This window comes from Limanda limanda, chromosome 23 (genome assembly GCF_963576545.1).
Source record: "Limanda limanda chromosome 23, fLimLim1.1, whole genome shotgun sequence".
Classification (NCBI taxonomy): Eukaryota; Metazoa; Chordata; class Actinopteri; order Pleuronectiformes; family Pleuronectidae; genus Limanda; species Limanda limanda.
Genome location: NC_083658.1, coordinates 8,806,777 through 8,950,955, shown reverse-complemented (window position 1 = coordinate 8,950,955; position 144,179 = coordinate 8,806,777). Strand labels below are relative to the sequence as shown.

The window sequence follows — 144,179 nt, the reverse complement described above, 5'->3', positions numbered from 1 at the left end:
ATGACTCACTAACCCAGAGGCAAATACATTATTCCTCTATGCATAATCACCATTTAAGAAAATGACTCGCATTTTCTCCCCTGCAGTTCTCCTGGCAGCGACTGAGGCCTCTGAGACTTTGAGTCACCTGACACCCAGCGTGGATCTCTATCACTCTGGGGTCGTTTGATTTAGTCAAATCCTTTAAATGCTGTGAGATGACATTAAATATTTATTAAAAGGAGGAAAAAGGAAAGACTCTCCCGGAGTGAATAAAAAAACAATTTCCCCGGCCGGAGAGCAGTGAACTGTGAAAACAAATCACCTTGTCTTGCTGCTGAACTTTTCCTCCACGCAGAGAACACAACTTGGCCGCTCCTTTCCCTTTGGTTCTAACTCTTGTTATTTCTTTTTTTTTAACTGTCTTTTAATTGCTGTTTGACAAGGCTCGCTCTTTTTCTTTCATCTCAGCAGCGTTCCCCCTCTCCATTCCAAACCTCCTCCTTTCCAGCTCCCTCTCTCCGTCTTTATTTCTCCCGGCCCTCGCAGACCCGCGCGTCTTTAACGAGCCAATAAGGGACAACTCGACAAACGTTCCATCACATTAGCATGGGTGGGGGGGCCAGAGCTAGCAGGCTCAGGATCAGCCCACATGCCACTGCATTAATTGCATTTGCTCAGCACAGGCGAAGCTAATGTCTTGCTCCATGCCATGTTTTTGTCCTCGGCAAAAAGGAGAGGGCGGGGGGGCACTGAGCCAGGATTCAGCTGGAAGATGCCAAAGCAGATTTCAGGCCTGAGCGACAGGGATCAGATATGAGATCTCCAGCATTTAGATAAAAGACAACACCAAGCGGAATAGTCCAAAGTTATCTTGCTGATGTGGAGACGTGGGCTGACAAAATAATTGCAGAACCCACAGTAGAAAATAAAAAGGTCCCATTATGAGGCTGTGGCCGTTTAAAGATCCCAACACGAAGCTCAATGTCTTTTACTGCAATGAGTTCTGTCCAGTGTTGTTTTCTAGTGATGCCAGTCTCGTGGGTGCATGCAGAAATTGTTTGGTTGAGGATGTGTCAAAATGCGAAATGCAATTCCTGCAGCCCCTTTTTTTCTTTACATCCTTTATTTCCAATGTTTTTTCGCCTCTTTGCCTCCAACTGTTTCTGTCTCGTTCTCAAATCTGTCTCCGTCCGCGCTCCTCGCTGCTGTTATCACTGTGGGGGGGGCACACTGCTGCGATATCGTTTCTCTCGCTGTTACATCTGCTGTCTTCTCGCTGGACAATGAACAAATGGAGCTACCACACACTTTGACTCCATCCAATCCACAACTCATACAACTCCACTTGCAAGGAAACTCTTTTTTTATGTATTTTTTTTCTGAAGACAAAATATTGCTAACCACAGAACTATGTTTCGATCTCTGGTAAAGTACTATTTCCCACAGGATCATGACTACATTTTATGTTGAGCGAAAGAAAAATGTATCATATGATTCATAATTTTATAACACAATAGGGTTTTCAAGGACATAATACACGATATACAGTAGCATGCAGATTGTGTAAGGTCAAAGTTTCAAAAAGTATCTGTAGAAGTATCTTAACTGACAACTAACTAACTACCTGACATTAAATGACTTTTATTATTTAAATTTTGACATGATTAAGCCTGGCTGTTGGAAAGAGACTCACTAAAATGCCTCAAGATTAAATCAGACCTGCAGCTGCTGCAGAAGACGTGGTGTAACTTTTAAAGTCAGCGTATCTTAGCAAATAGTTGCCTCTAATCATCCAGAACATACAGTGTAATGATAGTCCTCATTTGGAATCACATTTGTGGCAATGTGACGATCGTAATTCCAGGAAAAGATCTGGCGCTTTAGCTGCCGAATGCGCCGCCATGTTCACCAGTTAGTCCAAAAAAGAACTTGTCAAGTGTTTGTTTGTACAGTTTTTAGAGCTGGTCTCCCGCTGTGGCTCTAAAAAGACGCTATGAGGGATGAATGTGAACCAAAGCAGTAAAGCTGCAGGCAAAAAATAAATACAATTTGTTGGAATGTTCTTTTAAAAGAAAAAAGGAAGAATCTGTATTCATGGTGCAAATATAATAATCTCCCACCTCGGCATGATTGAGATGTAGTTCTCTGCTTGTGTCTATGAGGCACAATTGGAGGTTAAGGATGAGGCAGCAAAAGAGATAATTTCTTATTTCCAGTTCGAGGATTCATACTTAACTAATTAACCCGAGGCTACGACCTTTACATTGGGTTGAGGCAAACACCAAATATTCATTTTATCCCCTGCCGCCGACCTTCTTCCTGTCCTCTCTGTGTACACTTTAAACTTTGTATTTGTACGATTTGAATATCAGAAGAAAGAGGTGGAATGAATTTCTTTCGTAAAAACAGCTCCATAAATCATTGATGCAAAAGCTTTTTCCTAAAAGATTTAAAAAATCATGTAGCAACTCCTCTCCTGTCTGTGCAATGCTGCTTTTTTCTGTGAGGGATCCCTGAGCCACAGCCGCTCGCATCAAATGGAAAACAGCTAGCGATTTACACAAGTTGTTTTAACGTCATTGTAGATTTATGTGGGTTAATTAAACGTTCACTCTCTAAACCAGACTCCGCTGTGCTCCTGTGTGTTTTGTCAGCAATGATTTTTTCAAACAGCGAAAGTACGCGTACTTAGAAGAAAGCGGCGTGGTAGGATGAGCGGAAAAAAGGAAACTTCCAGTGTGTCCCAGGTTAATTAGAAGATGGCCTCGTCTTCAACATGTGGTTGTGAAGTTGTCAAACTCAATGAGGAAAGGGAAGTCAAAGAATTGCCCAAGGGAGAATTCCAGCGGAGCGAATGAGATGAGAAATAACATCTCACTGGTGCGTTGGCTGGTGTGCAGGCGGGAGGAAGAGATGTGGTGCGATAGAGACGGAGAGAGATCTTGTCAAAAAGGGAAAGTTCAGCCGTGCAGTAGTTACACTCACTGAGTGGGAGGCTGGAAGCACAGACCTGATTGATGAATTCAGTCTCGTTGGAACCTTATCGAGCAGACTTCTTTACTTTTTTTTTTAAACCTCGACTGTAAGCAGAGTGATCATTAGTGCTCTGAAATTCCCGCCGGGTTTTTCGAGTTCAGGGGGAAGCACAAAAAAGGCATCACCCTATATTTGGAATGATCTCTGTGAATTATTTTGTTTGCACTGGTAAACTAGAACCTGAACTTTAAAGCACAGGAACAGCTGAGCTTATCTGTCGCATAGCTGTCCTCGAGTTAGGGTTGGTTTGTTGAGGGAACTGTGGTTAGGACTTGGAAGTACGTGACATCACTCGTTTTGCAAAAAGAACACAGACTTTAGTTTGGTCTGAGGAGTTATTGATTTCTTTTTTATTTTACGTAATGTTTTTCCCTTCCCTCATCTGCCCTCTTTCACTCTCCCTTCCTCCTTACCTCCTATGCTCTTGTCTGCCGGTCACCACAGAGAAACTGAGGTCGCCTGTTACACTTTTAACCTCTTCCACACACTCCATTGATACTCGTTCCATTCTAAACAGTGAGAGACCTCTTCTCACCTTTGTGTTGTGATTTGTTGCTGTGATTGGTCTTATTATTTTAGGAGTGCAGGGTTTTCTGTGGGGGGGGAGGAGCTTCCCTGACCAACCACTTTGAACATGTAACACTCAAGTGCAAAGAAAAAGTCAAGGTAGTGACCTCGGTTGGAAACAAACTGCAGCTAGGCTTTTATTGTTTTAAAAATTATTTTTTATTTATATTTTTTGGGTAACATCGATGAAATACCGTCACCTTAGAACACAGCTTGGCCAAGCACATCACTTTCACTGCATTATGATACGTCCACTTCCCCCCCAAAAAACGAAAAAAAATGCCATGTAATCCCAGTTGTCCCGCCAGTCATTTGTTGGACGTCTCAGCAGACCTCTCGGTGGAGATCAAGTTGGACGTCTCGTTGGATGTCTTGTCGGTCATCTCTGTGGATGGATCGGCGTCGTTTTGTTGGACATCTTGTTGGAGGTCTTGGTGGACCGCCCGGCAAAGAGCCTGCTGCAGGGCTGAGGAGTTTAGAGGGGCCTGCTAGACTTTGATTCATGGTCATCAGGTTTTGCACTGGTGCCACTGTTGCTGCCCTTACCCCAGTTCCCCCATGTAGCTTTACCTCTCGGGCCAAGCATCACCTTGTCAAAGTCAAGAGCAGGAGTCTTTGTGATTTTGCCGAGGCGAGCGTTGTCAATGGATCCGGTCGTGGAGATGGGCACCGTTTTCCAGCCCTCCTGCAGGGTTGGAGCAATATGGAACCCGGTGTCGGGGACTCTGCCCTCCACAGGCTCCACAGGTTCGTCCATCCATCCTTCTAGCTGGGGCTCCCAGTTGGAAGACATTATTTTGCTTCCTCCACCGATGCCGGACCTGCCAGGTTTGCTAAAGGAGGGTTGCTTGGCACCGCCTCGTACGGTCACCCACTTGTCCTCCTCGACATCATGAGGATTGCCCTCAAACTCGTCCTCAAACCCGTACTCCAACTCTTCCACCAACTCGAACGGCCACTCTTCCTCTCTTCCTTCCTGCTCATCCGCAAACCTGTCCTCATTCTCCACCTCTTCAATCCAAGCTTTGTTGTTGCTAGCCATCTCTGCCTATCTTGTTGTCATCAACTCAAAAAAGCTTTCAACTCGATGATCATCCTCGAATGTAGCATGAATAAAACCGTGCTTTCCACACACCAAGTACCACCCATGTTGTACTTATAGCATAAAGCATCAACATACATGTTAGCTTAATACCTATAATTTAAACAAATGTCTTAATGTAATTCGCTTTAGATAAAAGTGCCAGCTAAATGTAAAAATGAAATTAGGAAACAGATTGGCTATGATCTTAACCCTTAAAAGCCTTTGATCTGAATCATTTGAAAGCCTTTGATAGGTCTTTTTTAGTAATTATTAAAGGATATTTGCCATGAAGAAAAAACTTTTATATCTTGAACCTTTGATTCAAAGGTTCAGTGTGTAGAATTTGGTGACATCTAGTGGCCAAGTTGCATGTTGCAGCTGAATAGTTCCCTTTCCCCTAAATCGTACACACTGAACCTTTAATACATTTTTGACAAAGTCCACAATTCTGAGTATCTCTCTGAGCTCTCCTCTTTAGTAAACAGGAATTGAAAAATCACTTCTCATCGTCCTACAACTGGCAGTGTCATCCTCATCTCTCCCTGCTTCTCTCCATCGCACCACATCCAGATCTCTAACCACTCGTTTCCCCCTCCTCCTGTTTTCTTCTTTCTTTTTCCCTGTCATTTGCTTCTGCTTTTCTCAGCGGTCACTCTCTCAGCCCACAGCTAGGCCCGGAGGTGCTGACAGCTTTGATACAGGTGTCATGACATGCCGTGGCCCTGAGGCGTAAAGCAGAGAATTGACTCCCCTCCTACTTTTTTTGTCTTCCTCGTGTATCCCTCCATCATCTCAGTTCTCTGTCCACGTCTCTTTGTTTTGGCCGCTGTCCCCTGGGAGGTGCCAGCCACTGCTCATTATACCCCTGTTTCACTAATTGGGGGCAGAGGATGTGCAGATTGAGCCTTGATTGCTGCCTTCCCCTTTGCATCTGTACCGCCCCCCCCCCATCCCGTCCCCTGACACTCACTTCCCTTTATCACACGCACACGCACTCATTCCAAACAGCCAGGCTCTGTCTCCCCTTCTGTCAACATCAAACACACCGCAAGAGTGGGCATCGACACACTCACGTGGGTTTCGGTGTCAACGCACCCCAGATTACTGCTCTATTAGTCAGCAATTTCATTATCTCACCCCGACAATGGCTGAATCGGCTGCTTTTTCCTCTCACTCTCCCGATCCTCTTTGTTTTTTCGGTGGCCTTTCGAGGTCCCGTGTTCTTTGTGTCTGATAAGTTTCTAATGACTCCTAATAAGCCATTATATATTCCTGGCTAATCGGCTGTGTATCGGGTGTGACGGGCTTGCTGACAAGGTCTCTTTCTGAAATAAAGTCTAATTTTTCATTACTTGGAACAAATAAATAAAAAACGACGGCTGATTCATATGAAGTATTTGTGGAAAATGAAAAACAAGTGTTTGCACCTGGTAAGCAAGAAAAAGATTGTCTGGGTCAGCAACTGTCAAGTTCAGCCAGATTTTTGACAGAGATCAGTTTGTATCTCTTTCTCTCAGATAATTAGATATTTGATAAACAAATACTGCGATGAAAATTTGTTGTGTACTTTCCGATCAACTAAATTGTACGAATTGTTGTTTTCTTTACCCTTCATAGTTAAATACTTTATATTAACTACGGTAGCCTAAACTGGACAAACTTAACATCTTTTCAAGTTTTTATGACACCTGAAGGCTACCACAGGTTCTCGTCCATATTTGGAAGGGGAGGGTGAGGTGAGGGGTAGTCGGCCGCAACATGTAACTTCACCACTAGATGTCACTAAATTCTACACACTGAATCTTTAACTTTCCCGGGTAACGTTTTGGGCAGAAGCCCTTCAGAAGAAGAAGGTAACGAAAAAGGTCGTGGGAGCCTTAATCAGTGTGCGGACATTTCCTGTCTTCTGTTTTTTGTCATCAGGTTTCGATGCTTAGTGCCTGGTTTTGTATACTTTCTAAAACTTTATACATCTCTACTGGGCTTTAAATATAATGCTGAAAAATCAAGAGTTGTGCTCATGTCGGCGTACCCTTCGGTGTTCTGCAGGACAGTGCTTTGACACGTTGACTGACACGCACAGGTTGCAGTTGCGTGTGCTTTATTTATTTATTTTCTTGAGGCTCCCTTTCCCCGGAGCTGTTTTCAAAGTAACACTGTGGTGGCAGAAAAGGAAGCAGCTCCACAGTTTCACAGGGAGGCTGAAAAAAAATCACACCCAGAGGTATTGTACTCTCATGTCATCAGCACATACTTAATCTGCACGAGCACGCACAAGCACACACACACACAAACACCTGACTTTTAATGGTTTATTGGGAAACATAACCTATTCCCACCCAGAGTCCCAACACCTGCATCAAGCCGCTGTCGAGGTGAGGGAAAAAGAGGAATTATGCAAAGTTAATGTAGCAACTAAACCAACGCATGGCGGAGGTTAGAAAAATACAACAACACGATGGAAAAAGAGCTGAAATCCGTTCTCACTGGGCCACGGAGATTAACCTTACATTAATAAACCTAAACAATACACTCGGAGACTTGAGGGCAAAGGGACATTTTCCTTGCAGAGTTCTGCGAAATAACAAAACTGCAGCGACTGGTGTTACAGATTATTATGTAAAGCACATAAAAAAGATATTCAGTGTTTTGACACAAAGTCAAAGGGCACATTCTACCCTTTTTCCATTAGGTGCTGCGCCTCCTTGGTGTTATAAACTCGAATGGCCGCAGCTGAATGGGCAAATGACGAAGACACAAATTTGTTTTTATCCTTTTCGGGCTCAAGTGTCATTTTGGTGGCTTTTTTTTTTCCACTTCGAACACAGCCAAGTGTAATTCAGGCATTTTTATATATTTAATATATTTCATTTTAACACAAGGAGAACCTCGGGTGTGTCGAGGGTTCTTGTCTGTGTTGAGCGTTGGTGTGATTTGTTGTGCGTCAGTTGAGATGACTGATGGAGGGAGCGGTGAGCCAGGATTCAGCTGCTTTCTTTACCACACGTGTTCGTGCAGTAACAGGATATGTGTCGGATTTTCTCGGATTGTACAGGATCAGCCCCCCCCCCCCCCCTCTCTTTGGTTTGCCTTGTTGTTATGGATTTAATAATGTCTGAAGTTTCACAAAATGGAAAAAAGACATATCTCAGAGACGATGACCAAGAGATTTTGTTCCGTATTTTGGTTTATGACCAAATAGCTGCAGAGGGCCCTTTAGCTGCACTCTATATTTCGGGATTATTAGCTAATCCTAAACTAAAAACATGGCAAACATAAACAGCATGGTTGCAGACTCTTTAATAACTATCTTCTTATTCACTGGTGCAGTGCTCGTTATAACCATGACTGTCTGCAGTAGCTGAACACGTGAAGACCTGCTTCACCAAGAGCTGTTCATCTGTTTATTCATAATTCAGTGAAGCTTGACTCCAACCATTTTATTATTGAACATATCACGTGATCAAATTTGAAACTGCACTCCCTTTGGCCCCTAACAACACACATGTTGGAAGCCGATGAGCTAAACCTGTCCTCGAGATATGTCTTCCACATACAGATTCCTGGAAAATCCAATAAATGTTTTAAACATGTGTTATTCAATCAGTTCATATTCCATAGAATTTATTTTGAAAGCGAACCCATACGCAAACCAATTCCCCGTTTTATCAGAATTCAGCTCCAGACGTCACAGTGGAAAGTGTTTGCCGCCCTCGCTCCCTCATTTTCTCCTTCTCAGCCTGTTATTGATCCCTGTATCGAGAACCTCTTTTATGAAGAGTGAATTTAGAAATGCGACCGGGGCTTCGATCCCTTCCTCTCTCCCCACACACGCGGACCATGCCGCACGTGCACGCACTTTGGAGAAAAATGTCCCTCTGCACATAAAGAGGAACCTTGCCGAGTGGAGATAGTGGCACAGGCAGCCGTGGAGTGCCGGCGATAATGGCCATCTCCTGGCAGCCCAAAGAGCCGTGACGGGCCGCCATTCCCTGCCACCGGCTCCCTGCCACCGATAAGGAACGTGGCAGGTGGGGGGGCACTTTCCCCCCTGTACGAGCCGCGAGCTCCCTCACTGTACACTGTTGATTCCTTGAAGATGCGTGCTCTTGCTGAGGTTTGAGCTTTGAGGTGGAGGAAACAGAAAATGAAGTGTGTGAATACAGTTTTATTCTGTACACATTAGCATTGTGATGAGTGAAAGAGCACAAACTTTTCTTTCAGACAACCTGACACAGAAAATATCTCAACCAAAAGGTCAGCATCAGCTAAAATCAATTAAACTGCATTCGATCTGTAATTAATCAGCCATTTATCCGTCCCCTGCTCCAACGCCGCGCCCTATTTTTTGCTCCCGACCAATTTTCCTACCGAGCTGAATGAGTAAATTACCCCGGAAAATGAGCATGGATAAATTACCCCTCATTATTGTGAATTACGTGCGACAGTTCCTGGTCTCCTCTCGCCTGCTGCCTGTGTCAGAGCCACGCTGGGCGATGCAGCTGAAAGACGCAGTGTCTGCACCACGGCTTCACTTTCGTCTCTGAAGACAGACCCGGAGCCTGTTTAGTATGATTCTCAGGGAGAGCCAGACTCGGCGAAAACAGAAATCTCCGAGAGAAGATGTCTGTTTCAGAAGCTGCTCATTGATCCTCGCCGCAGTGGAATCACCCAGGTGCTCGTAACTTGCAGGGGAGTTTTACCGACTCGTGTTCGTCGCCACGGCAGTTTATTAGCTGTGTTTAATGAGGATGGGATGTGTCAACAGCGTCACATTATGCTTTTTCTCATTTCCTATCCTGTTAATCATCTGGTGTGTCTCACATTTCTCTTGGAAATCCCTTCCTGTGGTTGTAGCATTGTGATTCTTTAAGCCATTTGGGAGGCTAATCAACCCAGGGGGGAGCATTTTCCTTCCATTAGTCCCTGTGTTGTCAAGGAAGTGTACTTAAAGGATAAGGCTTGTCAACAAACCCAAAACCAGCAATATTTCAGCTTCCCTTAGTCTCTGTTTTTGGCTTTTAGCCCAAAGCCCACTGGTTTTTACTGAAAACACAAATCTTGTTCCACTTTTAAATAAGACTAAATGATGCCCTCAGAGAGTCGGGTACTGTAAAAGATGATTCAAACAGGAGTCGTGGTAATAGGGAGCTATTTTCCGCCGTGGATTAATACACAGCAGCAGGACAGCGTGTGTGGGATTAGCTCAAAATAAACCACAGTGCACATGTTCATTGTCATGTGGGAGCATCACTCCAACTGCGATCACGGCAGTAATCGTATTACTATTTTGAGGGGAGATCAACAAATACATACATGTGCCTTTTATAATAGCAACAATTGACACAGGGAGATAATCCCGTGTCACAAACCGTCCAGATATCTCAGTGGCGTATTTCTGTTTGCATGCGTGCATATGGTTCTGCTGGTTGTGGAGGAAATGCCCATATGTGTGGAGTCCAGCGTTGGCTGCAGCCTCCAGACAGAGATGGAGAGGATGAATTCTGCGTCCAGAACAGGAGAGGTTTCATGATGGATGGCGCTCCAGCTAATAGTTTGTTGGCACTGGGACAGACGGCAACAGCAGGCCGTGGTGGAGAAGTATCGTGTTGCTGAGGAGGGAGTGCGGCCACCACGTGAGCCATGGCTCCATCTAGCACTGTTGGACCGCTCCCCCTACTCTAAATGGTAATGCCTCCCTAGGGCAACACAGCATGGTACTACATATGGAGCTACAGCATGGTCACCAGTGTGTGTGTGTGTGTGTGTGGTGTTAGGATGGGGGGGAGCGGACCCGGAGAGCAGCTGGGTCCTCGGCGTTCAGCTGGTGGACACTTCACCCGGCCGAACCGGGCCTCACGCACTGTTGATCCAATCACCTTGCTCGTCACGCGCCATTGAGCCAATCAGCTCGGACATCGCACTCGGCTGCACTCCGGCCGAAGCTGGACCGCGGTCAGGTTCTAGACTCCGGGACACTTCTTGGCTCTAAACATGGGAGCAGAGGAAGCAGCTCGCAACGAGTCTTTCTCCGGGAAAACACCGTAAATTACCTCACTGCTTTTACAACATGTTCAACCACACTTACAGCTGTTCATCTCCGCACACAAACACACACACACACACACACACGCACTGAGTCCTCATTTTACGTCGTGTCTGTTGACATGCACCATGATCTATGGTAACGAGGATTTAACGAGACCCTGTCAGATATGAATGAGCCATTAACACGTTCACGTTGGTAGCATCTGTGGGGCCTAGATGACTCGCACACACAGAGAATGAATGGGATAATCTGTTGCTTTAATAAAGCTCCGATCTAATTTTGGGGTGACGTGAACTCAAACTGCAGTTGTCTTGAGCCCCGGCCAGAACACCATTAGGGATTCTGTTTATTTTTGTGTTCAAACCCAAATTAAGCCGGATGTTTTCCCCAATTTCAGGCACATACGGTGTTTAAAATCAGGTAGATAACCCGGCTAACATGACCGAAACCCAAAAATAATTTCTTAATTCTAGCCTTAACCCGGGCCCCAAAGAGACAAAATAAAAAGCAGGGGCTCAAATCAACTGACCTCAAAGGTTTAAAAAACTACTACAGACAATATAGATACACAAATGTTATTGGAGTGGTCTTTCAGTCTGGGTGTCCCAGGGGTGGAGACCCGTTGTCTCATTAGTTCATCCATGTTTGTGTTCACGTCCTGTCCTAAACAGATCAGGAGTCAGTCACTGACCTAAATTAAATATATTTTATCGATGTGGTTCTTGGTAAATTGTATTCGGTCGGGACATGCTGCAGACTTCAAATTCGCTCTAAAAGTTAAATTGGTTTATCCCTCTTGCAGACCGGCGATTACTGTTTGCCTCTTTCAAACCATAAGCACAATTTTTTTTTAAAAACCATAATCATGTTACTGATTTTGCGGAACATTAGCAATTGGTTTTCATATCTCATATCTTTTTATAGCAGCATATTGATACCCTTGATGCTCACCATGCATATACGAGTGCAATATCGGGCTGTCCGCGTACTTCTGTCCACTTGCATGGTCCTGAAGAAAAACCGTCATAAACCAATCAGCAGAGAACTAAATACCTCAGCTCTACAGTGCCGCTCAGGAGTCGGATTCAGTCCAGCAGAACACCGATGCATTAAGCACAGTTATGTAATAAGAAGCAGTCTCACAGGTTTTCCTTTCACTTTACGATCTTCAGACGCACGTTTGGCAGCAGGCTCGTGGATATATTCCAAAACGGCACCTTCCACTTGTGTTAAGAAGAATATCCGGGCACATGAAGATACAATAATAAGCTGAATGCTCCCTTTTAATGGTGCATAGCACAATCACTGACTGATTGCATTCCCCGTGGATATTGAGAAAGTATATATATCTACTATATATCTCCGATAACTATTTGCTCATTAACCCCTTTCCAAATCCAAATGACTCTGAATGGCTTCATCTCTCTCTCTGCCAGCACCACCGTCCACATTAGTGACGTTGGTTCGCTCTGGCTTCTTGAACTGTGGATCTGAAGCCTGGAATAGACGGGTGTTAATGACTCACCGCTACCGAAGGCACGACTTGGAGTTAATGGCTAACGGGCTGCGTGAGCGATTCAAAACAAGGTCACCGTCAGCGTCTGAGGCGGAAAAAAAACCAACCTCCATCAGGAGCGTGTGATTTATGAGTCAGCGTTCCTCGACAGGGGGGGGGTTCTGGTGGATTGAGGTTCTCTCGCTGCCCGGGCTGTAATGAATGGGGTGTGGAAGGCGTTAATTTGGTGGTACAGAGGACTAATGCTCTCAGCTGCTCTTCCCACGGTGACAGCGAAAAAATACCAATTTAACCAGTCGATTAGTCCGGTGTCGACCCTCAGAAAATCCGGGGAACGTGAAAAAACACTAATGGTTTTTCCAGCTAATTCAGACAAAATGTATTGCTCATATTTCCAGTAGGGCTGGGCAAGTTAACTCGTTTCAATCGAGTTAACTAAAGTGATGAGTTAACTCGATTCATTATTTTATCTCGCATTAACTCAGGTTTGATTATTTATTGTTTTATTGTGAAAGTCAGGCTTTTATTTTGTGAAAGTCTGTTGCTGACTGCTGCAGAACAGGAAAAAATAAAATAATTGGCGGATAAACAATCGAGTTAACTCATCACTTGAGTTAACTCGATTAAGACGAGTTAACTTGCCCAGCCCTAATTTCCAGCCATCGCTTCAATATCAGGTTCAAGAGCAACATGAGCATTTGTCGAATAAGAAGATGGCGTCAGTGGTTTAACCTTTGACCTTTCTGCTGTGATTCAAAGGTGCACTCCAGGGTTTGCAGCCGCGACAAATCAAGCCAGTCAGTCTTCGACTTTTGTACTTGTAGAAAAATGAAGCTGTGACTTGCTCCTCCTGTGCCTGTCTGTGTGTGTGTGTGTGTGTGACTGTGTGTTTGACGGTGTGTGCGTGTGTGTGTGTGTGTGTGTGTGGCCATTACACAGCTTATTATGCCAGCGGGCCATCTGTTGCCTGCTTAGTAGCGGCCGACAGGGAAGGACAGTGACCACGAGGTTGTCCGTCTTTACATTTCACAGAGAGCGAACGTCCGCAGCTCACTCGTTCGCCCACTCACTGTCCCTCACGCCTGAGCATCACCCTAACCTACATTCATATTTTTCTTTTAAACACGAACACACCAGAGCGTATCTGAAATATATTTACACACACGCCGAAGATATAAACGAGTCACACGCTCAGAAAACAGCCTGAGTGCGGCAGGTTGGAGCCAGGTGGGGATTTTCTAAGCAGACGGGCGCTCTGTTAGGTCACTGCAGGTGGGGGGGGGGGGGGGTCCTGGCAGAGCCACAGGCAGACAGGCACGTCTGCAGCCAGCCCTGGCCCTGCACCGCTCCGCAGGCAGATGGTCATACATGGCCGTGGGAGGTATTCAAAAGTCTGATTGCATTACTCATCTCGTCTTTTTTCCGTATTTGTCCATGATTTACTCGTCCTCCCTCCTCCTCCAGCACCTACATGTCTATTATCTCCCCTGATCTTAAGTTAACCTTCTCACAAGTGAGCTCTGACGAGTCCAGCCGGCTCCCCAGCGTGCCGCCGAGGCACGTGGCAGACTCTCGCGCTGGAACATCAATCACTGCCTCCGCTCGCAGCAGCCCCACTGCTTCAGAGAGATTGCTTCTTGTCAGCGTCGCTTTTCATCTTCGACAGGAATAAACTCGCATTATTTTCGGTTTCAAATTAAGGCTTTCAGGAAGAAAGTCGTCTCACTAACAAGTTCCCTTTAATTCTCCCCGCGCGTGTTTGCCCTCCTCCACAAAGAAAATGAGAAAAATGCATCATTTCAATGTGCTTTGAGGGACGGATCATTTACCGTGCAATATTTGAAATTCCAAAGTATTAGCTCAGTTTGTTTCCAGGCATACATGACATAGTTTTGTGTCTTCATTCTCTGATGTCGCCGTATTTGAAATGTCTGTTATGCCAGTCCTATGAAAACACACTTATGCTATCGGCATGATGTGTTTGTTCTATTATCCAAATGATAAGAAACTGATTTCTGTGTCTTGTAGCGCGATGGATGAAAGCAAAGCTGGGAGGCGTCATCCGTTATAATAGAACTCAAAATGTCTGCAATTTTTTTAACAGGTTTATCTTTGATTTAATAAAACATAACACAAATGAGAAATCAGTTCAGGGGATTAATACTCTCTGGTGATGGTCTTTGACTTGTTTTCTGTGATTGTAAGAGCTGGGAGAGAAACACAGGAACTTAATTACTTTATTATTACTTTGTTATGAAATGACACTCAGATAATATCCAGATGTTGTGCTGCGGATAACTGCACGATTCCATACACTTCATTTACTTTGGTTTCCATCTTAATTTATTGTGGGCACGTTGTGTCCGAGCAGGGGTCTGAGAAAGGGCCAGATTTTAAGATATGAGTTTTATCCCCGCTAAGTTCATCCAAGGTCAACCAGTGCTTTTCATTCATTTATACCAATGAAAATACATAAGCATTCACCAGGCAAAGTAATTGCTCCCGCTGGTTTTGACTCCGTTTGAAGGCCGCTGCTGTCAGTGGAAGGGCATCCTGACTCACCTTGGTGCTTGTTGAGGGGATAAATACAAATTTGTTTGAGAAAATTGCACTAACACTCCATTTTGGTTTCCACAATGAATCCAAGACCCATAAGCAAGTCGGGAAAAAGGTGAAATCGCCTCTTTTATGCTTTCGGATCTCCCTCCGACACCGCAGCTGTGTAAACACTTGCCAGTGCACCTGAATGGGCGCCGCTCAGACAGCCAGGACTCGGCCAGCCCGTGTGAGACAGACTCCGATTGATGCAGGCGTACAGGAGACAGCCCCCCCGCTCCTCTGCAGGGTCCATTCTTTTCCTGCTGCTGTTGGCCGGGGGACTGCAGTTTTTCAGCCCAGAGAGGGATAAATAAAGCACTAGACAATAAAGTCCCTCTCCATGGACTTCAGCCTCTGGGCGATGTTCCAGCCAAACCGGCCAATTGCTCAAATGGAAATTAGAAGCGAGGAGACAGATTGTGAATAGTACATTTACTCCGGTCGGCCTGGACCAATCGATGGACCAGAGTCTGCAGGGCAAGGTGCGGTAGAAATTGAGGTGAAGGGGGGCAGGCCGTGAGGTTTTTTTGTGGGCACATGTGCTTAGACTCTGCATAAGGGCCAGGGAGCCGCTATCTAGTCTCACACCTTGGTCCGTCTACCTCACAGGGGTCACAGGGTCAAGGCCGGCCACCGGAGCAGCCGCCTCTTCACGCCACGGCGCTGTCACCGAGGAGAACGGCCTGAAAGAGGGACGTTCTCTCTTTGTCTCCGGCAGGTCACGGCACAGTTTCAGGCAGTGAACACACGTCTGAGAGCACAGGGGACAGTTCAAGGAGCGGCACGGTGGGGAGAGGATGCAATCACAGCCCCATAAAATAATGAAGGAGCTCGCCAGTTGAGAGCCTCTAGTCTCTACTCAGGGGCCACTTGTGGTGTCGGTAAGGTTGGCTGCATGTAAAACAGAAGTGTGTGCACGCAATTTGGATTCCACTCAAGTTCTAGGTTGGCCGGTAACCAGTCCACCCCTCACGTCTGCGTGTGACTGGAATGAAGTGAGTGCAAAAACAGGCAGGCGACAGCTGTGAGACACCCAGAGCCACTCACCTTCCAGTGTTTACCAAAGATCTTTATCTCGGCAACACATCAGATCGGTAAAGATGCGAGCCTGAGAGAGACAGACACATCAGCCCAGGAGAGAGAGAGAGAGAGGAAGAGAAGGGAGCAGGCGTCAAACTAAACCATTGGAGCATATTTGCCGTGCATACATCACTCCCATTGCGACGCAGATAACCTTCTGCCACCGCTATCTCCGTGTGCCGCAAGGAGAGCCCAGTGTTTACAGCCCCCTCGCGTGCCCACATCACAGGCGAGAACAGAAAAAAAAAAAAATAACCCTCCGATAAATTGTTCCTATCAGACCGAGGCATAAGTCGCGGTCGCCGCATCAGATTTAGTAGTGCCACTGGGCTCTAATGAATTCTCCCCAGCTTGCCCCGCCGCAGCGAGTCTCTCCAATCGGGTCGGGCTGCTCAGTGCAGTGCTATCGATAACGAGCCCTGGGGGGGGGGGGGGGGGGGGGGGGCTCGGCGGTGAGCGCGGCGAGCCTCCGTAATGAAGGAGTCTGGGGGCGCTGCCGGGGAAAACAGCCGGCGTAATGAGAGGAGTGCAGTGGAAGCAGGGGTTGGTGGGGTCAGTGCTGGGGAAGGTGCGGCTGGGAGTGCTGCAGAGACAAACTGGAGGAGCTGCTAAGGTGTGTGTGTACAATGTGGGCGTGGTTTCCTGTCTGCGGCTCGCTGCATCAGGGCGAGCCACCTCCAGGCGATGATGAGGAGGACGGCAGACAGATCTCTCCTCCATCTGTTCAAACATTCCACACAGACCAAACATTTGTTCTTCTCTCACAGAGGCCCAGCGGTGGAACAGACTCCGGCTCGGGCTCGTTTCTCTGTGGAGTCGTCTCTCTCCCAGTCTCTCTCCAAGTCCCCGCCCCCCCCCCGTTTTGTTGAGATTCTTGTGATTTCATTGGGGTTGTGCAACTCCTGAACGATTTGCTCCGTCTTTTAAGTGGATTGGGAACTGCCGATTCACCCCAGTGGGTCGTAAAATGACTGATTGAATGAGCTATTAAGTGAATTGTGAACTCCGTTGTGTCAATTGAACGCGGCGAGTGGGCGGGGCTACAGTTAATCATTAATTAGAATTGGACAAGGAGTTGGCTTCATTGAGGATGCAATGACTTCTTCTGATCCTCCTTCACAGCGTGTAATAGAGATCTTCCTCTGGCCTCACGCCCTGATCTGATTGGGACTGAGCTTTTTATTTTTCTTTGCACTATAATTAACAAAAACACGCCGGTAAAAAAAGGTAAAACGGCACAAATGAAAATTTGCAGCCGAGACAAAACCGAAGTCGTTGAAAAAGTCCAATCACGATACAATTAAAAACAATAACATTATGGAGCAGCAGGGCGCATAGTCCGTCTCCCTCTAAGCAGATTTAAAGCCTCCATTACAACATCATCGACCTGCAGTTTGTTGGGTTCTTTTTGTAATTCCCTCCTCGATCTCCACGCGGCGCCGCTCTTATCGCCCGACAGGTCAGCGAGTTAGCGTGCAGCTTTCCTCCTGCCTGTTTCAGAGCTGGATTATCTCGGTCAGTGCAAAAGGACGGGACGACGCCTCCCTGGAGCTCTGGCAGCACATGGAATTCCCCTGTTACCTGTGCAGCGTTATCTGTGTATTCATCTGTTGGTGTCAGTTCATTCAGAATAACAGGTTATGAGCATGCTGCCGGTAATTAATCTCGCAGTCGCTATTAATTATGCAGATGCCTCCGAATTATTTTGCGCCCTCTCACTGAAAAGCAGCCTTCCATCTCTTTCGGGCGCTTCGGAGTGCGAGATGAAATTACGCCGAGAGATAATGAAAGAGGAGCGCTCGATGCAGACGGATGTTCTGCAAACGGGAGCGATTGGGGAAATGGAGTACGTAGGCAGGATCCCCGCGAATTAGGATAAAATGGAAATCCATCTCGGCGGTTGTTATCCATTTAGCGGGAGCAAAATTGAAATGGGTTAAAGCTTTAATGACCTGGTTAAATCACCAGCGTGCGACGCCAACAGGCAATGCATGTTCTGTTTTGACAAGTGTCGTCTTAGCAAATAATCCGCAACAATCAGCTTGTAAAATTCATTACAGCAGGTTTGACACAGGGTCCCACAACACGACGATGCAGGCTCCCACAGACATACTGTAAAGGTTCCTTTAATGCCACTGAAGCGCTTCCTAGAGGTGAAGAGGTAAGGATGCTGTTTGCAGTGCGTGAGCAAACGTTACTTTGTCGGTCTGGGGAGACGTGTGTTGCCAATTTAAAGGCCCCTTGTGGCCACGGATCAGCCGGCTGTCAGACTGCAGGCCTCAGCACGGTCAAGAAAAACAAAAAAAACTGAAAAAGTTTGATCTGGTCTTAGTCGTGAACTTTATATGCCAAACGTGGATTTGTTCGCCGCCTGAGAACGGCGCCACGCTGAGCACTTGCTTGCTTTCGCCTCATTTCATCCATTGATTATTCTGGCCTCATGCAGAATTATCATCAAAGCACCAATCTGTATCTTGTTTCACACACAAACAAGATTCTTGCATCGATTTCCAGAGTGAAAACTCATCTTCAGTCCCATCTGTTAACTTTCTTTGGCAGCGTTGCCCTTCCTGGGTAAAGGGCACTGGGCCATCATTGTAACTAAGAATTTGTTAATTAATCAGAGCCCCCTCATCCACGGAGTTAGGGTAAATAAACAATCCTCTCGGAGCTGAGATGCTTTTCAGAAATCAAGGCTGAAACGAGCCAAATAAAAGGATTAGTTTCCTTGTCTAAATGCGCACTCGCCTAAAATTGCTATGTTGTAAAACACAACATATTAACTCGTTGCTTTATTAGAAAGAGCTTATCCGTGAGGCCGCATTCCATTGATTTCCAGCTTTAGCGCGATGTGTTGTTCACACAATTTCATTTTCCTGCACGCTTTCAGCTCAAGTGGCGGGTTTAGATTTGCAGCAGTCATCTCAGTTTCCGCGGAATCCAGCGGAAAGCCGAAATATATTGCGGTGGCAACGTGAAACCAGTCACAACACCGCCAGCACACGGCCGCCTCAGCAATCACACACAAGCTCTTATTTATGGATTTGTGCATAACGTAAACAACACATGCTGTCGTAAGCCGTGTTCGGAGAGAGCCGCTCTACAGGAGCAGTACAGTCGCGTACAGCTCCGTCATGTTATTGCCCACGTTTGACTGATGGATCTCAGTGGTGAGAGATATTCCCATTAGGTATCGTGAGCTGCAGGCGGAGGCTGCCGCTGCTTGTTTGGGAGGACTGATACTCTTCCAGAAGCCCATCCAGCGGGGTGGGAAGCTGCCACGAGAGAAGAATGCACGGGACAAGACCCAGTTTCTATGGAAACAAAAGAAAATCTAAAAGAGGAGTTGGGGGGGTGGAAGAGGGGAATGAGAGAGAAGAAGAAGAGGAGGAGGAGGAGAAAGAGGGGAAGGCTGTAGCGGTCTTCTTTTTGGGGATGGATGATCATGAAAGGAGGGTAGTGTATGTGTGAAACGCTGCAAATCTGGGCCTCCCCTGGTAGCCAGTTATTTATTCATCAATCATATGCATCCGCACAGCAGCTCCTCACAGCCGCCGCTCGCAGCTCCTGTCGCATCCAAACAACACATCAGAGTATTCTGAGTTGATATGGACCTAACTTGCTCCCGCTATCGTTACAATCCATCACTGAGCAGGAGTAGAGATTTGCTGCTTTGAGAGGCAGGGTCTCAAATTGCTCCTCCGAGGCCCGGCCGGACTCTCAAGCTGTCGTCACCCCCCCCCACTTCTCCTGGGCGGCACACAAACAGGCTTTCTTAAAGATACACAGAAAAGAAGGATTTCGGTTTATGGCGACAGAAAGTACAGGCCGAGTATGAATAATTAAACAGATTTGATAACGGCGGCGAAACCGCAGATCATTAACACTGAGGAGTGAGACGAGGGACGACTGGAAAACTGGAATTGCCTTACGATTGTAGAGAAAGTGTTTTTTCGCCCCTATAGTGTAAACAATAGCTGATACAATGCAGTGTTAAAAGAATGCACAAGACAGCAGTGGTGGGAAGTTACGAAGTAGAAATACTTCGTTACTGTACTTAAGTAGATTTTTCACATATCTGTACTTTACTTGAGTATTTATTTTCCTGACGACTTTTTACTTTTACTTGTAACATTTGAACAAAAATATGTGTACTTTCTACTTCTTACATTCTCAAACTGGCTCGTTACTTGAGCAGCGGAGCACGGCGCACCTCTCTCTCTCTCTCTCTCTCTCTCTCTCTCTCTCATCTAGGGTTCAAAATTTGTAAAATTATACATTACATACATTATATTCATATTGTTGTTATAATTTTTCAATCAGTTGAGATAAATCTTGAGGAGAAACATTTTGGATTGTTTTGTGTCTGTATAGGACCACTATAAAAAGCACTTTGCATTTTTAATTTTGGTACTTGTACTTTTACTTTTGATACTTAAGTACATTTCAATACCAGATACTTTTGATACTTAAGTACTTTTAATATGAGCTACTTTAAGACTTTTACTCAAGTCATTTTCTGACGGGTGACTTTTACTTTTACCGAAGTCACTTTCAGGTAAGATATCTGTACTTTTACTCAAGTATGGCTTTCAAGTACTTTATACACCACTGCAAGACAGAAACACAGGCATGTGTGTGAATAAAATCACGGCTCCATAGATGTCAACGACAAAACCTCGATGCGATTTCTCCTTCCCTGGAAGCCCCACTCACGAGCAGCTCATTCCCAATGCTAATCAAAAATGAAGAGATTGTGTTCTCTTGACTCGTTTATGCTCAGGCAAATTGTTGGGCCGCCCCAGGACGCCCATTGTCTCCGGGCCGACCGCGGCACCGCTGTGGGAGTCCGTGTCGCGCCTCCGCTCCCTCCACCTCCCTCCCTCCCTCCCTCCTGGGCACGTGGTCCGAAACCAAATGCTATTATCAACAACAACAGCACAAACAGCAGGGTGGGGGGGGAGAGAGAAGACGTAAGCAAGTAAACCCAATCGAGACCGGAGGACACATTTGCATCTGCTGCACGCCCATCAGCTCCACGCTCAACCGCCAGTCACCATGTGCGATTTAAATTCATACACAACAGCAACCAGAGCACTTTGTTGTGAGTGGTTCGGTGAGAAGTGCTGTTATTAAAGCGCGCTCGGGAAAATAGAGTTGGCGCCATGACACTGGAGCAGAGCGGCTCCGTGCAATTGTTGTTAAATGTTGTGAATTCATTCTGTTCTCTTTTCATAGATCTGCTTGAAAAATTAAAAACTTGGCGGAGGGTTTTGTGCTTTACTGACTAGTTTTGTGTATTTGTGGTTCGAAGAGCAGCTTCCCATAAAATCAAATACCAGAAAAACACCACAAACTGTCCACACACATTACATCAGATTCTAATCGGCACAACTTGCAACTTAGACACTTCTGTATTTCTGAAAGTGACTTTGCATTGTTGTCGCCTCCACCGACGAGTTTGTGTTTTTTTTACGCAAAAACAATTTAACCTATTTCCATAAAGGTCTGTGGGATGCAAATCAAACACATTTTGATTAGGATTTATCAAAAAAAGCAATGTAGTATTTGCAGTGGAGTGTGTAAGCATATTTTTCAGGTGGAAAAACAAGTTGTGTACAGGAGAGTCTGGTTCCTGTAGTTTGTTCTTCGGTTCATCTGTTATCTTTATATACAGAATAAAGAGTCCAGCCCAGCTCAGCTCAGGACGAGAGGTTAACTCGACTTACTTCCCCGATGCTAATGCCGTTCGCTGCACTTGAGAGCAGCTCCACAATGGGGGAAGTCGTAAAGATGATTTGAGCGCTCCCTGCTTATCCTAACACTTTTACACACGGTGCGGTAAAGCGAGTGTCGTCCGAGTCATGAATCAGAAAGCTCTCTCTCCTCTGGCAGGTTGTCAGCCGCCGCGGCAGCAGGTCAACTTTATAAAATGTTGCCAGGGATGACATCTCCGGTACATCGCCTTTAGTGTTTGTACCAAAGTGAAAAACACTTCTCCGGCAAGTTGATGACAGCCGGCCGCCACTGGCGTCTGCTGCTGTGACTCAACACCACATCGGCCCTGTTACCCCCCCCCCCTGGTAATCCTGAGACGCTGCCTTGCCGTGTCACCTTTCGCTGCGGATCACAAGCAGCAAAAAATTGCCCAAGATAGATGTGAATCATTTTGTGGGGGAGAAGCTGTGTCAGCTTTGTGCCAGCCGCTCGGCCCTGCGTTTAAGAGTCATTTCCTGTCGGACATCAGATGGGAGCGTGTGTCTCCAATGAACCCGTCCGCCGTCCTCTGCGAAAGGCAGACTGGCGATTGGCGAATGCGGGAGCCCATCAGAGTTTAATATCCTTGACCGGGATCAAACAGACCCTGATATATGGCCTGAGAGTGTGTGTCATTAACTCGAATGATCGCAGACGAGAATCGCCAGGGCCTTTTTTTTTTATGAGCCCATCCAGGCCCCTCCTCCTTCTTTTTCTGATTTAGAAAGCCTACATGAGTCAGCTGGCTGTGGCAGTCCGTTAAAGCTGGAGTACCAGAGCTGTGACATCCTTCTTCTGTCTTCTGAGAGTTTCGTGATGCGTTTCTTTGGACTGAAATTACAGGAAAAGTTCAGTAAAGACAAATTAATGACAGGCGTTCATTGACCTTTGACCTGGTTCAAATAAAACAGAGGAAAATATTCATTAGTAACAGCGATGGATTAATGTCCCTTAAAACAGGAAATCTAAAAATAAAAATGTGACAATTTAAAATTAAATAAAAAGACAGATGTCCGTCCCATGTGCATGTATCTGCACACGAACAAAGTGAAGTTGTCACATCTGCACGGTTGCCTGTGACATAGGCCGTCGCTTTGTTATTGTCCCGATAAATAGTTATATTATTTTCTTTTTAGGTATTTCTCCCCCAAGATTCGGTTTATTCAAATTCTGCTTCTCATGTGAACATTATTGAAAGCATTTCATTTGCCAATTAGCCAGCTGCTCCCCAGTTAAATAATGAATATGCTAATTCCGAAGCTGGGGGACATGTTGTCTTTTGAGTTACAGCAGCGACAATTATCCAAGTCAGGGATGCTCACAATGGTGTGTACTTGTGTGTTTGTATCTGTGTACTGTGTGACGTTTATGTAGGGCGGCATGTGTGTCACATTGTGATGTGTTCGCACAAATACGTGTTTTGCCTTGTGCCCTTATTGTTTGCATCCCTGTCCGTTTGAGGGTTTGTGTTTTTGTTTATTTGCAAGCACGATTACACAATAACTACTGGACTGATGATCAGGAGAGATCGAGGATTTATTCTCAGTTTATCAAGAGATCTGATATCTGGGAGCTAGTGAAATTCGGTGCATCCTGGGACTGTTGGGCCTTGGCGGAGGAGGTTTATTGTGCATTTGTCGCTTGGCATGATGTGTGTGAACTGTGTGGCGTTCATCGAGGACATTATGTGTTAATGTGAATCCACCGTGTGATGCTTTGTGAATATTCATGTTGGTATTTGGCGTGCGTTGAAGGCCTGTGGTTGTCATTGTGGCACACATGTGTGTTTTAAAGGGAGTTTGACATGTGGCATGATGCGTGTGTGTCCTTTACATGGGACAATACGAGTGGATGTGTGTCAGTGTGTGATTTCCTCTGCTCCAATGTATGTATTGTGCTGTGGGCGTCCTTGCAGTGTATATATATATTTATATATTTGTGCATGTGTTATGCATTTGACATACACGTGGGACCCATGACAACACGTGTGTGCATGTGAGTTTTGCCGTGGGCCTCATCGCAGTTCCCATAATGTGAATTTGACAAACACGTGGGGTAAGGTGTTTGCACCTTGTGGCATTCATCTCACCGGTGTGCTTGTATTTGGCCCTGGGCCTTACTGTAGCACACATATGTGTCTCGATGACACGTGGCATGAGGTGTGTTTACAGTGTGTGTGTTCGGGGGGAACGCCAGTTTTAGAGGAATGCTTCCCTCCATGCATATTGATTTGTTTGCCTCCCTTTATCTCAGCGGGGGCGCTGAGTGCATGTTCCTGACAGCTCTAATTGAAAGCCACTCGGAGCCGAGCCTATGCATGCAGATACACACCCCGCTATCATCCATCAGTTAGAGAGAGGGGGGGGGTGAGTGCACACCGGAGAGCCGGCGTACTCACCCATGAGCTAAATGACAGATCCTCCTTTAATGTGCTCACTGCTGTACTCAGCGCCGCAGCACGGCTCGGAGTGATCACTCAACACGGGCACGTACTGTACCTTCACACACGCCGACCTGTCAGCCCATTAATTCGAACTGTCACCTACTTTCACCCGGTGACAGATAAAATGCCGCAGAGTGCGTGTCCCTCCATGCATCTGTTTACTCGTGATTTATGAACACAGAGTTCGGGGCCGATCGATAGGTTTCCCTCACCTGCTGCGTTTGCTCTGTGTGGCCATCTTTGTTCCTGTTCAAACGTACCGGATGGGACTGAAAACCGACGTGACCTGTAGCCGCACCGCCCGTCTCCCATGGCAACCGATTAACAAATAACAATGTCACAAAGACCCCTCGCCATTAAACTGAGATGATTATCTGTTAGTTTAATTAAATGTATCATAGGAGCCTTTTTTGGGGTTAAAATGTACTGCAGCGTTGAAGAGTGTCCCTGTGTCCGATAAACCAGTTTACACTGACCTGATTTACTGTGCTCTTGAAAGTCACTGTACTCACATGAGCATTTTTCATGGCGCTCGTAAATTACACATTAACATAATGGATACCTTCACGGGTCACCGGGAAAAGTCTGGAAAACTGAAAGTTTGCTCTTCTGTTAAGGGCCCGAGTTTGACTTTTCAGCCGCGTTAGCAGCTCTCGGTCTGTCCGTGGATCCGTCCACACTTGAAGCACATCAGCTGCTAGGTCAACTATTGGATTTATTGCTTGCAGGATTTGAAACAGGCAGTCATTAAATCACAAATCGGTTTTGCAATCATATGGCTTAACAAGGTGCGACATCCTCTGCCCTTAACTCGTGAGTCAAGTGAGGAGAAACTTTCCAAAGAAAAAGAAAAACTTTTAACAAGGAGAGAAGACTCAGTTGGACGGGGGTCATGTTACTTAGAGGATGATGTCTGCTGATCTCCTCATTGTTAAATAGCACGTCTGCAGTTCAGGGTAAAACGTCTTGACAACTATTGAATGGCTTGTTGTGAAACACCCTCAAACTTTTGAAGTTCCTAGGTGATCAAATCTCATGAGTTGGGTGACCCTCACTCATTTCCTTAAGCAACAACTGCTGTTCCTAAATGCAGCCTCACAGAGAGGTTAGCAAAGTCTTGTTATGTGCCCTTTTGCACCTTTTGCTCATGAGTTCAATCGTTTTGTTCAGTTTTGTAGATAAATATCTATATATCTGATCTTTTCTCATCAAGATCCACAAATTATTCTCTGAGAAAACAAGGAAAACACACAAACGGTCAGTGGTGAAAACATGAACAGGTCATAGATGAGTTAGGTGATGTAATGACAACAGGCTGAAACTCATTTTTGTGTTATTCCTAAAACATAAAACGATAATGCCTGTGGACTTGCCTGATTGTACCTGTTGATCCTTATTTAGACGTAAAGTGCCGCAGTGCTGGAAGGGTCAGGGTGAAGGAGGGAGAGAACAGTTTGAGTAATATAAGCTGACGTGATTGGACCCAACTGTGGCAGTTCCTGGCTTCCTGAGATCCTGGTTGGCTGAGCCACGGTGGACGACCAAGAAACTGTCAAACAGAGAGAGAGAAATAGAGGGTGACCGACAGATAGACGTGATACTCATAAGGATTCGGAAAAGGTGAAGAGGCAATTCATTGCACAATGAAGCACGAAACGTGGAGAGATGAAAGGGGCTGACTTGAGTGAAATTAAGGCTGATGGGTAGAAAGGGAAATAGAAATACAAAAGTGTGCGGCAGTGGGAGGAATTGGACAAGCGAAGAAGTGAATAATACAGCCGGCGGCTTTGAAGCACTGATCTGGAGATCAGAGGAGAGAATGACATTAGCTCAGACTGTGACTTTTTTTTTTTCCTGCTCTGTCACACCTAATGAAAAAAATCTTTTCAATACTGGCCATATTCTTTGTGGGATTTTTTTTTTACATTTTACTCATTATTGTCGGATAAATGGAAGGAGAGTATGATTATTTAATATTAAGTCACTGTACACGTCGTGCTATACATTGCAGCTGCACGGCTCGTATGTCAAACCCGACCTTGTTCTCTCTGTGTGCTCATTTCCGGTTTGGTGTAATTGGGATTTAGAGTCCAATCCAATTCACATTCAAATGGAGAGCACGGCATTGTTTCATTCAGGAGCGGAACTCGGAAAATGTGTGTATTCCAGATAACAATGCGTTTCATTTAGCAGAGAATTACACCTTTAATGGTCTCCACTGGTATTGTCATGGGACGTACCCTCCCAATTAGGGAGACTGTTGACCTTAAACCTTTGAATTTCATTTCGGAAAGGCCGCGAGCAAGATCCCAGGAGTCTCCTCTCTGTGGCCTGGCAGGAGCCGGCGACCTCTCCTTTGTGACTGAATTAATCCGTAGGCCTGAGATAATGGCCATGTCACCGCCACCGGCAGGACGTGGCAGGAGAATAATCAGCCCGGTACCGAGCAATGATGGCTTCGGTGCAGAAAAAAACAAGACATGTTGCTTCGCCCATTCGCCAGCATGCATGAAATGAGAATTAAGATTACAGCCCTCACAGGCGTAGCAGACAGGGCGCAGCTCGGTGATCAGTGCTGTTGGTTCACCGTGGTGCTTTGGCACGAGAGGAGTTTTCCTGAATATGGATTCTTGGATGCAGGCTGCTCCTGTGTCTTTTTCTTCTTCTATTGTTTAATGCCGTCTCAACCTCCTGCAATTTGTCCAAATGTCCAAACTATCCTAAAATCTCAATGTCTTGACCTAACAAGGCAAGTGTGTGCCCTAAGACAAAAGATACGTAAACTTTAATAACACACAGTAAATCAAACCTCCGCAAAACCAACAATGGTGCCATTTTAATATTTGGTTCACGTTCAGGGTTAAGATCACCTGGTAATGAATTTGCATTGATCAGGAAAAACGATATTTATATAAAGACAGAAGTGAAGCGTCTTTAATGATTGAAACGTTTGGAAATATACAAGGTGGGGCCTTTGAAGGTGTGTTAGGAAATACATTTGTGCTTGTATTTTGTTATATTGAAACTTCTTTTGGGGAGATGAATGTAGCAAAGGTCAGATATTGTCTATGGGAATCTATGCTTGTAGTATTCGCTTGACTTGCACAATTTGAGTCTGACCGTCCAGCCGAGACCGAATTACAGTCTCTGCCTCTGTTGTTAAGGATTAAGGTCTGAGCTGGTGTTTGAGTTCCGCAAGCTTTTGTCTGTGATCTGCAGAAACAAAAAGTTCTGTGTTTGTGCAAGAGGGGGGGGGGGGGGAGGAGGAGGCAGTGACAGGAGCTTGTGTGAAAAATCATCTGCTCCTGACCCCTTGTTCCATAACTGCGAATCTCCTCCTCGGCCGGAAACCGTTGGGTTGTTCGGTGCAGATGAACTTCAAGTCTCTGGGGAGGAGAGTGAACAGGGGGAGAGGAGGCTGTGCAGAAAATCACCGGCTGAGGCAGCAGAAGCCGAGGAAAGGTTCACCAGGTATTTGAAGTCACAGACTGTGCATCTGTTACAGCTTGAAACTAAAAAGGCCAGTCGCGACTGGTCTGCCAGACACAGTAAAAAGGTCTCTGCACACCAAGTCCGGACTTGTCATACGTGTCTTTTTTTAATCCGTCACACACACAAACCTTGCACCCTGAGTCCGATGTGTTTCATTATTCCATCCGTTCTCATTATTCGATAAGATGGAGAGGAGCAAGGACGATGGATGTGTGGTCCTCTCACTTCTTGGAAACATTGGGTCTATTCAACCCAGAGCCGTCAGGAACTCGTAGAATTTCTTCTTCTGAGCTAAGGAGCTGCACAATTATTCCAGGATGTCAGCTGTCCAGAGCTGAGGCCGCATATTTAAAAGCAGAGAATAAGTGTAAGTCCTCCAACTGATCCAGAGCAGCTCTAACAGCTCTCCGGAACACCTTTCTGTTTGGAAAAACTTTAACTACGGACAAAAGTTTAGCTGGAGTCTGTGTGTAAATGTGATTGACACAGCGTGAGGTTGTGTTTATTCTTAAATATGCAAAACGCAACGGTTTCCAATAAAAAAAAGTCAGCCTCTGTGTGCAAAGAACCTGAACTGCATTAATATTATTCTCCCCCTTGCTTCATCTGTGCCTGTCTCCTCTGCACCACGTACAGCCCTTTCCTGCAATGACACGCAAGTTAACTAGAATCATAATTATTGGGATTTGTTTGCTCTAAAAATAAATATAAATGGAATTTTCTCCCCCTCCACCCCCCACCACACACACTCACACACACACACACACATACATACACTGCTGCTGCTGGAGAAGAAGGGCTGCACAAACAGATTACTTCTATTTTTGTTTTCCTGGAGTCAGGAGAGTGAAGAGGAGCCGGAAGGGTGCAGAGACGGGGGGGAGAGCATGCAGACCTCTCTCTCGCTTCATGTTTTAGTAAATACTTTGAGCAGATGCCCACATGCCTTCACTGAGAGGCTCTTTCCACTGACATTATTCTTGCTGTTTGAGGCTGTTGTGTCTAGTCATGACAAGCATCCTCTTTTTTGGGGGGGATAGTGTGTCATTTATCTTCAAAGATCTCCAAATGACACAATCATTTTTATATTTTGAGTTGTAAACCTCCTATTCACTGCTTCGGTGTTTCTTTTCGACCTTCACCCACCCGCGACCTACGAGGCTTCCCTCAGCACTGCCCCGGAAATCAGATACTGCCTCAGAGGCGTTTAGGTTTTATTACTCAATCGCTCTTTGCCGAACTCATTCGAGCCGACTCCTCTCACAGCGGCGCGGAGCATCCCATCGCTCGTGGGCTCACCCATCTCTTTGTGCTTATAGAGGGGGTCAGGGAAATCATCAGCCCAACTCAGCCGGACCATTCACGTAATCTGTGTGCAAGGTTTGACGGAGGGATATTTTGAATTTGTGGATCATTGCAAAGCAAACCTCTCACCCCCACCTCTATCCACTATCCTGGTGAGGAAAATACCCTGCACCTCCATCAGATGGTTTATTATTGGTTTGACCGATACACTTCTAGACTATATTTGCAGAAAAAGACACAACTGCAGGAGCCGTAAAGATCTGTGGCAACTTGCAATCCAGCTCTGTGCAAAACTGCTAATTCCATGGATGAGTTCTGTCCAACATGCAACAAGAACAGTAGAATCTATTTACCTTTGTTACCACGTATGCCGATGACAATCTGATGATCTTAAAAATGTAATTTTAGTGTCGACCTCAGAGACACCAAAGTGGAAGGGGCGGCCTCTCATTAATATATATTTGATTAGCTTGTCTATATTCACAAAATTTTAATTGGCTTTATTAACCTCATCATTTGACGGGAACCTTTTCGTCTTGATGGATGACCTTATTAACGCGTGAAAAGAGAAACTGCCGCAATTCTTGGGAGCGGAGCAGCTCAGGTGACTCGTTAAAGCTGTCGGCTGACTGTGGTCTGTGCTGTTTGTGTTGGAGCTTCCACCTGATCGGTGCGTCCTGAGCAGTCAGGGCTGACGAGTTGATGGAAAATATTTGGGCTCTACACCTTGATAAGGTATAAATACTATGGATTGTAGTGCAGAGCAGCTCTGTGGGCACCTGGGTGTGAAGCAAACCACAGTGTTTGACTAAAACCCTTGGATTTATGGTAGATTCTCTAACGCCCCTTTTCCACTAGCGAAATAAAACCATTTACACCCGTGAACATCTTGCTGTTGTCTTCAATGGGAATGGCCACAATCAGCATTCACTCCCGGGTCAAATCGCGCCGCAGTGGGTTTTTATCGGCTCCGGCTCCGATCAACAGTGATAAAAACATGGCACCTGGAGAAACGTACAAATATCTTCTTCTTCATCTTTATTTTGGCAGTCTATATGCTAATGCTGCGCCTTTTCTGACTGACATTATGAAGTCCATTGAACTTTCGTTCATCCGCGCATAAATAGCCATGCACGTATTGTTTTTAACATCTAAAGAACAACGTGAATCAGTGATTTTTGTCTTTGTATCATACAAGATGTCTTTGGTAAACGGGTTTGCCTGCGTTTAAGAAACGTTTGTATACCAGCTTATTTTGGCTTAAAAGAGGTATTGGCCATTTGCTGATGTAAATGTGTCCAGACACCTTTTTCCGAAACAGGCTGCAGTCGGAGGATGGGGGGGAGAGGGAAGGGATGAACAGAAATCAAGAAGCAGAAAAGGGCCGACAGAGATAAGAAAATAAGACTAACAAATTGGACACAGGACTGAGAAGTGCACAGAGGACACAAAAGAATAGAAAACACCGTAGAAATTGTCAAAGCTTGTGTATAATTTTCATTGGAGCCCGCTTCTATTTTGGAAAAGGGAAATGGAATATGGGCATTAGATTGCACCTATGTTTGCAGCCTCTACTTCCCCCTCTTTCCATAAATATGAACACAGTATCTGAGAAAATGGGATTTGCTCTATGATGGCGTGATGCTCCAGTTTTCCGCACAATCTTGGAATGTTGATGGTCTTTGCGAGGGAGGATAAAGAAGACGAGGGTTATGAGACAATACGCAGGTCATGCCAGACTCTACGTATGTGAGTCATACCGCAGGATGCCTATGAATATTTATCTGGTTGCTGTTTAACATACTACTACTCGAAAGGTGGTGCATGTGTAACTGTGCGGGGGTTCCTTGTGCATACCGAGGAATCATTCTTTGCGATTCGCTTTCTCTGTCGCTCGGCAGCACCTTTGACATATAGAAGCTCTGACTGCACGCAGCAATTGAAAAGCTGAATTGAAGACTTGGCCCATTAACACCCCCTCATTTCTATCACGGCCGATGATTGCATTGCCAGTTGGAGCTCTGCCTGTTCCCATTCTTGCCCTCGGACGCAGCCTCGATTGTCTGACAGGTCTAGCGTTGGATTTGCTGACAGAGCAGCACTTTGGGAATGTTGATTGACACGATGGCAACTTCATACCGTGAGATTTGTATTCCTATTGTAATGCCAGTTGTTTTAATCTCCCTATAAAATAAGTCCTTTATTCTGCACTTTGAAAAAAAAATCCCCTAAACAACATTAACATCAAGAATGGTCCAGGCTTACTATTTCTATTCCCCTTTCTTTTAACTCCAACTTTATTGATACTGGACGTCCGACAAGCTCTAATCAGAATGGAGTACCAGGGTTATTGCCCTTTAAGGACGGGTTATTGAAGGATTTGTCAAATGTTAGAAGAAGATTTTCTCAAGCATCTTTCATTTTCTCCTCTCGAATCTCAGTTCAGAGAACCCCCAGGGTTCACTAGCTTTTGACCTACTTCAACTTCTTAACTCAAAGTGGATATTTTTGTCTTTTGTTGTGTCCTATTGAAGTAAGTAAGTAATCACTAATTTTCTGAGTTATATGGCAGCAAAGCGGTAAATACAACCGAGATGGTCCTCAGGCGTCTTCCGTGCAAACTTTTAAACCTCCCACGTTTTTACATTAATGATGTTAAGATCTGATTAAAATGGATTTTTTGTTTCAGATCAAATACAGAACAATATATTGTTTATTTCAAAGTTTAGCTCACAGACTTTAAAGGCTGATTAAAGTCATTTGAAAGTTTTATCACTAATTCACTGCCTTGTGGAAGTAATCAATAAGGCCCACCAAATGCAAGCAGCACAACATATTCTTTTATCAGGAAGTTAAAGGTAAAGTTATTCGATACTGACTTGCTGCATTATTCTCCACTCCACCAATATGATGACTCACAAATGCAAAGAGAAAAGAGCCATGCGGATACAATGAAGGCTGCAAAGTGAGTTTGTATTGTCTCACACAGACACAGTTGGTGCACCCGTGCCTCCTCTGGCACTTTGCATATTTCATATATTGCATTGCTACAGCCTTGTTAATAAGAAACAGAAGGTGACTGTAGCATCTCAAGTATCTGCAAAGGGAAGGAGGCAATGTAGGAGAAAGTTTTGCCATCTGCTAAATACGATTAAGTTGCGTTTTCTTTACTAATTAGAAAAAGGGTTTTCACATCTGAATCCAGCGAAACATCTGTGTCTTTGCAATGTTTGCAGGAGTGTGTGTGTGTGTGTGCATGACGGGAGTTTCATGATTTAGGGATATACTGTACGTAGAGAGACCTCCATCATGGCCACCGCAGCCTGAGGCATAAGAGGCTTAAGAAAGGAGACATGAATCACAAAGCAGTCGGTAAGTGGAAAGCAGAGATCCAGAGGAGGTGTTTCGAGAGGGGGGGGGGATAATAGGTAGCTGTGGGTTGAGGCTGAGGGTGCACACGTGGTCTCAGGCTGTGTGTCGGCACGATTGGATGTGGTTGGATGAGTTGGACCTCTCCTCTCCAGCATGAAAGCAGGCTTGTTATGCAACCAGGCGGATGCATAGGGGACCGGGGACACAGGGACTCAGACTGGCAGACAAACAGGAATACTTCCAAAGGCAAAGTTGCCAGCAAGTAATTTGGAGAAGTTTGCGATAAATCAAACATCCTCGTGCTGCAAAATCAAGTAACGACACTGTGCGTCTACTCCCAACTTCCCGCTGGCACTATAGGAAATGAACGTGAAGGGAATGTTGTGCTGCTATGAAACAACAGTGCACTCGTCACGTCCCTGAAACAACATTTTGCAGATCTACTGTGCGTCGCCCATTCCACTCAGGCTCTGTGGATTGGTCCTGGGCTCTTTGTTGTAGCCTGGAGGGTTATTCAGCTCCTTTTTGAAGGGCAGTGATTCAATCCATCCATCCATTATCTATAACCACTTATCCTTTCAGGGTCGCAGGGGGGTGCCAGGGCCAGTCCAGGCTCGTATAAGTGAGGATACACCCCATGGTCACAGAGCGGACACATGATACAAACAAGCATGCACACCTACGGGTTATTTAGAGATGCTGTTTAGACTACACCCTGGAGAAAAGCCAGAATCCAGTGACAGTTTAATCTGATCGTTCCCTGAGCTGTTAATTCACACTTAAACATTTCGCTCGGAGAAAAGTGAACGACGGAGAGGAATTAATGAAACGCTCGTCCAGTCAGATTCCAGGACTGAGGGGAGAACTGATCCGATTTCAGCGCGTGTGCGGTTTCCGACATCTTTCAGCCACAAATTCAAATTGATTAGAATAATAAAATTCCAAACAGACAACTGAAGATAGTTAATAGTTTGGCGTCTCGGCTCAGATGTCCTCCTTCCCCCAGATATGATTACAGAGATGTAACTGTGAGTACACCAGTGCAGCTCGCCCACTAACTCAGGAGAGTGCACACAGGCAGCTGTGGCTCAGGAGGTAGAGCGGATCGTCCTCTAACAAGAGGTTCTGCGATTTCTTTTCTCCCTTTGTATAATAGAGAAAGTGCTGCACATACAGTAGATGCACTGTATGAAGGTGTGTGTGAAAAGGTCAAGGGCAAAACTGTGCTGTAAAGTGCTTGTACTGAAAAGCTCTATACACGTCGACCTGGAGGAGGAACCAAAGGCGATTGTACAAAAGATGCCATAAATCAATCCATAAATGATAATTAAATGATAAGTGTTGCGCTTCAGCTTTGTGCTTTCTATGCAAATAATGGTTAAAACAACAAAACATATGCCAAATTGTGTATTTAACTGTCTTCCAACAAAGACACCCCCGACAGGCGCCCCGATCCCTCACCACCTGGTGCCACAGATCACCTGGGAGACGGCTTCAAACAACGCTCACTGCTCAAAAGCTAATTTCTGACTGGATATCGTTTTTGAGACAAACACCTTTTGAAGAAAAGCGTTTCGACACACGGGTCCGGGTGCACACAAAACACTGTAATTAGTATTTTATCTACTTCCCTCTTCCGCTCACGCTCTGCCCACTCTCGCTTCTCGTCTTTGTCTCTCTCTCCGTCTCCGCGGTTCAAGGGAAGAACTCGACTCCTTCGCTAAATCACAAACAATTAAGGCAGAGCGTTTCTTTTTCTTTAGTTTTTTAGCCTCGGGGCACGTATCGGCTGCGTGCGCTCGACACATTCACACAGACCCAACACTCACAGCAACCCACACATGTAGAAACGAGCACACACGCCCCCGCGCACCCTTCTGCCGAACACAAGCACACAAAGGCATGTTCTCTCCGGTGCCTTTTATTTGGCCTCGGCTTTAATGGGGCTTTTAACACGGCACAGGATTAGAGAATCGCGTTTTAACGTGGCTGCCAGCTGATTGAACGCCTTCCGCGCCGTCAATCAAACGCTCGGGATTAGCGAATGCAATAGTGTGTGCGACCTCAAGATTGAGTCGCACTGATCGAGCGAGTTTCACACACTGTTGCGGCGAGTGCAGATGCTGCTGAGTCATGTCAGCGGGGGCCGGCTCCTCCACCGCGACCTCCATGACCTCAATTTGTGGAATATATCGATGTGGCATCCTTACAAGAACATCCCAAACGTTTTGTGACTTGACGACAGTAAATTTCTTTCTTTTCACTGGACGGGGTCGGGGATATCAGAGAGAAGATCTCACACTGATTGCTCGAGCTGTTCCAGAACAGAGTGCTGACTTCTGCTTAATTCTTCATCAATGGAGTTTATTGGCCGTTAAGGAAACAAGCTGTAAACACTGCACCGACATATAATCATCCTATAAACTGATTCAATGGATGTGGGGGAAAACCGTTGCCTGTTCACACATCCAGTCTACACACGGCAACATGGGCAATCAGTTGGATTTGTGTTCCTGGCAGCTCTGCTTTGGTCTCCACCAACACCTGAGGGAGATATTTGGCTCCGTGGCTGCAAAGTCAGTTAGTTGCGAACTTGTCTGACGGCCATTTGGCGCAGTGCAGGCAGTGTGAAGTAGGTTGATGCTGACGAGGAAGAAGGAACCAAACACACGTCACTCGAGGGGATAACGGCTCTCACGTTACAACAGGGTGTTGTCACGCTGCTGAAATGAAACGCTGACAAAAAAAAGGCTTTCATTAGTTCAAACCAACATGTGCTTCCTCTAAACAACCGAACCAGAATATTAAAAAGTCGAAGAAGTAGAGATTACCCTCAGCTGAGATAAGATAAGATACACAATCATGCAAAGAAACAGTGCATAATAATATAACAGAAATTAAATTGAAAGAACTTGATTTAAGCTAGAATATAAGTAGGGGTTGTCACATTGAAAAGTAATAATGTTGGTGACATTTAGAGGAAATGAAAAGTTACAATGCACTCGGCAACGATGTAAAAAGTAGTGCATGATATTGAAGTAAATATTAACAGTAACAATAAGGAGAATACGTAATATCTATCTTAAGTCTTCTAACTTTACCTAAGGTTCATTAAATAAAAGTTTTCCAACAATGAGATGTGAGTAAATGAGAATCTGTAGTTTGCTAATCATTATTAGCCAGGACATGCAGGCTGCATATAAGTGAAGCTAAGAATAACAATTTAGTTATTTGATGATATAAAAACAATCTGACACAGGATTGGTTGAGCATTCAACATTAATCCCGGCCAATTGGGTGATATCTGAACCAGCAGCATTATGAACCATAACCCTGCTCCTCTAACTTTTTATTCTTCGGATTCAAAAGTGACAATTGTACGGCATCGACCATGTCTGACATGTTACAAATTAAATCAATGGTTTTGTTTGTTGTCTAATTTCACTTGTCACCGATGATCCTTTAGAGGAGCTGATAATTGGAGCTGATTATTGCTGTCAGGCTCGTACACATATTGACCCGAGTTCTGTAATAAGTAGGTGAACGAGACACAAAAAACATTTCCATTTCTGAAAACTGATCAACTTAGCGTGTCTCTCTGTGTCCCTACCAGGTGAGACGGTGTTGAATTAACCAATTCTCCCGTGTCATATTCCTAATCCAGTCTGCATTCTCATTAAAATGTCAACGTGCGCTCGCTGCAGGGACTGTTGTGCATTTAAACCTGGAAAACTACGGTTGCAATTTCCAGGTTGAACTTAATTATATGATTCACACCAACGAGTCCGGCGGGAAAGAGAGAGGAAGCCCATTTTTCTTTTCTTTTTTGCCCCTGCCGGGTTTTGTGAGCAACTTATTACGCGATCAATCAGATCGAGCACAAACAGACCTGGATCAATTAATAATTGAAAACCGTTAAAGTACTTGAAGCACTGATCGGAATCAGCCTTAAGTCAGAGGCAGGCGGTGTTGAAGGGCACAAGGTTAAATAGACATGATTAGTCAACGCTAGAACAGTATTTATTTGTTGGAAACAGTCCGGTGTGTGTGTGTGTGTGTGTGTGTGTGTTGAGTAGTTTCAGTATAGTGTAGTGCATTTAGATAACTTAGTAACAAATGCTTGTGTTCGTGCATGGCAACGAAAATCTCTCGTTCAATGCTGCGCGTGTGTGTGTGTGTTTGTTTGTGTGTGTGTGTGTGTGTGTGTAGTAGTAGTACAATGCATTTACATAGTGACAAATGCTTGTGTGTGACCATATGTCAAAGTCAAAGTCAACTTTATCGTCAGTACTGCCATATGTACAGGGACGGGATGGAGATGTAGTTTCTCCCTGATCCCCGGGGTAAACATAGAAGTAGACAGAACATGTAAGTACGCATAACAAGTAGTAGTACACAGTACAAAAAGGTATACGCTTAGTATGCGGTCATAAGTCACAGGGTGGACGGGAGGAGAGAAGTGCAAACCGGGAATAGTGCAAACATATATTGAGATGTATCGTTCAACTCTGTGTGTGTGTGTGCATGTCTGTGTATGTGTGGGTCTCAGTTCCATACTACATACCAGTATACATTATGGATTAGATTTCCGGGATGTGTGTGTCTTTAAGTGTGTGTGTGTGCCCCTTACGCAGCATGAATCCAATCAAACACATTGGTATTGCCATCCTCCTTGACCTCATCATGTCGCCCCTCCACTGCCATCTGTAGGCAACCTGGACTCACGGCAGATGAATGTGATAAATGCCAGAGAGCAGCTCCACTGTGGTGCTGCCCCCCCCCCCCCCCCCCCCCCCGAGCAGTAGCAGATAATCATTTCATCATTTTCTCAATTATTGACAGGCGCCCTGAGCTCCGCTGTTAAATTTCCAGTGTTGTGGCGAGAATTTACATCCATTAAAGCGTTTTACAGCGTGTGTGTGTGAATGTGTGTTTGGAGTTTCATGCTAACTAGACGTGGGCTAAGGATGGGGGGGGGGTGGGCTCCGATATGACAGGCTCATCAAGTATCTCGCCACACTCAGTCTGCCGCTGCGTCAAGAGGCTCTAGCCTAAAAATGACCCTCCCCCCACTGAGTCGCCGATCGTTACTCATCACATTAGACATGTAGACACATTCCCAGCTCCACATTCCCTGGCTTCACCTCCCGGAGGTTTTTTTCTTCTCTTTCTTCCATTTGACAAACTCCCAACTAGCCGAGATCCAGCCCCAGCTTTATTCAGCTGCATTTCACTCCAGCTTTTAAAAAGCCTCACCTGGAGCCCCCCTATTGTGTGGCGTTATGGCAGCGCTTACAAAAGAGGCTTTGTCGCTTGACACCGCACATTTTGTGGCACTGGTGGTCCATTTTTTACCCTGTCATGAAAGTGAATGCACGTCTCCCAGCGAATAGATCCAGTCAGCTTTTTCGCCGCAGCAAAAAACTCGGAGGCTCTCGGTTTGTAAGAGCACGAGCGACGGTTATTTGTCACCGAAGGGAAATAGCAGCGCCGGTTGAAGTATTTACTGATCTCTGCTATTTCTTAGCTTGTTAAATTTCCATCCGTCTGTTGTTCAATTCATAAACCGTTGTTGGGTAGTGATAACTGCAAATAGCATTACAGCACCTCGGGGCTGAAAGGATCCCCATTCATTGCGGAGCTGACTGGCAAGCTTGTCACACACACCCATGCGCCTGTTAGACGGTACAAAGCCAATGTGTCGCAGCGCATTGTGAGGAGCAGTAGCTGCGTTGTTCTGAGAGACAGTAACTTTCAATGCGGTTATATAAAATTTCCAAATTAAGTTTGGATGAAAAAAAAAAGTACAGACTGTTAAATTGCTCGTTTCGGAGACGGCACAAAACCCACGAGGAAGGGGAACAACTCGAAATCACAATAGGGAAAAGTCAATGGAAAAAAACTGCTGTTATAAAGCTGCAAAATGGGTTCTCTCTAAGAAGCTCCTTATTTTTGTAGAAGGATATTTGCATGTAAACTGCACCCTGCCTTTCATGTAATTGCGGTAAATGGTGGCACACAACTGAATATGGTCCTCGGATAATGAAAAAGGAAAATCTGGCATAAAGAAGGAAATGAGCCACACTGCTAAGCAAGCCGAATCTTTTTTAAAGCAATTTTGTATTATTATGTGTCTGCAGTAGGCAAACAATGACGCTCCTTTGTGCTCTGTTCTATTATAATAACTAATCAATTTTCCCTTTTTCTGTCTGTCTCCAGCCGCCCTGCAGGTGTCCATCTCCTTGAACAAAGTGGAGTTAAGCGTCGGAGAGTCCAAATTCTTCATCTGCACAGGTAAGAAACGCCGCGGACCCTCATAATGTGGGGTTTCTGTCTGTGTGTGTGGGCCTGTGTGTGGAGGCAGGTCAGAGATGCAGCAGGGGGTTCACATTGGCGCTTGTGAAATCTGTTTGTTGTGCGTTTGACGTCCATATGGCGAGTGGCTCCGTGGCCCAGCGGTGACTGGATCCTCAATGGGACGGCCTTGTCGCTTCTCCCCCCCGTCCTCTCGGAACGCCCGTATCAGCACTCAGCCGTAGCAGAGCACCCGATGCCCGTGCCAGCGGCTCGGTGGGGGGGCAGCGCACTCTGGCAGGCGCCGGCCCGCCTCCTGCTGGCTGCCTCCTCTCTCCCGCCAACCCACTCAGCGTGGAGCTAACAGCCAGGGGAGGCGAGGCACACTTGGAGGGGCGTTGGTGCGGCGCCGAGGTGCTGAGGAGGACATAATGGGGAGGTAGAGAAGAGAAAAAAATGGAGGTGAATGGAAAGAAACTGGCAGCGATTGAAAGGCAAAAGGTAAAAGCTTTCACTGTAAAAACAACACTCAGAAGCGAGAAGAATGGAAGTGTTTGTGTCGTTCGGTGCTTTCTCCTGCCCTTGTCCGCCACTGGCATTCAAACCTCTTCTTTTTTTTCCCCTGACCATATTCACATGCAGCTCTGCCGCAGAGGCAGAACAGTCAGAGGCAACAAAATAAGCTAAATCCCAGTGAAACCGAAGCAAAGCCTGCGAACATAAAAAAATAAGGAGTTATTCTATCAGAGTGACTTTTTGGCTTTGCATCGCCGTGTCCCGCTGTATGAATCATGTCCACATAAGTACAGACCGGAATAGAAGGAAGGAGCAGGCGGCACAGGAGGGCACTTTGGTTGAATGTTGATTCACGGGTTTGTTTGAGCTGTTTTTTGTGAGGGAAGGCAGAACACAGAGGGGAGGCCGTTGTTCTCCAAAGTGAGGGGCCCGGGTGAAATCTATTTTTTCCCGTTCGATACACATCGTTTCTAAAAGGTTTTGGGTTAAAAGAAAGACAAATGCTGGTCAATGTCGGCAGCAGCGCAGAGAGGGCTTGTTTTTGTTTAAAATCCAGCATAAATTCAATGTTTCTCCTCAACCTCTTAAAATATTCCAGCTTTAAATAGATGGGACCAGATGATATAAAGAAGAAAGTTTGAAAAAAACTTTTGTTTCATCAGCCAGACGCTGATGGAGCTAAATGTTTTTTCTAGACGATCCATTTTTCATATTTTATGAGCTTTCTTCCATTTTTATATTTGCCCACAGCAGAATGTAGCATTGGTTATTACCTCAAAATGTTCAATGTTGTCCTGATTCCTCCCTGGTTGTGAAACTTTTGATTTATGTTTTGGACTTTCTACATTTGTGTTTTTGGATGCACGTTCTGTGTTTAATTGTCAGCCCTCCCTGTGTTTCTCTGCCTCAAGGTTTTTTACTTTATTGTGAACTCTTGCGTTGAGTCATTTCTTGTTTTATTTTGACCTTCCTATGTCACTTCCTCTTGCTTTTCCCCGCCGCCTTTACCTGCACCTGCTTCCTAATGTGTCCCACCTGTGTCTCCTTGTCTCTCCTCCGTCCTGTCAGTTTGTCTCTTCATGTTTCTGGTTGTGATCTCCACCAGTTTCACTTTCCCACCGACTGTGAGTCTGTTTATTTGTCTAATATATATTTGTAGCAATATTTAAAAACTATTCTAAACTGGTTTAAAGTCCCTATTTGGCCATGGTAGTTGTACAAAATGAACACACAATTGCCAAAAAAGAGCCAAAACACTAAAGAAAAAGTGTTACTGTTTTTGTTTGTGTTGAGAATCGTTTAACAAGTTGCCAAAAAAGGTAAATTTTTGAACAGACAATAGCCAATGGGTTTGAGAAGTGAAATGCTGGTCAAAACTTTAAGCTGCCGGGGGCATTTTAATTAACAGAAGAGATATTGTCCCCAAGGTCCATTTAATATACAAGAGAGTTCTTTTTATTTTTTTTAACAGAGGACAAAGTAGAAACTGGCTTGATATTTGCTAGATAACCTGCTTGAACATGAAATATGCAGGATAGAATCAAGTTTCCCATCAGCGCTGAATATTTTCTGAACATAATGAATTAATATATCCCTGTCAAATTGCTTCTTAAAGTATTCATTTTCAAAACAGCTTTTTATCTCACCTCAAAATGAACAATGTGTCGTGTATTCATCAACTCTTGTCTTCACAAGGACGTCCCCTCAGAGCAATAAGCTTTCATTAATCACGTCTCGCAGCAAAAAAAAAAAAAAAAGAAGCTCTCTCCGGCTGTTTGTTTCGCGCCCTCACAGCAAAGTGCCCTAAAAGGAGGTTTAACGGTGAAGATGTGAAACGAGAAAAGAGAGAAAACGATGAAGTGAGAGGCGGGGAGACGATAAGATGGAGGTGAACTCAGCTGCAGGGAGTGAGAGGGGGCGGCTTCAGAGATCGTCTTTAGAAAATAGGTGGGTCTCTGTCGTCAGCGAGCGGAGAGGGAATAACAGCGAGTGTGGGTGACCTTTCACCTTGAGCCTGTTTGTTCCCAGCATAGTTGTGGGAGAGCTGGGGAACATGTCTGTTATAACAGCCGACTCGAAGACATGTGAGCAACTGCTGCACAGATCCACTTGTCCACATTAACGTTATTTTGTATGTTAAGTGAGTTAACACCTCTTTTAATATATGCATGTTATCTGTTATCTGTTATTATCTGCTGCTGCAGGCTGCATTGATTTCATCAATTATTTTAAATGAGCTGCTCGAAAATATAATTTTTCAATAGAGCCTCCTCCTGTTTACCCAATGGTTTCCCACCGACTAGAATACATGAATTACTATCTACTACTGTGGAATCAGATAGAGAATAATTAATAGAGCAAAGCAAGGAAACCCAGTGAGTAGACGTATGTTTTACCGCTTGATCATTATTTCATATTATGCAGAAAGTGTAAAAAGGGTCAAGTTATACTGTCGGTGCAATGGACAATTTATTTTTGCCTGCATGAAGCAAATTATACAATTTAAAAACACAGAATACATTAGTTACGATTAATGGGGAGAGAAATCTGGGAAAATATCCTGAACTGCATTACTGTGTGAGTACCAGCCCAGTATGTGATGCTGTGTATGGACTGGTGGTACTGGCCATGCTGCTCTTCTAGCCTGGCCCCAGTAAAACACAACGCTGATAATATCAGTCATATGTTGTCTACACCTGATGTTTGTGCATTGACTCAACACCTATTAAAACATCCAGTTGGCCCTCGTGAACTGTATGGAAGCATCTCAATTCTTCAGGTTTCTCCCCTTTACTAAAGACCTCCCGACAAATGTGTGCAAAACGACAAATATAAAAGTATTTTTCTTCGGGAATCCATCTCCGTATTTGTTTTAAAATGATGAAGTCGACCTTTTGTCGGGCCACAGACAACAAAAACAAACACGAGAGACTGGAGATTTTTCCGATGTGACATTGGCCTTGTGCGCGGGCAGGAAACAGAGCCGTGTTTGCGGCGTGACAAATAAGGAGGAGGTGGATAAACTGGTGCTTAAGTGTGTGTTTAACCTCCCCATTGACTGAAGTGGCAGAGAGCCAGAACACATGTTGGCTGCGGGAAAAAAAAGAGGCAGCTGCAAATGCAGGCTCGGTCGTCAAATCAGATCCGACAGCGATTGTTTCTATGTGGTTTCCTCGGATACGTCTAATAACAGTATTACAGGTCATACCACTTGACCAGTACGACTACTTTTACCCACTAGCCATACATTAAAGCTTATAAAGAGATCGATAGATACTTAACCAATAATTTTGACATCATGTCAACCCACACACATACCAGTGCTCCTCCTTCCCTCTCCAGCTCCTGCTTCTCCCCCTGCTGACTCATTCCCTGGAGGCCTAAATCAATTACCACCATAGCTTTGCCAGCGAGTGGAGGGACAGGAGCGTTTCAGCCCGGGCTCGGCTAATTTTGGCATGTCAGATGTCGATAGATGGGCCTTGTGCGGGAGGCTGAGATGGCTTCATTATTTCAGCTGCTCTTATGCGTTGCTCCCTAACTGCTTAAAAAGTGTCAAAAACGTTGTCTGAGAGTCCTTCCACGTGCAAAGCTTTGTTTCTTCCCAATTTGCATTTCAAAAAACGAGGCTTAAACAGTTGTTGCCGTGCACAGATTTCGCTGGCACCTCCAAAAAGTGATCAGTGACGTCTCACCGCTCTACTTTCAGAAGAGTCCATCACTGAGCATTCTTTCTTGCCAAGAGTCAGTAATGATGCCTGAGCTTATGCAGATTTTTAAGAGCGGTCTTGACAGCGATTTCCACCAGCTATTCATCCGGTTGCAAAGACACATGCTCCTGTCTCCTCAGATCATCTGTGAGGCAAACACGCTGTCACAAAGCTGGCTGCGTCAATTTGAACGTATTCAGCTGCCTCTGTTGTCAGCTGACTGCAAAAAAAATGGTGGGAGGTGATAACGTTTTAACGCTAACAGGTCTAAAAGGACGCACGCAGCCACGTTAGACACTGATCCGAACCAAGACGATATCATCGCAGCAACACTTGTGTCTGATTGCCTCATCCCATTCGTTGGCCTCCGAACCTAACAAGCAGCAGACACATGCCAGGGGTGTGATGGTAATGGTGTTAGCATGCCTGGGAGGCTGCGTGTTTTCTCGCAGACATCAAGAGGCATATCATTTACGTTTGAGCACCCGTGTGCTATAAAACTGAAGGATTATTATGTTTATGTCATCGTGTATTTACATAACTGGACAAACACGCCAATTATCCACACCAGCACCAGCTCTTTCCACCTGGGAGCCGTTGAGCTGAACCATCCCAGCACTCTGCGGCTGGCTGCTGAGCAGGCGCAGGTTAAAAGCTCGGCCCAAGGGCGTTCACCAAATAGTCACTGAGGGGAAAGGGAGCATTCAAACCGCCTCCACTCTCCCGGGGACGAAATGTGTGTCACAAATCTGCGGTGCCTCTATTTTCTGTCCTCCTCTTCTTCCCTTTTGTTTCCATAATTGAAACCTCAGAGACTTGTCTCCGAGGGACTGGACAAGCCTCTGTGCATTTCCTGTCTTGTTCAAGTCTTCAGTTGATTGATGGGCTAAGTAATGGCCCTCCACACCGACAGGCAAGGGGCACCTGCTGCCTGCAGATGGCCCCATCATCTCCTGCAGTAGCCAGTTAGCAGGGGGTCAGGTTTCGGTTTCCGTGCTCAGTGCTCAGCCCGTGATGTTTGAAATGAGAGAGGATTTTGAAGCCTACCGTCCCCTGTTCCTTATTAGCCATGTAAATCCAGGATATGACATAGCCATGATTTCAGGCCATCTGATCCCGTAACAAGTTCAAACAAGCGCGTTGGAAGGTGCTAGGCTGTTCAGTGGAACAAAGAGAACATCCAACTCAGCCTCCTTCAGAATCTGGAGGTGATCGGCTGCCAATAAATGAGTCAGGGCTGAGGAACCTGTTGAGTTCCTCCCTGAAAATGTCCTCTAAAAAACTCTGTGGTAATTCAATCAGTGGAAGTTTGCTCTCTACAGACTAATGGGTCAAGGACTCAAATATTTAGCCTTGTAAGAAACTTGCCAGGTTCATCTACTTGAATTGAGCTGCAAGTGGTCCTCTATCGGGAAGACAGGCATGATCCTTACCTGCGTGGTAAAAAGAAGTCAAATTGACTGATTGTTTCTCTCTCTCTCTCTCTCTCTCCCTCCTAGCTATCGGCGAGCCGGTGAGGCTGGATTGGTACAACCCCCAGGGCGAGCGCATCGTCCAATCCAAGCGGATGGCGCTGCACTCGGAGACGTCGCGGTCCAGGCTCATCATTTACAACGCCATCATCGAGGATGCCGGTATCTACCGCTGCCAGGCCACAGACGCCAGCGGTCACACTGAGGAGGCCTCGGTCGTGCTGGAGATCTACCGTAAGCTAGATCCATGCAGCCTTTGACCTTATTTGTGAGCTTGTGTGTGCAAGTGCCACTCATGCTTGTGATTAAAGCACAAGGACAGTGAGTGATACAATGGGATCCTGCCAGCTGTAATGAGAGATGTTGCACTGAGGCCGACCTGCCTTGCTGACCCGTCACTATTTCCCCGGCAAAACCGAAGTGTGAGGAGGCCAGGGAGGCTCGGTGGACACAGAGTCGGGCCCATCGCAGGTTCCATCCTCAGGGCGAACTGTAATTGAACTGCTGTTTGCCCCATTAAAGTGTCCTTGAGCAAGACATCCAGCTTATCTCCAACCTAATCACTGCTGCGACTGCCTTGGAAAAGAATACGAAAACATAGGGCCAGAATTGCAGTAGCGATCATTAACACTGAGGTAATGTCCTCGTAACATATTCAACAACCTGGAGGGAGTTACATTCTAGGATAGAAATAAAACAATCATAACAGAAATAGGGAAAAACCCGACATTACTTTTAATAATTTAGATTCAATTTATATTTTGGGGAATTGCAGGTGAAAAGATATATCCATGCATTTGTTTTTTGAGGAGTTATTATAACCTTTGTTTGATTGGAGTTTGGCTGTTATAAGTGAGAAGCTACTGCAGCATGTCTGGGAGATATATATATTTATATTATATATATTTTTAAAAGCTGCTCAGAAGCAGAAGTGTAATGCTTGTTTCCTTTCACAGAAAAACACGTCAGTCTGTTTTTTTTAAATCTTTGCTCAAGCCCTTATCTTTAAAAAAGTGCACCTTTATGAACACTTACACTTTCTGCTCTCAGGTAGCACAGCGACAGGAAATGGATTAACGTCCTAATGCATGAAAGAGCACGCGTGGAGATTACATAAGAAGCAAATTAATTCAGAGTAACCCAAGCTTCCAGACTCACGGGGAGTCTTCCCCGAGTTTAACTGCAGAGAACGTCTCCGTACAGGGATTTGATTACAGGAGGCAGACACACACTGGAAATCATCACCTGCTGTGTGGTTGCCTTTTTCCTCCTCTCCCGGCGAATCATTAAGGGAGACATCACAGCCTCAATCACACCTGACACCGCTCAGCCCCTCGCCTCATTCGCCGCGTAACCAGCGGCCCTAAAACCACTGTTTCCACGGCAACCAGGCGTCACTCACTCGGGCCCCTGGGTGTCGATTGCCTGAGCAGCATGCGGATGAAAACCCGCCCAAAGCCCCCGAGCAAACCATTGTGCCAGCGCACAGCCGGAGCAGGCGAGGACTCCTCAGGCGGCGCACGGTGCCTGGGCGCTGAAACATGTTGTTGTACATGAAACTCCCGACCCGCGGGAGGCACAGTGTCGACACCCGCTCGCGAGCTGCTGACATCTCTGTGATAGCCTTTTAGGATCGTGCAATGCGGAGTGGCGGATCAGCTCTGAATCCAAATTAGAGGACTTGCATGGTGCAAACATACAAATGCTGCTGTCACGGTTTTTTTTTCTAAGCCCTGCAGCCTTGCTGGCTCTACCGGTGGCAGCACCAGTCAGCCCAACACAAAGTTTGTACTGGAATTTGTGGCGTCCAGAGGATGAATCCTTTAGGACCACAGTCACAACAGTTTTTGCTTGTGTTTTAATTAACTGGCCATGTTTCCTCAGAGGGTTTCCCCTAGAGCCACCACGCATTTCATATTTGTGGGCTTGAGCAAACTTGCGTTCACTGTTGACAAAAGCCAAAATAGCTTTAAATGAACTGCTGTATAATGTCACTGGAGCAGCCATAGAAAAGTTGGCCAGTACAGTACCTGCACCATTTTCTATCCCCTCAGTTTATTAATGGCCGAGGCAATAAGCCACTTTTCCAAAGCCAGCAATGTTTTGACAGTAAAGACGGAAAATCTGTGTCCCATTTGAGAGACGTCCAGGGACACTGTCTTGTAAACGAGTCGCAGTAATCCCCTCATTGATGTGTAGACAAGCGGCAGAAGAGAAAACCGTACTGAGCCCGTACTCGTTCCGCAGTGTGAGGCAGTTACTCTGGAGAGCTAGTTTCCCTCACTGACTCCTGTGTAGAGAGGTGTGACAACAACAGAGGCAGGAAACGGATACAAACGGGAGGAACAAGTGGCACCAGAAGTGTTCGAACCTGAGAGAGAGAGAAATAAAGGAACACAAGGGTGTGGAGGAGGGAGGGGGGGATTTGATAAGAAACCAACAGAGTGAGCGACAAAACATGCAAAGGCATCCTTGAAGTTAATGAAGACACCGAGATGCCAGACACGTTCAGAGGCGGGGGGGGTGCGGTCGGGGAGAGAAAGCTCATTTTAGGAAGCAGCCTGGCATAAATCACCCGGTGAAATGCTAATGGCGCGGCCTCGCTAACGGAAAGGGACTGATAGGGGAGCTGTTGTTGATTTATTCATACCTCCACAATGCAGCGGGCCGACGGTGGCAGGTGGTCGCGGCGGCCGGCGGTGCCAGAAACCGCCGCGCATCAAAGCCGGCGATCCGAAACCAGAGCCGGGTCCTATGGAGGGGGACGGCGTGTCGCTCGCGGAGAAGAGCCGGTCCAAGAACAGCGTTTCGATAAAAGCAACTTGTCAAAACACCAAATGTTCGTGGAGAGAGAGAGGACGCCGCCTCAAACTGGCACCGAGCAGGAACCAAGAGAGAGTGAATCAAAGGCCGCCTGTGTTGTCGTCTAATTCTCCAAAATAGGTTGAGGGATATCTCGGCTCGCTGCTTTTCCTTTTTATATTGTTGTCCTGGGTATGATTGGCAGCGAGTGGAACGGCCGTCCTTCTGTCTTCCTGTGTGGTTTCATTAGAATCGCCTTATCTCCGTCCCAGAAAACACTCAAAGCGGGATTAGCTTTTGTTTCATTTGAATATGCGAGGGAATCCGTTTCCAATGCGTACATTGTCTCGTGTGCCTGTTTCCAAACAAGAGAAATCTGGACTGCAGAGCATTGCCTCACGTGACCGTAATGCTTATGAACTACACTTTTACTCTTGTTTAACTCTCTTAACTGTGCAATATTCATTATTTCTGTGCAATACAATGGTTGATGTGAAATCCATTTACTGTACATATTGTTCTTGTTTATACACTGTGAGTTGTTATTCCACTCATATCTTTATATTCCTTACACTTAAGTATTGCACGTTACTCAATACTTACTGATGCCTATTTTTGACTCGTACCCATATCTGGACTGATAAAGGATAGTCTTATTTCATCTTGATATTGCAATCTTCAACTATTTACCTGTATGTCTCTTTCTTTTCTTTCTTCTAATTTTGGATTCAAACTGAACATTGGAGAGACATGCATTTAAAAAATACTTTACCACAGCTCCCAACCTGTCTCAGTGAACAGGAGAGCACAGCCGTTTTATTTTTCTATTTTTTCACGTTTTCCCCTTTTGATGTTCAGACCTGCAATAAATTGTCTGCTTTCAATACCGGGGACCGGAAAAAAAAGTATTCAATCTCCATCTGGTTTGATCTCGCAGAGAGGCTGACGTTCCAGGATGTTCAGTCACCGCAGGAGTTCCGCCACGGCGAGACGGCGGAGGTGGTGTGTGATGTCATTAGCTCCCCGGTGCCCGTGGTGGTGTGGTACTACCAGGATAAGGAAATCACAGAGGAGCACCGCAGTAAGTCTTTATGACCTTCTTTCATAATCAAATGATTATTCTTTTTTGGGAGGTGAATGGGCACAAAATTCATTACTGAATAATTTGAATTGTCTTGCAAATACCAGTAAACTTGTAGTAGAGGGATAAATGTGTTCTTGTTCTTTTGTTCCCTAATTTCTAGATTCGATTCTATTTTGGTCGTGAATATTTCATGTTTTTGAGACAAACCTTTGTATCATGGAAGAATCTGATTGTATTTATTCCAGGAGCAGATTAATCATAGTAAAAAAGTTCTCGAGCAAACAAAATAATTATATTTTGAATGCGAACCTTCCAAATGCACTCGATTATCGCGAGGAAAAAGCGTAATGCTCTCGAGTCCCATTCTCTCTCTCTCTCACTGAATAGATGAGCTAATGTGCCAAGAATACTGTTCTCTAGGAAATGCTGTCCCCCCCCCCCCCCCTCTTTTGTGCGGATTCACAATAAGACAAGGATATCGAATGCTATGAATAGAAACCCCATCAGCCCGGGAGGCGGCGTATATAAGTTTTTCTGAAGCCCTCCACAGAAATCCCATGTTATTTTCAGTAGCTTTAATAGTTTTATATGTGAGGAGGACGACGGATAAATTCACTTTTAATGGTATTATTCTCGGAGAGGTGCAACAGTAAGAGCCAGTGGACTAGGACTCATTATTTCCTCCTTCTCCTCCTCCCTGATTTACTCTCTACACCACTTCCCAATCCCCCCCCCCCCCCCGACAAACTGCACGCCCGGGCACTGATTGGAAAGAGTGACCCCTCGAATCTGGCACGTTTTCTTAATTGAAATTCAGATCTTCATTCCGACGGTATCGTTTTAATCGAGTTAACTCAAGTGATGAGTTAACTCGATTAATTATTTTATCTCGCATTAACTCAGGTTTGATTATTTATTGTTTTATTGTGAAAGTCAGGCTTTTATTTTGTGTAAGTCTGTTGCTGACTGCTGCAGAACAGGAAAAAAGAAAATAATTGGCGGATAAACAATCGAGTTAACTCATCACTTGAGTTAACTCGATTAAAACGAGTTAACTTGCCCAGCCCTAAAATATATATAAAAAAAAATTATTTCTCTAATTACGATGTAGGGTTATAAATAGTCCTCGCTGGAGAGAAATGAGATAGTGGGCTCATCACTCCTCGCCAATCGCACACAGTGGCCACAATGGGGCCGAGTGGAGTTGATTTGGAACTGTAATTGCGTGGCTGTTTATCTGTGTGTGAGCTCTATCAGGTAAATGGGCCGAAGTTAAGATTGACAATTGGCAATTTTCTCCTCCTGTTTTCCTAACTCGCTTATCTCACCTCTCTCTCTCTCCATCGTTCACTCCTCACCTGCGTCGCATTCCTCTTCTTCCTCACTCGTGTTTTTTTTCCATCTCTTTTCCCGCAAAGACAAGTTCCAGGTGCTGGCGAACAACAACCTGCAGATCCATCAGGTGAACAAGGCCGACGAGGGCGTGTACCGCTGCGAGGCGAGCGTGGAGGCCCGAGGCGAGATCGACTTTGTGGACATCGCTGTCGTGGTCAACGGTGAGTTACAGTCTGAGTCACTGCGTCAAACCTTGTGATGACGATCATAAGGATGAGCCCTAAATCAGCCTGAAAACTGGATGTGAAATGAATTAAAAATGAGTTTAAGATATACTAATACCTACTGTACTGAGAGAAAATGCAAGTTTTGATAATAAAATGAATATAAGGAGAGGTGAAATTTGTTAAACAAAATAGAATAAGACAAATACAAACAAATAAAATGTTAAAAACCATATAATTTGAAGTATCTATATAGGTGATATATGTTTAAAACTAACACTTGGTTACATGAACAAATTTAGACTTTCACCAGTAAGTTTGCCTTATTTATTCAAATGCAAATTTGAAATCACATAAAAAATAGTGAGTGGCTTATATGTGATCCTATACCCCTGACTTAAGTATGTTTAGAAACAATTGAAATAAATATACACCTACATATATTGATGTATGAAAGAAGGATAATGCATTTTCAGTGTCGCAGGAAATTCCAAATATTTAAATGTGAGAGCATCCAATTACACAAAGGTCTGAACGAGCCAGTTGCACCCTAATGGACCAAACCATCATCTTCTTGCTGATGGCTTTTGTTGCAAAGTCTGAACATGGCTTGTTTCTTGTTATGAACCGGTTTGGTTTCCAGGTCACGATCACCAAGCATCAATCGAAAACCAAAACCAGCTGAGAACTGAAGCTACAGCACGAACACATCACGTGACGTAACAGCCTAAGTTTAGATTCCAAGCAGACAAGGTATCAGCAGATTAACAAGCAGGGGGGGGCTGGCTATCATCTGCATACACAGGTTGTTCTGCTGTTGTTGTTGCTGTCATCGTTTGAACACAACTCATTCTCCGACAGTGCGTTCAAGGTTAGAATACAATAAAGCAGCCAGGCGGGTTTATCTGAATGGAAACCGGATCAGCTTTTAGAAATAAATCAATGGCTTAATCAAACAGTAATAATCGATTAACCTATATTTCCTTTCAACAAAGACGTAACAGCCTCTTGATGTGTGCTGTCAGTGTGTTGATGATCGCTGTCAGGAGACGACTACAGCACGAAGCCGACACACTTCACGGCTTGTTTACATGTGTTTTCATCATCTGAACTGTCAAGTCGGTGATTCCGAGGCGTGCGGGTGAACTGAGCCGGAAATTCAGTTTGAATGTTTGGACCTGCGCTTGTGAAACTCGGCGCACGGAGTCTTTCGGCTGTGACAGATTCCGCTCCCCCGACTCAGACGAGTTCATCATTGGCACACTTATCGCAGGTCTGCTCTCTCTCTCTGCTGTCATCTGTGCGATCTCCGTCTTCCCTTTATTCTTTAGTGAGATTGAATTATTCAATTAGCGATTGGCTCCGGGCGCCGTGGCCCAAAAATCGAAGGATGTCATTTTAATTTTCTCATTTGTCCTCATTTAGAGCGAGTCACCTGAGACCTCCGCAGTGATTGAAACGTGATTTCTCCGAGGCCACGGGCGTCTCGACGCGCACGGGCGGCGCCAATATTGTCTTAGCATATGTAGTCCCCACCCACCTAATGTAAAAGCAGAGAGCTGCCCCTCTGCACAAAAAAACACGAACTGCAATAAATTTAGCACACCACTTACCTCACTCCTGAGAAGATCCAATCAGCCCGCTCAATGAGGCGCGGCCTGTTATCGCAGCGACACGCCACTCGCCGTGTGGCGCCCGAGTCGGGACAGTGGGAGTGTCCTGAGGGAGCCACACCCACACGGAGACGCACGGTGAGCTTCACGCTGACTCACTCTGTCGATCCCTAAAGACTCTCACACTCAGACGTGTCCGTTAGTCGAGTCTTAAGGAGACAAATATGTTGATACGTACTTTTATGGTTGATTTTATAGTCGATCCTCATGAAATATTTGAAGTTCATAGATCAGACTTCAAATATACAATGAATTTGGAGGTCTGAGGTGGTGCCACAAAGCAAAGAGACATTTGTTTTCGGTAGAGAGTGCACTTTTCTTTTTTTTTTTCATGGAAACTTATCTCTTAAATCTGCGATCTTTGTAAGCTCAGCGGACCGAGGATCTTTCACTTTGTTGTTTTTGTTCCACTGTCCTTCAACTTGAATTATTTGGGTTTCCACTAATAGCTCCCCTTGGCATCGTCTGCAGACTTTTTATTTCAGACAAGAAAAAACTACTCAGTGCTCCCACGCGGCGGAATAAAATTTCATCTAGCAAGTAAACTAGAGATACAAGTCAACATAGGACTTGATCAGTTGAAACACAAATGACTGCTTGTGTTGCTGCTTGAATATGTTTATATCCACCGACTTTAATTTACAATTTAAATTTAAATGAAATCAAAACACATTTTTGCACTTAGCTGAAGTGGGAAAAAAAGATGCAATACATTGCAGTGGAAACAGACTTGGTGAATAAATCATGATTTACAAGCTTCAGCTACACAGGGGAGATAAATCAATAGGAGCTGACACATTGCTTGAGTTAATACACAACACACAAACACACACATACACACAAATTACATATTTCTACCAGACTGGTTCTCTCGTAATCAGACCATTTTGTTGCATCCTCTTCTTCCTGATACTTATAAAAGTGGGAGTTGTGCTCTCTAGTGCAGATCCTTTTGAAAATCTGTTAAAAGTTATAAGAAGTCTGATTGGAAAGTTAAATTGCAAATAGGCAATTGTTTTTCACAGCCTGTTACTCTGCCCTCAATATTCCAAAAAATCAATAACTGCACGTTCCTTTTTTGTCTTTGGCAGTACTCAAATCTCCTAGGACCAAAATTTGGAAGTTTACTGTGCTACTTTATCAAAGAGGCAGTTATTTCTGAGGTCAGCCGCCATCCGGTGGCCCAGAGGAGCTCTTAGTTACGATTCTGTCCTAAAGGAAAGGACAGGGAGCTGGTTTGAAGGTGACCGAGATTGAAATGACACTTCTTTAAATGCCACCTACTGTCGTGGGGCAGGTAAATATGAGCCGCCCGCGTCTGTCAGGAGAAGTCGAGTCTATGTTTAGTCATCCACTCCGCACCTTGTGATAAAGCTCAGAGACTTGTTTACCAAACTTTCTTCGACGATATATGAAGTGGTGGATGTCGCAGGGTGCAAAGTGGCCCCCCAGTTTCTGTTTTCAGACTAGATCACAACCTTTTGGCAGCGGCAGCCCCTTTGGTCTCAGGAGTCTCCCCGAGGTGTTGTTCTCGGCGCGCCTCGGCCTGTGATGTTCAGGAAAACCATAAACACCCCCCCACCTATAGGTTCAGTCATTTGCATATGCAACCCTCGTGAGAATCCGATAAACCAAATGTTTCTGACCTCGAGCTAGAGGTGCACACGATGAATTTTTATCTTGTTTCTGCTCCACGTTGCCAACTTTACTTTTAAGCGGTGTGTCCCTTCCGGATTATTCCCCTTTCTGCGGTTTGCAATTGCATGGGCAAGGTGGAGCAGAAGTAGTGATCTCAGCAGAGGGGAGAGGAGGCGGTGAATAGAGTATCGACGACAACCCGGACTGGTCAAACAACACAAAGGCCCCCGAGCGCAAGCAGATAGAGATGGTGTAGATTGCCAGGAGGCTCAATGAGAGGTGCAGACTGTCCGCTACATGTTTTATCAATCAGCTGCGGACAGGGAACTGTCCTCTGTTGTGTTTCCTTGGGGGGAAGCAGCGGTGAGGTAACGCTCTTTGTCTCTCCCCCCTGGATAAAGACAGGGGAGGAAGAATACACTGATAAACTTCAGGCTCCACATTATCTCCTGGGGTCGTGAATGGAGCACTTTAGCTCCTTTGTGCCAAAGTCAGACCGGACATTGATCCTTGTCCTTGTAGCAGAGGTGAAAACAACAGGGAGGAGGATATCACAGCTTTGTTAAAGTTCGGGCTGGACTGTGAAAAGTTTGTCATTTTGGTTGGAATACAGGGAAAAAGAGGTTCCTCATGTGTCATAGTCATATATTTCATTTAATTCAGTTGAATGCTATTGTTTCTTCCCTAAACGAATAATTATGTTGGTCTTTTGGAGAGAAAACCTATAATTGAATGCATTAACTCAGTAAATATATAGATATTCTTCAAAATTTCATGTAATCGTACTTGAATACCCATCCAAAAACTTTACATAGAGCATGCAAGCGAATACAGATACACAAGCATTGCATTTGTGTAACAGACACCTGAGTGAGAGAAAGGCCCTCGGTCTAACGGATAGATGACGCCTGCAGTTCCAGGTGTTCCTCGGGTGAGAAGGGGCTTGATAAGCCCTCGGGTGAAGCTCGGAGCGCTAAGCCAACTCGACTCCAAAGACGCAATTAGCAGAAGAGTCTTGTTCGCTCGGGGGAAAAGGGAAAAAAAGGAGTCTGGGAAAGTCAGATCCTTTTTATCTGTTGTTGTGAAGTGTCTGTTCTGCTTACCCCAGCAACCTGTTAGCAGTCATCGCTATACACACAGATTTTCTGAAATAGCTGTAACTGTATAGGTTCTTTTTTTCTCCCCCCATGAAGATATACATATTCATGGGCCCGTTGATTAAAGTGCGGTTTCTAGCCGATGACCAACTGCGGCCGCCCGTCCCCAGTGTGTCATCAAAGCCGACCGGGTGGATGAGGATGATGGCGCATCAAGGAGCACGGCCACCCACTGCATGGCTCATCCACCTCAGGCCAAAACTGCGCTGATATATAAGCACAATTTAGAGAAATGAGATCATAGAAAATACAAGGATTTGATAGGAGAGGTATTGGTCGGTTTCCAATTATGTATCTGGAATGGAAACCTGATATAATGAGGTGATTTTACAAGTGACATATCGCTTAGTTTGTTTTGTCCGCCAGCTTTTAAAATCACAAGTGCCATTACACGGGTTCCCCTCTTGTAACACTCACACACACACACACCTCCACTTACAGTTTGATTCCATTTACCCTGAGGTCAAATTACTTCAGTTGGACAGGTTGTAGAACATTGAGACCGAGTAATTGCATACAATCTTTTCCAGCCTGGCCTTTAAGCTCATTTTAAGGAATAGTATATTTTTATTTGCAAGTTTTTACACAAGCATGGCGTGTTTGAGGCAAAAGCCAGGGTCTTCTCAAACGGTTCTTGGATTGCTTGTCAGATTCTACAGCAGGAGGCCAACTTTCAGATTTTTGCTTTTGTGTGCGTGGGGTTGTTCGACCATTAATGCAACTTTTCTAAAGCAGTGATGTGATATTGACACAAATGGCAGGCAGCGATTGGCCAGCTGGCCACAGCAAAAACCAGAGTGCAAAATGTGTTGAATGCTGGACTGTTTCTTGGCCTCGACTAGTTGCCAACCAACTCGCAAAGACTCCCAAGGAGTTACTGGGCTCAGCCAAAAAAACGTCCAGCACATAACCTGCAGTAAAACTTTATTTTCTGCATATTTCACACATATTTGTATCATTTCTGCCATGTCTACAGGTCATAGACGAGTTCAAAATGCTGTTTCTGTAAGACCCCCAGTGTAAACATACAGGAGCTAAAGTAAAGTGCACATACGAGATGTGGATGGAACCAGGCTAACTGTTCCCCCCGTTTCCAGTCTTTATGCTAAGCTGAGCTAACTGCACATTCCTGAGATATCGCTCTTCTCTTCTCCAGCAAATAAAACCACGATGTCAAACAGCCGCTTTAATGCAGTGCAGTTATGATTGATTATAAAAGAGTATAGTTTGCACACACTCCACCTTCGACTCACACATGCCATCCTTTCCATTCGCATCCTTCAGCAGAGCCTAATAAGATGTCTCCACTGTCTTGACGGTCCGCGAGCAACGGAAGTCAAATTTTGTTTGTTTCTATGGCAACTCGCGGCGATGCAAAATAGTGTTAACTTCTTGATCTCGCCCGGTAGCCTTCCTCCACACATCCACTTAATTGTCGGTTCGCTCACTCGCACATTAAGACCTGCAATTTCCCCCTTTTCAGCTGTCAGTGGAAACTACCGCCTGTGTCCTTCAAGGTTTCCGAAATTATTTCGCAGTGGCATCAATCACAAGCGGCGGCGTGCTCAGAAAGAGACGAGGAAAACCTGCGTTCTCTGCTAGGTTACATTCCCAATTATAAATCGGCTTTGATTCCAGCCCGTGTGCAAATGCAGAGGGCAAAACAAATCCTTAATGAGCACTCTGGGAAAAGGTCTTCCTTCAAAAATAGTCATGGACTGAATAGGTAGTGGGTGTAACACGGCGATAACATTTACTGTGGGTAAATGTGGGCGATCCAAAGAAAACAGCACGGTTGTTTATGTATATTTACAGTGCACGCTCTTTTACAAACATCTCAATATCTCCACCCTGCCTCTGAAGTTTCAAAGGGGTACGACTAAAACATGAAGAATTCATAAAGGCACCGCCAGATTCTTCTTTTTTTGAAGAGCTTAAACACTGTTGCTGATTTGCTCTTTTGAAGTCTCCCTGCTTGACAGCGTGTCTCATTAACAGGGCTGTTTCAGCAAAGTTCACCGGTGTGGGAGTGCATTGCCTAGGAGGAGAGCAGGGATCTATCGGCATGGAAATCAATGGTCATAGCGTCAGGCTGCTCTCATTCGCTGAGTCAGTGCTATTGGAAAGGACTCACGGTGTTTGATTATTGCCGGGGCCGATGTGTGTGTCTCACTCAGGCCTGTGTTTCCCGTCGCGTGTTGATTTTTATGACAAAAAGTATTTATTCATTTTCCCATACAAGACAATAACTAAATAAACCGACAATGTGGAATCTGGTAATTTATCTTTAAAGAAAGACGACTCCTCAGTGTTGAGGTTCATTAGGTATCTGTGATGATGATGTTTTGATGAGAATCGCCTATTCATTATTCCAAGTATGTAAAATGTCTTATTTTCTTCTTAGCGGCCTTTTTCTTTCTTTCTCCAAGCCGTTGATGGATTTTAATGAGCCTTTAAGCCACATATCTTATTTAATTTTCATCTTTTTCGCCAAGTTGTTTTCAGCTCCACGTGGAATAAATGTCCTCCAGGCGACACCGCTCGCAAATTGAATTCATTAACTTGCGTACAACCAATTATGTCAGTTTACAGTTTTGAAACAGAAAGCGACTGAGCTGCGTCTTCCCACAAAGTGACCTCTCCTGCCTTTCATCCACTTTTTTCCTTTTAATCAGAAGAAAACAAATGGCGCTTGGATATTATCCCCGTGCAGCTGCTGGTTACAATCACACATATTTGATGTCAGTCAGTGCAAAAATCTGTAAAAATGGGCTTCAATTCTCGATAAATAGATTCTGCCCAAATTAAAATCACATGCCGACGAGCTCCTCTGTTTCTTTTTGTTCATTACATTTTTAAACTATGAACAAAATGAGCTGTTCATATATCCACCTTTCAATACAGAGAGATAATTACAGTGGCACAGGATGCATTATATTGCACAGTATAATTTCACTTGCACAGATGTATTAGAGTACACATGGAATACGAGTATAATTGGTAAATTATATACTTATAAAATAGACAAGTGATGCACATAGTGGCGAGGGATGTGTTTACATAATCATAATAATAGTGTAGGAGAGTGTGTGATTATGTAGCCTGAGATGAAGCAAACACGTAACATTAACCCTTATCATCTATTTCATCATCACAAGGGATTTTCCATGCATGTATTCATCATATGGTGACATAAAATCCCACCATCTTTCAGGAGGATTTTCTCTAGTTCCCCCCCACTCCATTAGAAATGCAGCTCACTGTGAGACTTGGACCAGACAGTTGTTTTTGTGAGTCTGTGTGTTCAGCCTCAGCGTTGTGTGTTCAGGCGGTGGACTTATTTGATCGTCACCTGGTTTTTGTTTTAGTTTTTTCCCAATGTGTCATTGCTCTCACCTACCCAGCGGACCCAATGTCCCGCACACGCTCGATCACGCCGAGCGACCGGACGAGGCCGCGGCAGAGCAGCCGCAGCGGGAGCAGGAGCGCAGCACGGAGAAATGGACCGAGACGCCTGATAAACACGCTCGCTCTATGAAGCTGTCATTTCGCGAGTCAGTGCCGAGGCAGACGGAGAAAAGGCCGGGGCCCAGACTCGCTCTGCTCTCCTTTCAACTGGATGACAAGATGACAGCCCTCAGCTGGTCGGGTGGCAGCGACAGGCTGCGTGTGCCTGACAGCTCTCAGCGTCCACGGAGGATAGAGTCATCAACACCTCTGCTGCTCATCTTCATTGATGCTCATAGACGATTTAGAACAGGCTGCACTGTTGTACTAATTTAACACAATTCACTAGTATTTCAACCATGTTTACTATAAATTCTCACATTGAACTAGAGGTTACAAAATAGTAAATTGCAATCAAATAAATGTTCTTTTCTTATTTAAAGTAAAATAACTCTCGCCTATTTGTGACTTATGCCATAGACAGTATATAAAGATGGATGACATGACAGCTTCCCAAAAGAAAAGTCAAATCATCTTGATCGCCACCTGGTGGCCTGCTGCAGTATAGGTCACACATTCTGCCTTTATGTTATGTGATGGGACATGGGCCCAACTAATAAGTCAAAGTACAGGTTGAATCATTTTGACTCAAAGGTTTCTGTCAGTTTAGGTTCTTCTCACACTGATGTAAATTTTTCATGGGAGTTTCATTTGAATTAGTTATTTGATGGTGTAAAAATAGGCTGAAATGTTTTGATTGCAACTCTGCAGACTCTAAAATGCTGATGCAAAAACTTGAAGTGGCAAGGTTCAGTTGAAAGACTCAATATTATAAATATAAAATGATTGATTGATATGTTATATAACATTCTTTTATATAAATCTATTTCTCATCATAATGAAATATGATAAAAGAGAGCTTTCTCAGTTTGTATTCGCAGGTCCTTCCAAACCCCGAAACTTAAAATCCAAGCGCTGACGCTTAAAAAAAACCCAAATTCTGACACGGCAGATATTGGCCAAGAAAATATGAGCATCGGCTGGAGCTCAAGCTTCTGACGGGGACTGAATCAAGTGTTGACAAAGAAGAAAAGTGTTGTTCTCCACCGACAGTGCGGCTGTGTTTGATGTGTCGAAGCCCATTTTCTCCGCTGGCATTGTTTATGTGGATTTATCCGGGCATTTCTGAATCAGACAATAGCATTACGGTTTTCACATCGCTGTGCTCGGCTCCTTTTGTGTTTTTTACCAAAGCTGGGTCACAGTGTTACTTGGAATCCCCGTTGGATTACAGACAGAAGTAACATTTTCAGTGAGTGCTTACAGAACCATTTACCAGACCAATTAATTCCACTTGAAAACGTCTATCTATCTGTCTGTTTAATAAAGACTCACATTTCTTTTTCAGATACAATAATAGTGTAGCTTTTAGTGTCGACTCAACTTCTTTACTATCAGGGTTTGTTGAGGACGCTCCCTGTGTCTCACTGTGTCTCTTTCTGTTTGTGTCTGCAGTCCCTCCGGTGCTGTCCGTGTTCCAGCAGACCTTCAACGCCACGGCCGACTACCAAGAATCCGTCACGTTTACTTGCATCACCTCTGGATCCCCGGACCCCGTGGTCACGTGGCACAGGTACGTTCCGTTGCCTCAAGGAGAGACATGTTTGTTCCTCTATGTATGACGTATTTGTATTATCTGTCATTGGTAGTGACAGCTCCCTGACAGAACACTCGCCTGAAGCTCCTGATGCCTCCTCAGCCGTCCGGTATCATAATGGCCTCATCTGCATAATGCATGACAAGGCTGCGTTTAACATAGCAAAGTGTTTATTTAAATGTAAACGCCCTGTTGTTAAGAAGGTCACTCTCAAAGTGAAGATACTTCAAGTACACTTGATGTTACAGTCTCTGCCTTGGCCCCATAAAATAACTTAACACCAACCATCAGCTTATTGTATTAAATAGTTCCATCATAAAGTACTTGAGTAAAGCGAAAGTGGGCTTTTCTGAGACGTTAGCTAAAAACCAAGCGTTTCAGACGGAGGCTGAAAAGAGGAGCTGCAGCGATGGGCGGTACCAGAAAAGTGATGAGGTTTTTCCGAACATGCACGTAAACCTTTTCAAGCAATAACCCAAATTACAATGACGAACCGTGGACACTCAGAGATGAAGTAGAGCAATATGCGCCCCAAATATTGCACCCATTCCATCTTCTCTCTGCCGACCTTGCACATTTATCCCAAAAGTGTTGGTTTAGCACAGACTTCCCACGCTCATTTCCAACGAGTGATAAATTAGATCGAGCCAATAAAAAAAAACGTGTTGGCTAATAAAAACTCCTACAGGGTGCGAGTCGGTTGCCGGGATACATCTGTAGCCCAACAGGCCCATAACTATCGCAAATGCATTCATCTTTATTACCCGTGTGATGCGTGAACGTTTCCTCCCGAGGAAAATAAATGCACACATCCTGTATGTACAGTTGTAATTTTGTTTTCCCTTCCGCAGCTCTGAGAGATTAATAGTCCGCCCTCGCACGTTGCCCCTCGGCAACCACACGATATTATCACAAGCCACACAGCAACAACGTGGAAGTTTGACGATCGTGACCGGCTATTTTCACCTAGGCGTCTTTTTATGACTTTATTGGTTATTCTAACTGTTTGATAATATTTTCTTGAAGTTAATTCATCTTAATGCTCCATTATAATGTTTTCCTGAAATATATTGTAGCCCACTTAGTGCAAATCAATGCTACTGCCGCGTTACTGCTGACTGTAGCTGGACTTTCTTGAAGTAATCCATCACAGGAAACAGCTCGTTAACTTTTGATTTGTGCTTTATTTAGTTCTAATTTCGGCACTAAGTTGTGATAATCAAATCGACGGAGTTGCAGTTCGTTACCTCGCGACACTGACGCAACTTTGACAAGACACATGGTTGAGGAGAGACGTTGTTTCTACGGTGATTTATCTCGCACCTCAGGCTTTTCTCTGCCTTCTGTAAGTTCTTTTCCAGTGCTGCACGGAAGTGAATGGAAATCAATGGCTGCCTGGAGGCAACTATAGGAAAACGCATTCACAAAAAAAACAGATCTACGTGCACTTTAGTTGCGGGTAAATTTGTTTTATCGGATAAAACATGGGAAGTATGGCAGCAAAAATATTCTACAGATACTGAAATGGTGGCTGGTGAAAAATCACTTACGCATAGCTCTGAATTGAACAAAATACTCTTTTTGCAGCATTAAGATGTGCTTTTCAAAATCCACACTTTCATGCTTACAAATTTGAGGTTGTTATATTTCTAGATTAGCTGCATGTTCTTTTCTTTTCGAAAAATGTGAAGCCGTTTCCAGGGGGTTTCACACGTTGTGACCAGCAGGTGTGAATCAGAGGCACAGTCAGAGCCACTCGGGAAAAGTTATTATGCTGACACGGTGACATTACAAAACATTTGCACGCCAGCGCATTCACAACAGGGTCCTTGAAAGAAGTGAGCGTCACTCCCAAAAATGGCAGGAGGCCCATTAATTACAAATTTTCTACTTTGATTTTTTACTGCTAAACTTTGAGAAAGCGTCGGAAATAATGGCACACGCTCACGGTGTGTCTGATTTATTTGTCCTGAAGCGGCGGGATGTCAGTGGCGTGCATGCAATATATCGTGAGCGTTAGTGAATGAGTCAGAATATCAACGTTTAGCGAGGTCAGGACAGGATCCTTGAAAAACTCCTGTACACAGCAAACTGTGAACTCTGTAGTCTGACTGGCTTAATGCGACATTGTCTCCGAGACATATGAGCGCTGAGTTTTTGAGCTTGAAAGAGAAGTCGATCGTATTGGAGAGGGGGGGGGGGGCGGTTGGATAAAGGCGAAACGCGCATCTCTTTGTGAAACACAAACAACATTTAAAGACGCCGGCGCAGCAGGAAACAACCTCGACGCCGCTGAGCCTCATTCATCTCGCCTCTCTGGTTTCCTGCCCAAACCGCAGACATGATATTTACTCCGGGGGGGGGCTACCTTGTCATTTCAGCCGCGGCGCAAATCAGGAAAATATGATTTTAATGACTTAACAGCGTGCGTAAAGAGGCAGGGGAACCTCGCCGTGGTGATGGGTGAGAGCTGTTGTATCGATCCATTTATTACTTTCATATTGAGGCAGTTGTTTATCTCATTGCCTCTGTTTTTTTTAATAAAACTGAGTTATGTTTGGCTTGGTAATCACAGAAGCCGATTGAAATGAAAATCGCGTCGAAAATTGCATCTTTATTTTACTGCATGTGCTCATATTATTCACTTAGGATGAGGCAAGGATCCAAATGCGAAAGACTGCTGCACACATGAGGCAAAAAGTTCTCCTCCCTTTATATTGAGTAGTTCATACCATGAATTGTATGTAAAGGTGAACAGTGCAGGTGCTGTTGTCGTTTGGAGTCTGTCCAACAGTAATCCACTCAGCTGTCAAATGCGACATTTCACCCCATTTCTATAGCATTAAAAAACAAATTAAATCTAAGCTTACTGGAAAGATGTGCACTTGGACGCACACCAGTGTAATAAGAACTACCTGAAATGACAGAAAACCATTTTTGAGTTAAAAAATTGCCCGTGAACCTTTTAATTTTTAACTTTGGTTCACCTCCCATGCATTAACATGGAGGGATTTACAACTAATCCTGGGTCAAGATGCCTTGGCTTCGGTTTTGTTGAGCTGTGCATGTCGTCCAACTGCTGTTGAGAATATAAGTCCTTCTAAAATGTATCATCCATGCATGTATGGTGTGATTTTCTACAAAAACTCAATTTAGCCCCCATCGTGTTTTTTATTTTTGATTAAGGCTCAGCACAATATAAAACAATCGTCAAGGAAGAACCGGTGTGTCTCACTTTCGAGCCGACATCACCTGAACTGCACCGATCCGACGAGCTACAGTGTCCACAGAGAAACCACACAGTGAGCTCTCCTCCATTTCCCCGGTCACTCCGTCCCGACATGACCACGGAAAATAAAAAGCACCGAAGAAGAAAGGGCTTCGGCGCAAACAACAATCACAACCCAATTTATTCTTTCTTTTTGATGTCGCCTCTCCTAGTGATCTCCAGCCTCCCAGTTGCATTTCCTGTCAGCGCGGGGGGGGGGTTTCGCCTCATCCCCTGTGCATCATGGGTAATGGACTACCTGTCAGCAGTCAGTCAGTATAATGACATCCAGTGCTGCAGCCCACCCCCCCTGCACTGTCCGTCCCAAAGATGAAGCCTCTCTTCATTTCCTCTTTGGCTCGCTGGAGTTATTACTTGGCTCTGGTGTTTCTTTCAATTATCCTGCCTCCTGTTTTTTACTTTATCATACAGTGTGGTGCGGCTGGGCGGCGTGGATCTGGCCACTGGGTTTGTGGCGTTTGTGTCCGAGCCCTGGAAATCTTCATATTTGCGGTCGCTAGAAATAATACGATTGTTTTGTTTTTCATTGGCACAGTCCACACAGTGTGAGGCCACAGAGGGAAGTCCAAATGTAGTTAGAGGTTTGCATTATTCTAAGAATTTAGTACTCATCACTTTTGGAATTTAATCTGCACAAAGGTTTATGAGGTTTAAAAAAAGTTGCCAGTTTCAGGTTCAGTGCGTTATTGTCTTTATCCAATGACCAGGTAGGAATAAAAATGTTTTTATATTCATACCTTTTATTTCAGGGTTAAAGTAGTATCAGACTAAATTAATAATAAATGGCAAATGATAGCTCTACTTCTTCTTATCCGTTTTTCCAGAGCTATAGCGTTTTTATTTCTTTTATATTTATGTCCTTTCATTTAAACTCAGGTGAAGATACCTGTGCTTATACAGCAATGTAGTGTAGAGTGTAGGTTTTAGTTGTGAAGGGAGCAGAGAACATTACTTTATTTATTTTCTATCTGGATTTTAACATCTCACCTCAGGACTGTCAACTCTTATTCCACTGGATCAATATCGACATGTAACTTTTTCTTGGATTTAAAGATTTTTTTTAACTTTTTTTTAATATTGAAGATTTGATGCTGTTTTGCAGTTTAACATTAACTCTGCAAAGTTGTAATACTTAACACTCATTAGCCTTTAAAACGCAGCGCTACTTTTGCTTTTCCTCCAACTCCCACAGTAACCTCTGGTTCTCCGGTGGCTCGGGGCTCCACTATGTTCTTCTGCAAAAAATAAAGAGCTTCCTGCTGTGGCTGCAAATGTGTTCAATGAGCGTTATGAGGACCTTACAAATTTTAAAAAAACATTGCGGTCGCAGGGCATAAAACCAAAAACAATTAGTGGAAAGATGTATAAAGTCTCCGCTGAGGGGAAGTGCAGAGCCGGGTGATAATTCCCTGAACTATAAGTGACCCCTTTTACATTGTACATAATTATTTCCCCACAAACACGCGTCTTCAGCGGAATTTAGAGATGTATTTCTATTTGAGTGAGTCGCTGCTTGATTCCGTTCCACAGATATTCGGTAATTGAGCTAATCCTTTACTTTTAGCCTACATTGCAGATGGCATTAAAAAGCACCAGTGAGTTTAAATCTGCGGAAGCATGGGAGAGAGAAAAGTCAAATTCCCCACAAATACTTAAAAAAAATCCCTTTAACCTTACAGATTAAACGGCTGGTTAAGCAGCTGCAAATAAACAAACGGGGGAGGCAGCTTCACACCATTATGCTTCTGCTGCGAAGCTTAAATATAGACATGGATCTATTTAGCAGTTGTGTGTTGTTGGTTTTTTTTCTGATTAATATCTCTAAAGGGTCTAATAAGAAAGACATTAAGTGAGGACTGTATTCCACAGCGCACAGGAGTCATTCTGTGAGTGCAGCGAAACAATCGAGCTCCGGCCGAGACTCAGAACACTGACTGGGGACGATGAAGATCCTATTTTGTCTGAGCGGCAGAGCCAAAGAAGTCGTGGCACTGATGACACCCTGCAAATGATTCACCGAGCCATAGTTATTGCAATTATGGTTTCACACGTCCATCCAAAATGCACTTTTATCAAATCTTGAAAGGGTTTCTGCCAAATGTCAAAGTCAGCCTGTCTGCACTCAGCCTCGGTCGACGTCCAAAGAGCCAAATTATACATCATGATGTGCTTCAGTGTGAATATGGTGGACCTCACTGTCAGGGAGAAGTGAGTCGTCATATTTTCTCCTCCTCACTCATTTGTGACGTGTGCAACTGTTGTTTTTTTTTGGGGGGGTTGTGCAGGAAAGGGCAGCAGCTGGAGCCGTCGGAGCAGCACGTCTTCAACCGGCTGGACGGCGGCCGCGGCATGTTGACCATCCACAACATCCGGCAGGGGGACGGGGGCGCCTACACCTGCAAGGCCACCAACAAGGCAGGGTCCCAGGACAGGGAGCTGTTCCTCAAAGTGTTCGGTAAGTGTCTCGTTTGGCCCGAAAGAGACGAGTCATAGTGACATAGTGACAGGGGGTTTAGTTTATGCACCGAGATGTTTTTTATGTCTTCACACTCCAAACTACTGAATGCAAGCAGCCACCGTGATCATGTTTACGTTCTCATCAGGAGCTCGAGATGGGCCACATTATCGTCAGCGGTAACTATGGCAACCAAGGTTGATCCCGAGAGCTGTATAGACAACAAGTGAAGGAAATAAACAATCTTAGAAATCTGCCCCGTGACACCTCTTGGAGACAAATGGAAAAAACGAAAACAGCGCTCGGTGGCATAACCAGAGCAAAATAGATAACTAACCCTTTGTGATGGAGCAATGCTCTGATAAAAGTTTAGTTATATTAAGCCATGGTTTGGGTTTTAAAAGAAACTTTGAGGACCTTAATATTCATTGTAAAAAAATACATTGTTATAGAGGTTATGGTTAAAAAAACAAACGAAAAAAAAACATAGCTTCCAGCCATTCAGATACAACAGCTCTGCCGTAGACCGTAAGAAGTGTTTTATATTTATCCATAAAGCTTTATTGTGGGTGCCTCCACAATTACATTTCATTTATTTTTAAACCTGTTTTTTTAAAATCAAATGCAGTCCTGCAGGCCCGCCACAATAAAAGCCGCGTCGATATATATCTCCCGGAAGGAAATATTTCATGTGTTGCTTCATAAATCAATAGCTGCACTCCTCCATAAAAAGAAAAATTTCAATTTATATATCTTATGAAAAACCTGCTGGCTATTTCCTCACAGATCCCTCTGATAGTGCGGCTCGTGAAAAACGTATGGAGATTTGTGCTCCAGTCATCAACTTCCTTTACAGACGTGGGAAGCGCTTGTTCTTCAAAAATGCACATTTGAATGAAGACGATAAGGGGGGGGGGGGAAATGCAGATGTAAGTTAGTTTTATTACCCTTGACAGCCCGGGGGCGGAGGAGAGCAGGCCGTTTAAGAAAAAGTGTGAGCGTGCAGGTGGGTGCTGCAAGTTCACATTTGGGAATTGCAGCTCGTTGCCTCATACTTAACGCCACTCCTGTTTTTTCCCGCCACACTTTTTTTGGCTTGTTTTTCTACATTCCTGCAACAGAGAAACCGGAGCCTTGCCCTCCTTCTCTGACAGATACAGTTCAAATCATCCGTCTTACAAACTCATCCGCTGATATAAACACAACTTTGCAATTACATTTTGCGCTGTAGGCGTTTATTTCATCATCACAACCCGTGATTCTGACACTAATGTGCTGTTGTGGCAGAAATTCCACGTTCACAAACGTAACGGGCGAGATTAGAGGAAAAGATGCACCGATGTCTTTTTCCCACTAATGTGTATGATGACATGATTATAGGTGATGAAACGAGCCGAGGCGACTGGATCCTCAGCACAAAATGAAAGAGGGAAGATGTGAGAAAGGCAAATTATTCCTTGAAGTTTCCCCCGTTCGTGCAGCTGCCTCATTCTCACCTTCACCGACGGGTGTAGAAACGCACGAGCACGTGTTTCCACAAGCGGGTTATCGGGGCAATTAGTAGCTCCAAGCCACTTCCACTCCCGTTCCACATTCCTGCACGTCGACACTTCCACGTGTGCGTGTCCGCCGATGTCCGAATGCTCGGGCAGAAGTTGCCATGGCAACCCTTGAGCTGTAAATGCCAGTGTTGGTCCTCGCAGCCACTGTCAGTCTTCAGGGATTGTGTTAAGTCGTCTTGCCTTTTGGGCTCCGGGTCATTCAGTGCCCAGAGGGTGGGGGGAGAAGACAAATATATCCATTATTTACACTGTCATGGAAAAGGCTACGTCTTAGACATGCTAGCAGTGTGGCTCCAGGGAGGCTCCGTGGGTCGTCCTAGCCCGAAAGGTCCCGACAATTACAGGATGGATAGCCGTGAAATTTGATGTTGACATCCCGACCCACAGTTACCACTAACTCTCCCCTCTGCACGGGCCTCCAGAGACTTTGACATGCATCCTCCGAGCAGCATAATTCCTCCATCGGGGGGGGGTTGTAATTCACACCGTCGTTTGATTTAATGCATCAATTACAGTTTTGAAAAATAGCTACATTGGGCCATGGTGTATTTTTCATAATTTCCCTTCACTGCATCCAGTGATTTTGCGTTATTCATCATGTCGTAGATAAAATTTTATATGAAGGCGTCATTTTTACCTATCAATCTATACTCGATAACCTATAGTGACAAAAGCACCGCAAATCTCCACCATTATGCGGTTTGATAGCAGATACTTTATCGACAGTATCTGCGGCCGTAACAATAAATGTCAGGCTTTTGGTTCTCTCCATTGTGAGGCAACATTACAGGGGGAATATACGATCGGAGCCGTGATACAGGAAGAAACGTATCAGGCGGAAACAGAGATGCACACGTCGGTATCTCTGCATCCAGCTGCAGCTCGCACTTTTAGCTTCTGTCATAGGTAGTCCCCTAAATACAGCGTCCTCTTTAATGGGGTTTGCTGAATACATAATGACAGATTTGGCGTCATGGCTCAGGTCCAAGATCTCCCTGCCCTTCCTCGTGCATCGACTGAGCCGCCGGGTGATGTGGGCTGGCACAGGGATATGCTGCTGTCAGCTGACGCACTGGATCGTGGCCGAGCTCACGCCACGCTCAGTTTGCCTTTGTCGACCAGAAAGGCACGACAAGCTGCTCACTTGTCTTTATGGAACGTTGAAATGTTGGAAATTAACTCACTTTTCAACACAAAATAACACAAATCCGAGCCTGAATGGATGTATATATACAGTATATGTATAACAGCTTATATACATATACACATATACACTGGTATCTTCCTGTTAAACCCTCTAAGCTTATAGAGGAGATTTAAAAAAGAATCCGGGGTGACTCGAGAGAATCTACGCCGACATGCCTGCGTTGTGGATGTTGTCAGTCGCATGACACAGGGCCAAATATTACCATGAAGGGTTATTATTACTGTCCTTAAATGTTAAATATTACTGACATTACTATACTGCTATTTGGCTCTTTATGAAATAAAAAACAGTGAGTCGAACAGCACCAGAGCTGAACTTTATCGGTGATGTCTCTGTGCCTCCTGCTCTAACTGTTGAGTCTTTTTTATGCCGGATCTGACACTGTCGTGTGGCTAAATCCAACGTTTACAAGTGTAATCATCATTATACCTCTAATTAATGTAATTAAGTGTGATTATGTTTATTAGCAAATGCTAGGAGTGGAAGAAACACACGTTGGGTTTGAGGAAAAACGCACAAAATTTAATTTAAATATACAAATCCAACAAAAACAAACCCAACTCTTCCCCCACCGAACCTGGAAGGTTGAATTAATTCTGTATTTTTATCTCTCGGCGCAGAAATGCATCTCGGCTCTTTCTCATTTAGAGTCGAAATGTTTTAGATAATGAGTTTTAATAATGTTCCCTGCAGAGAGCTTTTCCTTTTGCAGCGTGGTTGATAAATGAGACGTTTCCCATTTAATATTTGCATGATGAAGGGCATCTGGGGCAAAACTGCAGATAAGGCAGCGGGGGAGAACTGGTTCAGGCCGGTCTCTGCACCACCAAGACTTTTTGTATGGGAGCCGGATGGTTTCGAGTGTGTATCCGCGTTGTTGAGTGTCTGTTTACATCCGTATTTTCTGATACCAGAAGTCATTACATGCTTTAATAGATGCGGGTGATCAACTGAAGTGCTCCTCATCTTCCTCTCTGCAGAAATCCTCTGAACAAGTCATTTAGTCTCATTAGGGAGGCTGTACAGATTTTTGGTTTATTTTCTCCTCGATGAAGTAAAGTTTCAATGGGCTGGGATCATTTTTCGCTTGTTCCCGCCGCAGCTTGTTTTTGACTCGAGACAAAAACACAATCAGAGAGATTCTCGCACAGTTATCAACAGAACGCCACTTGATTCTGGACATTTTTTTGAAGGCAGACGATTTATTTTAGAAACAACTTATCGCTGATTGGAAAATCTGCTTGACTTATTCGAGTAAAATGGGCTTTTAGGACTTCATTGTTGACTTACAAACTCATCAGCGCTGGTTGTTTTTTTTGCACTGGAATTATAGCAATAGATGTCTGTTGCAAAACTATAATTCCCATAAATTGACATTTCAGGCTTGTTTTTGTGTTTTTAGATGTCAATACCACTCTGTATAATAACATTGTACTCGACAATGTTTATTAAAGATGCTCTTGTATTCAGACTATTGGGATCCGCCTCTTGTCAAGGACTCTGGGGAAATTTTGAAAACAGTCTTTTTGGACTTGTGAATAAAGTTTATCAGCAAGATTGTCCAAAAACTATTCAATGGATTTCCATGAAACTCTTCAAATTTTGTGAATTTGAAGAGTTTTGTGAATTTTATGACATTCACACTGAAAATGATTCATGGTTATTGATGAGTAGAATCAGACGTATTAACTGATAAGAGTGTGTGGAATAAGTTTCCAGCTTCATTGAGTTTAATGCGACCATTGGGCCTTGGCAGTGGTTTTCTAGTTATTTTTATTTTTGTCTGGTCTCACACGCCCAGTCTCTCCTGCCTCCCGTGTCTTTTTTAGTCTCCGGGCTGCCCAGTCTTCCTTTTCTGTACGTTTGGATCAATTCTGTTTATTCCTGTTTTCGTTCCCCTGTTCCATGATATTTATTTGTTTGATCCATGATAACAGTTTTGGATTCCTGCAAACAGGGACTATAAACCTGTTTGTGCAATTGACTATTATGTGCAACTACTACAATCTGCAGACATCCAAAGGGGTTAAACAAAACAAAATATCACCAATGGGATAAATATACATACAGATGCCTTGACTCTAATCTGATTGTACAACTCATCCTTTTTCCTGTTGTGTTAGACTTAGATATGACCAAGTTTATAAGTGATTGACAGGACAGCTGAAACTAAATTACGTCCCATCCTGCAATTAACTGTTGATTCAACTTAACCAACACTTGATACAGTGGTTAGGAAAGGATCCCCCCCAGTGTAGGTCTTTGCAGGTGTTGTAGTTTGTGTGCGTTTGTGTTGTATGTGTGTACCTGTGCGTACGTGTGAACCCATGTTTGGACAAAACATCCCTCCCCAAATCCCTCAAGATGGCTCCTGCACCCCGAGATTGAAGCCATGTGAAATTGCCTCTCCTCAGATCCCCCCCACCCCCTCCCACCGGGCGGTGTTAAGAGCCTGCAGTACAGTCGTTTTTCCATTCACTTCCCTTTTCGTTTTAGGATTTTATGCTATGCTACACTGCCAGCGCCCTGTTAAGGATTTTCGTGTTGTGTGTGTGTGTGTGTGTGGATGGTTGGGGGGGTCCATGATTCGTATGACTACCTCTATGCCCTTGACATGCATGGTGTTCCAGGGGCTTTGCCTAGAGCGCCCTTATCAGTAGGGGGGCGAGCAGAGGGCTGGGGGCGGCCCCCAACCTCACGGTTTCCAGGACATGTTGTGGTGCTCGCTCTGCGTCAATAGTGAATCACAGGGCGCCTGAGTGGCATCCCACCCCCCCACCCCCCAGACCAAAATCTATATTTACTTAAAACTAAAGCTTGAGCGCTCACGGAGGTGGTTATGCTCTAAAACTTCACCAAAGTCATTTTTTTTGAGTTATCAAGGCCTAAAAAAAAAAAAATAGACCAGAGGACAGGTGTTGCTGCCATGCCAGACCTGGAGAGCATCGCTGTGGTGAATAAATGATCGTGGCCTAGACTGTCAGCACCAAAGTCATGCTTCAGCTCTGTGTTCAGACCCCGTGGTATAGCCTTCATCTCCTCTCCCTCATGAGTTCGGTCTTTGACAGCTGCTTTCCTCACTCGCTCCTCCCGTACGCCGCCTTTCTGTCCATTCTTCTTGTCTCACTTTTTTTTCTTCTCTCCTCTTTTTATTCCCTCTCCCTCCGTCCTCTGCCGGGCCCCGCAGTCCAGCCTCACATCACCCAGCTGCAAAACGTGACAGCCGTGGAGGGCAGCGCCGCCATGATCTCCTGCGTGGCCGAGGGCGAGCCTCTGCCCGACATCTCCTGGAGGAGGGCCAGCGACGGCCATGCCTTCGTGGAAGGGGACAAGGTAGAAACTGCCAGAGCCTCCATCTGGCTCTGTGTGTGTGTGTGTGTGTGTGTGTGTGTGTGTGTGTGTGTGTGTGTGTGTGTGTGTGTGTGTGTGTGTGTGTGTGTGTGTGTGTGTGTGTGTGTGTGTGTGTGTGTGTGTGTGTGTGTGTGTGTGTGTGTGTGTGTGTGTGTGTGTGTGGGTGCACCCTTCATCCTGAAGCATGTGTTCGGCTGATGAGCTTGGGCACATAGGACATAATTTATACAGATATTATGCAGCTTATAATGTTCATATATGCTTCAGAATAGACTTAAAAAAGCACATATAGACAGCATTTACTGGACTTATAATATATTTATGACTAATAACTAGGGTTGCAAAGGGGCGGAAAGTTTCCGGTAAATTTCCGGCAACTTCCGGAAACTTTCCACAGGAATATTAAGCTCGGGAATTTTGGGAATTTTGAAAAAAACAAAACTATGCAAATTAAAGGCTCAGCAATAAAAACATCATTCAAAACTCTATTTTAAAGATGTATGGAATGCAGCACACGCTGCACGTTGAATTTCAACCCTCCACTGTGCATTCTTCCATCACATGCACAGATAACTCCCAGCATCCTTCACTCTACAGCAGGGCTATTGAGGCCTGCTGTAGTGTGCAGGACTAGTCAGGTAAGTTTCCATGATATTACTCGGGAAAATATATTAGCATGCTGATTGAGGATTGTTCATCTGTTCATCTAGCCTATTTCCATTGATTTATCCATCAATTGTAAAATATGTTTACAGATGATTCCAATTGTTTGGCTAACTATTTATATCTCTGGCATTGCATTAGTGATTTTTACAAACTTTTTTCTCATCTTATTCTACAGAACAATGCCACGTGCACTATCTCATGTGTGGAGGCATTTCACCTCATCCAATGTAGAAGGAAAGGCTGTGTACATTTGCAAATACTGTGCAAAGACCTATGTTAAGAATGACACAAAGATGCTGAAGCATATAGTCAAGTGCCCCAGAGTTTCCTCAGGGCTCAAATCAACCTATGACACAACAAAATGTTTGTATTTATGTCTGTATATGACAACGTAAATACAGTTAGTATAAATTACCCACAACATTTCCAGTTTATTCCCGTTAATTCCCGTTAATTCCCGCTAATTCCCGTATATTCCCGTTAATTCCCGTTAATTCCCGTTAATTCCCGTTAATTCCCATGGAAAGTTTCCAACTTTGAAAATTCCCGGAATTTTGCAACCCTAATAACTAACTTTGCATATGAACTGTCATACATACAGGGAAAGTTAGTAGTACAAATATTTGTAATATTACACACAAGTACACTTCTGAAGCTGCTGTGACCTCGATGACTGACAATCTTCACTTGTAATAGTTTCATACGCTGGCCTGTACATCTCTGAAAAGTGCATTCATGGGAAAAACAAAGCGACAAAAGCCTCACACCGGAAATACAACCACAACGTAAGTGAGCGACAACAGACGTTGACAATGAAACAAGCGGAGTAACTTACTCACCTTAAAATTTGATGCTTGTCTAGGATTAAGTAAAAACATGTTCCTCCTTGTGTTGTGGCTTTTACATTTGGGTCATGTGCATGTGTGAGAGTTCTATTCTACTGTAGTGTCAATAAATAAGGAGCATCACAATTAAAAGGTGATGTTTTAACTGTTTCACATCCTCCCGACACACACACATCTTTCTGACGTTAAGTATTTCCAGTATTCCTCCGAATGTGACATTACTGCAAGGCAATACTCTCGAGTAAAATGTCACCTTCGAATGGAACTTTCAAATCCAACCTTGTCGGATGCCATCCTTGAGTGTCACTAATGAGGATTTTTAAGTTTTTGATTAAAAAAAGATGTAATGGTAAAAAAAAACAACTCAGAGAAAAGCTGGAGCTATGTGGCTCAGAAGTAGAAATACATGAATAATGTTTTTTCTTTCTTCCAGCCCTATGGTGACCATTAAAATGTCACTATCATTTATCCGAGGGAAAATTGAGTATTTGTGTGAAGTATGGTTGAGTCCTAAAATAAATGGGCAGCATGAGCAGGTCATTACTTGTATATGTCCTCATCAAAATAAAGGCTGACATAATCACTCCCATCTGCCAAACAAGGAACGGTGGTTTTTCGAGGGATTCACTGTAAACAGTGCTGCTAACAATAGTCACATTCATAAGTCAATGCTGGATCCCATTTGCTTCACCACGCTATAATTGACACGTGACTTAGCTTCAAAGACTTTTATAATTTCAAAGCTGCTCATAAACCACCTTTACATTGATCCATGTGTTATTGCGTACAGGCGGAATGAAGGGAAATCAGCACACATATTTATTCTGATTAGCGCTCGGCACAAAGAAGCTCTGGGAGCCTTGATGTTTCCAGGGCAAACACGAGTCCTTTCAATGCACACTCTAATTTGTAGCTCTGTTTGACTTTGACTTTTTGTTTAATCCGACAAAAGAACCTGAGAAGATAATAAGCTTCAGTTGTGCATGTTTTTTTTTTTTTTTTTTCCTCTCCCAACATCCATTATTCACTTTGTCCACAAGACGAGCCTCGCAAATCAAAAGTGGAATGAGTCGCAGACGCGTTTTCCGGGAAGGTAATTACTCTTGAATTAGCTGCCATCAACGTCGGAAGCAGACGCTGTGCTTCCATCATGGCTTCAAAGCTGAAGCCTGCTCAGAAGGAGTCGAAGAAAACAGAAAAAAAAACAACGATGGCAGCCGTTCTTTTCCTCGGGGGGGGGGAAAAGGTCAACGCGGAGATAAATGAATGTGTGCATTGGCTCGAATCGCTCGGCTTGATAAATCACAGCCCAAAAATGAGAGTAAGTGCTTCTCTTCCCCCGCTGCAAATGCAATTATGGAAATGCGTAGTGCAAACGAACACACCTAAACATGCGCAGAGACAAACCCGGCCCGGGCAGCGCCAGGCGTGATGGATGGCCCCAGTCATTTAACTTTAAAGCAGGATGTTCCTCTCTCAATTTGCTCCCCAATCTGCATATCCACCCTCTGCCTCTCTTGTTGAGACATTAAGCTACAATGGGCTCACTTTGACTCGCCACATAACGCTGCTTCCATTCTTCCCATTCTTCGTCAACTGACTCTGTGACCCCCCCCCCCCCGCCCCCCGATGTTTGCAAGGAACATAATAGAAGGCATTTTTTGGAGTGTAATTATGAACTGAGGCAGGAGTTTGTCCATTGTTCCGCTCCTGTGGTATTGTTTTGATCCGTCGCCTCTGTTCTATTCATACAAAACCTCACTGGGGAGCTGGTGACTTTTGAGGAGACATATTCTGCTCATGCTCGGGTTCATCATTTGAGTAATCGTTATTACTTAACTGTCTCATACTGTCCATTGCTGCAGCTCCTCTCTTCAGCCTCTGTCTGAGACGCTCGGTTTTAGCTCTTGTCTCTTTAAGCCCCCCTCTACCAATAAAGCCCAGTCTGCTCTGATTGGCCAGCATTGCTTCATTATTGCACTGTTTAGCAGTGTGCAGTGCTATTTCCTGTGTGCGCGATCAATTGCCCATGAAGTTTTTACCATACACACAGACCGTCAGAAATCATCGTTATCATAACAGGTGATGTAGTTCTCTCTTTCACTGTTTAGTTTGTGTACCTGTCGCTGTTGCGCATGGAAAACAAGGATTTCCTGGATCCGCCCATTAATTTTCAAATCTGCACCAAAATTGAATTGGTTCTTTCCTGACCTGTACTGCATTCTTCCACCAATTTCATGGTAATCCGTCCTGTATTTTTGGAAGTAATCCTGCTAAATAACAGACAAACGATGTGAAAAAATTATATTAACTATATAACCTACCGGAGGCAAACGTATAAAAAAGCATTTCATCCTTTCAAAGCTTTTGCCTGTTGATTCACCTAATGTTCACTTCCAAAGAACTTTTGAGCCTTTTCCTCAGTTACTCAGGAGTCAAGCTTGTGTTGATTCGATCTCTCTTCAAAAGACATTTTGCACTTAAACCCTTGAAAAACCGACGCCCACGCCCGCCGAGGTGATTGTTTTCTCTCCCGTTTGATACCTGGTCACAGAAGCTGCCGCAAAAAACACAAAGAGAAACAGATCACAGCCACGTTGAAACCCCTCTGCACGCCCACGTTTGCCTTGGAACGCCGTAAAATGTTATTTTGTTGTCGTTATGACGATGAGGTGTTGCACTCTTCGTTAGAGTGGCGCAAATAAGAAAACCCAAAGTTCTCACCAAATTCTGAACAGTTAGAAAAAGCCGTTCTCGCCAGAATTGGACTTCCAGCCCTGTTGACATTTAAAGCTGACATTTGTAATATCAGAAAATTCCTCCAGCATTGAATTAACACAGCAACACAGGAAGGACAATCCCATTTGAGAGATTGCAGTTGCAATTTAGTTTCATGTGCTCAATGTAAACCCCCCCCCCACACACGTCTTATGGATCAGATAGGGACAGGACTTCCTATATTTTTCTCATTTCTTCTTCCCGCCTTTGCTTTTACTACCTGCTGCTGCTCTCATCTCCCCTCCAGCTCCCGTATTCCCTCGGCTTCCGCTTCTCCTCGCCTTTTATCTTGTGTTGGTCGCCGCTCACGTGTGTGTGTTTACAGTAAGCGTGTGACCGTGCCACTGCGGCGTGTGTGTGTGTGTGTGTGTGTCCAGGGGCGTGCGCGCGAGTCGCTGTTGTGTTCACGTCTGGCCGCTTCCCTCCGAGGCGCATCTCAAACAGGCTGTGCTTCAGGGACCGAGTCTGTCTCCAGACACAGACCCTGTCAGTTGGTGGTGGGAGAGAAGGAGGAGGAGGAGGAGGAGGAGGAGGAGGAGGAGGAGGAGGAGGAGGAGGAGGAGGAGGAGGAGGAGGAGGAGGAGGAGGAGGAGGAGGAGGAGGAGGAGGAGGTGTGAGGAAGTGTGGGAGTGGGGTGGCGTGTAATTTCCTGACTCAGAAGTTGCCTCCTGGAAGATTTCCTGTCCTCCTCCTCCTCCTCCTCTGCCTCCTCCTCCTCTTCCTCTCTCACCCCCCCCCCCCACCGACCCATCTCCCGCATTCCTATTCAACTCACACGCGCTCGCACACTCGCAATCCCCATTGACCTCAGCTGGCGACGCAAACAAGCAGAGGATGCGGCGGGCGACACAAAAGGGGATCCGGCGCCGATGCCTTTTCGAAAGCCGCTTCACCTCATTGGCCGGTAGTATTGAGGCGATAAGAGCAAAGATAAGCCATTCTTAACGGGATAATGCCCGAGCAGTGGATGAGCGACTGCATAAAGAGCGTGTGATTCACAAGAGGGGGCTTCACGGCCGAGGCTTACGAGGCTTAGACACATAATGAATGTTAGCAGAGGCAGGTGGGTGAGGGCTTTTCTTTTTTTATAGTCTCTGTTGCTAGTTATCAAAAAGCCCATAGCCGTGATTAAATGCGATACGAAAAACAACAAATACAACGTGGTAATTAAGCAGCTCGACAGGGGCTGGTAGGCGGATTTCATCACCTCTGGACAGAGCCAGGCCCTGGAGAGTGACGCTGATCTCCTCCACTCTTTCTCCGAGAGAGTGTTCTCCAGATGTATCAGCCGCCCGCCCCGTGATTTTGATTCAGCTGTTGTTTGCATATTCACAAGTCGGATGCCAGGGTAATTACAGCAACTCCGCCATGACGTGAACGCAGCTTCACCCCAGAACTCCAAAGCGGCTAAATATACTCACCAGGAAATTATGTTTTGCGATTCCCCGCGGCGCCACGTTGACGCGTGCAACGATTGTGGCGTGAATAAGGTCGTCGGGAAGGAAGATATTAATAGCAACAATGACGCAAGTTCACACAAACAAGAATATTGCCGATTACTGCTGCGACTACAAAAAAAACCCCAACGCACTGTGGGGTATCCCTCTGCTAAATAGGCTTACTGTGAGCCTGATTTGACTCTCAGCCTGAGCATTTTTTATTTCTTCTTTCTTTTCTTTTTTTTTTCTAATTCCTTTTACGGGGAACAAACTCATTTGAGTGCAATCCTACATTCTACTCTCCGGACTCGAGCTAAATAATTATATTCTATTTTTACTCCACTAAAAGCTGTTTCTCGAAGTTGACTTAATTGTCTCATTAGGAGGCAACAATGTGGGGAAAGTAAACTTGTGGCGCAAATGGATGTGTGTTTGACTTATACCCCTGGACGTACAGTGTGTAACACAAAGCTTGTGTGCAGTGTGTGGATTTGTGTGTGTGCTCATGCAACATGTACAGTACGTGTCTGCAGGATGACCCATAATGCTTTGCCTGATTGGTTCTTATCAGATACGACTCGACTACTAGCTGTTTTTTGCAAAACTGTTAGAGTCTGCTGTCTGTTTGGCTGGACCTGGACCTGGATTATTACTGATACAGAGCCAAAACACTTCTGTGCAAGGTGTTTAAAGTGTCGTTTAAAGTGTCAAACAACATCTCACCACCATATCCTTATTGCATCATGTTTATCCTCTAATTAACTGCAAATGTTTCTCTGCAGAGAACAAGTTGTACTTGCGTGGTTTGATGTCCTGGAACTCAGTGAATCTGACCTCCAAATCTTCTTCCAATCCCAAAAAAGAGAAACCCTGCTGCAGTCACGCAGCTCTCAGATACATCAACCCCCGAGTCCACAGGCGGCTCTGCTGAAAAGTCGTTTCTCGGGGGGGTGACGGAGGGTATCTGTTAGGTAACCGTCTGGAGGCTACAGCTGGATGCTGTCTGCAGCAGGGAAGCTCCCGGGGTGTTTTTTCTCATTACGAGTGAATGTCGATTGCCGGAATGATAGCCTCGTCTGCTGTAATTGACCCGTAGCTTCGAATTGATGCCATCTGTCTTCATACAGATGTAATGACCTTGTAATAAATCGACAGGGTTTTTCTTCTCTGTTTTGTTGCATGAACCCACGACTCTGTGTGACAAGTGACAGTTGCTTGCCACGGGGGGGGGAAGCGGGGTCAAGGGGCTGTCATTCAGTCCCGGCTACAGAGTTGGATCAGGAACTTTACTCTGTGGACTCAATCCATCATTTCTCCAGCTTTATACGATCACTGATATAAAAGTTTGGGTCTCGTTTAAATATAATATCTCAAGTAAAGTGCTAACAGTACTTAGGGATGTGAATAAAAACAATCCAATTCCTGACCTTTTCTGACCGAGGCGCTTTGTGTCTTCAGAGGCAGGACGGACGCTTCGAGGTCCGCGGTCGCCACGGCAAGTCGGTGCTGACCATCAGCGGCGTGCGGCTCGCCGACCTGGGCCGCTTCGACTGCGAGGCGCTCAGCCGGATCGGAGGTCATCAGAAGAGCATGTTCCTGGACATCGAGTGTGAGTATCAGGGTCCCTGTGTGTGTGTGTGTGTGTGTGTGTGTCTGTGTGTGTGACAGTCCTGCTCATTACAGTACGTAAACTTTAGCTTCACAGAGTGTTCTTCTTGTTTAACTCATTCAATTCCAAATTTGGCCTTAAATCTGACTTTAGATGTACAAACCTTAAGAGGAACTAAACTGTTTGAAAGTGTTTACCTTGTTTTAGATTAAATATACCCATAAATAGCAAGAAATGCATCCGGGCACAGAAAATCTCAGTGGGAAGATGTTGTGTGAGCCTCAGTGTAATTTAACATTCAATTGATCTTGTGTTCTGATCCATATGTTGTTGTTTCTTTGACTTTGTATCAGTTATTTTTTTATGTAGTTGCTTTTTTGTATTTATGCAAATTGAATAAGACAGTTGGATCCCCGGTCACTTGACATCAACTCACCTACTCCTCCACTCCCTGCATAAAGATATATATAGTATCATATTCCTAATGTGAAAATGAAACACATTTAAGTGAACCCCTTGCAGACATGCATGTACCAGGTTCATAAGTTCACCCAGTCTATTTTTCTTTTTGAAGATCATTATATTACTATAAACATAAAGCCCCCCCCCCGAAGCCCTGCGCCCACTGCACCACACACACAGCCCCCAGGAGGGTTAGTTAATAAGAGGATATCACGCTTAGCCTTTCACCCCTGGAGTTACAGCTCCCCTGCTTCCCAGTGAGCACAACCATTCCTCAGTGCTGGTTGTCGGGGGGGGGGTTATTTGGGACGGACTATCCCCTGCCTAATGAGCTCTGGAGCAGAGATCTCCATTTTGTCCCCGGAACGATCGCGCTCAATACGAGAGTGGGCTCTGCTTCGCCTGAACGAGACCGGAGACAGAAAGGAAATACATTTTTTCCCGGGAGCAGCGTTTTCCACCTTGAAGCTCGGAGGAAGAACAGAGAGAGGGCAGAGAAACAAACATCCGGAGACACAGTGAAGGGTGAAAGAAGAAAAAAAATGACTCCTGTGTCTCCGCTGTCATTTAGAAACCAATTTTCTCTTCCTCGGGCTGAGGTAACTTTTGGGTTCACGGATCCCCTTTAAAACCCGTTTTTTTTTTTTTTTTTTTGCATAGCTCTTGAAAAGTTGACACGTTGGGAAAGAAAGTTAGATGGCATCCTCATAAAGAAATTGACAACAAATCCCATATGCATCCACCAGCTCCCCAGCCATAAGGCAAAGTCGCTGTCATTAAACCGTAAACAGTTGACAACTCGGTCTCCCACTGCAGAGAGACACAGGCTGTAAGTGTGTGTGTGTCTGTGTGTGTCTGTGTGTGTGTGTGTGTGTGGTGGTGGGGGGGCTGAGCCAGCCATCGCTACTGAACTAATGAACTCATTTACTAAGTCACTGCAGGCTGCAGGGGGATAACACGTCCTCGGCTGTGACAGAGAGCCGGGCATCAATCTCTTTAATGGAATCCTGCAAGCGAACATAAAACAACCATAATGCCTCTCTCCGACCGAGCCGAGCAAGACCGGGGCCGGGAGAGAATCCACACGGCGGCTCGCCACGCCGCTCGTCCATTACTGCCCTTCCTATTTGCCGGGGCAAATGAGCTCCTGTTTGCATTTATTTTATTATTCTTGCGGAGATGATCGTAATGGAGATCTCCCCTCGCTTCCCCCCAGCGTGAGGCGGCTTCAATTAAATTTGAGTTTCTCTTTTTAAAATTGCACGGAGAGTTTGGGAACTGTTAATGAAACGCTTTTTTTTGTCTCTCTCCTTTTGAGGAATTTTTCGGGTTGAGCCTCAGCGAGTCATTTTTATGTCTTTCATGATCCAAAGCAGCTCCACCTTTGATTAAAGGGTTTTACTCCATGCCACAAGTTTTTTTTTTTTTTTAAATGCAGGTCTTGTTTTAGCCCTGAAAGCTCTGTTACCTTAAATGATATATGTCTTTTTTCTTTATGCCGCAGATATACCAAAGTTCCTGACCAACCACACCATCTTTTACTCGTGGGAGGGGAACCCGGTGAACATCAGCTGTGACGTGATGTCCAACCCTCCCGCCACCATGCTGTGGAGGCGGGAACGCCTCACCATCTCCGCGGAGCCAACCGCCAACACGCGGGTGCACAGCACGGAGGGCAAGTCTGTGCTGGAGGTGGGTGCCCCCCCCCCCCCCCCCCCCCCCCCCTGCGATCAAAACCTGAAACTGGGATATTGACCTGTTTACCAGCAAGTACAAAACATGAGAGAACGCTCGCGGTACCTGATCGATCCGGTGACGGACAGAGAATTGATCGGCGGCAACAAACTAGTTCCAGCTCCTAAATGAGGACGGGATGGGATGAGATTTGTCTTTATCGTCTCTCTCAGGAGCAATTTGTCTTTTGATTAGAGGGAATAAAAGGAACACAGGCGTCGCAGCAGGACACAGTTTGTTTTTACATTGTTAATTTTCCTGAGTAAGTGAAAGACGGTATTATTCTTTCTCTTTTAAACCACCTCAAAACCATTCAGAATAAATTTAAATATAAATACACTATATAACATAGGGTTTTTAAACAGAGTATATAGATACAGAGAGTATGTGTACTCAGTTAGCACATAGTAACATTGCACTTGCTAATTGGATATTATTACACTTAGACATGTTCTATTATTTTTCCCCTTTTTGTAAAGGGATAATCTCGATGTGAATAAAGAGCAGCTGTCTGTTTCCAGCTCTGTTTGAACCGCAGAGGTCAGATCGATAAGAAGCTCTCACGTGTTGCTCAGCTCATTTCACGGGCAAAACCAATTCCCCTATGGTTCGCTATCATAACAAAACCCTGCTGTTATCCTTACATGTACCAGCACCTTTTATCCTCGGGGTCAAGGGTCCCATGAATCTGATTGGACAGTGTGAAGGGAGACGAGAGAGACAGATGGCGGGGAATTTGAAGTAGACAGTTTGATGACCCAAATATTCCACAAGTTTAATAAAAGCTTGTTAAGAGTATTTAAGGCCCGGAAGCAGTAAAAGATGATGATCCAGGTGAAGTGAGTCACTTATGACACTAGGTCCTGTAAATTCTAAGTTTCTATCCCCCGTTATTTAGCACATTGTCATTTGTGCTATTGTAAATGTCAAAAAATAATTTGGATGGATGCAGCTTTAAGTGCATCAAACAGATCTCTACCGGGAAGCAGAAATGTCAGATGTAGTATCTCTCAATATCTCTTGAGGCAGGCACGGTGATGTCTGGCTTCTCTCCCGCATTTCAAAAACATGCCGATTGGGCTTCGATCGATTGAAGGCTCAGTGTGAACGGTTGTTTGTTTCCGTATGTTTCTCCTGGGATGTGCTGGTGAACTGTTCAGGGTCTTCCCCTCCTTCAGCTGGAATTAGGTCCAGCTCCCTGCAACGATTAATGTATAAGCGGTAGATGGATGGTATCTCTACGCCTTGACAAATACAACTGTTTGCTGTAGGTTGTATTTTTGGAATTCATTAAATGATTTTTTATGTAATTTCTTATTTTCTGGTTCCAGGTGACTCCGATGTCCGACAGGGACTTTGGCCGCTACAACTGCACGGCCAGGAACAACATTGGAGTTCGATACCAGGAGTTCATCCTGGCGCAGGCAGGTGGGTCTGCAGAGCTGGCCGCGGTTGTGCCGTGTGACCCCCCCCCCCTCCCAAGATTGTGCACAGTCAGGGACCCCAGACTTTTAGAAACACAGTAACTCTAACTACTACCGACTACTTTGTAACCCTCCACCTCTCTACTAACGGTAATAGCCTTATTTGCAATTCTCGTGGAAGATAAATGTCACTACAACTCGCCGCCCCTATTCAGGCTAGCCTAATCTGAAATAGTGCCAGCTGATTTACCATACCCCTCGCTATTTTCTGAAGGAGCCCCCTAATTTACGGTAGCGCGGGCTAATACACAATAGTGCGGTCCAATTATCTTTAGTGCAGATTGAATTGCTCTGGCTAGGGAGAAAAGTGGTGAGCAAAAAGCTGACCTAATATGTTGTCTTGCAGAAAACAATGTGTTCAGGAAGTTGTTCTGACTCTTTCAATTCTGCACACACACACACACACAGAGGGAAACGCACATACACACACTCATGCCGCTGTTGAAGTTTGAACCAATAACAGAGAAGTGCAGGGTAAAGATCTCAGGAGGAAGTTGAGCACCCGTCACCTTTTAAATGAGGCCACAAGCAAATGTGCGAACAACACACAATATGCTCTGAAAGAAAAGAAAAAAAGTAGTTAACATGTTGGTTTAGCGGTGAAAAGCTCCAAGGACGCGTGAGAGATGCGGCTGAGTGATGTACCTCCTCACCTCAAAATGAATTTTTCTAACTGTGTGTTAAATTGCCTTCAGGGCCGAGAGTTATTACAGCAATAATGTCTGTCTTTAGTTTGATTACGGCGACGACAGTGATGTAATAGGTGGGAGGCACAGGAAGTTCTGTCCGCTGCAGTAACTCAAACTTTGTTTTAAAAAATACACTGAGTTGTATCGCAGTTTATTACAGTGCTAGTTTTGTGATTTTCAGATCTGGAAATGGAGCGAGCGAACCCACAATCAACAAGTGTGAATAATTCAACGTGAAAAACACACGTCACCCCCTCTTGTCATTTCAGACGTGCCATCGAATCCGTACTCCGTGCGCCTCTCGGCCGTCTCCCAGCGGCTGGCCACCGTCACCTTCATGAAGCCCGACTCGCACGGCGGCGTGCCCATCAGCTACTACCTGGTGCAGTACAAGGAGACGGGCTCGCAGGAGTGGAGGGACCTCAAGTCGCACAGTGTTCAGAGTGAGTGGCATTTAGGTTTCCCCTTAACGTAAAGGGATAATCTCGATGTGAATAAAGAGCAGCTGTCTGTTTCCAGCTCTGTTTGAACCGCAGAGGTCAGATCGATAAGAAGCTCTCACGTGTTGCTCAGCTCATTTCACGGGCAAAACCAATTCCCCTATGGTTCGCTATCATAACAAAACCCTGCTGTTATCCTTACATGTACCAGCACCTTTTATCCTCTGGGTCAGGGGTCCCATGAAGGGCTTCTGATTGGACGGCGTGAAGGGAGACGAGAGAGACAGATGGCGGGGAATTTGAAGAAGACAGTTTGATGACCCAAATATTCCACCTGTATCCCGATCATGATTTAATGTTTATCCGGACGTCCCCCTTTTAAATTAGGGACAGCCATTAAATCCGGAGAAATAAAATGATGTGGGTCATTTATTAAGAGACCTTAACGATAAAATGGCGTCTAATTGACCCTAAAGCGAAGAGGTGGTTAAAAGCAGTGGTCAGTAGCAGGGATGGAGAGATATATTACCTACTTTCTGCCCCACGGAACATAAACTCACATCATGGTATCAAATATAAGTCACTGTCAGAGACCTTATTAGATGTTAACAGTCCACTGGTCCCTAAATATATGTTCATTTTCTTGAACTGATGGTATGAGTCTCGTGTTTCACACCTTCCCCACTGACTTCCACTCAGCTCTGTGAGGCTTGAAAATCTAATCGTTTTTTCAGATCTTTAGCTGGAAAAAGTAGGACTGAAAAACGTTATAAAAGGTGAAATTGCTCAGAAAATAGCTTCTCTTTATCATATCATTATAGCTAAGGGGGTTGATTTTCAAAAATGTAGGCAATGTGCCCTCTGTCTTGTTCAACATCACAATTTGTGGTAAATGTTTTTTGCATGGCAGCGCTTATTGAAGAGCGTGTAAAAAGTATAAGTATAAATACCCATCATTCTTTATGCTCTATGCTATTTAAGTACGTAATGATCAGTTCAAGGACCCGTGAGTGATCGGAACTTGTCATAAACCTATTAAAGAAATACAAATAATAAAAAATTGGATGCATTGCATATTCCATTTTCGTGACGTTACATGCTCCTCACGTGTCTGGTTTAAACCAGAATTTGGAAGGCGCACACCCCTCTTCCTCCTCCTTCTCCTCCTCTTCCTCCTCCTCTTCTTGTTATTCTTTTACGACTCCAAATTGTTTTTTCTGAGCCTGCTGGTGGAAAAACTACACCATTAAGCGAAGGATGGATGGAAGGAAAAGGGAAGCCAGAGGATGAATGCTCGGGTGATAAGCAGGTCTGACAAACCTGAGGGGCTTATCGCTAATATCCCTCATTTCAGAGTCGATTACAATATGGCGGTGGCGGTGAGGTGAATACTAACAAGCAGCTACAGTAGCACTAAGAGTATAAATTAGAAATATACTTCACATATCGAAGGAGAATGAGGTGCATGTTGAAAACAAAGGGAAGGAAACATCGGGGAAAGAAGAAAATAAACTTTAATTATACGTGTAATTTAGTTATATGTGTTTTTTATTTAAGATTAAGACTAAAATATGAAAACCATGAGCCAGACTAATTACCAAGCAGTCGAGGGCCGTCATATAATCATACGAGCCACTTCAGATACCCTCAGCAGAAAGTAATTCAATATAATGAGATGCAGGGACTCATTTGGTTTGAATGCTTTTGCCCAAATTGAAATGCCTACTTATAGCCTGGAAAGTAACCTAGCACGCTGGCAAATTGCGGTATTTGTTTTTCAGTTGTGGGACTAAAGAACTGCACAAGCACCTATTACCGTCCAAGTATTTAATTTGTGCGGAACTGACAAAAACAACAACTTTCACTCAGGCTCATTATGCCGCCGAGACTCTGCCCGGCTCCTCCTGATAGTGAAGGTTATGTAAATAGACTCTAACGACTTTACAATTTAAATAGGAATCTGTAATGTGGTCTGGTGATTCGATTTTTCTGTGTTCTTCAATAATCAATTTAGTTTTCAGGAGGAATTTTGAGTATTATACCTGTATTTCCATGTTGCTATTGATCTAATATTCAGTATAATACACAGTGATCTTATCAGAATCATCTCGTGTGCATTTTCTTTTTTGTTTGGATCGCTTTCTATTGTAAAGCAAAACTTTGAAAGGAAATATTATCCTGCATTATTCTTTTATAATAGTTGTGGAGGTTTTGTGCATTTTTTTGACTGATGAATGCTCAATATGTAATATGTAAAATAATTTCCAACTGATCCACTGGGGGTAAAAACACTTGCTTTCTGGCCCAGACCATAACGAAACCCTCTCATTTAATAATTTGCTTCCATTGCTACATGATTGATGGCAGCAGCATATTTCCAGGTGACTTGAACTCTGGCCGTGTCTCTTCTCCAGCGACAGTGGTGCTGACGGTGCTGGAGCCCAACACCACGTACGAGGTCCGAGTGGCGGCCGTCAACGGCAAAGGTCAGGGAGAGTTCAGCCACACGGAGACCTTCCAGACTCTGCCCATCCGTAAGTCTGACTCCCTCCTCTTCCCTGCAGCCCACTGAGTGAAACACCTACAAAATAAGAGCCTCTCATCTCCTCGGGATCCGATCAAATCTGTCCTAAAGGCCAGTAGCCCATGAAATACAGTCATAATTACTCTACTGCAATGGGTTTGTAGCAGTTAGATTGAATTAATTGTAAATTATTTGCACATTTCAGGAGTTAACCAATGATTATGTGCTGTAGATAGATGAAAAACAATGTAACCTATTCTAGCGTTAGACAGTGAACACTATGGAAAGCTATGGAATCACATTTTTAATTAAAAGATCAGAAATATATTTACAAATATCCTGCAGAATCTTTTTTACGCATCGACATCTTGGTAAAATGAGGCCTATTTCCCGTGCTGTGAAACTCCAGCACGTTTATATGTGAGATGGTTACAGCCTCATATTTCAGTAGATATGAATCCAAATTATTGTGCCTGTCAAATTTGTGTCTTGATATAAAACTGCAGCTTTGAAAAAAATTATTCACTGCCAGGGTTTTATGATGAGCGTTTTATTTATCCTGGCAATCTGGCACCGCTGGGTTGCAGTAAATCCAGGCAAAGCCGTAGAAACTGTGTTTCCACCGGTGGATATTATATGCAGCTGCAGAGGATGAATGCTCAAAAAAAGACCCAATTAGTAAAATACAGGGAATAATAAGAGCCTCCAGTCAACAATAGTTATAGTCCAGACAGTGGGAGTTGCCTTGTAATATGAATTTAATTCAGCTTAAAACCATCTCTGTCGTTGTGCTGCGTCCATATTTCATATCTCACCTTCCCACCTGCTTATATAAACATCGGTTTTTCTCTCAGGGGAACCGAGTCCGCCGGCGGTCCACGGGCAGAGGGGAATGGGCAAGGCCTACCGGCTGGGGCTGGTGAAGCAGGACGACGGAGGGATGCCCATCGTGGAGTATATCGTCAAGTACAAGACGGTGAGTAAACGTGGCGTCGGCAAATGGGTCTGAACTGGAATAGCACGCAGAAGAGTTCTTACTTCCCAACAACCCCATCAAAACAACACCCGGTCTGACGGGTCCGGATCCGCACCACAGCTGTCAAGTTCATGTGGACAAATTATTAAAGATACACACAAACTGTGGATTCCCCTTCTGAATCCACATTACCTTAGCTACACATTAGTGGTAGTTACAGGTTCCTCTCTCCTTGATGGAGCTAATGACTCAAAGGCAAGAAAGGGAAAAGATGGGGAAAGAAAAAAGTTTCAAGAAGCAAAATAATAACATGCAATAATCTATACTTCAATCTATTTCTTCTCAAACCATAAGAAATGACAGAAACTAACAATAAACTATGCTTATTACTACTCTCATTCTCTTTATCTATATTAATACGCAGCAGAAGAAATACCCCCCGAAAAAATTACAGTCCAATAGTCAAAAGATTTACTCCCTATGTCCTTTCCTAAGCACTTGAGTCCTCCCTAATTCTTGACAGAAGGAGAACTCATAAGGGAGCAGGAAACCAGCCCCAGTGCTGAGAGGATGCGACTGCACTGACTCTAAACGACATTATCATTCAGCGGAAGGCGGCAGATGCTTTGCAAGGAATTGTATCTCGTTTGCTTTTGCATGTGATTGTACGCTGAAGGAGATAAGAAAAGGAAGCACTGAAGCGCCTTTCATTAGCATTTATACAATGTGACCGGGTCTTATCGGTGCTATCGTACCTGCCCAAGCAAAAAACACTAATTGACCGAAGTCCATGTTTGCTCGTAACTGCAGTTCCAAGCTGCTTTAGGAAATAGTAAGTGTTCAAAAAAATTCACAAATGTATGTGCCACTAATATATGTATTTATATTTTTTGACCTTTTTAAAAGAATTGATATTTATAAAGATGTTGAAAATTAAATCAAAATGATGTCAAGGATAAAAAGGAGAATTCAATTTTGGAGAATGAATAAAACCAGCACTTGGTTTTGGCTTTTGTTTAACACAACAGAAAGTCAGGATGTGACAATGGAAAATCCAATGTTCTCCCACTGTGTGTGTGTGTGTGTGTGTGTGTGTGTGTGTGTGTGTGTGTGTGTGTGTGTGTGTGTGTGTGTGTGTGTGTGTGTGTGTGTGTGTGTGTGTGTGTGTGTGTGTGTGTGTGTGTGTGTGTGTGTGTGTGTGTGTGTGTGTGTGTGCGACTCACGGGTTTGATAGGCTCCCATTGATTGAGTTGAGTGGGTGCGTTGGCGGCAAAAATGTATAATGTTCTGCTCGAGAATCCCTATTTTTCAATCCTCACAATTCATGTTTTAAATGAGAGTACACATACACTGTCTGAATTCACTCATCCGTTTAAGTAGTCCGGGGCTTTTTTTGTGTGTGTGTGTGTGTGTGTGTGTGTGTGTGTATAAAAAAGCAAAATGCAGCTTAAACTCACGAGATAAGGCGAGGCAGAATAGATGGCACTCGCACAAGAACCCTCCACAGGACTAAGTGGATTTCAGCTCGTCCAAATCTCCCATCTCCCCGATGCTAATGTGTCCAAGCAGGCATTTTGTCTGTCTTGTTGAGGAAGTGACAGCGATTTAAAATAATACCGCCGCAGATGAAAACACGCCGCGGAGAAGGGGTGGGGAGGGTCAGGGAGTCTCGGCTTTTTGAATGCCAACGCACGGGAACAAAGGTGTTTGCTTCACAGCCCAGTAATCTCACGGCCTGGTTTGGCATCGGGAGCACACCACCCCTTCATGGCCGGGGCGCAGTCGGTTGAACCCTGAAAAAAACGACTCCATCCTAGCTCCCTGACAATCCACACAAATGTTACTTGCATTTACGCTCCGGACCTTGACTGTTATAAAAGCTCGGTTTGCACTCAAACGCAGCGATCGCAAGGTGCCAAGTAGGAAAGAATGTTAAGTGCAGCTCTCAGCCTTTCTTTCCAATCCTTTGTTTGTGATTGGGCGTCAAGACGAGGTGGGAGGAAGGAGGAAATGGAAGGTTGATGTTAAAAGGAGGAGGAAAAAAGACACAAAGGAATGGAAAACGTATCAGAGAATTTATGTGAACTTGATGAAAAACAAAGGATTAGTGTTTTCACCTCCACAGGAGACTCTGTGACAAAATTTCTGATTATAGTAACTTTCACAACCCCCAGATTAGAAACCACACACTCTATCTGTACAAATTTAATCAGTGCTCTACATTTCACTCAGCAGACCATCTTTCACTTTCTCTTTTTGTTCTTTTTTAACTCCACGCTCCTCTCTTCCCTCCCGTCAGGATAAGGAGGAGCAGTGGATGACCAAGCTCGTTCCCGGAGCCAACGACTTCGCGATGCTCCAGCCGCTGCAGTGGAACACGAGATACGAAGTGGAAATCACGGCGCGCAATGTCAAGGGCCTGTCGGAGCCGACCTTCTATCAGTTCTTCATGCCACAGAAGCCTGATATTACAGGTAAGAAAAAAGCACGATAAAGGCAAACCTTGTGTGTTGCGATTTTGTCCTTTTTCTTTTAAAACACACCCGCTGTTCTGTTTCGCTTGCCTACTTCTAGTTGGCATTGAACGCCTTTTGAAAGCCCTCAGAGAATTATTGGGGAAGTCGTCGTGTTAAGCGGTGTGCTTAAGCCACTGGAAACAGTGACAGCGCTGGCGATAACAAAGGCAAGAGAGCAAGATGTTCCAGTCAAGATAAAGCGAAGGCCCGGAGCGCAGCAGGCCCCATTGCCGCTGTACTTTCTGGACAAATGAGGCTGTTGTCGGTAGAGAAACTGGTGCCTGTTCCTCTCCTGCGGTGCCCCCCCCGCCCGTGACTGTTGACTGGCCTTTTTAAATGTGAGAGACCAGAAGGAAGCACTTTGCCTAAAAGTGGTTTTCTACAGTGAAATTCCATTGAAGCTGCTATAAAGCTGTCGTTGTAGCCGTTTTCAGATGTGAAATCTGTAAAATGCCCCCGAAAGTTTGTGTTTGCCTCTCAGCAGGAGGTTGTGCGGCTCAGACTCGTTCACTACAACAAGAAAATACTCTGAACATTCAGGCGGTGTCTGTGTAGAACACGCAGGAGCTCGAACAAGACGTTTATTTCAGGTGCGGAAATTACATGATTTTTTTGTTTTCAGCCAAACGACCCCGACATCGAACCCTATCGTCCCCCGCCCTCGTATCTTGTTGCCTTTCCAAGTTTATCTGCGTCCGCCTCCTCGACGTTTGTGGCTCCTCTTTTTCCACCCTGAGATATTTTTATTCTATTTGTAGTCTTTGGATTTCTCAGTTTTGTGTCTGTCACATTTTGAAAGTTCAGGACCATGGACAGCGACCAGTGAAAGGATTGTGGATTGTAGCATTAGACTGGGATCGGGTTAGTGTTAGACAACGGTGCAAAATCACATTGAGTCAGTCGATTAGTTGATTAACAGACAATTATTTTGATATCAGAAAACAAAACAATTGTGTAATTTATCAAGCAAAATTCAAAACTTTGATGCAAGGTTTTCAAGTGTCAGAATTTGTCGGTTTTATATCAATGGCAATTGGACTTTTTTTGTTTGTTTTGAACTTTTGGACAGACACAACAAGATAAAAATGTGAGTTTAGGATCTGAGACCCTCTGATGTCAGTGTTCCAGTCTCGCCACAGAGACTGGATCTGGAGGCGGACCAAGACTTGTCCTGTCCACACGTCCTCCGTGTTGATGTCCACACCGGGGATCCGTTCACACCTGTTCAAATAAACAGCACAAATGGTGCAATCACACCAGGGTTCGCTTCAAAGAAACCCAACAGACCCCGAGTGAAAATACCCCCTGGGCTGTGGTTTTCTTCTTTAAAAAAAAAAAATCATTCTTTCCCTCTCCTTTTTGCTTCTGTCGATTTATTCCGCGGTCCTCCCGCAGAACGCAGCTCAGACGGAGTGTGTCTGCACGGTCCGCCGAGCCCTTTTCTCATTTGAAAGACCAACACATATAAACCAGCAAACAAACACAGCCCCCCCCTCTTATGTCCCTCTGCTGAGATTATGTGGTTCTGCCCCGTGAAAAGTGTTTGCTTGTCGGTGGCGCCGCCGCTCGTGCTGGAGTCTTGTACTTTTCATCCAGCCCACGAAAAAACAACAAATGCCGGTTGTGCAGGGGACTGTCTCATTACTCCAGTCCTCCAGGACATTTGGATCAACATGCAAACACCCAAATGAACTCGCGTGTGAGGGAAATGCGAGCAGCGGACTTTGAAGTGTGCAGCACCGCCTGGCTTTGAAGCGAGAACACACACACTGGGTGTTGAAATAGAAATGTTATGTGCACTTCCCCCCCGCAGACCTCACACTCACATAAAAAAAGAAAAACAAAAATATAGGCGGGCGCTTCAGTGTTGTTTTGCTCTCCTCTCCAAACCTGTTACTAGATCCATTTGTGCTGTTTTGGATCGAGCAAGTGTTTGCCCCTGTCATTACTGCACCGGCTAAATGGCCTCTGAGAGGGTGGGCTGCTTTTCAAATAGAAAACAAGACCGGGGGAACAGCAAGCTCAAGGCGGGTCACTTCGATTGGCTGTCCTCTCTTGTTAGCGAAACAGCGGTGCATCGTGGGAAAGGGCCTGAGAGAGAAGTGCAAAATCACTTTGCACTCTGCCGAGGGTTGGCCAAACTTCAGATGGGTTTTCTACACTCGCACGTTTGAGCCAAATAACTGATGAGGTAGTGAATTAAAAGTTGCAAATGTAATTCAAACATAAAAAACTTTCATACATTGCAATAATTCTGTTAAAACACAGTTTTCATTTTTAATAGGAAATTCATCATTTCCTTCTACCATAAACCACTCAGCATCTGTATTTTGGCAACATGATATCTAAAAGAAAACAAGTCTTTGCATCTTTACTTTGCAACAGGGATTTTCAAAGTCTGAGACAGTAGCCATCTTAGTTTACTTCCTCAGTTTCACTTCATATCTGGACACTTATGAGGTAAAGATTATCCGTTTTTATCAACAGTTTCTCAATTATTGAACAATGATTCCTTATATTGCTGTTTGACATCATTTAGAAATCACCCAAAACGTAGAAACGTGTGCCCTAGATTGTTTGTGTCTGTAAACTCTAATAATAACCCTTAAGACACATATTTAGTTTGAAGACGCTTAGATGAACCGTTCTTGAGATCTGCGACCCACATCCATCCAGACAGATATTTTAAATTATTAGATGGATGTACTGGAACAATTTTAAGTTACACAATTGCAGTATGGAATTGCTTTGGGGGGAAAAATGGCCTTTGGTTACAAATGTGTAGAAGTAGAACCCATAATCATAATAAAAATGGTCCAGAAAGGGGCAAACACGTGTCTCGGCCCCTAATCTGTCCAGTTTGGGACATTTGGCCCCACTTTCTCCTCCACATCACATCGTGTGTCGTCTCTCGCTGTGCACCTGGGAGAGAGCCACTTGGCATGCAGGAGCCGCCTCTGGCAGCCGTTAGCGGAGATGTCCCTGCAGCCGTCATGCTCTGTCTCCAGGAGGGACATTCAGTCTTGTGGCTGATGATCATACACTCTTCACCTCCAGGCAGGAAAAAGGAATAAAAATCCTAAATGGGTTTGAGGGAAGGAGAGTAGCGGAGGAGAGAAAATGGAAACCCCTCTTGGATGGCCGGCACACTGGGCTTGTGATTGCGTGTGAATGGTTGAACTGGTGCATTGTCCCGTGCAATGACAGATGTCCTCGTGTTTCCTCCCGCCCGTTTCCTTTTGTTCTGCAGTGGTAGTCACAACCTGAAATACCAGGTTGTTCAACAACTGCTCCTTGCTATTCACTAAGGAGATTCCCCTTTTCCCCCAAATTGCAGCCTCTAGAGGAACAAAAATAAAATATACAGCATTAGGACAGTGTTAGCATTAGGACTCAAGGCCGACAGCTACTCTGGGAAATGGTAATCATAGAAGAAGACTTTCTGGTAATACCACATATTGAATTCCCCCTGAGTCTGAGATGAGGCTTTCACCAGCCTCTCCCAGCGATGCACCATGGTTTATAACACTCTCTCTTGTTTGGAACACCACCACTCTTTCTTACTCCTCCTCTCCCTGTATCTCTGCTTCCTCTGGTCTCTCTCTCATTCAGAAAATATCTTCTCCTTCTACGCCTCTGTGTCGGTCTGTATCCACATCCAACAAAATTCATCCAAAAATACTTATTTTGTACTGTATATGTGCAAGTTATTGAAGAAATCAAGTTGGGCTATTTTACACAACTTAAATCAGCTATTAATGAGCCAGCTTTTAAGCAGAACTAGAGGCTGTATTCAATATTGAAGGGTTTGAACATCAGATATCATTTTTAACTCTTAATTTTGCCTCGTATGTTAAGAAAATGTAAGTATTTTCTGAATAATTAGTAATTTGACTGCAAATTCAGTAAAAGCAACATGAATTTGTGTTTTTCAAGCTCTGAAAATGTCTCTCAGATTGGACAAAATGATTTTAGTGGAAAAAGAAACTTTTAATATGTTAAAAAAACGATAACGATGCAGACTTTTTGGGGATAAAAAGTCAATAAGTGAGCGAACAGAGTGCAGAAATCTGTCGTGCTTCACTGGAGTAACAGGAGGATTTTCACAATCTGTCTCATCTGAACCCAAATCACCAGAGAGTCGCTCGCTCTCAAACTTGCTCTCTCAACTTCTCTCTGTCTCACTCGGGAGCTCGGTGACCAAACTCAGCCGATCCCAGTCCCACACCAATTTACAGCTTAATAACCCCAGTCCGTGTTTACTGCATTTTCATTAAGCCGAGCCGTCAATCTCGATGTTTCCCCGGCCGTCGCGTGTTCATTTATTTATATAATCTCGGAAAGTGGTGCAGGTTAAACGGAGAAATTACTCTGTGTTCACATTTTCTGCTATGCTGGGTCAAATTGGATATTGAAGAAGTCTGGTCAGTGTTAACTCCATCAACAATATTAAATGTGAAATATCTGTCAGTCCCAATTGTGGACTATCTTTCCAATTCACTGCCTCCCTTTTTTTTCTTGATGAAAAAACATCCCCTTGTCTTTTTTTCTCGCTGGCACAGGAAATACGTCCGCATACAGTAGACGCCTTCGACAGTATCTCTCCGCTGCCAATTTCTCTCCTCAATCTATGCAATATGCATCTGCAGGGTATTGACTTGGCTATTTTCTGTTTTTTTTTCCCCCCCCTCCTTCTTTTTCCGTCCTACTTTACTTTGTGATGCATAACCTTCTCAACCTCCTGCTCACAGAGAATCCTGAAAGAAAAAACGCCATTGATTGCAAACGCTGCCCTTCCGATTTACTTCCTTCCCCTCCCTTCAAGCTGCTTTTCCTTCAGATTCAGAGCTTACTCTTCAACCTATTAACTCTCCCTCTGACTCTCCTCATTACAACAATCTGCCTCCAACACAAGCTCCCTTCGCCTCTTTTTAAACTTTTTTTCGTGTCACTCCACCAAAATGATATAGATGAATACAATTTGGTCTTGTTTCGTGGTTTCAGGCTGACACGGGTGGACAGAACTGCAGCAGAACATGGCCCATATTAGCCATAGATTTATTATGGTGTATTCTTATACAACACCTATACACACATATAACTAATCTAAGTCATAGTTGATCTGGAGAAAAAGTACTCAATATTACCCTTAAAGTGCTTATCATATGCATTTGTGTTCCAAAGGGAAATAACCAGGGACATGGTGTTTATTGCCATGGTAACATCGATGGTGGCATGTTTTGTAGTGTCCAGAGCCAATCACTGCAAACCTGATGGGGAAAATACATTATTTCTCAAAAAACCTCAAACTAATAAAACCTGATGTATTGTGTTCTTTAAATCATCAAGGATAAATGTATGTTTTTTAAGTGTAAACTCTAACTACAGCATGATGTCTCATTTGTCATGTTTCATATCTAAGACCTTAATTTTGAAATATCAGGAAAATAATTAATTATATGTGAGTGCCCTTATTAAGTGAATGTATTTTCAAAATAGAGGAATCCAATTATCGTGAATGTCAGAAGTTAGATATCTAAATATTCACTCAGGTATTATACTTGATTACTTACCTAACCTTACCTAACTTGCTGCTAGTTACTTTAAACTGTCTGCATTTTGGCACACACGCATTATTTAACAAGTAAAAGTAGAAATATTTGATAGACTTTGGATAAGTTAAATTACACCTGGCTTGTTGTACTTATTGAGTATTAACTTAAGTAAAATTCAGTTGAAAAAGTTTTTTATGGCGTACTAGCTTTAGTTAATTAAAGTCCTAAGCCCCTTGGAGGCCCCTTGCCTGCCACAGGACTGTGTGTGGTGTTTCTTGTGTTGGTCTTTGTTATGACTGCTGTATTTTTCTTGGCCCGCTCCTCTTCCCCTGCTTCCAGTCATGCGCCATAAAAAGCTGTGATTGAAACCGGGCGAGATGGATTTGGTTTCCAATAATCTCATCAAAGCACTTGAAGGAATAATCTGGAATGGCCTCTCTCTCGTTCTCTCTCCACTACGACCAGCTTTTCCTGGAAGTGTTGCCAGCAAATCAAAATGGGAAAAGCAATTTTTTTGTACATGTCCATTGCAGTAATTGATCATCTCATCAATTTCCAAAGTGAAAGTCGTTATTTTAAAGCGGCGTCAGGAAAATGATGCATGGCAATCAAGTCTGATGTGCAGAGACGTACTATATACAAGGTTACTTACCTGAAGTAAAACTTTTTAATGTTATTATTGTGACTCGGGATATATTTAATTAATTTTTCTACAGCTTGTGTTGGATATATTCCCCTCAGACCATAACGTTCAGTTAAATATAACCAATAGTGGCACTCGCAGCTTAGTGTGCAGCTTTACAAACAGAGACTCTGAGGTTAAAAAGAGCCTGACAGGAAAGCTTCAGTTAAATTCTGCTTTCTGAGGCCAGTAAACAGGCTTTGATGTCCCTGCTCTTTAAGAATCCCTTTTATTCCAGATGCAAAAAGAGGGAGCTTTGTTGAATGCCATCCGTTGAAGTACCGCTGGTCCCCCGGAAACTGGCACACCGCATTCAAAAAAAAAGGCAGAGAAGATGCTGAAATGATGCAAGTGGTAGATCGAAGCTGAAAATACGGACTGAAGATGACATTACCGTCGAACAAATAAAAACTCTTGAGGCGTTTCGAGCAAGCTGGGGCGCCGCGATTAAATATCATTTCAATCCGGAAAAAACCTACATTTGTTTGACTCGCGTAGCTCCTGTATCGCTCACCAGAGTAAACACCGGAGTCCTTAACAACACAATACAAGATGAGTCCTGATGTTTACACGTTTACCCGCTCATTTATTCATCGAACAGAGATAATCCTGTCGAGATGAAAGGGCTGGTGTTTGCGCGAGCGCGTTTTTTTTTTACATCAGACAATGTCACTGTCAGCGATGTAAATATTTCAGCACGAGCAAGACGAGGGGGGGGACGGACGTCCTGCTGAGACGGAAGGAGAAGGAACAGCGGCACGGAACAAAACCTGCTCGTGTCATTTCTTGTCCTATAGATAATACATAACAAAGACTGTACTGGTTATTCTGAGGGAAATACCTATATACCCTACTGTACATATGGATACTTGACATATATGTATTTTGATGTACTTTAGTGAAGAGTCTGTGGGGATTGAGTGGTGACACCTTGTTGAACATCTGCTTTTTGCCAGAGCGGAGTTAAGAATCAACACTGCACTGTTACATTTGACTGCTTGAAGGACAAGTGGAAGTGAATTCTCACTTCGAATGACACTTAATCAAACAATAAAAGCCTTTCAAAGTTGCTCTCTCTTCACCACACTGTGAGCCGAATCTGTCGTGAAAGCGAAAACTGGTGTTTCTTTCTTTTCTGCTGAGTAAAGTCAACTTTGAAGGCCTTTGGTTAAAGTTTTGTTTGTTTTGCCTCGATTCATCAATCTTTACTCGTTTAACAGCTAACAGTTCTCAAACTTTAAATTTCTAAGTTGTTAAGTGCAGCTCGTGCATTTCAATCCGTGTCCTTTCATTGGTTAAACTCAAATTTCCCCTACAAAGATGAAGGCAGTGGCCCGTAGATTCACCCCCGGAACGAGTCGTAACCTCAGACAACAGCAATTACGCTGGAGTCGATCACATTTCTTCGCCCTCCTCTGGGGTCGGTTGTTAAGGACGTCATATTCTTCCAAGTTAAAAAAGTAATTTCCCGTGGCTTTTCATTTCCTCGTCGCCGGCTCTCGAGTGCACTCGAGTCGCACCGGAGCTGGAACGCTTCCTGCTCGGAAACGAAACAGAAAGGAAGGACTCGTCTCCCTCCTTCAAACTAGGCGGGATTTTAATGATTATCTTTAATTCTCCGAGGGGCCTCCTCAGACAACCACCCCTTCCATCCTCTCCTCATCACATATCAAAGTGAGCACTTAGGAAGAATCCTCACTCACATCCACAAATTATTATGTTTCCCCCCCCCCCCACCAAACCGCCCCACAGATAAGCACCTGCTACCTTACCCGATCGACGAGCGCCTTGTTTGGTCATCATTAATCGAGCGACTTCCTCTCACATCCGGTGGAGGGACAGTCCATCACCGCTCGGGCCCTAATGAGTTGCTGCGATGCGTTTGAATGGCTTCAGGTGCCACACAAGCAGCTGATGTCCGGCAATTGAGTAATCGCGCTAATGGGCCCATACATCAACAAGTAATCAGAAGACGTCAGCAAAAGGGTTAATAGAGCAGGGAAATAAGAATTGATGACGGCTGTGGTTCAGGGATTTGAGACTTTGGGAAGTCACAGAAGAAATGTTTTCTTCAAGGAGGAAGTGAGAACATGTTAGTTTAGACGTATGATCTGAAAAATGCCCCAAAAATTTAGGTCTGGACATTTTCTGGTGTCCTCATCACCAAATGTTCTCGATTCCTGCTCCTCTTTTTCATTCTGAAATATTTGTATTCTTCCTGTTTGTGTCTCAGAAACATCATGAACACACCCAAACACTCACTGTTAAGTTTCCCTTCTGAATTCTCACTCAAACATATTCCAGACTTTTTATTGTTGGGGCTGGCAGGAAAACGTTCCGGGAAATGTCCTGAGCGATTCACTCGGACATTTGCGTTTTTCAATATGTTACAGTGACCGATTGGAATAAGCTGATCCCAGAGCAGTTCAACTGCAAGGAGATTTAGTAGCTTAGCTCTGTGGTGCAATAAGTACTTCAAAAAACGTAGTACTCATGGTAACGTTAGGTTTATATAAGTACACACTTTATCCTGTTCAAGGGATTTTGTTTTCATGATTTGCTCACCGCTCATTTGTCTGTATTAATTATATTTGTATGTTTTATAATGTTTATTAAACGCTGGTTTCTTAGAAAGAAGAGAAAATAAGGAGATTAAATGTTTTTCTGGCGTGAATTCAAATCTAAATCAAAGTACAAATAATTAATATATATTCATATCTATTATTTGACAACACCCGCTTTGTTAAAAAGACTTTTAGACGTTGGCAGGCCTCCCTCACCCCACGTCAGTCTGTTCTGCCAGCTTTGTCCGGCGCCAGACTGTAACTCTCAACAAAAAGTCGATGTTATCATTGTACTCGGTCCAGAATCCAGAGGCACAGCCTGTGCCAGGCGCTGCGGCGTTGGACCTGTCACTGGCTGTTTTCTGCTAGATTGACCTCCAGCAGGAGAGCGTGAAATGGGGAATGATGCTGTAGCGTGGACAGTTTTATAGATGAAGGAGGACAGCGGAGTCAAAGTATCGCCGCAGAGGACGCGGACCCCGTCGCGCCGCTCTCCCGGAACAATGGAGATGCACTCGCCGCCTCGGTGGACGTGCTTCATAATGAGACAAAGGGCAGGCGTTTGGACAGGACAATTAATATAGTACAAAAAACATGGACTTTGGAAGCTTTTTGACAAGTTGTTTTAAAAAATGGAGCCAGACAAACATGCCAGAAAAGAGTATTTTGTGGGAAAGCTTCAACCAGCAGTCTGTCAATCTCTCGCCGTATTACATTTGATGTCTTCCCCTTGATTAGCATATAAAATGCACAGAACTGAATTATTTTCTGATACACTTGTATTTCAATTCGGGACAATTCTATTTGTTAAGCTCCAAATCACGACATGTATTATTCCAAGGCAATTCATATAGTAGGGTAAAGGCAGGAACAGTTGTGTACCCGTCATATTTAAGCTCCCTCAGACTGGTTATTGTAATGAAAATAATGACAGTGACAAATATAGTCGCGCTTTTATTTATAGCCGCCCAAGTTGAAAGCAATGATAGTAATAATAAAGCGGATAAGAAATAATGGGGTCATCATAATAATACCAATAGTTGTAGCAGTGTCAGTTATGGATCCTGCAGCTGTAGAGAAGGAGAAGGAAGGGAGACTGACAGATGGATGGATGGATGGATAGATGAGACATTGGTGTGGTAGACTGAAGGTTTGCCAGTTTTAATTTCCAAGCAGTCAAGAGGAAGTTGCAGTTTTTATATAAATGAAAACAACCTTTAAATATATAAAGAATGTTAAAAAATATATTTACTCTCAGCTACATGCAGCTTTGTCCCTTGGATGCCCGCAGGCCGTTTATCACCGTGACCTGAGGGGAAACTGCTCCTGCCTCTCGCAGGTGATGACCCCCCCCATCCCCCCCCCCCCCCCATATAAATGACCTCATTACTTCTCCTTACTCCTCCGTCATAAATCACATCAGCCACAGGTAACCATGTGAATATCTGCTCGGGAGAAACAAAAGCATATTTATTGTGCTTTAGCTCTTACATCAAGTTACTATGCATATTCTTCCCCTATATTGTGCTTTTGTCCTGCTCGCATTATAGAGTATTAGCTGCCGGGAGGCGTTTTGGCTGCACACTTGAAAGCTGTTGTGACCACTCACTTGTTTGGGCGCATCTTTGTTTATTCCATTTAAAAGTTAAGCCGCTTTTCTTCGCCTAAATATCTTCTGCAGAGATCTGAGCTATTGTTGCAGCTTCTTGTTTTCGACTCGCAGAGCAAAAACTCTTTTATACATCCTCTGTTTATCGGTATATTCCAGTGGATCTCAGACTTGTTGCCTTTGCGGCTGATTATTTCTTAAAAGCCGACAAGTGTATCAGTGCAGCCTCGAACTGTCGAGGCTGCTGAGTGTTTTGAGTTATCGCTCCGAATTCTGATGTTTAAAGATGTCAGTCTTTCAGAATATTTGCAGGCAAAATGACACTCAAGCTAAATCTCTATCTGAGGACAATGTGAATCTGGATTCGTGGCACAATGACAAATGACAAAGATGTTTTTGATTTGTGAAAACGTCGTGGTGCACTCGATGTTTGACTGGTGCTTCGTTCTTTGCGGTATCATAAATGTGTAACGGCGACAAGGGCTTTATGTGATGTACAAAATGTAAACAGATATGAAAGCTCAAGGCCGCATAGGCAGCGTGAGAAAGCAGCAACGTATGGCCTAAAGAAGGGATTAGTATTCTTTCTCTCGTCTCAAGTATGCGAAAGGCTTCGGGGGGGGGGCGCTTGAGCGGGGGTGTTGTTTACCAATCAGGGAATCTGTGGCTTCAGCAGCTAAATTAACTCACATCAACCTTCAAAAAGGTGCAATTCAAACCTGTTGCCCGTGGCAGTGGGAAAATATTGATCCGGTCTGCAAGTTTCAAATCCCATATCCCCGGATTCAGGAAGAGAAACGCAAAGTGTTTTTAATTAGAGCTCCTTTCTGCCACGAGGTCCTCCCCCCGTCGCACTTCCTGCTCGTCTCCCCTTTGACTCGCCGCCAGTCTCCATTGTCTGCAGCCTCGGCTCGGAGTCGAGAACAAAGTCGCCGACGTGAGAGGCATTTGGTTCTCGACACGCCGCGACGACTTCCAATGTGGCGCAGGAGTGTTTGGAAGCTTCCACCTCTTTGTGCCGTTATTGGCTCGGAGCTCCTGCACGCCGGATTTGAAATGAAACAGCGGCTTTGTGGTTAAAGTGTTAAAGACTCTTGGCTCGTTACTGAGGGAGTTTTCAGCCAGAGCACGGAGACTAGCACTGATTAGCACTGCAGCTAAACAAGGGGAACTGTTTTTTTGAACACGTATAATTTCAGTCCGATGTTCCAGGAACTATGTATATATATGTGTGTTTATGTGTGTAAATGATAAACAGCCTGTATTTATAGAGCACTTTTCTAGTATTGATGACCACTCAAAGTGCTTTATGGCAATCACACACATATTCTTAAAATACTGGGATCCAACCGCCGACCTTCTGGATGATCCGTTCTCCCCCCTGAGCCACAGCCGCCCTTAGTTTGCACTTTTGTTATGAAACTGGGATCTTGAAGAATCCTGAAGCCTTATTTTAAAAAAGTGTAAAGTTTGTCAAAGGATAATGAGAATTATATAAATTCTATTATTACCAGATGATTTACATGACACCGATCACATACTGTATCCTGATTCTTATTATTACCGTACTTGATTCGTTTTTTACGTGGAAAATATCATTTAAAACAGATACATTTTTGACTAAGTGGTCCCCAATAATGTCCCATTTCTTCAATTAATGTGACATTTTTCTTTTTTCTTTCTTTCTCTGAAATTCACTGTTCATTCCAACTATTTAGAAATACATTTGGACATTAAGGGGATTCTGAAACCGGCAGACTGCCCTCGAGAGACATGTAGGCTCGTTTTGTGTCTTTGAAGGTGGAAAAAAAGTTCAGTAAGGATACAACTGCGTAACTTTCGAAATTAAACTCGTAAAATACCTTATATCTCCCATTGGACCTGTTTTTCCTCTGCAGCGCCACCTCCTGTTTGGTCTGATTGGTCCGCACCGAATTTCTTCCACATTTGTGCCTCCTTAATTCTGCTGGGGTATCTGTTATCATCATAGAACTTATTGTAAAAAGATTTTTCTGGTGCCTACACCTTCATATCATTGTCTGATTCCCCCTTTAAACTCTACTAGGCTGCTGAACGCCCATTTGAGGGTATTCTTAAGTAGAGAGGTTCATTCATCCTCACGTTCACATCGATGATTACTCCTGGCAAGGTCAGACCTCCAGCTGTCACCACTGATCCTACAGTGGGTGTTCAGTTTGCTCAACCTCCGCATCACTTCGGGGCGCCGCTCGATTCCGCCATGCCCACCGGGATCCTCGCCTTCATTTTCTCATTACGTTAAATTGAACGCAGGCCCTGCTGCTCGTTTCCTGACCGAGCCGAGGGAGCAGTGGGCCGGACCCGCCGAGAGATCTCAACTTTCAGATGGAAATACTCGGCTTCCCACGTGAATCTGCTTAAGCGCTGCGAGCCACAGAATGCAGGGCGCCCGGTGGACACGGAGGCGAAAGGCAGGAGCGTGGATCTGCTGATGCTTGCTTCCCCGAGCTGCAGTTTAGTGCGTGAACTCCTCCACCTGTGGAGCTCGTTGTTGACAGTCGGGCTCATGATAGATAAGGTATGTGCAGAGCCTGAGGTGCAAAAAGGGATGAAAGAAATATGTTTGCTGCTGTAGTTTCAGGCAGTAGGTTCATATATCAGCTCTTAAACAGATAGGAAGCTGCAAATCATCTCATATTGAAGATTATTCACAAGTTAAAGCCTTTTCCACTTCAGACATCCCAGATCTCCTTTATTTCAGTCTTTAAAACTTTTCCCCTGTATTTACTCTACATAAAAAAGAACTCTAAGTCTGAAATTGATTTGTTTTCGAGGAAATTTGCCGGATCCAAAGTAATAATTGAGAGTCTCCACTGAGGGCTGTGTGGAGTCGAGGCGTGGGTGGATTAGGACTTATCTACGTGTTGGAAACTCTCCAGCCGGCTTCGGAGTAATTCTTCGACCTTCGAGTGGTTTCTGAAAGTATAACCACGGTTAAAAAGTTTTTCCGGGCGCGAGTGTGCTCTTGTTCGGTTCAGCTTTGTGGTTTCCTGGTCTCGCACTCTGCTACACTGCTACACCTTCCATGTGTGGATGTATGTAGGGAGGCTGACCTTCACTGGCAGGTCAGATATATCCCGAGCAGGCGAACTCGTCCTTGAGCCGGCTAATGAATCCCGGCTCTACTGATGCTGCTCCACACCTGACCCCGTGTGTGTGTCTCAGAGAACAAGCGCATGAATCAAAATTGCTAACAGTGTTTTCTCTGTGTTGGGCGTCTGTTTGTCTGCGTGTGTGTTTCACTGCCTTAGCAGAATCCCTGTTCAGCGGCATGGGCCTGGGGGCGGTGGTGGGCCTTGGCTTCGGCGCGCTCCTGCTGCTGCTCGTGCTGGTGGACGTCAGCTGCTTCTTCCTGCGTCACTGCGGCCTGCTGATGTGCATCACGCGCACGCTGTGCGGCAAGAAAACAGCCACCAGCGGCAAGGGCAAAGAAATGGAGGAGGGCAAGGCTGCCTACCTGTGAGTGATTCTTTCTTTATTTAACATGAACTTTTAACTCCTTCTTTTCCCAGTCATAAGATCATTCATGCTTGCAGATGGTGCATCTGCTGTGGGTGTATGTTAGACTGACTACTGGTTTTTAATCTGTTTTTTTATTGCTGTATAACTGTGCAACAATGAATTATAAAAACCCTGATGGATAAAGAGAAATTTAAACAGATTTCAAGATTTGAGTTCCAAATGTTACATCAGCAGTTTGGGCAGAAAAGTTTCTTTTTACTTTGTCCATTTTGTGAAGTCTCACCTTTCAAATATTTACCAATAGCGCCGAAAGTCTTACTCTACTGAAAATGAGAAAAGGAGTTTTTCTTTTTACCATTTACTATAGGTACACCTACAACAGCCGCCCAACCACCTTTTCAACCACAGTATGTCTCTGATTATGTCTTATTCACTTCCATCCGTGCTTTCCATCCACTGTGCCGTGAGTTCACCATCTTTTGCATGCATAGCGTGTACGTGCACATCCATCATGTAAGAAGTGTAACCATGTTTGTGATTCACGTCACGTGCTGTCCTGGTCTGTGTGTACACCTCTATGATCATATAATGTGTGCATGCAAATATTGTGAGTGGCCCCACTGGAGTCTGTGGATGTTTTCTGTGAGCAAACACATAATTTATCTTAATTCCTCTCATGCCGGGAAAATCACAGTCCAATCAGTTTTCAGATTCAGCACCGGTACCTCAGTAAAGGTTTGTGAGACGGCCATTTTTTGTTTCCAAAGGCGTCAGTGTGCCAGACGAGTGTAGGGGCAGCAGAGAGAGGGTGAAGAGGAAGAGAGGAGGAGGAGGAAGGAGAGCGGAGGGGAGGAGGGGGTTGACTCTTGCTGAGTCACTAAGCTCACAGAGCTGGAGGGCTGAGTGACTGCCTGATCACACAGCATGCACAATCTGTCTCTGCTTCATGTCGGAGCCGCCACGGTAGCAGCAACTCACACAGGCATTCCCAGTCTCCATGTTGGTCGTTTGTCACAGTGGCATCACCAACACAAAGCGCAGTTGTGTAGTGTTACCATGTAGTATTATTCTGCAGATTACATAAAGTGAGGCAGTAAGAGGCAAAACGCTCCTGACAGGAAGAGGTAGGAAGTTGAGATTTCTTATTATCAGGGTTTTATCCATCATTCTGATTGTTTACGACTTTTTACACTGGAGTACAAATTTAATTTCATTATTATTTCTGGCCTTTTCACACGGGACATGCAAGGGCCACCACGCAAACCAGGCATGTTGCAGTGCATGGTCGGCACCTTAACCTTTGTCATGCACAACTAGAGAAGAAAGTGACGTGAGTCTATTTGACGTTTAGATCCCTTGTGATGGAATCAAAGTTGAAGGGGGTTATGGCTGCATCTTATAGGAAACCCCTCCTACCAGGGTCAAGACATATGTGGTAGTAGATGGAATCTAGAAGAAGTAAAGTATCTGATGAGATAAGAAGAAGAATTTACTAAATTAAAGGGATATTCTTGTTGACCTTCCTTGAAGTTTAGGGACTGACGAGTGACACCATTTTAAAATATCTTAAAGATGATGGAGCTGAGGCTAAGATATGCAAACTTATACAAATCTCTTATATGGATCCATGTCCAAAAAAAAAACATCCTAACTCTCACATAATGCAAATCAATGTTCTAGTTCACAATTTGAAAACACAAACAGATAAATATAAGAAATAGTGGCACAGACTGAACATCATGGACAAATCTTTTATCAAAATATTGTGCTAGAATGAATGTTGCACTCTTGCGTCTCTGTATCCACACGTCTCTGCAGACTAACTGGTTTCAGAGCTGCAGGGAATGATTAATGCAAAATAACAAGTTCCCCCGTTTGTATAGTAACTGAATTTTCCTTTGCGAAGCTCCAGTGACAGTGAAGCGTCTGCTGTACACTGAGTCACGGCACTAAGTAGCTGGAATGATATAACGCCTGAGATAATACAAAGCTCAAACAGTCCCAGTGCGCGTGCGAGACTTCAGTCGTGTGATTCTGAGGGGGCGGGGGTGTAATGTGTCGAGAGGCCCAGCGAACCCTGCTCCGACAGCGGCGGTCTCGTCTGGCAGAGAGGATGACCTTCACCCCTTTACTTTCCACAGAAATGAAAACCCAGTTAACAAGAAGAAAACGAAACAAACTACGTGATTTCACAGGTCCAGAGAACATTTTCTTCTCACTTTGATGCTTAAAATAGCAACAGCACCAGATAAAGGTAAAGATAAAAGTTTTTTTGGTCTGTTTTCCCACAGCATCAAATGGGTGAGCTATAACAAGCATTCAAGACATTATTTATAGGAATAATTGCCCCTAAATATCGCACACATCATGCACATTTCAAATTGGTTGGTCTCCAATCTGCAATTTGATTGACTGTTAGACCCCAAAACGGTATAAAGATGGACGACACATCCTCCCACTGTGCGAAAATGGAGCTAAAATATCCTGGATACATGCGCCGCCATCTTGTATCAAATAAAAAATAACAAAACAATAAGATATGATATGAACTACATAATTAACAGAAACCAATCTTTGAGAAAAACTCCTCTGACGGGACTCTCACTTGTTTAATTGGCCCATGTCCCCTCTGATAACATGGAGGAGATCTGGTTTATGACATGTACCGCCGTCAGCCACCAGGGGGTGATCAAGATGATGTGGCTTCAATTTCTGGGGAGCTGACCCATCATCCATCTTTATCTACAGCCCATGGGTAGCTTGCTTTTAGGGAAATTGGACCATCAGAGAATAAAACTAATTTAAAATGTGATCTTTCTCTGTCATATATAGTTGTTTCGCTACACCCCATTTAAATTGTATCTCTAAATACTCCACGTTATCTGTCCTGCCCATTGTTGCTGTGTTAACTGAGCCGGAGCTGGATCGGTGCACTGACAGATGAAGGATGGGCGTCGGCCTCTCTCTATTAGAAAAGCTGTCCAATCGTGCCAAGATCAGTCAGGACACGCCGGGCGCTGCAGCCGCCTCAGGAAAGTCCACGTCTTAGTCAGTCCTCACTTTTTGTTTTTCAGTGTTAAATATAAGCTCTTGATGTCACAGCAGGCCCAGTGGGCAGATGGGAAAAAAAAACACTAAAGCTCTGGTGTCTGAAGTCCATTTCTCCTGTCTGGTTTTTAACAGTTTTATTGCAAAAAGTGCAACAGTCAGATTTGAACTTTTTGCAATAAACTCATATTCAAGCAACAAACAGTCAGTGCAATTCTACAAATACATGTTGCAAAGCCTCCAGGAGAAGTTTGGTCCTGTGCCCACTTTTTTTTCTCTGCCTTGTCTGGAGGCGTTTGTCTTGATATTCACCGCCGGTGACGGTCACAGCAGAGAATCCAGTCCCGTCTTGTCAGTCAGCGATCCAGGAATACATCCGTGCACCTGGCATCTGGCCCTGCGCTAGCCTCCCGGCTAACACCTGAGGGACGGCATCACACCGGAGTTATCAGAACGACTTCGGTGCTGGTTGTCAGTTATCCGGCGATAAATGATCCTCGTCCAAATGTGGACCTGGAACTATTTTTTAAGAGCTCGGACCACACTACGTCACACTGGTGGGGGAGAAGAAGAGCTTTCTCAGACGTGAGGCTCAGTGACAGGCGGAGAACAAACTGTTGAGCATCTTAATACTCTGATGACTCACGGCAGGAAGTAAAACACACAACGCCGGATTTATTTCCAAAGCCCTGGCGTCCTGCAGGGAGAAAACTTCCACCACATTGTCAAACACTGGAGAAGGAGGCATTATTGGATTTATTGTTTAATCATCTTGTTTTTTTCAGCTTATCGTCCCAGCTGTATTCCTTGTAGTATGTTAGGAAAGCACTAGTTTATGTGAATGTAAGCTGTAAGTAACTGAGTCTGATCTCGGTGATAAAACAAGCTGCAGCCTCCAGGATTCATCCATTTACTGTCCCAACAGTGCTGTGATGATTTTATCCTGTTTTGACTTGTGTACTTGGATTTGATCAAATTTGCACTCACAACAAATCCGAAATTCTAGTTTTTTGTCTTTTCTGACACAATAAAGCACCTTTATATCTTTATTTTTCAAATGGATACAAGTTGCTGTACAGGAGTTATATGTAAACAATGTGTGCAAAGCTGGAGGTTGTCATGCTTGCTCTGTAGGTTACAGCACTCTCTACTATCTATTACATTACAGTTGTAAAGTCCTTCACTCGGATGTTGTTATTTTTTCATATCTGCAAGAAACCCAAGTCGGTGCTTCGTCTCTTTTGTACAGTTTAAAATAAGATGTTAGATGTAGTGTTTGTCACAGAATGAGGGGGGGTAGTTTTCATTAAGAAAATGGTATTAAAGCAACAGCAGATAAATTACAATAGATGGATTTATGTACTTTGCTCAGTCATCCCCGATTAGACGCCCCTCTTTAATTACTGCTTTCACATTTTGCATTTTTATCATGAGCAGAAGCATTTTTCACCCTCTTTGTCTTCGTTATGCAAACATAGGAACGACTCGTCATCCCGGCGATACAGAGACTCCTGCTTGTTTTTCACAACTTTGCACCGAGAGGAGACAGCCTGTGATACCGACGTGCAGGGAACACTTAATTTTGAAACAGGCGTCTGACATTTAATTAGGTGTGATTTTGCAGAACCCCCTGTTGACACCTGAGCGAAGGAAAAAAAGGTGGTTGTCTTAAGAAGCTGAAAGACTTCAGAGTGGAGAGAGCACACCGGAGTTTGTAAATGAGGGAAGACAAAAATCAAGGGTGTGTGTTTGGCCTCGGAAAAGACGACCATGCAAACAAGCCGGTTCCTCACGTGAGCAGCCAAGTGTCCATCAGCAGCTTCGTCCTCGTGTCCTTCACCAAAACTTGCGCTCGCTGTCGGCTATAATCAAATACGCCCGAGGAAAGCATTAATGTAAAAGTAAAGATTTAGATAAGAGCGTAAACAAGCGCCCCCCGGAGCCACCTAATTTATCTCTTTGAAAAGCCGGGATTGTACTCAGGCTTTATGGGCCGCCGTAGATAGCCCCCGTGCTTAATTAACGTCAGCGGAGGAAAGAACAAGTCCCCCCCCCCCCCCCCCCCCGCTGTGCTTTGGTGTCACTTGGAAGCGTACAGATTACTAACACACATCTGCATGCAGACTCTGATATCTCCCAGCCCGCCGTGAGGTGCACGCAGCTGCCGGCTCCCGCCACGTAATCAAAGAGGCTTGTCGAGACCCAGTGGCGTTTCCTTTTTCGCTTTGTGTGCCCGACTTTGTTTTAAAAGGAAATGCTGAGGGAGCGCACGTGCACCGTACAGTATCTGCACACAAGGTGGTGTGTGTGTGTGTGTGTGCCGGGGTGATGAGTCGAGGCGGGTACATGTGGAGAGTCTATTCCTGTAGGGTTCGCTTTCACATCATATCAGCAGAGTATACAGGTTCACGCCTATGTTTGAAAATAGGGAAACTGAGCTGGATATGTGAGGGATATCAAACCTGTCTCGTCCATCCAGGTCCCAGTGTGAGGCTTCCACGGAGACAAGTCGTCGATCCATCAAGCGATTTCAAGCAGAGCCCGTCATATTCACTCTATCGACTATTTTTCCCTCTTTTATTTGGACGTGTAGAGAGAAATCGGTTCAAATCACCCGACTGCAACCTGCGCCACAGTGACCACGCACCTGAGGGATAACAGACATTTAAAGCAGAAGGGTAGTTTTCATGTGGACTTGAATATTCGGCCTTTGTTTTTACAAGCAGAGAACTTCTGTCGTTGCCGATGATTTGTTAGTCAGCAGGATTACACAAACACTAACGCACTGATTTCTACAAAAATCGGTTAAAAGACGTGAGTCGAGAAGAAAATGCATTTTGACGTGGATCGGGATGAAGTGGCAGAAACACTTTTTTTTAACATTGCAAGATTTGGTTATTTTAGTTCCAAGAGAATAATATTTGGAACCTAAGAGTGCGTGCGTCCAAATAAAAATCTGGATCTAGTGAATTTAAATGTGCTTTCACTCGACTGAGTTCTAGTTTAATTATAAAACAGTTCATTTATTTCATTGATGAATTTTATATGCCACAGTTAAATGAACATTATTCCTGTATTTATGACCAATTTCGTACACCAACCAGTAAAAATGATTATTAATATAATAATATAATCTACAATTAACCAGATTTTTACAACCCCCTAGTCAATTTATTTTATTTCCTCACTCTCCGTTGCTCTAAACGCCCAAAGTGAAACTGGAGAGTTCCTGGTGAAACCTTCATCAATTATACATTCGCTGAAGTTAATAACTTGTTGCTGCCGTTCCCTTTGCAAATCTCCAGTGTGAGATTTAGTCAGGAAATGCATTTGTGATCCTGTTGAGTTGATGTCCCCTATAAAGAAAGTTAAACAGCGCCGGAACCTCAATTTTCTATATGTTGCAAACCCTGTCGCAACTAAGTCCAATCTGGGTTAGCATGAGGCTAATGGGACATGAAATTGGCTCCACTGTGCAGGAACTTCCACATCCACCAATCAACCAAAGGGGAACCCTCCCCCCCACCGGCCAAGTGCAATATTTGGGCTTATTAGGTACAGTATCACGCAGAGCCGCTGCTCAAGTCATGATCTCCCTTGGAGTTTTGGGTGTTTGGAGTTGATTTTCTTCCCAAATAGAGTTAATTTTATACCATAAAAGTTCAGCATTGTAAGAAAGCAATGACATCACCAACGGCCACTGAAGTTAGGCCTTTGCATGAAGACATAACTAGGATATAATCAGTGAATTAAATGAGCAAACCTTTATCCCATAAATCATCCTCCTAACTGTTACTGGGGGATTAATATTTGATCTCATATTTGATTAAACTGCAAGAAAATTGCATATCCCCAAACACTTCCTGATGAGGAAGTTGCTCTAATTCCTGATTTGAGACGTTGAAGTTGTATGACACAGAATGGGGATGGAAGGTTTCGGTTTTTTTTCAACACGTGACATATACGAGTTTGCATTATCAACAAAAGCTGGAAATAGAACTCCCTTTCTCTTCCTTTGTTCCAAAGCCTCTCGATAGAATCAACAGCCGAGCGAACCAAACGCTCGGGACAGGAGAGCACTGCTGAGGCGAGAGCAGGTGAAGGCTAATGCTCCTCATTGATTTCCTCTATTAAACTTATAGCGAACCCCAAAAGCTGCACTAAAGAAGAAAGGCTCTCGCATCTTTGATGTGCAAATACACGGCTGCAGCTCATATTTTTGCACTTTGGTGTTTAGTGTTCGCTGTGAGTTTGTTGGAGGACAAACTGCTCTGAGACATCCCTTGTGGAAATTTCAGCGCGGAGCTTTATTTTCAAAACTGAAACGACAAAAGATAGTGGACTATTGATTTCACAAGGACCCTTCTTAGTTATTATGGGCTCGAGATGTCCCTTCATATTTCTCATTCTTTTGAACGTGACATCTCAAGAAGACCTGGAGGGAAAGATAGTTTGACTCATTGATGAAGTGATTAGAATTTGGAAGGTCAAGGTCACAGAGACCTCACATGAGTCTTGGTTTTGAAGTGGCTACAACAAATGGAACCCAACAAGCAGATTTATTCGATTGACTCCGAGTCCTGCACATGAGCAAGTGCATCACAAATCGAGAACTCTAATCTCTCCACCACCTGTAATAGCTCAGAGGATTTATAGAGCGTCGGTTTTATAATAGCTATTACCTAATTAGGGGCCATTTAAAATGTCGAAATGCAGCATGACTGCGAAAGAAATTAGAATAAATGTGCAATTCATATTAGAAATTGACACGATTTAAATCACACAATGTCACTGTGTTATTCTACCCTGACTTTTACCCAGTCGCCGTATTAACTCGATCAGGATAAAGTGTCTTTCGGTGCCAAATGCGGTTTGAAGCCCTCGTACATCACATTAGTTGAAACACAGGCTCGTTAGATTTTCATCATGCGGCCACATTAACATAAAGATAAGGCTGCGATGTCGATCTGCGGGATTTTTCCAAAGCGAGACACGTGTAAGAGGAGAAGAACGGGAAGCAGTCGGCCAATCGAATAGCTCCTGCTTAATAACACCTGCATGGGTTGTATTTCTTTTTTCACTCCCTTGAAATGAATCAAATTGAAAAGCAAGGTGATGTAATTCAGGAGGACACGGCAAGCATGCTCAAACATTTTAAATAGAAATATATATATTCATATTCATACTACTAATACTACTATTCTTAAGTTCTAAAGTTTGAAAGACGTCAGAATACAGCTCTTTTCGAAACTGAGTGGATCTATACACAGATCACTGTAGAATCCCTGTAGTGCCACTTTAAGGTTTTACAATCTCTTATAAATATGTGTAACGCTGCATTTTACAAAGTGCACACCTCCTTCACAAATTATATATATTTTCCTTAGACGTTTCTTGGATAAAATACGTAGCAATCGGTTAGTGCACTTCCACTTATTTCTTCTAAACCAACACAACGTTAAGATGTTGAAACGAGGCCTTTAAAATTGGCCAATTACATCCATGAATACACTGATGTGCTTAACATGGGTAACTGAAATGTGTTGTTAGTGAAAATCACCGTCACTATTCTAGTTTTTCTGTGTGTCAAGGCTGTTTTATCTATTGTATGAATATTATTTTGCCGTTTCTCTAGAGAGATGTACCCCTGTGTGGAGAACGACTCCTCAATGGGATGAACAGTATTCATGTTGAACTCCTCAAGTCTTATCAATCACTCTAAACCAGGGGTGTCCAAACTTTTTGTCCCGAGGGCCACATACAGAAAAAAATACCAAGGACTGGGCCACTCACGCCGCCACGCCCCCCTGCCCTGGATTGGACTGTTGACAGTCGCGTCGCTCAGGGCGGCGTGGCGTTCTGAGGGACAGCTAGCAAGTCAGCAAAGCAATTCACCGCGAGACCACTAGGTGGAGTAACGTTTTTTGTCGAAGACAACCTTAGAGACACCTTCTTTGTGTGTGGCAATCTTTGTCGACTGTTTATTACTTTTTCTGAAGGACAAATTTGTCCCTGATCTTTCTACACAGCTTTGTACACTCGTCGACCTGCAAACCGACGTCAGCCGAGATAAAAAATGACATTTAATCTCCTTTCAGGAATTACAGGTCTGTGTGTCCTTATATTTAGTCAGTGACGGGTTATACAAGTGGTCATACTTTCAGATCTCTTCTGCCAAGTGCTCTTCTATTTGGTCCATATCCGTTTTTCTAAATCTTCCTTGGTTTCTGCCGGTATTATGGGGCATGAAACCGGAAATATGACTCTGGAAAGGATGTAGTTAGCGGACCAATCACAGCCTTGCGGGCTCCGTGAGGCTTGCGTAGCTTTGTCGTATAGTTACAAAAATTGGTGAACGCCTGCAAGCACCAAAGAAGGAGCACGCAAGGGACTCTTGCGTGCTCCTTCTTGCATGTCTCTGAAAACGCAGAAGCATGCACCGGCCTCTCTCCTGTCGACGAAGCCTGGCCCCATAAAGCAAAACAAATTGTTTAAGTAAGTGCCTTTTGAGCGCTACTAAATTTTGAGTTTCAAAAAAAAAATTTTTTTTTATTTTTTTATACATTATATTTTTAGACATTGATGCGGGCCAATTAAAAATGGATGGCGAGCCGCAGTTGGCCCGCGGGCCGTAGTTTGGACACCCCTGCTCTAAACCTTTGGGTTCAGTATCTTGCCAAAGGACGACTCTGAATGTGGAGTATAGAGGAGCCAGGGATCGAACCACCTTCTGGTTAGTTGACGACCCGCTCCACCTCCCGAACCACAGCCGCCCTGTGACTTCTCACTCAATGACTTCTCATCAGTCAACAGAGACGTACACACGACTTCTCGTCAGTTCAGGCCAAAGAGAACCAAGAATATGTAGATTATTTAGTGCGGAGCCCTGTAGAGGCTTTATTGTTTAATATCCCTGCTTCCTTTTCCCTTTAATTAAACCCATCATTATTATAAAGGTCTTCAAGGTGATAGCGGGTGGGCTGGAAAGTGGGGAAGCACTTGCCATAGCATTTCCTGTTTGTGTCTGCGGGATACAAAAACATCCACTGGGCGCTCATGTCTGTGTGTTCACATAACTCCTACGTCCCTGTGATAAACCCAAACTCCTGCAAGTCTCACATCTGCTTGTGTTAATCCGGTTCTCATCTCCTTTTCTCTCTCTCTCTCTCTCTCTCCCTCCTCCACTGCAGGAAGCTACCGTTGAAGGAAGAAAATGGAAAAGAGTCTCTCAAGCCGGATACGATTGAAATCAAAGTGCACAGTGACAACAGCCTCCGACCAAAGCCTGACGACAGCAAGGCGTAAGGACGCGAGGAGAGAGAGGAGGAGACGGGTCGGTCGCCCTCGCCACCAAAAGAACATTCGGATCACGAGACCAAAACCCAGAGAAACTACAACACTGGCAAATAGTGGAGTAAAATACCATATCTGTTTATAACGATGCCCTGAACGGAAGGCATGTGTAAATACAAATAATAGAGAGAAAATAGAAAGGAGGAAAGGGTCAACCTTTTCGACCCCCCCCGAGTGATAAATGTATCATGTTCTTGTAAAACATGGCGTCAGTGGAAGGCTCTTGTTTCTCAATGATTGTAGATTGTTTTTTTGCTCGTCTCACTTTTTGCAGTGTGTTTTAAAGTTGTTTTCTCCATTTTATTTTTTTTCCCTTTTTTAAACGGTCATGTCGTAAAATGGCAACGCGTCACGTCGTCACCAGCCCCCCCCCAAGCCCACCGCAACTCGTCAGACTCCTCACGCAAAACCCAAATGCGCTCGTATAGTAGTGTGCCCCCTTTTGGTCTGTTGGAGCAAACGCTGCTTGACATTACGATGATTTAAACCCGGTGTCCTTAGCGCCACACTTCAGTTTCCTGTTTTCTTTTTCCTGCTCGTTGTGTTTCAGGCGAGCTGGACTTCAAAAAACAAAAAGGCGAAAGGCTTTACTTCTCCCTGGGGCCATTTGTAACATTTTAAACGTTTCCTCGTCGTGAATTATTAAGAAGAATCTGGGCTTTATCTGATGGTTAATGTCGTCTGAAAAAAAGGGCTGTTGTGGGTTGGAGTTTGTGTTGCGGTGGAAAATCTGAGAAAACACAAAAATCGGAAAAATAGTCTAGTCGAGTGTTGCAGCCTGTGACACAACACACGTGCACTGATGTCAGCGTTTTGCATCGACAAGAAACATCCAACGACGACAATGTGTGTGTTTCTCATGTGTTTTCAATCTGCTTTCTGAGGGTTTGACTGAACTGCCAGCCAACGTGCACTTTGGTACACAACTTGGAAAAAAAAAGAAGACAGACGTCCCCACAATTACTCTGAATGATGTCGCGTAATCGTTTCTATATGTAGAGGGCAAAGAGAAGCCGAGGATCCTCCTGGGAAAGAATCCGACATGTTGATGATTTGCTTTTTATCTCTTTTCTGTCTCACATTTCCTTTCTTGGTTTTTTTCTCTCAGTCTGATCGCTGTTCTCTCTGATGTTGTCACGTGTTGTACATAGGTGGGAAAAAAAAGAATATTTTACAAAGCTTTTATGTAAATATACCCTAAAGGATGTCTTCTTTCTTCTTTTTGTTTTCAAAATGCAACAGGCTTTTTTCTTTTCTTCTTTTTTCAGGCGAAAAGCTGCTTTACTTTTACTTCCTTCTTACGTTGTGGTTTGGTCAGACGTTCAGTGATGGTGTAATATTTGCTTTTTTATATCCATTTACTTTCCCTTAAGAAATCCCGCGCCCTAAGGCTATTTCACGGCAGTAATTATGGCATTAGTGTGCCTTCTTTTCTTTTTTCTCCTCCACCCTTGTGGCCCAATCCCGCCGCAGCACCGTCAACCATCAAACTAACTTTTGATTGTCACGTTGCTGCTTCTTTTCTTTCTTTTTTCTCCCCCTCTGCCACCGAATGACTTTTAATCGTGACGCTGTGAATTCCTGGAAATGTAGTTGTAAGACTGTGGGTCGTAGTCGCCAACACTGGACAGAAACCGACGTGTGTTTAACTACCTAGTGCAACTAGATGTCAGGTCCACGCCGCGAGTTCAATCCGGCTTCACCGCCGTGTAGCGTGCAGACATGCGTGAGTGGCTGAATACACTTGTCTAAATGAATCAGGTCGCATGTATGTCTGTGGAATGTATCTGCACGTACTGTAAGTCAGTCTGTGAGTGTGTGTGTGTGTGTGTGTGTGTGTGTGTGTGTGTGCCCACTTTTCACAATAAGAGTCTCTCAATTCCTAATAACCCAGCCGAAATCCCAATATCTTGCCGTTGTATTTGGTTTACGATTCACCTGTTGATTTGTGTTCATTATTTATATTCGACCCTCTCCGGCTACCTGAGGCGTTAGCCCTGCGAGTCGTACGTGAACGTGCCCGAGGCGTGAGTACCCGTGTGCGGTGGGGGGGGGTCTCTCCTCCAGTGTGGCGAGCTCTCACGCCGAGTTTTGGAGTGCACTCCGATGGCTAGAACCTTGCTTCTCGACAGTGATTAATTCCCCCCGGGGTGCAGCACTCCGCGCGCGTGTCTGCGAGGCCCACTGCCGCCACTGCTCCCCCCCCCCATCTTGACTCCACTGGTTTTGATCTTCGGCCCCTCGTAGCGCCGGCTCTGTTCCCTCGCGGCGAGCCCTTGTACCCGCACATCTCAAACGGATGGTCCTGCCATGTTACGATGACTGTAAATACGGGAGCACAGTGCCTGGAGGCTTTACGATTTGTACATGTTCTTTTGTATTTGAATATGAGTCTAAACCCCCCCACCCCCTCCCCCCCTCTCCCTTTACCCTCACCACCCCCTCTCCCCTTGTCCCCTCCCTCTCTGTCTCCTCCACCATGCCTTTTTCTCTGTAAAGGGGGTAATACAGGTGTGTTTGAGCTCAGTGTACAGTATGTGTCCCCTTGGTCCCCACCCCCACGTCCCCTCAGACTCCCCCCCCCCCCCGCTGAGTTTGCTTTGTGCAGGAGGTGGATCTATTGATGTCTCTCTGTACGTACCTGTGGAACACGTGTGACTCCTGTCATTTTGCCGCTGTAAATAAACATGTCCTGTTAGAAGAGAGTGAGACGCGGTGGTTTGTGTGCTTTTCATTCGGGCCCTCTCCAGCCCACGAGTGGAGATCCTCCGGGATGATTATGGGATTGTTGAGCTGTAGCTGCTACCAGAGGTAATAACTCGGTGCAATATTTGTCCGTGAATGTGCCTGTTCAAAATTCCTGATGATGCTTTAACCCAAAAGTGGATGAAAGAGCCAAGAATTGCAGCGACAAGGACATTCAGGCAGTGCACAAGAGTAATTACAGTTTTCAGTTAGATTTTTATGAAACGTCCAGGGAGACTGTGGCTTCTAAATATCTTAATTATTTATAACGGACAACGCTTACACACACATCCAGAAATATTTTAAGTGTGCATTAATCATCTGTCCCAAAACTATCTAACTAATGCATCTTTCATTCTCTTCTGTTTAAAATAGCCTTAACACTGATTTTTCTTTTGCAAACATCCATTAATAATATAGATGTATTCGTGTTAAGAAGTCCAGAGCTCGCCAATGACTCGTGGGATCCTTGTTCAAACTGTGAAATGAAAAATTGGTGTGAGTTTCTCTCATTCTCAGCTTCCTGGGCGTCTCTCTGGGAGGTGACGAATGAGGCTGACCCCTCGGGAAACGATACAGTCACAAGATACTGCTACTGGGTGAACGTTTCATTCTAATCCCCGGCATTGTAATTGTAGTCATTTTAGTCTGGTGCAGCCGTGTGATAAAGGCTGACAACTCCACAAAGGCACAACTTTAATAGCTTTTAATTTTTCTCCCGCTGTCGAAGGCAGTGGAGCTCATTTTTTCCCCCCCGAGGACAGAGAGCTATTTTCATCAAGGTCATTCCTAAACCTAGATTACTCCATCTTTTTTTTTTTCTTTTTTTTTAATAGTAACTGTGCTGCATCTAAATCTGGCCTCCCTTCCTTGAAACAGTCCAAGAGCTTTTAATGATAACACACAAAAAAAACACAGAGAGACGGAGGAGCTCTGCTCAAAGGAGGAATTAAAACAATTCCGAATGGCACGGAGGAGCCGAGGTGTTTCCTTAACAAAGCTGCCCCCTCTTCATCGCTCATTTGAAGTCGGCAGATAATGTTTCTCACACGTCTCCCCCCTCCCACGCGAGGGAGGGGGGGAAACAGCGGGCCGCCTGTTGGATCCTGGCTGCAAGGGCCTCTGTTAACAAGGGGAACAAACTCTCAACTTCATCGCCCACAGGGGCTCAGAGGAAGTCTGCACATCAAACACTGGGTCTCATTTGGATGGGAGAGATGCAGAAAGGAGCAATATTGTCTGATACTATTCGCTGATTGCTATTTCTTACACAGGAAGTTAGACAAACAGCAAGTGTGTGTCGGACCACACGCCACAGGAACAGATAGCACAGTAAGCCTGCAGGTAATATTCCTCCGCTTAATCTGTCCGCGTGCAGATACTCCCATGACACCCCCGCCCGCCTTAATCCCAACTACCAGAGAAGTTGTGGGAAGTCTGGGAAATAAAATCTCCCCGCGCCAGTGTTGAAGTTTCTCTCTCTCAAGTGGGCACGCAGAATTCCACGCGAGCAATCATCAATTCTGAAATGTTGCCAACATGCGAGTGGGGTGGAGCTTTCCACAGAGAGCAGTGCAAACCTCTCCCATCCCACCACACCATGCTTCCTTAATCTGCCTGATTCCAGACTCTCCCAGCAGGGGGCCGTCCCTCCTCTGTGGTGACTGCATGGGGATGGGAGGCAGCAGGTGTTAAGCAGGGATGAATTTATCATAAAGCACAATGACACAATTCTTCCTCCTGCAAGTAAAGTTGTGAAGTTCTCGTGTTTAATCTTAGTTGCAATGAATTTCCCTCCAGATGTTTTTGAAGTATTTGAACACTTGCATCATGCACAATTATGATTTGCTTGATATTTGGAGTGAGACGCTTAAAAAGTTTGCACAGCAATTCATGAAAGAAGTGTACAAAGTCTCTAGAGAAGGGATTTAAGGATGACTATATAGTTTCCTGTACTCGTCATGCAATATTATAATTTTTATTATCATAGTTGCACAAGTCGGCAGTCACCTGTGTCCGTACAATCGCCACACATCTCTCCACATCTAAAAATTAATCTAAGTGTAGTTGGTATACTGTAGGACTGAGCATATTTGAATTAGCGGATCCATACTGCACGATGCACTGGGAGAAGATGAGTGCAAATCAGATGAAATGGGCTCAGGAGGAAAAGAAGGACAAAAGTATTGCGAGGTAACACAAAAAGTACTGCAGCAGAACGCAAAGTGTTGTGCGATAACACAACTCATGTTGCTAGGGGAAGTATCCTCAAAAAATGATATTTGTGACCCTTCAAGGACTCCACAGACGTGAAAAATCAGAGGAGAGAAGAAAAATACTGTCATCCACTTTATAGAAAAACTGTTTTAAAGGGGGAAATATTTATTTTGCATAAAATATGGTCACACAGTCATCACCAGTTATTTCAATATATGACTTGTCAAAACAATATCCGACTTTAAGTTATAACCAACAACATTCATGACTAAATATTCCTGCATATCTGACTCATGAGCAGATTCCTGTCGCTGGGACTGAGAGACCTTTCCTCCCTGTATCTTCTATCCTCAGCTTTTTTCAGTACACTCAGGCAAACGCAGGTTCACTTCTAGCAGCATTTCTATGAAAACCATTCACGTCCACGTTCATGTGGAGCTTCAGCTCAATGTGCCAGAACAGGACTTCTCCCTGAATTCAAAATCTGCCACATTCAATATAACCACATCAAGAGGAGCCGTGCATTGGGCAACTGGTGTTTCTGAAGATGTCGAGATTATTCACGACTTTTGTGTGATGTTTTTCTTCCGGGCGAGGTCGGGAACTCGCTTTCGGAGCAGCTCGCACAGGAAGTGCTGCTCTCCGGAATGAAACAAAGTCACACGACCTCTATTCTTCTTATTAAAAGCAACGAAACATCAAGTGATAAAACAGCCCTGGCGCTATCGCTTCCTTTTTGTCCCAAACAAGCGAGACACTGCAGGGGAACTGAGACACAATCCAGATGACAAATGAGAGCTTTGCGGCTGCTCGCACGTTCAAGGACACGCGGCGAGGTTTTTCCAAGGGAGAAGGCCTAAATTACTCCAGGTTGTAACTCTCTCCGAGTGATGCAGCGCCTCAGAAGAGACTCGGCGTGTCGAGCTCGGGCGAGGAGAGGCCTTTTGATATTCAGCGCAGACACGGGTAAATACATTAAGACGAAAATCCTGGTCACTTTATCTCTCTGTGCTGTGATATGTGGCTCTTTCATTATAAAGCTCTGAGCTACAGGAGAGCTGAGCGGTGAAATACCTTTTTTTTTTACTGCTGGATGAAAGTAAAACGTGCTTGAACAACGGAGAATTTTAAGTGCACTACTTTAATGTTTTTACTCGGCTGCCGTCAGAATGATTGGAATCCATGGCGACTAGTCACTAATAAGCAGTTATTCATCCAAATAGTTCAATGTCGTGCTTTCATTTCTGCAATTAAAAGCCATTGTGAGTTCTGTTCAAATGACTCATGTGACACAAATCAAGGTTTCATACCCAAAGAAAAGAGTAACAAGTTGCAACTTGGTGTGTGTTATTTCAAACTGGGCCTGCCACTGGGTGAGTTTAAAGGAAAAAGCCTTGGATAGTTCTCACACAATTACATCACCAATAAGTAATGGTTGGTGTATTATGTTACAATCAAATTCTTTGATTTCTTTGCCTTTGCTGACACTGCTGTGCAGGACAATCAACCACATTTTATTGTTTAGCAAATAGTCACAATTCACAATTTGTTTCACAGGGTTTAGTTGTGAGATCATTTGTCCTTCAAGGATCTGGATCCCATGAGCCTTTAACTTGTCCACGTCCCATCCACTAACATGGAAGAGGTGGGATTCATGACATGAACTGACATGCCGGCCAGAAGATGGCGCTCAAGATGCTTTGGCCTTTTCCTCCATCATAATGGGAAAATGGCCTTTCCTCAACTTCCTGTTCAAACAGGAAATGCATCATCAATGAGGAAGTGAGTCTCACAACCTTAAAAAACACAGGTAAAAGAAATGAAATGATTGCTCTTCTAACTTGTACCCGCTCAGTTTATTATTGTTGTTAGCCTAATAGCTTAGAAGTTAATTGAGGTACTAACTGAGGAGCTAACTGATAGACACAAGCCACTTGGCTGCAGCCGGTCCACTCCAATTCCAAACCACACTTTAGTTTTCAGACATTTGAAAGTCACCAAAGGTTTGTTCACCTCTAAATGACTCAGCTCCTCTCCAGCTTGTTGTTTTGAAAGCGAATTAGCCACAAAGCTCCATTAAAGACGACTCATGTCGGCTAATCGCTGCCGTTCATTACTTGTGGGATTAATGAGTTCAAGATCACGTGCATCTCATTTTGTGTTTGTTTTTTTAGGGACTTAAATGGTTGATTTAAGTTTGATGACTGTGTTTTTTATTTATTTTGTACTCGTGTGCTCAGGTTCGTTGAATGTGCTGAATATATGGAGGATTAAAGTCTCTGTAACTAAGTCTCTGTCATCATTAACCACCACATGCATACAGGTAACACACACACACAGACACACACTACTGTATGACTTGTATCACTTGTGGGAGTTGGAGACATGTTAATGACTTTTGATTAGTCCCTTAGTAATCTTGCGGAAATGCTAAGCAATTGAATCCAATTTGCAATTTGCCCTTTATTTATGTAACTCAAAGTGGTCTGTATATTCTGTTTGTTTTGCTTTAAGTCCCATTAGTGCTCTGATCGCTACAATAATCTGAATAACACAATACCATGTAAGCAGCATTTTCTGACGACCTGGAATTTAGAGCAAGGGATAATCAAATTGAGACATGTGGAGTATTCTGATCTGAGCCAAGTGTAGACGTGCACTTTTTGCGTTGTAACAGAATTTAGCTGAATTTCTGCCCATGTAAATAGTCAATATCAGTGAGTCCACCATTTTTGGCTTTTCGAGTAAATCACCTCAACAGTAAAACTCCTCTCAATGTGCCGCAGACATCCATGGAGCCGAGAGGATGGATCCAAACTTCTCTGTTGATCGCCTCGACTCGACGTGGCCTCGAGCAACGGGAGACATTCAGGATATTTTTAGGTACTGCTCATGATGTTGTGTCTTGTTTTATTTGTCAGATCCATGACTCAATACCTTTGCAACCAAAGACGGCCCAATCAGCCTGTTATGAGGATTTGAACGTGTTAGTTCAAATCCCCTCTGTGCCTAAGATCAGAGTCAGATCTGATAACATGCTCAATGCTTTACGGCCCAGTGCTGCAAAGTAAAAAAACTCAATAATCATGATGATTTTCGTCAACCCACCCCATAAGTTAGGATCTCTGTGGTTACCTTGAACAAGAGCCAATCGGATCTTTCCCTTATCCTAATATTATATCTGTTTCTTCAACAAGATGATATTCACAAATTAACAGAATTTTAAAATTTTTTTAAGCTTATAAGGAATAATTTGGAAACACAATGAGGCTTGGATTGATTTTCTTGTTTGGCCTGATGTTGTTAATTATCCCCGGCAAACCTTGATCGTCTAATTTGGCAACAGAGTTGTTGAATGATTGTCACGTTGTCCCTGGCAACATCCAGGGGAGCGTGCTGAGGCAAGTAGATAAAGGGACGCTGGATGTCTGAGAGAGTTGGAAGTGCTCAGAGAAACTTAATGTAATCACGTAATTGAAGGTAGTGCAGCAGTCTAATATATGTGTTTATTGTATTCAATTTTTAATATTAAATTAAACATTTCCAAAAATAATAACGGGTACATTTCAAGCTTACTGCTGTGCTATACTCACAATGTTTCTAGAGTAAATTCACTGAAATCAACTTTTTATTTGATTAGAGACTGTTTTGGCTTGCAGTTGCAGTCCCTCACCGGTAGGGGGTGCTGCAGCCCCCTCGGGACCTCTACATCCAACATCGTTGAGGAGATAACGAGATCGTCCACCTCCCCATTGGTCTGGTAAGCAAACTGAAGGGAATCTACAGCAACCTGTCCCTCCAGTATTTCCATATGACTTTAGTGCTGCCAGTGTGAAGTTATTGAGAGGTCTTCTGAGGTACTTGTACCCAGCAGCAGTATTCTTCCCTGACTCGCCATCATGCAGTCACTCGTGGTAGCGTTTTTATCTCTTTGGAGGTTTTGAGTCGGGGGGGGGGTCGGATCGGTTGAGTTGGGATTTCAGGCGTCTGAGAGGGTGTGAGGACTTTGTGAGAGAGCACAGCTGGGGATGCCCTGCTGTACCCGCTGAAAATCACATTCAGCTCGACTGCCCTGTCTAGGCCGCCCGCCCCCCCGCTGTCTGTTTTTGATGTCGAAGTCTGTAATGCGCTTCACGCCCGTCCACACTATCCCTTATAGTGTTCTCCTGGAGTTCACTGTCTGGAGGAGTCCTTGCACTCCCGCGGGCTTCCCTTGAGATCACGCTGGAGTAAGATGCTAAAGCAGTGGAGTGCTCTTTTAAACATAGAACTACAACTGTACCGTAGTATACAAGTACCGAGTGCAGAAGTAGCAGTCCATTGCACAGTAACTCCTGAGTTTCTTATACTGGCTGCGAAGGAGGCTGTGTTTTCACATCTATCTGATTGTCAACAGGATTACGAAAAAACTATTCAAGAGATTTTAATTGAACTCGTTGTAAGGTTGGACATGAGCTGAGAAAAAATCCATACAATTTTGGTGGAGATCGATGATTTTTTATTACATTTTCACATATTTCCTAGCGAATCATTTATGGATCTTAGTGAAAAACATATTCTTCTGCATTAGAAATGATGTGCTTTATTTTGTTGGCTTTGCTACAGGGCTTGATTGAACTTAACAGGACTGTTGAACCTTCCCCGGTAGTATGCGCTTTAATGAGTGAGTTCTAGTTGCCTCTGCCAAGGAGGTTATGTTTTTGCCTGCATTGGTTTGTTTAATAATTGGCAGGACGACTCAAAAAAGCTTTTCACTTTATTTAACATTGTGAGCTAGGACGTTTCTCACATTTTCATTGATTTCTCAGAGTAAGTCATGGATCTTAATGAGAAAATAATCTGGTGGGTTTCAGGGTCTGAAGTTGAACTAGAAGAAGGGAACAAAAAAGAAAAAAAGGCCCTCCAATCAAATCGTCCAATTTACATTCATGTTTTATACATTTAGCGAATTCAGTGGTTTTTTTTACTGAAGAACACTTTACACTCGACTGATGCTGCAGGGATTTGACGTTTGCTTCCAATTATGATGGTATCTCTCTTCCGACCATGCCATCCTGCTAAGCACACACTTTGGACACATATCAGCAGAACATGTGTTACAGTGTCCCCTTAAAGCCCATATAGGTTACAGCCGTCTGCAGGAGGCGCCACACACAACTGAGCAGAGCCTCCGGACAGAATTCTCACCCAATAATTGAGTGCATCGCGGGGTAAATGTCAAACTATTTGCAAGCCATTCTCGAGCCGTGGCATTCTTCTCTATTAGCCTAATGTGGCGGAGTTACTCCTCTCGGCTTTGTGCAAATTCATATTGGATTTTTATTAAAACTCCAACCAACAGTAATAGATGTGCCTCTGGGGTAGCTTTAAAAATCAATTTGCTAAACAGCACAAAATCAGCCCCATAATTGTCTCCTTGGACTGCATTACCCATCGCAGGTGATTCTCATTCGGACATGAGTAAACTTTGCCTCGCTGAGCAGGACTCTGGCTCACTTCTGACTCTGGCTCACTTCTGACCCCTACCCCCCCCCCCCCCCCATTACTATAACGACCCAAACAGATAAACCGGATCCTGTGCACGCCGCTGACAGGAAGCTCAGAAACGCAGATCCTGCCTGTCAAATGGCCCTCCGGCGATTCCTGCTGCTAATGAAGTGAAATATTCTGGCATCTGAATCCGGGATAGAGCTGTACACTTGGACACATGAATATGAATACAATCGGCTCGACTTGGCTCATTAATGAGGCAGGGAGAGCAACCAGCAGACAGGATTAATTAATTACAGAGTGACATTTATGGATAATAACCTTCTGGTGGATATCACGGCTAATGAATATGCATCAGACTATCAAAGGGGAAGCATCCAGCCAAGATTAAATATCTATATTCAGATCCATGATAGGGTTACTACCGCGTCTTCTGAATCGGCAGCACATCCTGATTTCAGAGCATGTGTTGCTTTCAATGATTTTTCATGACTTGCCATGTGGTGAGACGTCAGAGCTGCCTTCAATTAGGACTGCTGCATGAACACAGCGACAGATTTAAGCTTTTGCGTACAGATTATAGCTGAAAGTGAATATTCTGAAAGAGTGTGTGTGAGATTCAGTGTTTCAGTATTTTGAATCCTGCATGAAATGATCACAACTGCAGTGACATAACCCTATGATCCATGTCTGCAGCAGATTTTGAGGGCATACGTGTTAAATGTTTAGTTGCTACCGTCAGTTTTTTTTTTCATTTTAACATTGTTGAGCAGTTAGCAGCTAAAGAGCCACATATTTTTCCCTTGAGAGTTGCTGGAGCCCAATGGAAGAACTCACTTCAGGCCGAGTTAACCACGATTCACGACCCAAATAATCATAATAATGAGCATTAATCGGAGTAGAAATCTGCTAATTAAACATGGTCGTCACCCATGTTCGTCTGGGGGACAGCTGAGTCGAAGGAAAGGCTTGTTGACATATTAAGCCGAGAATTTTAATCTCTCCTCCAGTTCCTGCTGAGGGACAGGACGCGTTAACCATATTATCACCTGTAGAGCAAGTTGTCGCACTACGTGTTTGTTTTGTCTGCCTTCCTCCTCATGAGATCATGTCAGGGAGGTGATGTGTATAATCCTAATAATATCCTGTAGTGTATGATGGCCCATTGTTATTAAATCTCATGTGCAAGTTTACTTTATGATGAACTAAGAAGGTGATAACAACAATTATGTTTAAAGCCTGTCGACTGCCCCCAAGTGGCCAAAAAAATCACTTCTCACTGGCGGCAAATTCAAGCTAAAAGACCTGCAAACATACTAAAATATTCCTCTTCAGATCAAAACTATGATCTAATACACACGGCAGAGGAATTGCATTATAAGACACATTCTTGTTATTCTTTGCAAGTCCTTCTTGTTTTTTATTTTTTCCTGCTGCCCGGCAACAATGATGTAAACTTATTTTAATACAGGATGATGTTAGGGGTGTGTAACGTGGAAAAATAATACACGCTCAACTTTTAGGGTTTATGGTTTTATCAGTTTAACATTAAATGTTGAATTTATTTCCTGAACTACAGAGAGGAGCACTTCCAGTAATGCATCTCTGCCGCGGTACAGCACATAATTAACCATCACAGAGAGGCAACACCTTGTCACTGCAGCAGATGTGTAGATAAGCTCATGAAAATGTTCATTACTTGTAAGACAGTTTTTCTAACACTGGTCTTGACTGAACTCCCCGGCTGAACGTTAATGTGATACCCCAGTGGGTCAAACTAATCAAATAGTCATAATTAATAGGATTATAAAATATGAGTGTGCTACAACACATCCATTAAAAATCCCTGTGTTAGGATCATCATTCTGAAGTTCATCGTTGTGGGGTCCAGACTTTTAAAGTCAACTGGACATTGCATTTAAAAAGAAGGGAGGAGAGGGGACCGACCTGCTTCACACCAATGACCCTCTGCAAATGATGATTGATGGTGTGCCCCTTATCTCTTTGTCTCCTTCCTCTGCTGTATCAATCACTTCGAAGAACTAATATGAAAAGATGAACATTGTTCTGTGAGTCGGATCGAGGTTAAATGACAGAATATGCATCAAACTGTCCAAATGCCAAACCATATTTCTTAGGAGCTATTCATTAAGGCTGAAGAAAAATAAATATCCAGGTGACTTCACTGATTTAACTTCACGATGGCTCAACTGACAATTTGAATTGTTTTCAAAATAAAAGCTCTGAAAGTGAAATGGCATGGATCATTGTGAAGGTTCTCAAATATGCCATCACTCTTGAAATAATTTCCGACACGGCCTCAAAGTTTCTCGGGCCTGGCTGAATGCGCAAGGGCAGTACACACACTCACATTTAACTATCGGTGAATGTACTTGTAAAAGAATAGGGTCAGCTTAAGCCTTCCGATCAGCTTCAGTCCTCTGAGTGCAGTGGGAGATTGGACCATCTTCAAAGGGGGAGGGGGGGAGCTTCCGGTGCTTTGAGAGATGAAGGAATTGGAAATCTGTCCTACACCCTGCACTCCACAACATCCTGTGAAGGTTCAGTGATGTTTTGATGTAAGGATCAGGAGGGTGGCAGACAGCTTTTCCTTCATCTCGCCGCTCGTGAAACCTCATTTCTTTCCATTGACACAGATGTCTGCATGTTGAAAGCGGTATTAGAAATCACTCGTATAGCGGGTTGTGTGTCTTAACGTGATGGTCTGAGACGCAAGACGGTTGAGGATGATCCCTGATGGTGCTCCCGTCCAGTTACGTAAAAATCGTAGGTTTTAAAGGTTCAGTGTGTACGATTTAGTGACATCTAGTGTTGACGTTAAATATTTCAGCTGAATACTCCTCACCTCACCCTCCTTTAGTTTGTCCGGTCTGGGCTACTGTAAAAAAACATGGCAGCCTCCGCAGAGAGAGCTCACAGACTTCATATTAGGTCATATTAGTTCTGATATAATAAGATTTGTGACGTCTCTATAATCAAGTCCAGTACATACTGTAAATGGACATGGACAAAACTAAAAAATACACTTTATTGAATTTTTTCTCAATGATGGTTTCTTTTATTGTCACTGATGTTTGTTGAGGTTATTGAAAGCTGAGACTCAATACTGCAACTACAGACTCTAATTCCAATTGAAGTCATTGGTACAAAATGGCGGCGTCGGCATCAGGAAATTGAGGCTTCATTTCTGGAAAGTGGGAGCAAGTAGAGCCGACCATCTTTATCTATGGTCTGTGGTCCAGTAAGACAGCAAACAAAGCTGTGAAAACCCAAATTTACTAAAAAGCACATGTATTTGGAAGATACAATGGGCAAATATCAAAAGCACCAGTCTATGTAAACATCTGATGGCTTTCCTGTTACATACTTACATATAATAACTAGGTGAAGATGGCTTTTTATTGGGATTAGAATATAATCATAGGCAGGAGGGATGACATCCAACACTTTTCAAACAAGACTCAAAATAAGAGGACTTTGCTTTAAGTGACAGTTTCTGTTGTTCAGTGTGAAAACTTTGACGTTCTATTTTGGGATCTGTTACAGATGCACCTGTAATTACAGCACAGACTGTTTGCCTTTGCCATGACTTTGTCAGTTTCTGTTTTGCTTGTTGTGTAGCTGCTAATGGGCAATTTACTTAATGTGGCAGCTTCATAACTGATGTGGCTGCTTCAAAGTGAAAATCCCTTTTCATGTGGCGCTGCCCTTTGTCATTGTAGTTACATGCTCACCAGCAGCAATAAGAACTGCTCTTGTTCTCACCTTCTCAGCTTGAAACACATTTTTTTATTTTTGTAATCATATTATACTATCGTTCAGAAAATGCAGATGATTCTTGGCCCTTGTTGCGGCTGATTTATCGCTTTTTTCCTGGACAAAAATTAAATGGGGTGGTTCAGAGCTTTCAGCTCAATTTCCGTTTACATTTATTTTTTAATCCTTAAGAGGTGTCAAAGAATTTCCACTTTACTCTTGGTCATGGTGACCCCCACTTTCTGTATGTTAAGTTTCAGAACATTTTAGACTAGTCAGCATTGGTCACCTTGGGACCACTCCTGCCGATAATCTTTACCATTCTTTGTTACTTATTAAAGGGACTCTTACCTTTGTTGCATTTGAGAATTACAGCACATTCAAATCATCCCGCATTCCTCCAATGCCCCACCCCCTCGTTCCCATCCGCGGTGTTTTTTTGAAGAAACTTTATTTACAAGCAGACTTACAATCTACTGCCTCCGCGCACGCACGTGAGTTTTTGTTTACCAAAGCAATGGATTCGGTAAGTTATATACATTTACATTCACATGCCTTGATGACGCGGGCCCGAATGCGCCACAAGAAGCAGACGGAAAACCTGCATGTCCATGCAGCAAACAGACAGGTCTGTCGGCCAATAAGGTCCTTCGGTCCGAAGAATTTTATTGGTTGAAGTTTTCACTAAATATCATGAGAGTGTAATAATTGTTTGTTTTTACTCCTGGTGGGTCTGTCTTGCATTTTAGAGTGTCATTACCTTATTAATACCAATTTAACCTTATCCAAAAAAAGTGTAAAAATGCAACAAAGGTAAGAGTCCCTTTAAGGATGACATAATGAAAATTTAGTTGATGTTCTCTTTAATTTTCTCAAAATTTCTGTTGTAAGATTACTTTAAACTTGACATTGCAACAAAGGAGGACGCCTCCACACAATATTGAATCAAAGGCAGCTGTCTCCGAACAGTGTTGCAACAAAGGAGGCTGCCTCCACAAAATATTGGATCAAAGGCAGCTGCTTCCGAACAGTGTGGCAACAAAGGAGGCTGCCTCCACACAATACTGCATCAAAGGCAGCTGCTCCCGAACAGTGTTGCAACAAAGGAGGCTGCCTCAGAACAGTGTTGCAACAAAGGAGGCTGCCTCCACACAAATTTGTAACACTGCTGAGGAGAGGTAAGACTACTGTTACAGTGACTGCGACTGCACTGTCACCAGGTGAAATGGCACAGCAACAATATCAAGTGGATGGAGAAAGATTCTGCTGTTCGATCTGTATGGATCTTCTGAAGGATCCGGTAACTATTGGCTGTGGACACAGCTACTGTATGAGCTGTATTAACCCCTACTGGGACCAACAGGTTATGACAGGAAACTACAGTTGCCCCTATTGTAGAAGGATCTTCACACAAAGGCCTGTCCTGGTGAAAAGCACCATGTTAGCTGATTTAGTGGAGGAGTTGAAGAAGACTGGACTCCAAGTTGCTCCTGCTGATCACTGCCATGCTGGACCTGAAGATGTGGCCTGTGATGTCTGCACTGGGAGAAAACTGAAAGCTCTCAAGTCCTGTTTGGTTTGTTTGGCCTCTTATTGTGAAAAACACCTCCAGCCTCATTTTCAATCACCTTCATTTGAGAAGCACAAGCTGGTTGAGTCCTGCAAGAGGCTCCAGGAGAACATCTGCTCTCGTCACAATGAGGTGATGAAGATGTTCTGCCGCACTGATCAGCAGTGTATCTGTTATCTCTGCTCTATGGATGAACATAAAGGCCACAAAACAGTGTCAGCTGCAGAAGAAATGACTGTGAGGCAGAGAGAGCTTGGCCTGATGAGACAAACAATCCAGCAGAGAGTCCAGGACACAGAGAAAGATGTGAAGCTGCTTCAACATGATGCGGATGCCGTCAATGACTCTGCTGATAAAGCAGTGGAGGACATTGAGAAGATCTTCCCTGAGGTGATCCGTCTGGTGGAGAAAACAAACTCTACTATGAAGCAAGATATAAGAACCGAGCAAGAATATGTATTGAGTCGAGTCAAAGAGCTTCAGGAGAGACTGGAGCAGGAGATCACTGAGCTGAAGAGGAAAGACGATGAACTGAAGCTGTTCCCACAAACAGAGGATCATCAACAGTTTCTACAGAACTATCTCTCACTGTCACCACTCAGTGAATTTACACACTCAGCCAGCAACAAAATCGGTCTGCTGACAAACTTCAAGGCAATGACAGCAGGGGTCATAGGTCGACAACAGGACATTCTGGGAGAGACATACAAATATTTACAGATTGTGTCTCATGTGGATGTTTTACTTCCACAACCAGATCCCAAGACCAGAGCTGACTTCTTAAAATATTCACAGGAAATCACACTGAATCCAAAAACAGCATACAGATATCTGTTGTTGACGAAGGGAGACAGAAAAGTAACATTCATGACTAAACAACAATTTCCTCATCACCCAGAGAGATTTGAATATCAAAATCAGGTCCTGAGTAGAGAGAGTCTGACTGAACGTAGTTACTGGGAGTTGAAGATAAAAGGAGCAGTTTATATAGCAGTCGAATACAAAAATATCAGCAGATCAAGGAGATCACTTCATGGATTTGGAGTAAGTGATAAATCTTGGTCGTTATATTGTACTGAAAAAAGTTGTACCTTTTCTCACAAAAGCATCATGACCCCAGTGTCAGGTCCTCGGCCAATCAGAGTCGGAGTATACCTGGATCAGAGTGCAGGCGTTTTGTCGTTCTACAGCGTCTCTGACACAATGACTCTCCTCCACAGCGTCCAGACCACATTCACTCAGCCTCTCTATGCTGGAGTTGGGTTCGGTTCTGTTGGAGCCACGGCTGAGCTCTGTAAACTCAAATAGACTCGAGTCACTAAAAGCAGTGATTTATATTCCCTGTTTATAAGTTTAAGTCTTAAACTTATTTTGTCTCCAAGTTTGATGTCGTGACGTATCTGCCCCGCACAGAGATCAGCTGTCAATCAAAAACTGACCTTCCTTTTAGCACAGATATTTACTTCTCCCTTTGTAAAGACAGAAATCTTTAATTACACTGACATGAATGTGTTTAAAATAACTAATGTTGCTGTTTTCTAAATCAATGTAGAAATGAGGTTCCCTGAAGTTTTTAGAAACTGGATTGATCCTGATCATAATCAATGAGCTGATTATTTGATCTTCTCTTTTCCACAATAAATAAACTGATTGTGTTGATGAAGTGAATGTGTCCATGAAATCACTGAGCAAGAGGCAGGTGATGAAATAAGGGAGGCACTATGAGGATTTTTACCTGCCGATACAGATAACTTATAATGAATGACATGTCTCATATGGTCGATACTGATAATAATTTCACGTTTCTTACAAAGACGTTTATAGCCTGTAGTATAAGCACACATGAATGTAAAATTGCTGATTATAGGAGGCAAATATGGAGTCATTAATATTCCATTGTTAACACAACAAAAACAGTGTTTGATTAGTTTTCTAGCAAAGTATATCAGAAAACTTCAAACCACTTATATGGAGGAGGACAATTTCTGCTTCAAATGAATTTAAATTAAAGATACCTCGCAATATAAATTAAGTTAACCCTCGGCTACAAAATCATCATCCAGCCACTGAGCCGTCAAACCAAGTGTATGGCAAACTTCCTGCAGTTCTCAAAAGCCTGTAATTATACAGTAAAATGACTTTAAACTAGACGTACAGATAGTGAAAGGTCTTCATCTCCTCTTAACGATTACAAAAAAATGTAAACGAAAAGGAGCAAGTTGTGGATGCCATATTGAAAAAGTGGCAACATTTCCCTTTAATCTTCTCTAAATTACTGATGTAAAATGACTTGAAACTTGACATAAAGATAGTTGGGGTCATTCTGAACAAGAGTGAAGAGTAAGACTTAAATTTACTTTTTCGCATTTGACCGGCATCAATTTTCAAGGTTTGGCTGGTGTGACCGGGCTTTCACAAACGACGGACAACATGACCGCTGTGACTGTAGGTTGGTGAATGTAGCTGGAGACAGAGAGGAGCAGTAAATAACTGTAGAAAAATAACTTCCTTTTGTATGAAAAGACAGCAAATAAACACTGTAAGCAGATTACTGGAGCACTATAACCTTATTATTTAAACAGCATTAGTATCGGAAACAATTCTGGCCCAAGCTTTATTGTCAGGTGGAGGCTGCATGAAATGTGATGGTGTCTCTATGCAGGAAAAACCCTGGCTGCATTATCCAATCAACATGGCAATTATACACTGCACATCTGGATATCTGGCTTTTCCAAATGACAATTATGTGCCATTGACCTATCTATTCATTGTGGGATCTGTCATTCTGGGCACAGAGTCATTTCATTGCGTTCTGCAATACCCCCCCCCAGTGCTCACTAGCCGCCAACCTGTCCGCGAGGCGAGAGGGATGAAGCCTGTCACCTTTCAGTGTGGTGCGCAGGTGAAATGACATTCGAGCGCCGTGCCAAATGTGAGTGCTCTCTGCGCTCATGCCCTGCCATCGTGTGTGATCACAATTATTTCAGCCGCACGTCCAAAGAGGGGTCCCGATGGCCGGCCCCTCTCCCTTTCGCCCGCGTGGAGGTATTTAATAGAGCAGCCCTGCCTTTGGCCTAAATGTGATTAGAGGGGCTTTAATCGCAGGTGGAGTGAGGGAGAGGGCGGATGGTGTACGAGGAGAGGACCGAGCAAACACACCACCCGCGTCTTTGTCCCCCCCCCCCCACCCCCACCCTTTTACCCTTTATTTCCTGCTCTCTCTTCAAAACAACATGAAAGTGTATTATAGCGTGTGATGCTGTCACCTTGGGATGTGATGGGAAATGGAATGGACTATTCAATAGACCGCTAAATTAACTTAATTTTAGAGCACATGCAACCCACAAAGGCAGAAAGAGACACACACACACACACACACACACACACACACACACTCACACACCCAGCTTAATATATTACATGGACCCTGCTTCAAAATGAGGCGTCCACCCTCTGAAAAGGTGACAGATGCTATTCAAGAGTGATCACTGATGCACTACATAAATAGAGATGGTTGTGTGCCTCTAAATGCATGTGATCCTTTCATGTGCAGCTCACTCAGTAGAGACGTCTCCTTTTATGCCTCATACGTTTTTCAAAGTTATTCATCTTCAGCGTTGGCATTTGCATTCCAATTCACTCTCTGCCTCCCTATACGTCCCCAAATAATGGTGACACATTTACAAATACAGGAAAGTGGTCCTTACAAGAATGATATACTGTAGGTTTCTTGTTTTCATTTAGGTTTTAAATAGCTATTTAATGATTGAAAAGTGCCAATCACAACGTAGACTTATTATAAAGATAGATAACATGTATCGACGAAGCAGACTGAGACGTCCCCGTAGAAACCTTTGTCCCACCAACTCAAATAAGGTGAGAACAAAACGGTTAGACAGTGCTTTCCAAAAGTGCTCAATGTAAGCAGTAGCGTGTGTGGGTGTGTGTGTGTGTGTGAAACATCTGTTTCTCCACTTTATTTCAGAGAGCAACAGCGGTATTTCTACTGCCTCTTTAGCACCAGTTAGGACGGAGAGTTGTGCAGAAATAATGTCTGATGAGCCAGCGACTATTAATGCACTTTAAAACTAAGTAGAGGCATTTAAAACAGCTGTAGTTCTTTTTTTTATATTGTAGATGTAAAATCCACCTTTTATTGTTGCTACGTATTCCCCTTAGTGAATTTAATAGAAGTTGAACATTAAGCAGTGAAATCTGTTGCTATTGTTTAACACATCACACAGCACTACTTTTTAGCTTCTGATATCTGTTGCCTGGAAAGAAAGCCAGTGACAAACGGATCCTTTCATTACCTCCATAGATAAGGTTGTGTTTTCATCTGGGTTTGGTTGTTAGTTATCTGGGAACTACAGGACAGATTAATGTGAAACTTGGTCACAGGGTGCGGTGTGGATCAGGGAAGAACCCATTAAATTTATGGTGTGAATCAGTTTCAGGGGGAAGATTTCAAGGAGTTTTATTTCACTTCAATGTGGCGATATGTGGCATTTTTCAAACATTTTCATTGATTTCTCATAGAATTGCCGGATCGTGATGGAAACAAATCAGACATATTTAGGGGGTTTGTAGAGATGAATATGTGCAATTTGGTGCAAATACAAATCTGGATACAGTGGATTTAGATGTGGTTTCACAGGGGAGGAGGCTTTTTATTGTGCTGTGCAGTAAGAAATGGGCTATAAACCTGGAACGACCTTCAATGTGTGGCTGAGAAATGTATCCTAAGCTATAAGGTTGTTTTAATTTAAGGAGACTGTTGGGCCTTGGTGGAGGTATCCACACTAATCCATCGTAGTTCAACACTGGTATGTTTTTTCTGAGCAGACGGAACTGGAGACGTTCTGGAGTCTGGGTAGAAAGGGGTGGCTTAATCAGAAACACTAGTGTTCACTTATCTCCTGCATAATGTTGCTGTCACGTGCAATTTTGTTTTACATCACCGTTGCGTTCTAATCTAACGGATAGATCCTCTGTGTTTCCTGGTCCGCTCCCTCATCGTCTCGCTTTGTCGGAGCTGTAATGCGAGTCCATTCCCACTTTGAAATGTTAAATTAATGTTAATGTAAAACTCCACCGCCTGCAGCTACTTCACAGTAAAAGCTTCAAAGCCATCCCTCCTTGCTTTTGACTACTAGAGGTTTGTGTGCAGCCCCACAGAAAACACCCCCTGTCGGAAGGAGGTGCGGATACAAGGCAGGCCCCTTTTGAACGCGGTAAAATAAGTAGTTCAACCTTTTTTGGGAGAGGCTTTAATTTGCTTTCTTGCAGTGGCTTATATCGCTTTTGAATGTTGATGGAAAGGTGAAGCTGGAGCTAGAAACCAGTTAGTTTAGCATAGAGACTGGAAATGGCAGAGACGGCAGTAGATATTCACAAAAAAATTGAAAATCGGAAGTTTCCTCTTATTGTAATTTGTAATTTGGGGGAAAATAATTTTTTTACGTGTGAGAAAGACACAAGGACAGGATTTGAACTCGACGCCGTCCACTTCTCTTCCCTTTCCAATCTTTATTTCTTACTTCCATCTTGTTACCGACTCCATCCTCTCTGTCCACATCCTGTCCTTTCACACCCTCTGCCTCTCAGCAGGGAGCCGAGCCTGGGGCTTTTACTTTAATTTGATCTTCACTTTCATCACAAGTACATATTTCAAGCTTCGGTTCACCAGCCTATGAATATTCCGATAAGCAGTGTTGGAAAGTAATTAAATGGGCCCAACCCAAGACCTATGCTGAAGCATAATCCTGAATACATGTACTTTCAGTGTATTTCTACTAGTAGTACTTTTTAGTATTTAACTTGTTGGTGCTTCATAACAAGTAATTTTACTTCAATACTTTAGCTACAGTTTGCTGCTAATATTTTACTTAAGCAGGATTTTTACATTGCTCTATTGGTACTTGTACTGGATCCCGCAAAAAACAGTATAGCTGACACGCATTACCATGCTCTCATGTCAGTTAAGTGTTAGATTTCAATATGGTTTAGAATAATTGCCCTCCATTTGTGCTCTCTAGGCCAAATGAAAGACTAAATCCTGAAAAGCCAAACTGGATATTACACCGTTTGATTTAAATGGTCTGAAACGGCTTTTATACTCCATAAAATCTTAATTATATTGGCTTGCAGCTAATTCGTTTTGCCTGGCCTAACCTCTCTTCACAGGTTCTATCTTCAGATGACATTTAGACACAGTTTTGAATGAATTACGGGCTTGCATGACTCCCATTAGAATTATCTATAATGTCCTGCTTGTTAGCATTGTCCTCTTTAAAAAATCCCTTCTTTTTTTTGTCATTTGATTGGGAAATCATAGCCAGATACAAACGCGTCCACTTTTGAAGGGATTTACTTATTCTACATCCCAAGCTGAACACCACATAACCTCTATCAACTCCCTCACCGCCGCTTGGGAAAGCACAGGCGCGCATCACATGCCAACATTTTAACTTTTGTAAACAACTACTTCTTCTACCTGCCTACCACATTGCTAAAATCACAGTTGACCGAGAGACCGTTTTATAAATAACCCCCCTGGAGCGTGCAAGTCACCAAATCAGCATACAACATCTGCTTCGGTTGGCTGTCGGCCAGTTTGAGCTGAGGCGAAGGCAACGCTTGAGCGTCTCTCCTTTTCTTGTAGTCCGCTGGCGTCCTGTCACAGACAGCGCCCTCTCCGGCTCATTTGCCTCCCCGGTCCCCACACCGAGCTTCCCCTTTCAGGGCTGTCGGTAAGCGAGCAGTCTGCCAAGCCGCCCGGGGGTCACGCGCGGTCACGGCTAATGTGACAAAGCCAGCTGCTCATCTTTGCCCAAACAGCCTCTCACCAGCTGTGATTGGATGTAAGGGTTCACCAAACCTGGCCCGCAGGGGGCCCCTGGGCGGAACAGCCATGTCCTCTACACAGATAAGTGAGATGAACTGTGTTCCGAACTTTGAAGCCGCCTCCGGTACTGAAACGGCCGATCAGAAGTTGATGTTGCTAGCTGGGGAACAGAAACGTTGATCCGTGTGATTTGTTTACGCCACATGAAAGTAGATGAGAGCAGACATGAGATATGATAAGGAGTGGAGACGGAAGAGGAAATGTTGGCGAACTAAACTGGATGACATGAAATCTTTAATGTTCAGTGGAAGAAATTATCTTTCATAGCAGGTACCTTTTGGAGCCTTTACATGATGGTATGCACTGACACGTGATCTATTTCGAGGGTCCTTGTTTGCATTTTGAATCTTTTATCATTATAAAAGCTCCTTTTATCAAGTCATGTACATACACAGTCAGCAGAGAGTTGAGTTCAGAAGGCGTCTACATGCACAATTCCCCAGTATATGTATAATAATAGAAGTATTTGTAGTTGATTTGAGCTTTTTGACAGCGGTGCACTTAACATCCTGATGCATGACTCTATTTAATCTCTCAATTTAACACTAGTTACCTTCTTTAATGGTAAATTAGCTCTGATTTAGTGCAATTCAACACCAGCTCACAGATTAGGTTGTTGCCAAGTGAAAGTTGCTCATCTTTGTTGTCCCTTGTCGCACTGACTTTTGGGCTAAAATACCACCAATTATTACAGATAATTATTATCTCTTCCAAGAAGGTTATGTTCTCAACCCAGTGTAGAGTTTGTCAGCACTATTTACAGAATTGCAGGAATTTTGTTTTTTCACTTGTTTTTTGACATTTTCAAAAATTTCCCAGGGTAATCATTTATGGATCTTGATAAACATTAGGCAAATTGTTGCCTGATATTTATGAGTATCTGCAGTTTGCTGCAGCTCGATTGAATTTAATCGGACTGTTGGACATTGGCGGAAGTGACGTTTTAGTTTGTTTAAATGTGTGTTGACCTCTTGCAAATATCTTTCTGTGAGAGACATATGTAAGTAAATAAATTAAGTTGAGACGCATTAACAAAATATGCTTCTTTGTTCTTTGCTTGTGATGTCTTGGTCTTGTGACACACTTCATGTTTGTCTCCTGTAAAAGTTGCAGGCCCACGAATTGCATTTGTCAAGCGTCCTCTTTCGGTGTTGACAATCTGTATTGAAGCCAATGCTGTTTGTCAAACAGCCCCTGCTGCCTCAGATGCCGCTCTCAAAACAATCAGCCACAACAAAAGCAGGAGACAGCCCCCTCACCAGCACTAATTGTTAATAAGGGGTTTTGGCATAATTGATTTTTCTTTCATTCGGTTCCCAATTTCCTCCTGTTGCGCTGGTGTTTGTGTCCCTCGGGTCTAATCTCACTTTTCTGTTTGAACCTGCAAAGGCTTCTGCAACAAACAGCCCCGCAGGGGAGGCGGACATGCGGTGGTGTTGGTAGGGGGGGTGCGGAGGAGGAGGTTGTCGAGCTCAAAGTTGCTCTGGGACTATGGCAAACCGGATGCATTACGTATTGAAATGTCAGAGAGCCTCGGAGACTGTTGCTCATAGCGGGGAAAGAAAATGTCGACTGCCTTGTGGTCTCCTGATGCTTCGGCTCGGAGTCCGCTGACATTCTGCCGCTGCTTTTCAAATGAAACGCTTCTGCAGGTATTTCATTTAAATTAGGTTTGGCTTTAGTTGGCGACGGTGTTCGATATCTGGTGCCTGCGGTTGCTGCACATTTTAAAAGCCCATGATATGCATAATTTGTATATCAGCCGCTTGTTCCAATATTTTATCTTAATGGTGTGTGCCAGGAAATAGCAGCTTCGCATTAATGAGCTTTTACAAACAGCGGCGCTGAATGGTGTAATTGAACACATGAGCCAGTTTCGACTCGATTTTGAAAATGGAACTGTCGGCTGTGATGAGGATGATGTCTCTGTGAGCACGCACGACACATTACATGCTAGCTTCCTTAGATGGAGGAGCGCACGTGTTTTGGCCTTCATTAATGTCATAATTAAAAAGCACTCGTAATAAATGAGAGATACCAGTTTATATTAATGCACTAGCTGACAGTTTTCGTGTTTTCTTTTCCTCCTTGGACAGTAGTGGCTGAGATGAAAGACCAGATGTCGGTTTGTGTTGGGCTTTTTTTTTTATTTTTCCAGTCTGAAGGAGGCAGCGGCGGTGGTTTTCCTGAGGGCTTGGGTGGAACGGGGAGCCAGATGCTTCTTCAAATCTGTGTTGAATTGTGCTCGAGTTCTTTGATAGCACAACGGGAGATAAGGCTGTGCAACTTATCTCGGAGCTGCCACACATAAACAAGCACGGCTGTACATATGCATCAATAAGCAGGCCAGCTTTCAGCCCTATCTCCCCCCTGCTTTGGTGCGTCACATCACTCTGCTTCTAAAAAATATATCGCTTGCATGATTCCCATGATTCCAGCGGGTCCCTCTCGCCTCAGATCTGCTAATTTAGATTTCTGCACATATGGTCAATGTGGCTGGAAAAAGTGAGTTTATAAAGGCACTCCAATGCGCTCTGTACTCACCGAGCTGCAGGGGGTCGCTGCCCTACGGAGTGATTTCCTCTCCGTTGTGAAGAAACCCTTTCACCTCGTGTACTTTGCTTCGAAGCACAGTATGAAGTTTTGAAATATTAACCAGCTTTTATTAATCTATAGATGGATTAGGCTAGTTAAACCATACACTGTCGTCTGCAATTGAATAGCCTGATTCCTCCGGTGAGTAATCCGTCTGAATCACGGCCTGTAATTACAATAAACGCTAATTACTATTGCAGTGATCACGCCAGCAGATAATTGAATTGGGTCATGAGGTAAATAGAAAGGTTCATGGTGTCATAAATTAACTGAGCATTTTGTGTCGCTACAACACTTTTGATCTCTTCGGAGATAATTGTCATGATGCGATATTTGATACAGTGATACATTAGCAGAGTCCATGTGAGGATGAAGTTGGGACAGTTGGGTCTGCAAAAAATATGACGTTAACACAAGAGGGCTCTTCTGACGGCTGTTTCTTTTCTGTCCGTATACAAGCAACGACAATCAATGAGATATCTAATGCTGAGCATCCAGCTACAACCCAATAGCTTACAGTACACATGTTAAAAAAAAACAAGGGGCATTAAAACCTTCTCATCATGTCTAACTGCAGCTCCGTTGCTAGGTGACAGCTGTAAGGGTGAGACAAGCTGGTGGAATCCTCCATAGTCTCATTTCAGTTTGTCCCTCACAGTCTCCAAAGGAGGCGGCCCCTGAACTGGAAAACCGTCAACACATTGCAGAAATTATTTCACACAGTTAAAACAGCCTAAAAACAGTAATATGTAAAAATATAAATGTATATAAATGTATTATTCATCATTAGAACATCAGGTAGGGAGATTATATACAATTTGGAGATAGCAAAGGTGTTTTCTTGCCAATTAGGGGGTCAGATCCGAGAAAGGTCTCAAAGCAGCTGAAAAATTTGAAATTGCTTCGGCGGCTTTGTATAACCACACATAAGAGCCATTAGACCATTTTAAAAACTGAAAATAACCACATTGGAACATTAAATAGCAGCCTAGGTAGCAGAGCAATAACAAGGACTCCCCATAGGGCGGCTATCAGCATAAACCAAAGTACCATTGTATACATGTCATAGTAGCATCTTATGGATAAGAACAGTAGCAACCTCTCTGGATTCATTACAGCTAGGCTACTTAAATGTATGACATAGATTAGTACCACTTATTGTCAATATGACCTTTTATTCTGCCAGACACAAGTTACATAGACCGCAGGCCTCCTCTTCTCTGTTCTATAGAAAGAGATTTCATCATTGTCACAGTAAATGCATCTACACTTAGAAATGAATCCTTCTGTGAGTCGGAATGTGCGTGTGTGCCTGCAGCGGCTGTTAAACGCCTCCTTTTACTCCTCTGAACATTACTTTTTATCTGTCAACTCCATAGAAAATCGATACGTCCAGCTGCTTTTACAGACTCGGTTTTGACACAAGTGGGTTAAGTGCGTCCTCCGTGCACAGTCAGAGCTTGAGTAGTGCTTCAGCCAACACAGGGGAATACAAATGTTTACAAAAATTGATGTGTTTTGTGGAAATCAAAGATGGGGTCAAAGTGCAAGCGATTTCCTCTTTTAAGGTACGCACCGTTGCAAATTAATGAAACAACCAACACAAAAGGAGCAGAATCCAGCCCCCTTCCTCCCTCTGAAGATAAAAGACTAACATTAACATGTTCTCAGGTGCCGTTCTCCTGGGAGCTTGTTACTCACTGGCACCCTGGAAGATGGAGGTCAACAACCAGTTTTGGGAAGCGGAGCACCCTGCGGTGAGCTCGTTTTTTTTGCCAAGGCTCCCCAACGCGATTTCCTCTCTCGTCGCTCGCATCTGTTTAAACAGCCTGCTCTGAAAAACAAAACAAGTCTCACAGGGTAAAACAGATTCCCCATCACCAGTCGGTTTGCAGCACTTTGCTGACTCATTTGCATTCAGTTGGATGGCTAATTAATAGGATTTGACCAAGAAGCACATAATTAGGCAGACAAGTGACACATCATCGACTCTGTATGAGTTCTGAGGTGGTGATGGTGAGGACCAAGTGGAAATGAGGAAACGGAATTTTTTGCAATAGATCCACATTAAAACATTTTGGTTTTTAAAAACAAAATTGTATCTACTTAAAAAAATCTATCTAAAACTTTTGGAAACACTGTTTGTGTGGTAACATGTGTGTGCATCAAAACTTAAGTGTGGCTGCATCAGTCATTTAGGAAGTAAAGTTAAGGCAGAGGTATATCGGGCTTAGTATTCCATGTATCTTTTGCAGTTTCTCATTAACAAGTCAGCAAAACATGTGCAACCGAATAAAGCAGGTGGATGCATTGTCATCTTTCTTCTTGAAATGGTGTAATATACAATATTTTGCATGCAGCCGTCTGAAACACCGGTTGTTCTTCTACTGAACCTCCAGGCGGTTTTCTGCTGCCTGATACTTCTCAAACAGAATTATGGGACCCTGCTGCTGCCGTCATTAACCACAGGTGTCTCTCAACAAGCAGGGGCATCATAAGATTCTGACTTTAAATGGCAGCTTACGGAATCTTTTTTTATTGCAGCTCCTCATTTCCTGTTTATGGGCTGAAGGATATTACCAGAGCAGCGGTGGGAATGCAATGATTTTTTCCATCTGATGTGAGCTCAGCATGTGCATGAAGCTCTCTCTGCTCACAGGGGAGAGAATACAGTATATGGAATATATTGTCCTGTAGGAGGTTATGCTGAGAGTGAAGAACAGTTATTCAGAGGAATTTATCTTAATATATGGATGCATATCGTTGCTGTAGTAAATTTAATTTGATCAGCAAGTTAAACATTTTAAACGATTATTACTGAAAACCTTGTTAAAATTGAAATAGCACAATTTACTGCACCGAATGTCTACCTGAAGTTTCAGTGTCCACATGTTGGCCATTTACAGGTTTGTAATTTTAATTTGGAGGATTAGACATGTTTTATCTTATGTAGAATGTATTTAAAGATGGACGATGTATCTCTACTTCCTCCCACTGTAAAAAAAAAAAGATGTTCCAGATATGGGTGCTGCCATCTTTTGAAGCGAGGACTCACTGTTTGTTTGTTCTCTTGTGGTCCTCATAAGATTGCGCTTTCTTTTACTGTTTGGCTGGAGATTACCAGGAGTACAGATGCAATTTGAGACCAAACTACCAAATTTTCCCTGTTAAAGTTTGTGCTTTCCAGTATATTCTATATGTATCACAAATTCAGACATATGAAACAAGTTGCTTGATTTCAACAAGCTCTTTACAGTTTCAACTCGAAATCAGTGCAGTATATGCAAAGGTATTAAAATAACTCAAAATACAAGAGATGGAATATTAAAATTAGCAGTTTGGTGGCTGACGATTACTTTGGCAACAATTTGCTTCGATACTATGTGCTAAAAGGGCAGTGATTAGCAATTAAAAAATCTCCAATATGACAGCCAACACTTACAGTTGTTCCTTTTGTGATTAGAGAACAATTGTCTGAGAGTGGGTGGTAACCCAGCCGAACTTTGGAGAGTTTTCTGATGCATTACGCAGAAGTTTAACTCTGTATTTAATGCATGCAGGAAATGTTCTGTACTTTATTGTGGAGTGCACTAGATTTTAAATAATTAAGTTAAGAGGCACATGAAATTAATGTAACAGCCTCAAGATGCTGTCACAGGTTGGCCTTGGTTGCCAGGTGACAGCAGCCACTTGTCAAGGCTCCTTAAAAAGATCCAGCCGTGCTTGTTGATGAACACACAATAGAGCTTTTAAAGAGTTGCCCTCCTCTTTTAAAGAGCCTCTCTTTCATCACTACCAGTCTGTACTTAATAGTGTACAGACTGGTCCCCCCCTCCCCTCTCCAGAAGTTTGGAATCACACAGCTCTAGCTGCTGGAAGCCTTTGCAGGATTCGGTTGCATTGTTTGTGCCTCCCCTTCTTTAAAGTAACTGGGAAATGAATGGATTAGATGAGGCTAATGTAACTGTCAGCTTCATATTTCTCTTCCTGCACCCTCTACAGGTTTCATTAACATCCCCGGACCATATCACCACGGAGGCTGACGATACTTGCTGTGTCTGAACATTCATTAAGGCCGAATGCAAATGGGGTTCTCTGAGAAATTGTCAGAACAGATGGTTACTATTCTGGGCCTTGGGATAGGGAGCAGACGACAGTGTTTATCTGCTTTGATAAATGACTCACTGAATAGAAATAATGTGATGCCTTGTATTATTTTTTTTTACTCTCCAGCTACGTATTTGCCTCTCCTAACTTTGTCGCATCTCGTTTGAATGGAATGCAGTTGCTATAGCGACCCTGGCAGACGCGTGACAGTTGGCCGTAGTCGGTTTAACCTGGAGGAGCTTTCTCTAAAGAGCAAGCGCAGAGGGTGGAAGCGGGACGATCAGATCCTCATGAACACTGGATTCTGTCTGCTTCGGAGGGCCAACCTTTAAAAAGGATGATTCAGTCAATAAATCTGTTCAGATGGAATTGCCTCTGAAAAACATTCCCCCGCTGAGACAAATCATCTATTGACAATATAAATTCGCAGAGCCTTTGAAGGCTTCTCTGTGAAATGCTCATGGGATCGACTCAAGAGACCAAATTACGGGTTTTGCATCTCGGCATCCTTGTAGATTCATTTGAAATAACTCAAGACCACGCAAAAGTGTTTATTCTCAATATGTCAGACACACTAAGCTGATTGATTTCTGCGTCGGGCGCGTGATGTTTAAGTCGTCAATAAAAAAGGGAGAAATCATTTGTACCACTTCCAGCCTTTTTTTACTAAGTGCGTCTGTGTCGTGCATTTCAATGCAGAATCTCCATTATCTGCGAACGTGTATCATCAGTTTGCAAATGAGCCAATTAAACAACATGAAATACATGACGCCAGTTGTACAAACAAACGCAGCCCGAGCCTTTCCCGTCGCCCTCTTTTCACTTCTCATTACGGCTCAGCAGGGATTTTTGTGGCTTGGAAGCATTGCCCCATTTTGTGGTGCAAAGAAAACCCTGTGTACACGGCTAAAGGCGGCTAAGCCTCCTTTCCCTCCAAGCATGTGTATGTATACGCTGTTTACACTATATATATATTGCTTTTGTTCTTGTCGCCTTGGTTGGTGATCTGGAGTGTGAGTCGTCCCCAAGCCAGGGCTTAGCCTCTCTGTGTTCCATTACAGAAAATGGACGATCCTATTACATCGCCGGTAATCTCACCGGGGCCAGACAAGACGTAAGGGGATGTCCAGTCCACCCCTTCGT

At 44.0% G+C, this 144,179-nt stretch overlaps 2 protein-coding genes across 2 annotated transcripts; both read left to right on the top strand.

Annotated features, from left to right (window-relative positions):
- Window positions 1-38,493: 38,493 nt before the first annotated feature.
- On the top strand, window positions 38,494-113,580 carry LOC132996861 (neural cell adhesion molecule 2-like; the record flags this gene model as incomplete). The annotated part of the gene is made up of 16 exons (XM_061067226.1): window positions 38,494-38,575; window positions 44,301-44,507; window positions 48,013-48,156; window positions 49,578-49,715; window positions 59,149-59,266; window positions 64,865-65,034; window positions 70,991-71,136; window positions 78,341-78,491; window positions 80,458-80,645; window positions 82,019-82,115; window positions 83,130-83,303; window positions 85,715-85,834; window positions 86,679-86,800; window positions 89,100-89,274; window positions 103,017-103,224; window positions 113,466-113,580. Coding segments are annotated over 16 exons (2,355 nt in total), but the record flags the coding sequence as incomplete, so codon positions are not given.
- Window positions 113,581-129,082: 15,502 nt separating this feature from the next.
- On the top strand, window positions 129,083-136,454 carry LOC132997020 (E3 ubiquitin/ISG15 ligase TRIM25-like). The gene is made up of 4 exons (XM_061067390.1): window positions 129,083-129,767; window positions 130,253-130,285; window positions 136,092-136,179; window positions 136,268-136,454. The coding sequence occupies exons 1-4, from the start codon at window positions 129,083-129,085 to the stop codon at window positions 136,452-136,454; spliced, it is 993 nt and encodes a 330-aa protein (XP_060923373.1).
- The last annotated feature ends 7,725 nt before the right edge of the window (window positions 136,455-144,179 follow it).

Coding starts and splice junctions, on each gene's coding strand:
- LOC132997020 (XM_061067390.1), top strand. CDS start 129,083: ATGGCACAGCAACAATATCAAGTGGATGGAGAAAGATTCTGCTGTTCG. Junction 129,768..130,252: donor ACATGATGCGGATGCCGTCA/ATGACTCTGCTG, acceptor AAAACAGCATAC/AGATATCTGTTGTTGACGAA. Junction 136,180..136,267: donor TTCCCCTTTCAGGGCTGTCG/GTAAGCGAGCAG, acceptor TTGCCCAAACAG/CCTCTCACCAGCTGTGATTG.